Raw genomic sequence first — 144,179 nt, 5'->3', positions numbered from 1 at the left:
CAGTACTATAAATGTTCTAGTATTGTCAGGAATGTTCTGTTGGATGACACTAGACTGTGATTTGTACACACAGTGGACCAGAGCTGATGGGTGAATGAAATGATCCATAACCCTCCCTGACACATTTAGAGCAGTTCAGCTGCACACAGAGAACAGTCCATCATTTGCACCCTTCTGTGAAAGCTGGCTTTACCAAGTGTTTCAATGAAATATGTGCAACTTCCCATTTAAATTAGTACCACATGAACCATGAAGAGCACCACAGGTATCTGTTGTAGTACCAGCCTAATGCAAAAGTGGCCTGTCTTGTAATGCTCTAACAGGAAAGACATACAACCATTCATCTGTAACATATTAAAACCAGAAGAAATAAATTACTCTATAGATGAAGAATTATGGCTCGTGGAGAGAAATGTGCAAAGGTAGTTCAAAAAGCAGCTTTTACTAAAAAATTATTGCAACAGCATTTGAATTCCTAATGCATATTAAACCTCGTTTGCATAACCGTAAATCATCATATATATATATATATATATATATATATATATATATATATATATATATATATATGAAAATGTGGCTCAAACTTTTTAGAGGGCTGGGCTACTTCTTTTGAAACCCGTTTCGGTACTGGTATCTGGGCTGATTCCAGGAACAATGAAATGTAAAACCTAACCAGTTGGCCAAAGGAAAACCCCAAAGCACCATGTTTCATAACTTTTTAGGGAAACCAAGAGCCAAAACCTCAGAAATAGTTGTTTGGTTATCTAGATAACCAGATCATTTCCCCCTCTACAGATAAAACGGTTTATACTCAACATGCTTCCCTCAGCTCCTTGAATACAAACTGCTTTCTCTGCAGAAGGAATTTTTTTTAAGGAATATTTCCCCCTCTGTAGAGACTTTAAAGGGGCTCCATAGATCAAGGAAGTTTTTAATGTTTGATGACATATTGCGCTTTAATTTGTTGGAAGCTGCCCAGAGTGGCTGGGGGAACCCAGTCACATGGGTGGAATATAAATAATAATAACTTCTTCTTCTTCTTCTTCTTCTTCTTCTTCTTCTTCTTCTTCTTCTTCTTCTTCTTCTTCTTCTTCTTCTTCAATTAATTACTAGGCAATCACATGATCCTCAGTTACAAGAAGTCTATTTATTTTATTTGAGGGTGCCCTCACAGCACCTCACAGCTGATTGGTGCTGAAAGGAGATAGTTGCAACTGATGATCAGGTGATTGGCAGTCACAGCAAGCTCCTTTCAACTTTGACTAGTGTCAGTTACCTGCTGGCACCTGTCAAAATTGGCCCATTGGGGGTGGGGAGATAAGGATTTGACCCATCATTTGGATTCAGTTCCCACCCCAACCCCAGTCTGAGAGCCAGTGTGGTGTAGTGGTTAAGAGTGGTAGTCTTGTAATCTGGGGAGCCGGGTTCGCTTCCCCGCTCCTCCACATGCAGCTGCTGGGTGACTTTGGGCCAGTCACACTTCTCTGAAGTCTCTCAGCCCCACTCACCTCACAGAGTGTTTGTTGTTGTGGGGGAGGAAGGGAAAGGAGATTGTTAGCTGCTTTGAGATTCCTTCGGATAGTGATAAAGCAGGATATCAAATCCAAACTCTTCTTTTTCTTCAATCTACCCAAATTAAAGAATAGAGTTTTCATCCTGGCTCTCTTTGCCACGAATTGCTCTAATTATTAATGATGCCATCTAGAGCAGGGGTCAGCAAACTTTTTCAGCGGGGGCCGGTCCACTATCCCTCAGACCTTGTGGTGGGCCGGACTATATTTATTTTGGCGGGAGGGAATGAACAAATTCCTATGCCCCACAAATAACCCAGAGATGCATTTTAAATAAAAGGACACATTCTACTCATGTAAAAACACGCTGGTTCCCGGACCATCCGTGGGCCGGATTTAGAAGGTGATTGGGCAGGATCTGGCCCCTGGATCTTAGTTTGCCTACCCATGATCTAGAGCAGTAGTGTCCAAACCTTTTCTTCAAAAAGGGCCAGATTTGATGAAGTGAAGGACCATGAGGACCGACCAAAGGACCAACCCAAGTTGTTGACCTTTTTTAGGGTTGAAATTGTTGGGCTTTTTTAAGGGTTCACCAGTCTCCTAATTTCTTAGAAGAGCTAGAGAAAGCTAATTTTACACCTGCAAATTTAAATATTCACTTTCAAAAACACAGTATTTAAGAGCTAACACTTCGGCAGAAGACAATCACTCTCAAAATATTAGTGTCTCCTCTAATATTATTATTAGCCATGACCCAGTCAAAATGAAATGCATTTAAGATCCACTGTTCTCAGTGGGTGAGAGTTATGCACATACATAATACCCCATTGAATTTAATGGACCACAGAAGGGCTTAACTTTGGCCACTTTGCAGCCATTATTTTCCAGCTGCTGATGCCCGACAGCTTTCAATAAAAATCACAAAACTACAATAAAATCCATTAGCAGCATCATGGACATACAATAACATTGCAAAATGGAAGCATTTATCACCAAAGACCATCTCTATCAATCATCTATAGCTTAAAATCATTTAAATGTGAGCCGAGTTGAACAATTATCCAGAGAAAGAGTTCCGTAAAACAAATTCAAGAAAATGTATAAACTGAACTGATGTGAAAACTGAATGGAGGAAATCAACAGACCCTCTGCTAGACATGCCTAATGCTGACCAATGGCCAAACCTTCAGAGGACTCTAAGCATGAAGTGGGTGTGGCCAGAACATAAAATTGGGTGTGGTCAAATGCTTCCTACCCTTTTCTATACTCAGTCCTTTATAAATCCCTCCTATTGAGTTCAGTGTGGCTTGCTCCTTGGTAAGTGTGTATAGGATAGCAGCAAATAAATAAATAAATTAAATTGCCAAATATAGATATAAAATTCAGCATTCAATTATTATTTTTTTGCATATTTGTAGGCTTCTTTTAATTTTTTTCCGCCGTGAAGGAACCACAATGCACACACAAAACTCTTTCCCATTCAATTCAATGGAGGCAGTAAGATGACTATGTAATATATTATTCTTTGTGAATTAAAACTGAAGTCAGAGTTGCCAATTTTTATTGGGGCCATGGTGCATGGGAGCGGGGTGTTAAAATTTATCTCCCCAACTGTGATTATGATGAAATCATACCTGCACTGCTGTTGGCCTTGGAGGAGGGTGGGGAAATTGGTGCCAATGGAATTGTGGCTGGGGGAGGAAGAGTTCAACCTCCCTTCTCCTTGTGCTGCGGTCCAACTGGAAATCCTGACCCTGTCCAAGAATTATCAAATTAAAAACAAAAAAATTCCGCCCCCGACATGCTTCTAGGTTGGTTCAAGACCTCCAGAAACTGACAGTTTAGTGATCAATGCCCTGTCCCCAGCAGAAACAATTCACTCTAATTAACTGAGTAAACAGTGGATTTTTCATGATCAATGTCAATGGTCTCCAGTGTCTCAAAACCACCATATTCAGGACAATCACAATCCATCTGGCTATCCTGGAGCCATGAACAATTTGCCTCACTATTAAATTTATTAGACTGAAGGGAACTTGAGACAGGGCCTTCTCTGTGGTTGCCCCATATCTTTGAAATTCCCTCCCCAGGGAAATACACATGGTTCCATCAATTCAGACATAACAGCCAGGATTAACGCAGACATTCCTTTAAGACATTTAAGAAAGGAAATAAACTCGCTCTACATTTGGTAGATCTGTTGGTTCTTGAACTTCATTTATTTTTGGTTATTAACTTGATGATTGTTCAGAAATTTCATTTTTTAATTTCATATGATTTTATAAAATCAATAAACAACATGAACCACCTTGAAAGAGCTATGCCTGAAGGCCAGGTGAGATCAATGTTTTATCATTTAGAATCATAGAATAGTAGAGTTGGAACAGACCCTGAGGATCATCTCCAGTGGTTCTCAACCTGTGGGTCCCCAGATGTTGTTGGACTACAACTCCCATCATCCCTGAGCTCTGCCCTTGCTAGTTAGGGGTGATGGGAGTTGTAGTTCAACAACATCTGGGGACCCACAGGTTGAGAAAGGCTGAATTCTAGTCCAACCCCTTGCAATGCTGGAATATGCAGCCATCCCATATGGGGATCGAACCTGAAATCTTTGCATTATCAGCACCATGCTCTAACCAACTAAGCTATAGCTCTGGGAGGCAACAGTCTTCACAATGGAGCATCATCTTGATACTAAGCTTTCCATGTGATTCAGCTCACAGAGACCCAGGCAGCTGCCTTGTACTTCCAAAGGAACACTATACTGAGTCAGATATCCACCTATTCTCTACACTGACTGGCAGTAGCTTCCTAGGGTTGCAGGCAGGAGACACTCCCCAGCATACCTGGAGATGCTTGGGTGGAATCTGGATCTTTCTGTATACAATTCAGATGCCCTTCCACCAAACTATGACCCTTCCTGTAGCTGAGGCACATAGAACATCTCTACACCAGTGATGGATACGACAGCTGCAGGTGCTACAAATTGCATCTTTGCGGGTGGCGCTGTGGGTTAAACCACAGAGCCTAGGACTTGCCGATCAGAAGGTCAGTGGTTTGAATCCCCGTGACGGGGTGAGCTCCTGTTGCTCGGTCCCTGCTCCTGCCAACCTAGCAGTTTGAAAGCACGAAGTGCAAGTAGATAAATAGGTACTGCTCCAGTGGGAAGGTAAACAGCATTTCCGTGCGCTGCTCTGGTTCGCCAGAAGCAGCTTAGTCATTGCTGGCCACATGACCCGGAAGCTGTACACCGGCTCCCTCAGCCAATAAAGTGAGATGAACGCCGCAACCACAGAGTCGGTCACAACTGGACCTAATGGTCAGGGATCCCTTTACCTTTACCTTATTTGCTTTGCGGAATTCAAGTTCAAACGCATTTTGGGCAAAATGTCACTTTTAGGTTGCATGCAGTGTGTCAAGGAAAGAAGCACCCCAATGCAAAATTTAGAGTCTTCTGTTTGTTTCTGTGACCGTTACAGCCGAAATAAAATACAATTCGATGGCTGCAATAAACTCAGCCTGTTTATATTTTGTCCCACTCAGTTTGTTTTCCTCAGCGGCATAAATTAAGGATTCCATACATTTTTAAAAATGAAAAATCCCCCTGGTGTTTCTGTCTTTTCTAGCATATCATTATTCCAAATGATAACAAATGTTGGCATTAGTCATTTTGGCCTCATGGCCTGTGGGCTTTTACTGTTACTTGGTCATATTCAAATTTTATTTGAGTTTAAATTGGAGGCAGAAATCCTTTGCCAGACAAATTTCGGGGCAAACCACACATTCCAATCACAGGCAATTGAAACAGAGAGGCAGGAATAAGGTTCCAGAAAAAATAATAATAATAAGTATATCATTTCATCTTTATAAAGGTTGTTTCTCATAAAGAATTTTAGGGGAAGGAGGAATATCATTAATAACCTGTATTGGATATATCATGGTACTTAATAATAATAAAAAATAAGGTTCACTTTCCAACGGCAAACAATGTCATTACCCAAATACATTCTGAATCTTTTTTGGCTGCTGGCTATACATTTTCACCTAGCTGCAAGTAAACCCCAGGTAGCACATATAGGGCTGACTCCTGAGTGGTAGACATGCATAAGATTGTATCTGTAGTGCTCAAAAGTGGTTATTGGCGATCCCCTTTTTAAAATGTGCACCTAATGAGTATGCTGCAAAGACTAAAGATGCAAAATTTAGACCAGAATCCTTGGAAACAAGTTACAAGTATTGCGCAGCAATAGGCCATATGGGTTCATTGAACAGTAACCCCATGTCACCTGGCAAACTTCCTTTGAAGTATAGGGAGAAGTCTGCTTGCCTTATTTGGTGGGTTTTGCCAGGACCACAGACCCTGTGGTGATCTGGCGAAGCGGTCGGGATTTGACTGCCTTCCTGCTGGTGATTGGCCAGAGCTGGCAGGTACTGTATTGGGCTGGGTTTCCCCAGCGGTTGGATCTGACCAGCCAATTAGTGCTGTTTGGGCTCACTCCCGCAGGGGAGGGGAGAGGGATAAATTGTGGCCTGGCTTGGCTAGGGAAACTGCAGCCTTCCAGATGTTTTTGCACAACAACTTCTGTCCGCCTCAAGCAGCCTGAACAATAGTTAGGATGATTGGAGTCGTAGTCTGGCAATATCTTGCCCCCAACTCTAAACCTTTGACTCGTAGTCTCTAATCTGAGCATGAGATCAGAAAGTGCTGTAATGAATGGACCTGCTTTTGAACTAGACCAGGCATAGGCAAACTCAGCCCTCCAGATGTTTTGGGACTACAACTCCCATCATCCCTAGCTAACAGGACCAGTGGTCAGGGATGATGGGAACTGTAGTCTCAAAACATCTGGAGGGCCGAGTTTGCCTATGCCTGAACTAGATATTCTAGCAGAAACCTTTTTAAGCGAGTCACCGCAGAATTCTTCCTGAAGCAAAACTCAAAATGAATTCTGGATGGTCCTGTGCAGATGATCCCTTTGTAAGAATATCAAGGAAGATGACATTATCTTTGATTAGCAGGATTATTTGGGTGGTTGTATGTTTGTCTGTTCAGTTGTTGTTGTTTTTTTTAAAAAAAACTATTCAGGTTGCTAGAAAATTCCACGCAAAGTGAATATGGTGAGGGATGCTTAGATAAAATATATAAGAGATGATTGATGGAAGCAAAAAAAAAAAAAGAAAATGCAATGAAAGTATTAAAAATGAGATTACTAAAATTATTCAATGGGTTTCATATATTTCCAGTTCAGTTCCCATCCCCTGTTCTTTTGTAAGCTTTCTCTTTCTCTTTCACTCTTTCTCTCTCTCCCTCTCCAACTAACATCGGGTTATTTATTTAGTTGTTTATTTGCTCAGAAGTGCTAAAACCTATTGAATATGCATTGACTTAAGGGTATGAGGGCATCTCATTATTTTATTCAAGGACCTCTACAGAAATCTCCCTGGGATCATTGTTAGAAAGGATTAAACTTCTCTCCCCCCCCCCCCCCCGACCACCACTTGGCCAGATGAGAGCGCACTGCCATACCAATGAAAACAGCTTTGGAGGCAAGTTGCCATAAATATAATTTGCCACAAATACAAACAAACAAGATTGGAGATTGGAGATCAAATATTGGCAGGAAAGTGCTAAGTTTGCTGAAGATGAGCAAGCTTCTCCCCGAGCCCTTCAGATCATCGGTGTGCCAAAACAAACAGCAAAATGTCCACATGAAATGAATATCGCTGACGTGTGGGCATTTATTTTACATTTTCAAAGTTAAAAATAAGGTGACCGTGGAGACTGTACAGTAATTAAGAATAACAGTTTGGAGTGTTAAATAAAATAGCATTGGTGAAAATACTGGCTGTCTGGCATACAATTGGAACAAATTAGGAATATGCTGCATTTTTCCCCTACTGCAAAAGAAACATTTCTCTATTCTTTGCCCTCCCATCAGTTTTATCACCCATACAATGGGCTTCCTTTATCTGTTATCTGCTTTGGAGCAGCTCCAATGCAGTCACATAACTCTTGCCCATTCACTTCAATGGAGCCAGTAAAATACCAATGCAGTTCATTCATTTGCACACATGGTTGCATCCTCTATTGAAGTGAATGTGGAGACTGAATTCTGCAGTTGCTCTGTGAGCCTGTCAGAGTGCCTGTGGGTTGGAGAGAAGACCCATCACTCTAAGATACCTGAACCCACAGCTTGGTCCAGCCTGATTTGAATCATAGAATCATAGGGTTGGAAGAGACCACAAGGGCCATTGAGTCCAACCCCCTGCCAAGCAGGAAACACCATCAGAGCACTCCTGACATATGGTTGTCAAGCCTCTGCTTAAAGACCTCCAAAGAAGGAGACTCCACCACACTCCTTGGCAGCAAATTCCACTGTCAAACAGCTCTTACTGTCAGGAAGTTCTTCCTAATAGTAAGAGCTGTTCGACAGTCTTTGTTCTAAGAGTAGCAGCCACTGACCTGACTGCCCATACAGTGTTGTATTTTCTTATTGCTATGGCTTCTTATGCCTAAGAAAAAACTATGCAAGTTTGAAAGCTTGCAAAATTTAATGAAATTGCATCTCTCTTTTTGGTGGGATAAATATTGCTGAAGACCAGGTTGTTCATCCAGGCTTTGGGTGCCAGGACTGATATTCTGGCGAGTTGTAACATATCTGCCTCGTTTTCTTAGTAACTGTATCACAGGTGTGGATTTGTTCTAAGTGTAAGCCACTTCAGAAGTGCATTTGCATAGAAGACTGGGTCAGGAATGTTTTAAATAAATATAATAAATAGATGCTGACACTCTGATCCAGTGAATAATAAGTTGGATTGATTTCCACCAAATACAATGCAGCAACCAGGTTCCTGAGCTATTGGGGCACTTTGTATGATTTATGGCCTACAATTGTCTGGGGTGGTTGAATTTGGCACAATCGTTGGGCCAAAATATTGATATTAGTTGGAGGACTAGAATAATCTGCCAACAGTTTGGGAGAGTGGCAGAAAAAGAGGATTGTTTTAATGTGATCAACAACAGATATATGGCATACGGCCTTGGTTCAGTATACCTGAGGGAGCGTCTCCACCTCCATCGTTCTGCTCGGACACTGAGGTCCAGTGCCGAGGGCCTTCTGGCTGTTCCCTCACTGTGAGAAGCCAAGTTACAGGGAACCAGGCAGAGTGCGTTTTCGGTAGTGGCACCCGCCCTGTGGAATGCCCTCCCACCAGATGTCAAAGAGAAGAACAACTACCAGACTTTTAGAAGAAATCTTAAGGCAGCCTTGTTTAGGGAAGCTTTTAATGTTTAACAGATTACTGTATTTTAATACTTTGTTGGAAGCCACCCAGAGTGGCTGGGGAAACCCAGCCAGATGGATGGGATATAAATAATGAATTATTATTATTATTATTAATATTATTATTACAGATATGGCTGGTGTTTAGACCAATGGAACTGGCTAAAGAGAAAAAACCTGATGTAGACTGCACCAGTTAGAGGGAAATAAAGTAGAAAGTAGTTCAAAAAAGCTAATAATCTGATTGACTTTCAATGGGAACTATATTAAGAAATCTCTCAGTATGTTGTTGTTGTTGTTGTTGTTCTATATATATATATATAAATCTACATCAGATAAATTCACTGAAGAATTAAGCAGATAGCTCTGAAATTTGTTGGGAATTTAAACAAAAAGAAAAAGAGGGGAAACAAGCCCATATTATTTGTTAAAAATGAACTTGCTTATGCGAATGAGTTTCCTTATGGGGAATGTTGACTTGCTATTGGTGGTAGGGTATCCTGGGAACCCACCAAAGGAGCAGAAAAGAGTTGGTGAGGTCACAAGGAGTCACATGGCCTTGCAAAACTGGGGAGTAAGTTTTGACCCAGCAATCATTCTAGAAGCATTTCCCAGTCTTTCAGCTCTTAATTGATTCTGCCATGCCTTCAGTGTTAAAGGAATAATAAACAGTAAATAATGTTATGTATATAATATTCACATGAAATTACACTGTAACAAGCAAACCACAGGAACTGTGAAATAGCTCGTGGTAATAAATCTATTTCGGATTTGTGATGAATTTTTTAAAGGTGTAGCGTGTCTTCATTGATACATGTAAGCAACTGGGAGATTATTATTTATTATTAATTTTGATAGGCTTTTTCTCTTATGTAAATCTGATGTAAATGCCAAGCTTCTTTCAAAATATTAACTAGCTGGAAAATAATTCACATACATTTTTGTGATGTTTAATAAATATAAAACAAAGCACATCAAACCATTTTATGTCTTCTTCAAAGCCTCTTCTAATTCAATAATGAAAGCAACATTACAGCAATATTCATTAAACACTTACAGGTTATTGACCTCCATAGCTGAACAGAACTGAGGCAGTCAGCCTTAAAGGACAAATATATCTTAATTTTTGTCATGGTTGGATTAATGGCTTGCCTTTATATGATAACATTTTCTATTCAGCTGTACGGGAGATGTACAAAACAGAGCATAAGACAAGGACTAGAAAATAAAGCAATAATAGGACTGACTGGACACACCATTCATTCAGTTTTACTCCATTGTGGTCTATAAGGCACTGTGTGTGTGTGTGTGTGTGTGTGTGTGTGTGTGTTTAAGAAACATACAATGATTCCCAGGCACTGTTGATTGTCCTCCATAATGTAGTCCAAAATAGAAGGATGAATTTAATATAAGTGATCTTGGGTGTGTCTGGCAGAGTGGAAATGAAATTGTTTTGTTTTCCATGTCAATTAAGAATTCCTCAATTTTTGTTTTAATTTCTGTTAAAAAATAGAAATGTCAAGGTAAACCTTTTTTCTTTTCTTTTAAGGTCTGTGTGAGCAAGGCAAGAAAGGAAATGGAAGCAAGAGGACTGAGTCACTCTTCCATTCAGGAAGAACAGGAAATGTGGGCAACCAGAACGCTGCAGAAAAAAATATATTAATGGGAATAAAATCACAACACCCTCAGCCACCTTTCAACAATGTGTCAAGCTGTGTGTTGCACCCCCTGAAATTCTAAAATGCCCTGCAAATGAGGCAGGAAAAAAAGGAACCATAATTTTCAAAGGAAGAAAACTTTCAAGAAATTGATGGGCAGGTTTTTAGTTATTTGCTTGGTCCACCAGTCTGCATTGAAAAGCACCAGCAAAACCCGTGTGAAATGCAGCATAAGTTATAAGGTAAGTGTACAATATGTTTTTTTTGCTTTCCACATAGCATGGCAAGGCTGAAACAAGAACGTGGGAACAGGCTCTATAACTATCTTTAACTTAAAGGATTCTTGGCTAGTACATACACTTGCCTCCACTCAGGCTGAGTTCACATTGATCTGCTGCTGGAAGCAAAGCTCATGTGGCCAATCAGAAAAGAAAGGATAGAAAACCTTGTACACTTTTGTGAGCTCCTTGGGGGATGTAAAGATGGGGAATAAATAGTATTTTAAATACTGTATTGCATTCTTGTAAAAGTAAGGCTAGACTCTATAATTTATTAACTGATGTCAATCCTATCTATTGATAGGATATCTGGATCCTTACATAGCCAAAACAGTGCCACCTGTAGGTGCCAACTTCCTTGGGTACTGGGTGCCCGAGCACCCACAAAATTCCCCATGAAAGGATCAGGCACACACAAATTTTGGTGCCAGGGACATGCACGTTGCATGGCACCCACAGCCCCAGGCACGCACGTGGCCAAGCTGGCATTCCTGGCACCACACACACACAGTAGGCTCAGGTGCATAGCTGTCAGCTTACAGATTTGAAAATAAGGGACCAGCAGCCTTGAAAATAAGGGATCAGCAGCCAAAATAAGGGATTTTCTGGGCACAGGTATGTTCAACTTCGGAGACCATCCAAGCCAAAGGCAGAAAGCCCAGCCAGCAACCAAACGAAGCCTCAAGCGGTGGTTCCCACAGTGCAGCAAACCAGCAAAGGGGATGCAGCAAAGAAAGCCATCGTCACTTCTCCGCTGGGAAGCGCTGAGCAAAGGTAAGTCCCCAGGCAACGTGGCCGATTTGATTGGCACAAGGCATGCAAGCTCCACCCCCAGTCATTCTTAGACTCCTTATTGGGTGAGCAACGTAGCCAAGCAACACAGTTGGAGCCTCCCTCCTCCCTGGCTGGCAGGAAGGGAGGGAGAGGAGCTGCTTCCTTTGAAACCCGGGAAATTTAAGGGACATCATCAATAAGGGACAGCAGCGGGACACAGTGCTGGAATAAGGGAGTTTCCCACCAAATAAGGGACAGTTGACAGCTATGCTCAGGTAAATTCCTTGTTTTTGTGAGGAATTCATCTGATGTCCTGGGGATCCCTAAAAACAAAATGGCGAGGAGTGAGCCTGCTTAATGGCCTGAGGGAAGATAGATGACTCTTGGAAGAGATGAAATGGAAAACAGGGGGAGGAGAAATGGAATGAAGAATACAGGGTGCAACCATTTCACACAGAGGTTCCATTCCCAGCCCCTGCACTCATCAGCAGAGTGCATATAAGTGCGCCCTGCCTCATTCTGCCTCTCCCTGACTCTGTTTTGCCTCACTCTGTTGCACCCCATTCTGTCCTCCCATTTCGCCCTCTACTGGGTCCAAAGGACCCCTGTGTTGGCAATAGCACATCAGTTGGCCACACCTAAAATTGATGCCACCTGTACTGCAAGAGGGAATGGTTAGTTGCCTAGAACTTTGAAGAAGAGGCCCTGCATGCTGCAACATTTCTGTTGCAGGCCCTGCTTCCATGAATCTACTGTATCAGCGAAGTAATGGTTGTGCAATACGAGGTCACCTCCACAGCATGTATTTAAAGCACCATAATACCATTTTATGGACGCGGGTCTTGCCGATTAGAAGGTTGGCGGTTCGAATCCCCGCAACAGGGTGAGCCCCCATTGCTCGGTCCCTGCTCCTGCCAACCTAGCAGTTTGAAAGCACATCAAAGTGCAAGTAGATAAATAGGTACCGCTCTGGCGGGAAGGTAAACGGCGTTTCTATGCGCTGCTCTGGTTCACCAGAAGTGGCTTAGTCATGCTGGCCACATGACCCTAGAAGCTGTACGCCAGCTCCCTTGGCCAATAAAGTGAGATGAGCACCGCAACCCCAGAGTTGGTCACAACTGGACCTAATGGTCAGGGGTCCCTTTACCTTTACCCAATACCATTTTCTATGGTATATTATAGGGAGGATCAAGGGTTCTGGGAAAGGTGCTCAGCACCCTTAACAAACCATAGTTTCCAGAATTCTCCATTTGTATAATAGTGCTTTATATGTATGGTATGGATGGAATTCCTATTCAGTTGGCTTAAGGGGAACAAGAAGAGTCACTTCAGCAATGGGAGGTGGTTTATATGGCGCCTTTTAATGCTTTGTAAACAGGCATTTTTGAAACCTTGTTCTAGATGTATGCTGCTGCATTCCTACTCTGAAAGTCCTTTCTAACCTGGGTCCTATAGCAGCACTATTATGAGGTTCTGATGCATGTATTAAATCACAACAAAACGCTTTGGCATTTTGCCTGAAATCAGGCAGGTTGAACAAATCTGAATGCCCTTGATTTGAAATGCAAGGTCAAACTCTTAAATTTACTTCAGTGCAGGTTTCTGTATATGAAATTTCCCTCTTTCTGGACCTGACCTACGAGAGTTCGCCCAAAATTGCTTATATTTTTTACTTGGTGATCGACGTTTATGGCTCCTTTGCTGCGTGAGCTTTTAAATATATACAGTATTTAGGCATTTTGAAAATGAACCAAGATAGAAACTGTCAATTTTTTATGCACCTGTGTATTTAGGAGCACTTTCCAAAGGAGCTCTTTGACTTGATACAACTTAATAGCTCTGTTGGAGGCTGGGAAGATGATAAAACTCTTGGAGCTTTTAGGGCCTGCAAAGTCTGTGAAAGCCATACATAGAGGAGGGACTCTCTGAAAGGATTATTACTATGATAACCTTTAATAGCCCTGAAGGTTTTACTGCTGCGGGGAAAAAAAAAGTTTGGTCCTGATTCCTCACCCATTAAAATTAATGGGAAGAATCCCATTTTGTTCAACTGGAGTTGAGCAGTCCTGCGCTTAATATACAGGAAGTATAAAATGTGGGTTTTTTCCCCCCCTGAGAAAAGAAAAGGATGTCCAGATTTTAATCTTATCTACTTTATTTGTTGGAGGAGAGGATAAAGTTGACCACTTCTCCTCCACACCACATACAGTGGTACCTCGGGTTACATACGCTTCAGGTTACATACGCTTCAGGTTACAGACTCCGCTAACCCAGAAATAGTGCTTCAACTTTGCTTCAGGATGAGAACAGAAATTGTGCTCTGGCACCGTGGCAGCAGCAGGAAGCCCCATTAGCTAAAATGGTGCTTCAGGTTAAGAACAGTTTCAGGTTAAGTACGGACCTCCGGAACGAATTAAGTCCTTAACCCGAGGTACCACTGTACATGCAAATATGTCAAACACATGCACAGTAGGCTTAACTGTGTTCAGAGTTCCACATGGAAAAATGCTCCCACAGATTTGTAGCTAAATGTTAAGAGGCCTGTGTTGATGGAGCTGACTGACATCCTCTCATATCTTTCCTGCCCCTTCAAGCCGCAGCCAATGGATTTGATAAGGATGCAGAAATGCAGGCTGCACTGGCTTGGGTCCTGAGATAACTGATTGAAACAAAGTTGTCCTAAGGACTGTGCAAGCAGAATAGCTACGCAAAGCTTAATGTAACCATAACATGCTTGCCGCTGATGTTGAATCACGGAAGAACTAAAAGCATCTAAGTCTGCATTAGTGTGTCTTTTCACTTTCTGTAATATTTTATTTCTCTTGCCTTACAACAACAACAACAACAACAACAACAACAACAACAACAACAAAACCCTGATGAACATTTAAGCTTCAAATGTGCAGAGGTGAATTGCGAACCCTTGAAAGAAACGTTTTGTAATAGCCATCTGTTTTCTCTGGCCAACTGAATGCCAGCACCAATCAACAGTCCTTGAAATACATGGAAGTGAAATGTTATTGCAAGGAGTTTCTGATATAAAGGGCATTTATAACCAATGTCAATGAAGGGAGAAGTTATCATTCAGTGGTCTTCTATTACTGGAAATCAGATTGTGGAGTTTCTGAATGCGAATGAACTCTGTCCTTGCATAGAAGCAATCAATAAGCAGTGCCCCTGACTGGAACTCTTCATACTACCTTTAGACATTCTTTTCAAGGAAATAATAATTATAATGTTTATGTGATCGGATTTACATGGACGCCACTTTTTCTGAGTGTTTTGGGGGGGTGCGTGCAGATTATTAGGCCGAAACAAACATTCTCATTGCATTTAACAAAATAAATTGAATCACATGGCATAGAAATCATTACAAATAAGGTGTGCACAAATAAGCCAGCCTGCAATCACCCGAGTTTATTTTCTAAAATGAAATTAGTCTAGCTAAAAGTAATAATGTGGCTAAATCCTTGATACAACATCTTCTACAACTAATAAAGTCCTTTCTCTTAAATCAATAAAATTGTCCTGATATAATTTAGTCAGGAGAAAGACTATTTGTATATTGCACACAGATTTTCCTGATTCTCATGTACCCATGATGACATTGTCTTTTGGCAAGTATTTGAGATGTCGTAACGTCTTCATTCATTTGTGCCCCCCCCCCGAAAGGACGGCCTATTTCAAAAGTCTAGAGCAGATAATGTGCTAAATGTGTGGACTGTGTCAGTCATTTGATGTATGCTGTAGACAAAGGCTGCATGTGCCTGCAATGCTAAGCCATAGTTTAGGGTTTCATTCAAGAGCTTTGAACTCTCGCCCTCTCTTCTCCTCGGGTGCACATGCAATAAGAGGATTGGAAGCTTCCCTTTCCAATTAACTGCATTTTCTCATTGTGTGTTTGAACTCAAACACACTGTCGAAGACGTTATCAGTTTAAGAGACCAACATCAAGCCAGCGGCTAGTAATCTTGGCTCAACAAAGCACAGTTAACACTGGGAAGCACAGTTCCCAGATCATATATATTGAGAAACCATGGTTAGATGAAAAGGGAAGTGATAGCTCCCAGCTTCTACTTTGCAGCAATGATGAAGGAAGAGAGGGGATGAGGAGGCTCCCAAATGTGATGGAGAATTACGGCGTAGCATTATGTGCAAACCAGGTAAAAGTGTAGAGCCAGTGCCCAGTTCAGATAAGACATTTAGCAATGTGATGCAAAAGGCACTGGAGGATCCTTTTGCACTGTGAAATGACTACCTAGGGCAACCCCACATATAAGCTTCGATGTAGACGTTTGTTGTTTAGTCATTTAGTCATGTCTTACTCTTTGTGACCCCATGGACCAGAGTACACCAGGCACTCCTGTCTTCCACTGCCTCCCGCAGTTTGGTCAAACTCATGCTGGTAGCTTCGAGAACACTGTCCAACCATCTCATCCTCTGTCGTCCCCTTCTCCTTGTGCCCTCCATCTTTCCCAACATCAGGGTCTTTTCCGGGGAGTCTTCTCTTCTCATGAGGTGGCCAAAGTCTTGGAGCCACAGCTTCAGGATCTGTCCTTCCAGTGAGCACTCAGGGCTGATTTCCTTCAGAATGGATAGGTATGATCTTCTTGCAGTCCATGGGACTCTCAAGAGTCTCCTCCAGCACCATAATTCAAAAGCATCAGTTCTCCAGTGATCAGCCTTCTTTATGGTCCATGTAGACTACCTCAGTCCTATGTTGATTTAGGTATATGCTGGAGTGAAGCCACTGGAGTGAAGCCACTCTGCTCCGTTCATTATTTATCTAAGCCGAGTTTGTGTCACTAACACAACTTAGAATGACAGAATCATACCCTAAAAGCATACACACACACACACACACACACACACACACACACAATGAAACAAGTTAGCATTATATAGCTACTGTATGGTTAGGAGAAATTGGAGTTTAAGGGCATTAAAAGGTAATGAGCAATTCATTAAGAGATCTCAGTGAAGCATCCTAACATTCTTCAGGTACCCTAATTTCTGGCCAGACAAACGTCTGATTTCTAAAGAGGTTTCAAATTTTATTGCAAGTTGATCAGCCTAGGTTAAGACACTCAAATGACACTTAAAAAGATTTGTTAGCTATTGGCTCTTGCAAACTGTTTGCTTGTGTGGCAAAGTCCCTTAATTCTAACAGTATTCATTCCATTATTATCTCGAGACCATTCAATTTTTCATCATGGTGAAAAGCAAAAGAAGAAGAAATAAATAATTAAAATTAACCGGAAATAAAAAATTAATAATACTTCAGCTATTACCATACATATTTTACATTGACCTTTAATATCGATTCTTCTTCTCACATAGCATTCATAAGGTTTATCTGCATATGAGTAAAAAGAAGTGCTGTTTGTACATTTTTGGTTCAGTTTGGTGATAAACAGGTTGAGGCAGGGACGTAGGAAGGGGGGCAGTGGGGGCGGTGACGCCCCCCAGGCAGATTGCCGCGCTGCCCCCCCAGGCACCAATTCCCCCCCCTGACGACGATCGCCACATTGATCGCCCTCCTGAGCTAGATAGACCAATGGTCTAACTAAATATGTTTCCTATGTTCTATCACTCTAGACTCTATCTATACAGGTCTTGGAGAGCTTCTCCATCTTCTAGAGCTGGGTTTCCCAAAGCTGGGTCCCCACCTGTTTGGGGGATACAATTCCCATCATCCCTGACCACTGGTCTTGCTAGCTAGGGACGATGGGAGCTGTAGTCCAAAAACAGCTGGAGAACCAAGCTTAGAAAACACTGTTAGAAGGTTCTTTCTCTCCAACATGGGAATGAGAATGATATGCTTATTACTACCATGTATGCATGGAACATCTTTAGCATGAGATATGTTCCCCATTGCAGCAAGCTTCCAATTTTTTGTAACCTCCATGTCTCCTTGCTCTCTTCTAAGGCTAGAGCTGGGCTCTCTGGGTCTAGAGTTTTGAGTCAGTTTTGCGACATAATTTCTAGGGCTCCACAACAATGAAACAGCTTCATACCTATTTATATGTGAAACCACCAGAGGGAAAATATTTGTCTGATACATAGAACTGCTCAATCTTCGCTGCACAGCCCTCAAACTACCATCAAAGGTCTGGACTGAATGTGCTATTTAGAAAGCCTGAAGCCACAGAGAGGCCTATAGGAGCCCACCCTCCTAGGGATATTTCAAACCCTCCCTTTGAATTTGTGGTTCAAAAAAGGTCAATCTTTTACCTGCACAGATAAAAGGACCATATCGTACCAAATTGATCAGTAAGAAATAAAGTTGTGCCCACCTTTCAGAGTTCCAGCCAGTGAGCACAAAGACACTGGGAAAGCTGACAGGCCTTCAAATAGAATTAACATGCATTGAATATTTTATTAACGCTGGCTTTTTAATGAGTTTGAGTTAAAACTGAACATATTTGGCTACCTGTACCCAGTTCCAGATGTTTTGTAGCAATCCTCCATGTTCTTAGGGTTCTCACAGCTGATCTGTTGATTCAGCACTCATCCTGATTTGCTTGCACAAAGCTTATGCAAAGGTTAGACTCTGTCCAGTCGTTACTGAGCTTTTGTTCTGATTTGTTCACAGGGAAGTTATACGACAATGAGGATGAGTCCTGTTTTCCTTGCATACTATTTGTACATCTTCCCATCATTAACCCCCACATGTTTCAGTGCACTTCCAGGCCACTTTCCTAACCTCAAAAAGTTCAATTGTTGTGCACGGGCAACAGAGTGCTTGAGTCCACTTGCATTGCATGAACCTACATTTCTGGCATGTATCCACACACCCCTGATACTGCTGCTGCTGCCTCAGCACCAACAGACCTGAAATCAGAACACTTGGAGGGTTTAAAAGCAAGATCGGGAGAGTTCCGTAGATCTTCTGAGATACTTCCCTTGCTCTTTAGAAGCTCAGAGGATCACCACTCCACCCTCTAAACCCTCTAGGTTTTTGTGTGGTCTTGAAGCTGAAGATGTTTACAGACACTGTTGTGAAATGTTGAGAGCGCCAGGTTACGGCCAAGGAGATACGGGTTCAAGTCATCAGCCATGACAATCACTGTGGGCACTGGGTCATTATCTCTCAGACTAACCTACCTCTAGGGGTGGCTGGGAAGAGATAAATGTGGGGATGCAAAAAGAAAGCCACGTTCGCCACCTTGCTTATTCTAATTCTAATTCTAATTCTAATTCTAATTCTAATTCTAATTCTAATTCTAATTCTAATTCTAATTCTAATTCTAATTATTATTATTATTATTATTATTATTATTATTATTATTATTTTATACCCCACCCATCTGGGTATTTATACCCCGCCCATCTGGGCGGCTCCCAACAGAATATTTAAAACACAATAAAACATTAAAAGCTTCACTAAATAGGGCTGCCTTCAGATGTCTTCTAAAAGTCAGTCGTTTATTCCCTTGACATCTGATGGGAGGGCGTTCCACAGGGTGGGCGCCACTACCGAGAAGGCCCTCTGCCTGGTTCTGTGTAACCTCACATCTCACAGTGAGGGAACCGCCAGAATGCCCTCGGAGCTGGATCTCAGTGTCCGGGCTGAACAATAGGGGTGGAGACGCTCCTTCAGGTATACAGGACTGAGGCCATTTAGGGCTTTAAATATATAAATAACTCCTTAACACAATTGCCCCAAAGTCCAATGAAGCACACTGGCTTTGCCTATAGCTGATAGACTGTTCAATTGCTCCTCTTTTACTCTGGCAAATACCATTCTACACTACATTGCCTGCTCCATTGCTTGTCACAATGTCCCTATTCCATGCCTGCCTATGAGTAGAGATGAATAATGGTTCTAGTCAGCCTAAAGAACTCAGTGAAGTGACTGTCTCTGGCATGTGCTGATTTGACAGGTATTGCTTCTTTGTTTCCTCCTAGGAGATATAATGACATAAAGCTTTCGTCTGAAAATGCTATGCATTAAGGTCACTCCACACTTACATGGTAAATAAAGTGCAGCTAGTGAACAGATGATATAGATGATGTCCATTGTTGTCATAAGCGTAAGAGGAATCCATGGATGGGTGAGAAAGGAAGGGAAGGATTGATGTATGTCATTCTGCTTCATATAAAAGCAATATTCAGATGCAAGAAGGCTTTGCCATCTTCATTAATGGTTTCCACATACATGTGGAAAACGTTTGCAGAGCTGAAATGTTTTATGCATGTGTAAGCTTTAGTTGACTCCTTTGCCTAACCTTTGGCCAGTTGATTTTGATTATTCCACAAAGTCTGGTTGTGGGAATAGGCTCCTCACATGCCTGGCAGACAGTAGGACCATCATCATGTGCATGAGAGACAGGAAAGTATGCTCATGTTTTTATGTGTGTTGTTGCATGTGCATTGTACTTTGTGTTTCCAAGTGTTTTCCCATCCAGATAGGGCCAGACCTCCTTAGCTCTTAGAAACTACATCAGAGAGGGATACTTCTTTCCTTCTTGCCTTGCCACAGAAATGCAGTTCCCATGGTTTGCAGTGTCCCTAGTTATTGCATCGAGCATGTTGGGCAGATACTGGAAACCAGGGGAACTATGTTTCCCATGGGACCCAGTGGCCACTCTTGCTTTTAACTGGGAAGCTAAGGAAGGCACAGCCATGGAACTCTCTCCATGACAGGCACAACTAGGTGACTATCAGAAACTGGAAGGCAAATGAACACAGGAAGCTGCCTCATACCTCAAGGTCCATCTAGCTCAGTATGGTCTACCATGACCGGGATTTTAGAGAGGGGTCTACCATGAAAAGGATGTCATGCATTGAGACTGTACTGGATCCATTTCTGGTCCAACCTGGTGGAGTTGTCCAAATGTGAGTAACCTGAGCTGAAACATCTATAAAGTAATAATTACAGCAGAGGAACGTGGGTGAATTTTATCAAGAGAAGAGGGTATACTTAGATGATGGAATACCCAACAGGCTGAGTGGATTTTCACATGTTAATTTATTTTAAGAAGCAGTGTATTGTTGCAATACTGTTTCTGGAAGTAAATGTGTGCCGTGGGGAAGATCTAATAAAACAGAAGTGCCAAATCAAACTCACTCCACAGAGGAGCAACTGAAGCATAGTAGTACAAGCAACAAACACTGGAAAAATCCAATACTCTTTTGCAATATAAGAATAAAGGAATTCATGCCTTCTCTCCCACTACCGTGGCCACAGTCACAGTCTGAGCCGAGATGGCAAAGGTTAATAGCCTTCTCGGATGACAGCAGCTATTCCTGTTTTCACATGGACTTCAGGAGCTGCTCTTAGAGTTCACATTACATGAAGAGCTTGTGTACTGCTCTTTACATCGTATGCCACCTCTGGCTCTGAAAGTACTGCCAACAAGAAGACACTCTGCCAACATCATTCACTTCACGTCAGGGCTATGAACTAACTAGTTAGGAGGGAGGGAGGGAGGGAGGGAGAGAGAGAGAGAGAGAGAGAGAGAGAAACCTCAGGCATTGGTTCAGTTCTATACGAAAGAGAATCTGAATTACCAAAAGTAGAATTCCTTTACTGAAATTAACAATAGCAATATCCTTCAATTAGAGATGGAGAAAAAATTGGATTTTGTTTGTGTTTCAGTGAAAAACTATGCATTTTGCACACCTTGAATGAGTGGGCAAACCAAAGCTACCCTGCAAGATTCACAATTCCCCTAATTTTGTGATGCAATTCTCCAAGTAAATAATATGTACAAATATGTGTCTATTTGGAGGAAATGTGTGCAAAAACACATATAGTTATCAAAATATCACACAAAAATGCATTATATTAGGGAAGTTGCTTACAAAAATGTATATTAGTCAGAAATGTATAGAAAAAATGAGTTTATTTGGAGAAATGAGCACTAAAAAGGTCATGAATTTTCATGAAGATTTTTTTTTAAAGGCAAATTGATGCCAAAATGTGAACTCAATTTAAGATTGGAAAAATGGGAGGGGGATGATAGATTCGTCCACCCCTAATTATAATAGCCAGCTCCAACAATCTTCCTATTTGCCATTCTCTGAGTTGCCACAGAGAGAGAGAAGACACCAAAGATACATTGCCTCCCTCAGTTAAGAAAGAATTTACCAGCTAGGAGAGCAACAGAGGTGAGTTATGCTCAGTATTTTGACAGTGATTTGGGGAAGAATATCTGGATGCATTGGTTCCTTCCTACTCATCTCTCAAAAGGTAGGTGGAGGAAATTCAGGAGCATAGGAAGACCTTATACTGAGTCAGACCACTGCTTCATCTTGCTCAGCACTGTGTACACGGACTGGCAGTGGCTCTCCAGGGTTCCAGACAAGTGTCTTTCCCTGTTCTACCTGGAGATGCTGGGAACTGAAACATGGACCTTTTGCTGGTTTCAAGGTGGTGGAGGAGAGCAGGCAGTGCAACAGAGGTGAGTAAGGATGGTGAAGAAGAAGAGGAGGAGGAGGAGGAGGAGGAGGAGTAGTTTGGATTTGATATCCCGCTTTATCACTACCCGAAGGAGTCTCAAAGCGGCTAACATTCTCCTTTCCCTTCATCCCCCACAACAAACACTCTGTGAGGTGAGTGAGACTGAGGGACTTCAGAGAAGTGTGACTAGCCCAAGGTCACCCAGCAGCTGCATGTGGAGGAGCAGAGACGCGAACCCGGTTCCCCAGATTACGAGTCCACCGCTCTTAACCACTACACCACACTACACCAGAAGAGGGAAGGATGGAGAAGGGGATCAAGATGAGCATGTCTGGAGGTTCGGATTCCACCACCAGTCCAACATGGCCTCTCCTGCTTGTGGGACCATTCATCATGCATGCCATTCATCAAGGGCTCATCAGGTGGCAGTTGAAGAGTAAAAGTGGGATGAAGTAGGAATGTTAGTTAAAGTGGGACAGAATATGACGAAAAGAGACCTTTAAAATGAGCTTCATGGGCTTTTAACTAGCATATGTGTTGGATTGGGATGTGAAGAGATTAAGGGTCAAATCCCAGTTTAGAAATGTGTTTGCCATGTGGTACAACCAGATATGCTCCAATGAATCTGGAGGCTGCCCAGTCCAGCTATGGTGTCTGAGTCTAGTTTGCTCTCCCACCCCTTTTACTGCTGGATTATTATTTTTTTACAGGTATAACATTTGCTCCTTTTTACAAAAGTTAATCAAATTTGCAGGTATGTCTCAGATATCATTATGAGACATTGAGTGCTGGATTGGGATGTGAATTCTTCTAGGAAAGGAACAAACGGGTTTCCCTTTCTTTTTTCAAACTTTTTTTTTCATCAGAGATTGACAGCTGAGCAGTTAAAACTTCACTGTGGCTACACAGCATGCAAAGTTCTTTTTTTAAAAAAAGTGGGAAAGATAAAGGCATTCACAGTATTCCTGATGCCACTTGTGAGCATGGGCTGGAGCAGCAATTGGGGTGGCCAAGGGGAAAGAATGTGGAGCGTTGGAGAAGCCAGGATGGCATGAGTAGCATCTGGCAGCGCCACTGTTTAGATGGATTTGTAGTTATCACAAAACCAGAAGCTTGAAAGCCATTTAAGTCAGTTAGGTAAAGAAGAATGAGTTTCCTCCACCAGATCTTCATTGCTATCATGTGCACATTAGTCCTTTCACCCTCAGCAAACAAAATCTGTGCTCTTTTCTTCTGCATATTGTAAAGTGCAGCTCAGAGGAAAGGGGAGGAAACTATATCTCTGTATCTCTAAGCATATTTTTAAACAAGAATTACCAACCATTTTGGACATGTGGGAGCATCTGCAAAACAGAGAAACTACAGTGGTACCTCGGTTCTAGAACAGCCCTGTTTACGAACTGTTCCGTTTACGAACTCCGCAAAACCGGAAGTAGTGTTCCAGTTTGAGAACTTTACCTCGGTCTACGAACAGAAGCCAAATGGTGGAAGGGCACTGGCGGTGGGAGGCCTCATTAGGGAAAATGTGCCTCGGTTTAAGAATGGCTTTGGTTTAAGAACGGACTTCCGGAACGGATTAAGTTCATAAACCGAGATATCACTGTATTGTAGACACCCCACATATTGCAATCTAGGTTTCTTTCATGCTTTTTGTTTTGTCAGAGGAAGACACTGAGTGCACTTAGAAAAATCTCTGCAAGCACATGTTTGCCCACAGACCCTAGACTGGCAACCCCTGGTTTAGAGGGTACAACCCTGGTGTGACCTCCAATGTCCCAGGCAACCAGATTCATTCGGGAACGAGAACTCTCTTCATCACTTACAAGCCTCTACTTGTTGCTGAAGTATATGGCAACTACCAGTGGCGTAGCGTGGGTTGTCAGCACCCGGGGCAAGGCAAGTAATTTGCGCCCCCTAACCCGTGGATTTGCGCCCCCTAACCCTAACCCCCAGATGTTGCGCCCGCTCGCCACGTTTCTGGCGCGGCCAAAGAGTAGACGGCAATCCACCTGTCTGCCTCTTGCCGCCTACCACTTCAGGAGGGCGTCAGGACGCGAAGCCATCGGAGGCGCCTCTGGTCACTCCCCCTGCAGGGAGAGTCAATCAGGACCCCTTGCACCCCTCCCCCTAAAGCCTTTCCACGCTCGGTAAGGTTGGCCAGAGCAGCGCCCCCGCTCCACCACCCCCCAACGCCGGACACGTTTCCCTTCTCCAAAGAGGCAGCTCCCTGCCACCTTCTTGGCCAGATCTTCGCCCGCCTCCAACATCTGGCATAGCCATGACTCTCTGATCGTACGTCTCTCCACCCCCGCCGCAGGCACGCAGAGTGCGCCGCCCCTGATCCCCAATTTTGGCCTAAGCTGAAAAGGGCACATTGGATCACCCCTTGTCCTGGGGCCCAGCTGAGCTCCTGGGTGCCCCCACTGCCGTCGGCGGGATGAAGCCTTTGGAGAAATTTCCGAAGAAGCAGGGGTCTCACTTGGCAGCCCGGGCTGGGCCCGGGAGTTGTGGGCAGCTGCCTCGCAGGCAAAGCGTCTCCAAGATCCTGCTGCCCGGATTCCTCAAGGAGCCCCCCGAGGAGCCCCCTGAAGGAGGCACGGACACTGCTGGCGATGGGCGATGGCTGGAGCTGCCCCCCCCCCGATTCCTCTCTGCGCTCCCCAACGTCCCTGTGGAGATTCTTCCCTCCCCACCTCTGCACCCAGCAAAGCGAGGCGCGTGCCCTTGCCCCCCGCCGGGCTTTCCCCAAGCCGACGAAGCGTCCCGGCTTGCTTGCAATCTGAATCTCTCCTCTTTCCTCCACCAGCCCGCAGCCTCTGCCTCGTCTCCTTCGCCTTTGCCATTCCGTGCGCCCTGCGCGCGCGAGCCCTATTCGCCAGGCTGCTGCTGCTGCCGCTGCAAGCGGGAGTGAGCCAGGTAGGGGCAGAGAGCTGCGAGTGCGCCCCCCAAAATGTTGCGCCCGGTGCGGCTGGCACCCCCTGCACCCCCCACGCTACGCCACTGGCAACTACCAACAAGTATCCCAAGAAGGAGAAGGGGACTGTTTATTTCTTCACTCAAGGCTTCACTCAGAAGCAGGTCAGGGGTAAAAAAGAGACAGTTTGCTTGGTCATTTCTCAAACTCTGCAGACACTTCCTACACTTCTCCTGTTGGCCCAGCTACACTCTCTTCTTGACTTCACCCCTTATAGGGGAGTCCTTGGTTTGTTTGAATCGAGGTACCAAGTGATTCTCCCTGCAAAAGACCCTGATGTTGGGAAAGATGGAGGGCACAAGGAGAAGGGGAAGACAGAGGACGAGATGGTTGGACAGTGTTCTCGAAGCTACCAACATGAGTTTGACCAAACTGCAGGAGGCAGTGGAAGACAGAGGTGCCTGGCGTGCTCTGGCCCATGGGGTCACGAAGAGTCGGACACGACTAAACCACTAAACAACACCAAGTGATCCACAGCCATGCAGCCCCTCACACATAAGGATGTAAGAAAAGACCAAAGGCCTATCTAGTTTGGCTGTCTGTTCACACAGTGGCCAACACATATTAATAGTTGACTTTTGGGGGCTCTCCAAATCAATTATCATTTTGTGTTTTGCTTTTAAAAAAACCAAAAAAACCCTCTGTGTGCTTTGCAAAACATCTTTGACTGACTTTCATCCTTGTTTTCTTTGCCCTCAACACGTCCAGACTGTATTGATGATGTTATGGGAGGACATCCAAATCTTGGAAAGGGTGGGAAGAAGACATACTGAAAAATGAAGATTTCTTCTCCAAAGTTTATTATGTGTCATCAGTGGCTCAGGCGCCAATATCCTTGTGCAATGAACACTACTGGCAAGCATGAAACAGTGGGATGGCTCCCAAAAGCAGATGGAAATGTCTAAGTAATGATGGAAGAAATCTGGTAAATAACTGAACAACTCCAACACTCATTCACTGGCTTAGCAACAAGAAATATTCTGTCTCAGATGTAACTAGTGGATTAGATGGAGGGGTGATGAAAAAAGAAGCCTGTAAAGAAAAGCTAATGTGCTAGGGACCAAGTAAGTCTTCCTCATGCACAAAACTACAAAGCACACAGACACGCAGAGGGGGGAGAGACAACTTTTTGCGTTTTCTACCTGTGTCTCAAACTTCCTGCATGGCATTTAGCAAATGCTTGCTGTAACCAACAGGCTTAATTTCGATTCATTTAGCTAAAACAAAGCATCCGTGTTCAGCTAGTCCAATTACTCTTTGAATACCAAAGTGGATTATAGGGGTCGGTAGAGGCACAGGCAAAAAGGAAGGGGCACAACCCAGAGAAAATCAAGTCCCATTGATTTCAGGGTGAAACAAGAGTGACACATAAGGAGGAACAAGGAGGAGGGGAGCATAGCCTATCTTGTTCCATCTCTCGGTTGATTATTCTTCAGGAACACTTTACATCTCTGATTATTATTGTAAGACTTTAAAAAAGTAATCACCAACAAATGCTCTTTAAAATCATAAGGTGTTTTTTTTTCTTTTTTGAAATTTAATCATGTGTATATTGTTACATGGCTGACCATTTTCCTTGTTGAGGCAGGGTGCTAGCTAATAGCCCATGATGGTTTTCACAAGGCACTTAGAAACAGTTTGCCATTGTGTGTGTGTGTTTGTGTGTAAGGCTCATTCTCTTTTTGAGGATCTTTTGTGGAATCGCAGAAATGCCGTCTTGTAGGTGCGCCTGATCCTCACACTCTCCACTTGTAAATTTATAAATAGAGCATATATTAACCAGCACTACCACTAGTATGGCAGCCATGTGTCCTACTTTAGCTCAATTTCAACAGTCACCAGCCATGGTAGCTGTGCTTTGTCTCCACTACAGTGGTGCCTCGGGTTAAGAACTTAATTCGTTCTGGAGGTCCGAACTTAACCTGAAACTGTTCTTAACCTGAGGTACCACTTTAGCTAATGGGGCCTCCTGCTGCCACCGTGCTGCCAGAGCATGATTTCTGTTCTCATCCTGAAGCAAAGTTCTTAACCCGAGGTACTATTTCTGGGTTAGTGGAGTCTGTAACCTGAAGCGTCTGTATCCTGAAGCATCTGTAACCCGAGGTACCACTGTATTTGAATTGCTGGGAATCCCAAGCATTCTCTTAGAATGGCAACAGCACCCACCTGAGAGGTGCCAGAACTGAGTTCCGGCAAGTTCTGGCTGAAAAAAGCCCTGCCTATAAGCAACAGCAAGAAGTGGACATTCATGAGATCTTTCCTATTAATCTCAAGGAAATCAGGAACAACCAGTACGTTGATCAGATACTTCCCCAAAATCCCTCTGTTTCAAAAATCCCTCTGGGCTTCCAATTTCTTCGAAAATCCACCAAGAGGTTAGGTTTCATTGTACAAACACATTCCTGCCCTTCGGAATGCACACTGCTTAAAAGAATCTAATTCTTAAAATTATTATTTTTAAAAAAATGCCGATATACCCTGCCCACTTGCAACATATTAGCAGGAAGTTTTTCTGTCTATCCAAGTGGGAGTTCTGAATCAAGTTGAAGGCTGACTCAGATCAGTGGTTTGGAATGCTGTAGTGATTCCTGGCTCATCTCCAGATTTCGTAATAGAGTCTGCCAACTTGGCAGGCTGGGGAGATCACAGTGGCAATTTTTCAAATGGGGAGAAATGGTCCAAGGAGGAGCTGTAACTCTATATAAACTGTCTAGAACTGATGACAGGAGCCTCTGCTTCAAATGGCCTGGCCAAGAACAGAGTGAACTGTTGTGTCTTGCTAAAGATGGACAGGCTGCTCGTATGACATCAAGCACCTAGGGGCACTCAGCTCCAAAGCACTAGCCAAATTGGTAATGGAATTGCAAATCTCAATACTACTCAACAGTGCATGCTAATTTATCGTATATTCTATTAGACATAAGGGGCTGGAGCCTCTAAAGGGATTTTTCCCCCCCTCTCCTCTCCCGGTCCTCACAAATACGTCAAACAAACAAGCAAGCCTAAATGTTTAAATAAGATAAGAGGGATGGCCCTTGCAAGATAGGAAGCAGCTTCATGCTGAGTCAAACCACTGGCCCATCTAGTCCAGTACTTGCTGCACTGACTGGCAACAGCTTCTCCCAGCCCTACCTCTGGAGACCAGGAATGGAACCTGGGACTTTTCTACATGCAGAGAAAGCATTCTTCTACTGAGCTAGAGCACTTCCCCTCTTGTCAACTATATCATGTGATTCTGCTTTATATGCAGATCAGCTCTATTGCTCCATATTGGCTCATACAGCCAAATCTGATTATATCAGTCAACAGCTGCTAAACGTAAGGTCAGGCTCCTCCACAAAGTCTTCATATCTCTGGTGTTGCGGACAGTAGATGAAATTTGCCATTTTACCAGATTTCACAATTTGTCTGAGAGCATGCTTAACTGCACCTTTAAAACGTGTGTGTGTGTGTGTGTGTGTGTGTGTGTATGCTTAGTTTAGGCCCATGTAACTTTTGACCCACTAAGCCAGTGGTGGCCAAACTTGGCCCTCCAGCTGTTTTTGGACTACAACTCCCATCATCCCTAGCTAACAGGACCAGTGGCCAGGGATGATGGGAATTGTAGTCCCAAAACAGCTGGAGGTCCAAGTTTGGCCACCACTGCACTAAGCCATTTGGAACTTCCCAGCCCAATGGGAAGTAAGCCACCAAATACTTGATAAGCTTTCTGATTTTGCTGCTTCCTCGTTCAGTGATAGAGCTCAGGCACCTGAGAGGCATGTTGTCATACACAGCTGGTGGTCTGTGCAATTGCAAGATGTAGAGGCCAGCCAGGCCAGGCCAGCCAAACTGGGTTTATGGCTGCAGTCCTGTATCTCCTTACCTAGGAGCAAAACCCACTGGAGTCAATGGAATTTACACCCGAGTAGACATGCATGGGCTTGCACTGTAAATCATTTTGAAGTGCCATTTATTTACTTGGAGAAATTTAAGTTTGGATCAATTTGAGCCTGGATCATGTCCAGTTCGGTAAATAAACCCATACATATAACTGTCCATTATGTTCTACTTCAGAAGCATATAGTCAATTAGTCATATATAAAGGTAATGGTAAAGGTACCCCTGCCCGTACGGGCCAGTCGTGACCGACTCTGGGGTTGCACGCCCATCTCGCTTAAGAGGCCGGGGGCCAGCGCTGTCCGAGAACACTTCCAGGTCATGTGGCCAGCGTGATGAAGCTGCTCTGGCGAGCCAACACCAGCGCAGCACACGGAAACACCGTTTACCTTCCCGCTATAAAGCAGTACCTATTTATCTACTTGCACTTAAGGGTGCTTTCGAACTGCTAGGTGGGCAGGAGCTGGGACCGAACGACGGGAGCTCACCCCGCCGCGGGGATTCGAACCACCGACCATACGATCGGCAAGTCCTAGACGCTGAGGTTTTACCCACAGCGCCACCTGCGTCCCATATGTGTGTTTGTGTGATATATATATATATATATATATGCTTTCGTAGATTTTCACGGGTACAGGAATGCAGGTTTTGGTGTCCTCGGGTGTCTTCCCGTGTAAAAGTTGGGGTGTCTAGGCGACGTTTCGACGAGGTCTCACTCGTCATCTTCAGGCTGGTGCTTTCGGCTTCTTGTTACTGGAACAGAGCGGGATCTCAATGTTTGAGTTCCTATAAATACTGTAGAGGGGGTGTGGTGTCTAGCCTCCAATGTTCTGGGCAGAGAGGAAGTTCCCAGGCTAGTGTGCCTTTTCTTCTTTTGTTCCTTAATTACTTGAGAGATACCTTGAGTGATTTCTTGAGTGATATCCTGAGTACCACTTAGGTGGGTCATTAGGTGTGGATTAGTTGCTAAAGTCTTTGTGTCTTGACCTCTTGAACTTTGTGAAGAGTTTTCCTGAGAAGATGGCTGTATTGCACTTAGTTGTGCTTTGGCTTGGCTTCGTGTATAGGGGCGAGCTGTGGTTTTGTGGCTTGTGTCAGCCAGATCTGTGTAGGGATTGCAGGGGGGTGCAGCATCCGGAGGTGCCACCATGGATTGGCTACTGGATGGTGTCAGTAATTCATCTGTGGAGAGGGTCTGGGTTTGGGTCTGGTGTGGTTGAATGGTGTTGGCGTTCTGTGTGCCTCTGGATCTGGTGTCAGTTTTTGTGGGGAGGGCTAATTTCCAGATGTCTGGCAAGCGGGATGTGTCGTCACGCTTGTTCATGTTGTGAGGGTGTTTCTCTATCTCGATGGCTTCCATGATTATTCTCTTGTGGTGATGTTCCGTGTTAAAGAGCAATTTGGAATCTGCAAAATTAATTTCGTGTCCTGTTTCTTTCATGTGTTGGAAAAGAGAGGAAGTTTTTTCTTCTTTTTTGACGGCATTCTTGTGTTCTGCGATACGTGCATTTATTCGTCTGTTTGTTTGTCCAATGTACGTGGCTGGGCAGACTTTGCAGGGTATTTCATAGATCCCTTGGTTTTCCAACTGGATTTTATCCTTGGGGTTTCTGAGGATATTGGCTATTTTTTGGTTGGTGCAAAAGGCTGTTTTGATATTGTGTTTATGGAGGATTTTGCTAATTTTATCTGTAGTGCCCTTGATATAAGGAAGGAGGGCCATGCCATTGTTTTCTTCTGTGTCTTGGTTTTTGGGGGGTGTTTCCTTTTGGATTAGCTTCGTAATCCTGTTTTGCTGGTATCCATTGGCAATTAACACATTTGAGAGATTCTGTAACTCAGTTGTCAAGTGGTCTTTGTCAGCCAGGCGTTTGGTTCTGGAGATGAGAGTCTTGGCTACGGAGTTTATTTGTGCAGGGTGGTGGTGTGATTGTGCATGTAAGATTCCAAATTGCTCTTTAACACGGAACATCACCACAAGAGAATAATCATGGAAGCCATCGAGATAGAGAAACACCCTCACAACATGAACAAGCGTGACGACACATCCCGCTTGCCAGACATCTGGAAATTAGCCCTCCCCACAAAAACTGACACCAGATCCAGAGGCACACAGAACGCCAACACCATTCAACCACACCAGACCCAAACCCAGACCCTCTCCACAGATGAATTACTGACACCATCCAGTAGCCAATCCATGGTGGCACCTCCGGATGCTGCACCCCCCTGCAATCCCTACACAGATCTGGCTGACACAAGCCACAAAACCACAGCTCGCCCCTATACACGAAGCCAAGCCAAAGCACAACTAAGTGCAATACAGCCATCTTCTCAGGAAAACTCTTCACAAAGTTCAAGAGGTCAAGACACAAAGACTTTAGCAACTAATCCACACCTAATGACCCACCTAAGTGGTACTCAGGATATCACTCAAGAAATCACTCAAGGTATCTCTCAAGTAATTAAGGAACAAAAGAAGAAAAGGCACACTAGCCTGGGAACTTCCTCTCTGCCCAGAACATTGGAGGCTAGACACCACACCCCCTCTACAGTATTTATAGGAACTCAAACATTGAGATCCCGCTCTGTTCCAGTAACAAGAAGCCGAAAGCACCAGCCTGAAGATGACGAGTGAGACCTCGTCGAAACGTCGCCTAGACACCCCAACTTTTACACGGGAAGACACCCGAGGACACCAAAACCTGCATTCCTGTACCCGTGAAAATCTACGAAAGCATATATATATATATATATATATATGATATCACATATATATATATATGAGATATATATATATATGAGATATATTCACCTGAATGTCCAAGGACACACACATATGAAAAACACAATGAAGCTATGTAAACTTTACTTTTTGACAACAGTAAAACAACAGCAACGAAAACCCAGTTAGGTGGGCATTTCTTCCATTTTTGTCTTCTGAATTTGCAAGAGTTTGGGTGTTTGTTCCATTGTTGATTGCTAGGCTAGTTTGCCTTCCTATATTGGATATATATCTTCCTTTTCTTTAATTCTGGGCCACTGTGAGAATTTCACATGTAACTAAAATAGATGCAGATGTGTTTGGCAAACTTTATTCTCCAGCTTGACTTTGTGTCCAATTAAGGGCCAGAGTTATATAATCACCCAGTGGAGCTTTGTTAAATGGTGTTTCATAAATGTCAGTAGAATACTTGTATGGTATAGAATTTGTGTGTTTACTACTGCTTAACACCATCTTCACGTTTTCTAGGCATAGCAAAATCCCTAGCTGAGTGAACTCTAGTGTATTCCAGACTTAATTGATTTCACTGGGGTTGCACACATTCACATATACAAACATACATGCACACTTATGGGATTGAGGATGCCCTCTGAATTCCAAATGAATGTATTTTTGCCTTTCAGTGTCCTTTATTCATTCCCATATTCACACACCTGCTTCCACATCATCCATTCGATTTTGAGCACTGATAATAGAAATACACTAATTTGAGATACTTTGAAAGTACAGAAATAATTAATGCTAAGTGCTGTCTTTCATGATTACACTGTCATTGTTACCACCAACACAAAACAGATTTCGTGAAGAGATTGTTGGCTAATAGAGGGTATCCAAGAGGTGTTCAGGTGGTGCTTTTGACAACATTAGCTTATGTATCCAAGTTGGATGAAGTTCTAGGTTGTGCCAGGTTGACTGGCTTGTGAATCACACCAGCATTCAAAATTGTTAAAGGGCTTTGCGATAAAAGCAGAGTTTTGTAGCTTGGAGTTGGCATGGTACCTATTTATCAGGAGATTTTGCTTTGTTTCATTTTAGTGTTTTTTTTAAAGCACCCTGGTATTGGAAGAACTGGTGTATCAGAGTTTAAGTTCGCAGCATACATGATACAACTTTAAACAGCCATGGCTTCCCCCAAAGAATTCTGGGAGATGTAATTGTCAAGGGTTCCAATTCTCCTCTCAGAGATACAATTCCCAGAGAGGTTTAACAACCAATCTTTCTTCCCATGGAACTATGGGAATTTTAGCTCTGGAAGGGGAATAGAGGCCTCCTAACAACTCTCAGCACCCTTAACCAACGCCTTCTCCATTCCCACCAAAACAGATATGGCCCAAGGAAATATCAACATGGGAAAACCTGAACCATGCCGAATTATTTGACATGTGTTTTTGCACATGCCTGTTGAACACAAACCCCTAGACCAGGCATGGCCAAACTTGGCCCTCCAGCTGTTTTGGGACTACATCTCCCATCATCCCTAGCTAGCAGGACCAGTGGTCAGGGATGATGGGAATTGTAGTCCCAAAACCGCTGGAGGACCAAGTTTGGCCATGCCTGCCCTAGACCAACTCCCGCAGCCTGACACTGCTGCCTGGGAATGATGGGAGTTGTAGTCTAAACCAGCTGGAGGGCACCGGGCTGGGAAGACTGACCTTTGCAGCCTTTCTGTTTTCACATGGTATTGGGACTTCCACAGCCTTCTTTAATGTTGCAGTGAACATGTGCTCATCGCAAGACCTTTTCACAATCCCCCCTGCCTGACCCCGAAATGAAGTTAAGCCTCTAATCAAACAGCTGCATAGCAACACAAGGTACTGGAGTAGTTTTCATCTGAATGTTTGGACATTCTTCACGCTCCCTTTCCGAGAGCATCCTATAAATATTATTTTAGTATCCACAGTGGACAGATGTGTCCCAGCACTAAGGCCTGATAGATTGGTGAGATTTTTTGGTGACACAATTACAGCTTAGTCAACCTCTGCTATTATGCATCACTGTGTGCGATAAACATTACTTTGCCCTGGGTGTTTTAGGAAAGTTATTGAGAAAACTGCAGTTCTGTAAATCACCTGCTAAACAGAACTGTAGCAAATGGTTCTTCTTCGGAGTTACAACCTCAGGCAATCCAGAACTCTAAGCCTTCTGAGATAGGTCCAATTCTGGTTCTGTTTATTTATTTTAAGCAGTCGTGGGGGGGGGGAAGTGATCTCAGATACTTTTCTACACTGTTCCTAGTGTTTATGTATATATGCATGTATGTTTATCTATGCAGCCAAGAAAGGTATTGGTCCAGTCACCAATGAGTCTGGTGCTGTTACAAATAAATTTAGTAAGTCTACTACCCACGATTTGTGTGGGGATTGTGTTCGGGGTCATTGTGCACTCGTGTGAAATCATGTGAAATTGAAACATCCCGTTCCACTCCCCTTCTGCCCCACACTGCCCCTGCTCTGCTCTGCTTTGCCCAGTCCCCATTCTGCCCTTTTAGTGACTTTCCTCCTGACGTTTCTGGGTCACATCCATTTTCGTTGCTGTGCATGCGTGCATGATCATGCACATATTGGTCATGCCTAAAACAGGGGTTGTTTGTACTGCAAATGCATCTAATCTTTTTTTTTTTTTTCAAAAGTGCAGTGACAATAATGTAGGGACTTTCTGGATTCCACCATCTACCAGCCAGTCCAACATTCTGTTTCCACTTCTGGTTAGCCAAGTACCTCTGAGATATCCACAAAGCAAGGCATGAAAGCATCAACGTTGTCCCATAAGTTTCTCTTGATATGTCAAAGTATCTTGCAATTGAAAATAGAAGTTCCATTTGGCTAGCAGCTATTATGCTGTCAGCCACCCAACCCACCTGGAACCTCGAGAGAGACCCCACATCCTCCCACAGGATCTTGTGAGAGCCAACTGGGAAAGCCATGGTTTCTCCTCCTCTAACCACCTGGAGTCACTTGGCTGCTGGGCATTTGACACGCTCCTCACAGAGTGCATGGGAGAGCTGGCAAACACTGTAAAGAAATGTTTTCACTATACTGAGAGTGCTGCAACGAAAATCCACCATTTGCATATATATGCGTTATTGATTGCCATTTGAAAGCACGTCAAAGTGCAAGTAGATAAATAGGTACCACTCCAGCGGGAAGGCAAACAGCATTTTCGTGAGCTGCTCTGGTTTTGCCAGAAGTGGCTTAGTCATGCTGGCCACATGACCCAGAAAAACTGTCTGCGGACAAACGTCGGCTCTCTCGGCCTTTAAAGAGAGATGAGCACCGCAACCCCAGAGTCATCCGCGACTGGACTTAACTGTCAGGGTTCCTTTACCTTTAGCTTTTTATAGCCACCTTGCAATGAGTTCTCAGGGTAGCTAATGAAGCTGAACACAAAATGAAGATATATAAAATGCAATATGCAATACGAAACACAAACACAGCCTCAGAATTAAAAGGTGTGGACTGAACCTATCTGAAGTGTAGACATGCTAAAAGGGACCCAAAAATAAAAATCAAGGAAAGGGTTGGTCAGGTGAGTGTCTCTAGGGAGGCCATCCTAGAGTTGGAACATCACAGGTTTTGTTTTGTTTTTTTTGTTTTTAAAAGGCCATTTTCCTGGTAATTACCAGTCACACCTCACCTGTTGGTGAGGGCTTTGGTGATCCAGTTTCCAAGCCATGAAGATCTTTAACACAACTGATGTAGGTTTGCAAGGCTAGTTAGAGAGCTACATGAGGGTCAATGGAAGCCTTGTTCATTTTCCCTGCAGCATCCTATGTGTTCTGCAGGAACAGCCTATAGTATTTTTGCTTATTTCTAGGTCGCTATGGGGGTTTAGGAGCTTGCTTTTAAAACAATGAAAATCAAGACAGCTAATTTCTGGTATAAAGCTGCTTTCAGGCAGATGGATCACACACAGATTTGAATATAAAAGCTGTTAAAATATATTTACATATTTTTAGCAGCGTGAAGAGAAAGGTTCTGAATCATTTTATTAAAATTACAGAGAAGAAGAATTTCACAAGTAGATGACTTGAAGGATCTTTTTATATGCCTTCCAACACTGTTGACATGTTTAAAACCTACTTCCGTTATGGAGAATACTTACTTTTCCTAATCAGCTGAAAGCTGATTGCCCATACTCTCTGTGAGAGGCTATGGAGAGCACAAATGCCCACAAACTGCAGGTTTCCTTCTGCAGTTCAGCTTTGCAGGATACTGTTCTGCAGCAAACTATCTGCAGTGTCTCCACATTTGGGGTGGGTGGGGGAGATGACACATCCCTATCCATATACTCGCTCTGTTTTATGTAGATCTATTTTACTGCAGGTGCAACACTAGGTGCATTTTATTTTCCTCCCCAATTGCTTCCCATGACAACTCAATTTGATGAGCGTTTCCAAAGAGCGGCAGTTCAGCCTGTAGAGACTTGTAAATAATTTTGGTGAGCTCCAAGATTCAAATGGTGCACAGCCTCTCCTTTGGCGTCCAAGAGAGCCAGCTGACCTCAGGTGCGATGTCTCCAACATTGACAGCCTGGATAGCTCAGCGAAGATTTGTGTCTGTCTGTGTGTGATTCAAAGCTTCAGATGCTTATGCAATTACCTCTTGTGCATGCCATAGGCAAATATTCACCTAAGTTAGAAAAGCCAGCCCAGTATACCTCTGAATTTGGAAGTATGACTGCCTCTGACCATGGAAAGCAGAGCATAGCTATCATGGCAAGTAGCTAGAGCAGGATTTCCCAAACTTGGACCTCCAGCTGTTTTTGGACTACAACTCCCATCATCCCTAGGTACGTGGTAAGGGATAATGGGAGTTGTAGTCCAAAAGAGCTGAAGGTCCAAGTTTGGGAAACCCTGAGCTTAGAACGCTCTTTTTAGCTGAGGAAGTAGAAATGAAAATCAATGTCTGATTATTATTTTTTTAAAAAAAGATATGCAGTTCATTTTAATTGAGCGTTTCCCACCCGTCTCCAGCTAATCTCCCTTAGTACAAATTCCTTCTTATAGATAAGAGTTTAGTTTAACTTGAGGCCTACTGGGTAACAAAGAACTGAGCAGCATCTGTATGGTTTGGCAGACAATAAATTTAGCAGAACATGTTATTTGCTCACATATGTTGCATTGCTCTTTCATGGAGGCGGTGGTGGAGGGGGTGGGTTTCTCTTCCAAAAGAGAAAGGAAAGAAAGTAAGAAGAAAAGAGAGGGACGAGAAGGAGGAGGAAAGTTTCTGAGCAGGTTCCAAATTTTTTTAAAAAACGAAAGCGCTCGGAGGAAGGGAATGGCCTGCAGAGACAAACGCAAGTTCAAACACCAAAGTTAGAGGATTTGGGATTAATTGAAATCCTCAAGTGGTGCGTGGTAAGTGACTGCCTATTTAGAACCAATAGATAGGTTTCCGTGAGGTTAAGGAAGCGAAAAATCCCATACGAAGCTAGTGAGATGTTAAATTCTAATTAGAAGTGTTAATTAAAAAAAAACATTTCCAATTTCATCAGCGAGAGTGCCTTTGTTGTTCTGATTCTCTTTGCTACAGTGAATCCTAAGTATCCTAACTCATTTTGTCCCAATATTATTTACCACTTCTATAGGGTATAAAAAGTAGACGCCGGCTATAGAAGCTGGGATTATTAGACTGGCACCTGGTACCGTACTGGTGATAAGAGGGCAAGCAGAGCTCCTCTGCTACACCATCCTATTTCCCGGGGTTTAGAAATCAGTCATACAAAATTCATGCCAGATGAAAACTTTAGCATATAAACACCTCGCATGGTAAAAGGATGCTCTATAAATCTTGGCAAACACCCATCACATGGTCATCTTCAATTAAGCAGGGCCCAAAGTTCCTCTTGCACCGAGGAATTTTGTTGTGATATGCTGTAACTAGAACTGGCATGGCATAATGTAACTTCGTTACTACTCCCCCTTGTCAGCCACCATCCTTGGCTGATAGTCTGTAGTACAGGAATAAACACACTGGAGCGGGTCATTTTCTTGATAAGACATATGGCTGCTGTCAGGGAGAACTGTGGGTACCCAACACCCATGAAAATGTAGGTCAGTGCTGCCTGCAAAAATGAGCTGCTGAACATATGGAAGGGAATCGTCATCTTATTAGGAGGCTGGGCGGTGGAGGCCTCATGGAGGTGGAGGCACTTTTCGGACTCCAGGCAACCGTGCTCCATCACTTGCGCCATTTGACTTGGTCGCAAGACACTTGAAAGCTTGAGGACCACGGTCTGCATCCCAGACTGACGAGAGCCAGCATTATGCAGAGGAAATAAGGTTACTGTGTGCCCTGAGGCTGAGATACACTGAGCGGTCCCTGGATATCTTCCTCTGGCTTTTTCCCCACCCACAATAGCACATAAAGGTTTAAACAAAACTTATTTTGGATTTTCTTGAGCTTGCCATATCATACATTTTCCCATTGTAATTTGCATGCTATACAAATTAATTACCAATAGAGATAGAATGAAAAATACAGTACTGTTGCCAACATCGTCTGCCCTGTTCGAGTAATAGGGGCAGTGACTGAAAGGAGCAGAAACAGGCTTTTTACCCATTCCTCAGCGACAAGAGGAAGGATATGCAGAACTGCATGGAGAAAGGCGTAAGTCCACCTCTCTGTGCAACTCCACTGTTGCTGCACACTAGAAGCTAAGGACATCTGCCAATATGAGCCCCAGGAGGAAACAGATGAGTTTTCCTGTTAGTCCTGTTTTTGGTGCAATCCAAATCCATCACCCAGCTGTGCCAGGATCAACCCCTTGAATCCATGAAGGCTTAGCAGTATAGCATCAGTGAATGAATAGCATCGTACCTGCAGGACCGCCTCTCCTGGTATGTCCCACAGAGGAGGGTAGGATTTTTCTTCAAAAAATGAATATTTGGTTGGGATCAATCAGGATACATGCTGGAGAACTCTGGAAATGTATTGGTACAGGAAAAGCATGCCAGGCCATAGGCAGAGAACCTGTAGCACTCCAGATATTATTGGACTCAACGCCCCATCAGACTCCAGATCAAAAACGTCTCAGGGAAATGTGGCAATTTTGTTCAGAGCATGTCCCAAAGACCTATTTTGGTGGTATCAGTTTCCCCAGCAATCAATAATACCCAGGGCTTTATTTGCTTATGATGTAGCTGGACCATCTAGTCAGCATTTCTGTGTAGTTTACTTTTCCCGCTACCTGACATAATGTTACATTGAGCTGTCAACTTTTTCAGATGGTTCCATTCCCCCTCCCCCTGTCAGAAGGTTGCTGTTTCTCACTTCACAAAGAGCAAGAAAAGCTCTTCTAGAAATCGTTGTAAAGACCAAAGTTCAATAACAGACAGGTATTAGGCTGTATTGCACAGCCACCATTTTGCTCTGACGGAAAGGTCAATAATATGACAAAAAGGCTTATCCTTGTTGGCCAGTCAAATGAGTCCGAGGCTGCCCTGATCAAATTAGTCATATGCTAATTAGAAATATCTCAAATTAAGAAACTTCACATTTCTCCTTAATAAGATTTCTAATCTGTAAACTACAAGAGATTATCTACAGTATCACTCAGAGGAGGCAAATCAGTTTCCAACAAACAACAACAACATCCAGATATGCATATATACAAATATTCATAAATATTCATAAATACAAAACCAATGTACATGTCTACTCAGAAATAAGTCCTATTGAGTTCAGTGGGTCTTAGTCCCAGGGAAATGTGCATAGAATTGTAGCCTTAATTCGTTAAAACTTTAGTGTGGTGTAGTGGTTAAGAGCAGTAGTCCTGTAATCTAGTGAACTGGGTTCACTTCCCCACTCCTCCACATGCAGCTGCTGGGTGACCTTGGGCCAGTCACACTTCTCTGAAGTCTCTGAGTCTCACTCACCTCACAGAGTGTTTGTTGTGGGGGAGGAAGGGAAAGGAGATTGTTAGCCGCTTTGAGACTCCTTTGGGTAGTGATAAAGCGGGATATCAAATCCAAACTCTTCTTCTTTTACACTTCAAAATTGAAGAGCACATTTCCCCCAAAGAGTAACATATTTTTTAATCAAGTATTACTTGATTCATAACTCATCAATTCATTAATTCTCTAGTTCACTAATTCAATAGCACCATTCACATTAACTTTAAATAATCATTATTAGCAGATACATTAGAAGAGAACAAATTATTTGCTCATAGAATCTCCTCCTTTAATGTATATTTTTAAGGAATTGTATGGAATTATCCGTGTGCTGGCAAAAAGTGAAGCTAAGCAAAGAACTCTTTTATTTAGCACGAGGATTTCCATAATCCCCGTCTTCCAGTTTCATAGGAGAAAAGCACACATCCATTGGCCAGCAAAGGTGTGTGTTGGTTTATGATTTCAAAAATCAAAATTTTGTTATGGTTACATTGATTACTGTGCTACTTTTCAGCAATGGGCAAGAAATGAAAATTCTCACATGTTAAATATTAGGCTGATGGCAGAATCTAGACTTTTCCATTAAATTCTGTCTCATCTGAAATAATGCAGATAGTACAGAAGTGATGATATAGATAGATGATAGATAGATATAGATAGATAGATTAGATAGATAGATAGATAGATAGATAGATAGATGGATGGATGGATGAGAGAGAGAGAGAGAGAGAGAGAGAGAGAGAGAGAGAGAGAGAGAAGCGTATAACTCAGTAACCTGTAAGACAGGCAGATAGCTAGGTATAAAATCAATACCTTATAATTCAATAACATGTAATAAATAAAAAGGAGGAAATACAACTGGCAGTCCTTTACATTTGCAGTGGATAATTTTGGTTGTAAGGGAGGTGTGGGGAACTGGATCAAGCCCCTGGGCCAGTTCCTTACCTCCCCTGCCCAGCTTCTTGCAGAGCACTCTGATCCCTGAGGAAATTAGGAAGCAGCCCAATAGGCACTTGAGTGACCATCAGTCCTGGCCCGAGTCCTGCCAGCTGGTCTCACAAGCCAGTGAAGACACACTAAGCTCCACAGAATTATTTTAAGCTGCCCAGCCAAACCAGCTCCTCAGTCTCGGCCATTCGATCAGTAGTAGCCAGGGAGGCAACATGGGTGAAGCACCATTACTCTCACAGTTTCCCAACACAGTGGGTCACAGTGGCTTACCGAAAGAGAGTGGGGAGCTTGGCCTGATGAAGTGCGTGGTGGCAGGAGCGGCGTCAGATTGGCTCTACTGTGGTGTGCCACACCACACCGTGCTCCCCACACTTCACTCCTCCTCTCTCCCTCTCGGAAAGCACCAGTGACCTGCTGTGTGGAGAAGCCAGGAGAGCAAGAGTGCTCCATCCTGTGTTGCATCACCAGCCACTACTGAACTCAGTTGACTAAGTTAGCAATGCAGACCCCTAACTTTGACTCACAACACTTTGTATTGCCTTGCCTGCTTGATCCCACCCTGCCTGTGCCCCCACCTTCTGCCTTGGTTGCTGGTTCTCCTGATGTGGTGCTTGACCTCCATCCCACCCACAACCTATCTCTGGCTCCTTTGCCTATTGCCTCCCTCTGCCTTGGTGCAGCCCCAGGACTGGCATTGAGCATTGCAATCAGCTGGGGGCCGACATCTGTAAAGTGTTTGACTCAGCCACATCTTTCCCTGGACCACGTCTGAGATTGTCTATTGTATCAGCTGCAGGACATGGTCAAAACAACCTCAAGGTCCCACTGGAGAGTTGTGGAAAGACCCTGATTAGGTTGTGGGGAGCAATCACTTCCTGTTTGGAGACCCTTAGATTTATTGATTTTTTAAAACAGACTTAGCAGCATGGATCACATAACCAGGTTTCGTTATTGTCCACTGAGGCACTGCACGTCACTATGAAGTGTATTTTCAGAGTTCATGGTCACAATCACCTGGGGAACGACAAGTGCAGAATGAGAGATTTCTGAAACATTTCCCCTCTCATCCGCCAAATACACTCCTCCTCCTCCTGCTACAGGAAATGTTTCTTTCTCCCTACTGAACTGTGATCATAGAAATACAATTTATTGTTAAACAAAAAGCTAGGAGGTTTTGGTAGGTTTTTTTTTATTATCATCTGGAGAGATAAGGAAAAGTATTAAACAAATATTTCATTAGTTGTCTGCAAACTCTACAACATCAATATTGATCTCTCTAGATTTTCTTCCAGACTTTTATTTGGATGTAATGTCAGTTACTTAGTACAAACAAAACCATCTTATTTTTAAATTTTCTTTTAGTTCTTATCAACATCAGTACCTTTCTTTGCAAAAGCTCTTGAATCAGCACTTCTGCCTCAGTGATTACAGATCCCCTTGACAGGAGGACTGTGACTGCTATTCCCATGTGGGCATCTTATTTCCTGTGCCACTCATTCCTTAATGCTGAATCAGAGGATCTTGCCTTATGACACAAACAGTTCAGACCTCGCCACTGGATCTCTTCTCCCAAAGAGATTCTTTCACAGGTCCTATAAGGAAGTGGATCTTATCCACACCATACAATATATTGTGTTAAATAAAGCAGAGGGTTTATTGGTGGAATGGCACTTTCCAAGTTCGGGGTCAAAAATAAATAATTATGGAAATATGCCAAGAATACCTTGTATAGGGATGCGGGTGACGCTGTGGGTTAAACCACAGAGCCTAGGACTTGCTGATCAGAAGGTCGGAGGTTCAAATCCCCATGACGGGGTGAGCTCCAGTTGCTCGGTCCCTGCTCCTGCCAACCTAGAAGTTCAAAAGCACAAAGTGCAAGTAGATAAATAGGTACCACTCCGGCGGGAAGGTAAACGGTGTTTCTGTGCGCTGCTCTGGTTCACCAGAAGCGGCTTAGTCATGCTGGCTACATGACACGGAAGCTGTACGCCAGCTCCCTCGGCCAATAAAGCAAGATGAGTGCCGCAATCCCAGAGTCAGCCATGACTGGACCTAATGGTCAGGGCTCCCTTTACCTTTACCTTCTTGTATTGGGGGAGACCAGTTATCTCCCACGGAATGCATGGAGGCCCACAGAACTCTGAAGGTTATCACATCCCTTAGCCATGCCCTCCCCCATAATAAATGCGTATGGCACATGCAAGAAGAGGCTCAGACATATGAACATATGTGTAGAGAACCACATCAGTCTGTACAAGTCTTCAAAGGTGTGTAGAGTTCCTGATGTGCACTAAATGAGCAGATGGTAAAGTCGTGGCTGCTGAGTGTGATAGTGTCATATATGCCTCACACATTCTTTGTGGACAACACCTCCCTCACACCAAGTGACAAGATGTTATTCCTAGCATCTGGGTCTGCTATCGTTTCCTGGAGGTAAAACTTGCCCGCATCTTTATGTTTGGTACACATGAGAAGAGGCTATGTGCGTACCAACAAGTACAGAGATCCTTGATGCAAGAGGGGACTCTGGTAGAGCCAGGAAAAGAAGTAGAACCTGGAATGGGTGATCTGTCCTTGGACCAGGAAAAGGCTTCACAGTGCAGACCTTGCTTGAGCAAGTTACTAATTTGGAGCTGTCCATGGTTCTGTAAGTCTGCTTTGCTATGTTGCAGTGCCTGGTGCCTCACTGTGCGATGTGCCTGTCACATGGAGGATCTCTGTGTACACACACCATTCCACACACACATCACGATGTGTGTTACATCCACAGACAGCAGGGACCATGGACCCAAGTGTACTCGCTGCAGCCTGCAGGTCCCCTGTTGTGTCCATATGGCAACGCATCAATGCAAACCAGAATTACATGACTTCAGAAAACTTCAAGCGCATGTCAGAAACCATTGTCACATGGTAATTGTATCCTCTCAGGGGAAAGTCTTCCAGATTTGGCCTGGTTCCACTCAGTCAAGTTGGGCGCTGATTTCTTCTGGGGGGTAAGAAATATAAAGTAGGGCTGGGCAGCAGATCTGGGAAAATCCTAGATAAAGAACCAAATTGGGCTGATTGTGGTTGACCTGGGATTTAGCCAGATTGGATTGAGGCAGACTCAGATCACTCCAGGTGGTATTGGGTCCATTTACAGCAATCTGGGGTTGTCAAAAGGGGGGAGTGTCTGTCTTGTAGTGAGGAAAAGAGAGAGGTGATGCGCCCACCCTTTTGAGGCAGTAGATTTTCTTTAACTTCATTCAAGTCAATAGAGTCAGGAAGTCAGAAATGGCAAGCATTTACTCACAAATAGATTCAACACTGAAATCCCCCACTTACTATTTAAATCAACTTGTGTGCTTGAGGCAAGCTTGCAGCAAGTCAGTGTGTGTGTGTGTGTGTGTGTGTGAGAGAGAGAGAGAGAGAGAGAGAGAGAGAGAGAGAGTCATGTGGACACTGATCGTGGATCTTTTTTGAAGAGTCTCTCACCCACTTTGCTTTGTTTCCATGCCTGGGATAAACTCCAGAAAGTGAACATAGAAGCTGCTTGTAAGGTAAAGATCAGGAGTAAAGGGAGAGGGGAGTTGTATGGTATGGCATTGTATTGTTTATTTAGTAGCCACATTCTAGCCTAAAAAACTTCCAAAGCGGCAGAGAACATGAATGCATGTTATTCTATAAATACAGAATAAAAGTGCAATACAGAAAATGATCAATCGAAACAATATAACATAGTGACAGGATTTTCAATGGCCAATGCTGCATCCATGGGGCAGGGAGATGTTCCACTAAGAGCAGGACTAAGGAAGGTACTCCGTACCAGAAGGTACTGCATTTCCAGCAGACTTAGACAACCACTTCATTCCTGCATCCCCGCCCTTAAGTACCCAAGTAGAGAGGAAAGGCTGGACAGCAGCTGTCAGAAAGACAAGCAGAGGGCAACAAACAGCAGCCCTGAAAGTTTGGTCAAGCTAGATGCTCATTTTACATAACTCACAATAATAATAATAATAATAATAATAATAATAATAATAATAATAATAATTTATTTATACCCCGCCCATCTGGCTGGGCCTCCCCAGCCACTCTGGGCGGCTTCCATAGAAACCAAAAATACAGTAAAATATCACACGTTAAAAACTTCCCTGAACAGGGCTGCCTTAAGATGTCTTCTGAATGTCAGGTAGTTGTTTATCTCTTTGACATCTGATGGGAGGGCATTCCACAGGGCGGGCGCCACCACCAAGAAGGCCCTCTTGGTTCCCTGTAGCTTTGCTTCTCTCAATGAGGGAACCGCCAGAAGGCCCTCGGCACTGGACCTCAGCGTCCGGGCAGAACGATGAGGGTAGACGCTCCTTCAGGTATACTGGGCCGAGGCCGTTTAGGGCTTTAAAGGTCAACACCAGCACTTTGAATTGTGCTCGGAAACGTACTGGGAACCAATGTAGGTTTTTCAAGACCGGTGTTATATGGTCTCGGCGGCCGCCCCCAGTCACGGCTTCGTGGGTCATCTAAAATTGATCCCCAGCTTTTCTGCCATGTATTTTTCATTACTTCTGCTCTCTGCCTTACAAGGCACTTTTGTGTTCCAACTGGGGAAAATAGGGATGCTATTGATGCTTTTTGAATCCCAGACCTGATCTGCTTCTCCTAGGCTGTTGCGCAGATTTGGAATGTCATTGTTCATTAGATTTTCATACTTCTCTGATTGTTGCAATACAGTCCTTATGAAATATTTTGAGATGAAGATATAACCCTAACCCTCCCCAAGGCAAATCAAGTTTTTCCTTTTTAAGGAAATACACCAAAAAAATCAACATTTCTGACATGGGTGGCAATACACCCGGGTTTCCCAGGACATTTTTACTGATTTTCAGTTCCACCAGGACACTATTTCTGACAGGCAAATCCCAGATATGTCTGGGAAATACCAGGTGTATGGTAGTCTTTCCAGTGGTGTTTAGACCTTTCCCCCAGCCCTACTACAAAATACCAGGGCTTGAACAAGGGACCTTTTGCCAATTTAGTATTACTAAGAAATAAGACAGAGGTTTGCAGAAGTACAACACACACATTAAAAATGTGCAGCTGAAAATACACACACACAGCGTCCAAGGAGGATTGATCACGGTCAGTATCCATAGGACCCTGAGTAACAGTTGTAATCTTGAGTAAAGCAGGAAACTGGGTTGCAGGACATATCTTGGAGTAAGGCATGACTGGCTGGAACCCTGAACAATTCCGAGCACAATTCAAAGTGTTGATGCTGACCTTTAAAGCCCTAAATGGCCTCGGCCCTGTATACCTGAAGGAGCATCTCCATCCCCATCATTCAGCCCATACACTGAGGTCCAGCTCCAAGGGCCTTCTGGCGGTTCCCTCACTGCAAGAAGTGAAGTTACAGGGAACCAGGCACAGGGTCTTCTCAGTAGTGGTGCCCACCCTGTGGAACGCCTTCTCATCAGATGTCAAGGAAATAAACAGCTATCTGACTTTTAGAAGACATCTGTAGGCAGCCCTGTTTAGGGAAGTTTTTAATGTTTAATGTTTTATTCTGTTTTTAGTGTTGTGCTGGGAGCTGCGCAGAGTGACTGGGGAAACTCAGCCAGATGGGTGGGGTAGAAATAATAAATGATGGTGATGGTGGCGATGAATAAGAACACTTCTGTTTAGAGGTGAGGCTATATTGCAGTGTTTTGTTCTAAGCCCCACTTGTAAATATTGTAGCAGTCTCTGAATTGAAATGCAGCACCTGTATTTCATCAATGTTGTGAATTGCCTTGTATGCATGTGTGTGTGCGCATACGTATACACACACACAAACACACACACACACACACACAGAGAGAGAGAGAGAGAGAGAGAGAGAGTGAGTTTCTGTAACAGTACCTTTTCCTCACAGGATTTCGCTGTGTAAAGGGCACTAATTCATTACACTTCATAGCTTTTTCTTGGATCACACAGAAAAGTGCTGAACTATTGTAGCAGAGCCAAATTTTCTCTACAAAGAAATCTCTGCCGCTAATTTTTTTTTTTTTAATTGTATGAAAATAGTAGGGGTGGTGGATAAGAATGGTCTTTTAAGAAAGGTCACTTCTGCTGCAGTTGGTGAAACATGAAATCTTTGGTATGTTACTCACATAAACCACTGTTCTAAAATGCGAGTGGATCTGTAACCTCAGAGATTAATAATATAAAATTTTTTCTCTTTCTTTGGTTTGTTTGTTGTGGTTGCTTTTATTCGGGTGATGAAAATAGAACAAAGCAGACCATGTTCAAACAGCAGTTATTCAGTAGTCTTTACAGATATTGTCTGAATCTAATTGGATTTTAATGAAATGATATTTCCTTTGTGATAAGTACATAAAAATTATGTTTTTAATTAACATCACAAGGTATAAGCTATAGATACCAACCCTCAACTGAAATAATATTACTTTAATGTTTGCTTCATTATAAAAAGGACAGAAGTAATAACAACATAGCAAGGAACTTGTGTAAACTGACTGGACAATGATTGCTGCAAATCACTTTCCTTGCCAGGGACAAGTAATGTTGCCAGTGATGGCTAACCGCCCTCCATTTCCTGTGACTTGTGGCCTGATCCTATGAGCTACTGTGGAGGGAAAAAAGTGGGGTTAGGAGCTTGTAGCCTCACTTGCTGCAAAATTGCAGAAACTAACTTCTCCATTCCATTTTCTTGCAGTATTGCTCTGGGAGGGCTGCTCATCGTCCTATTTAGCAGGAATGTCAAAAAATATTTTCTGTGGCGCACTGAAGAGCTCTGGGTTGTTTTAATACACAAGGTTTTGTTTTTTTTTAAAAAAAAGTGAAAAGTTTCTTTTAAAAACACTTGCACTATTCTGTTTTCACAAGAGCAGCAGAATGCAGAGCTCACCACAGCTCCACCGGCAACATTTTGGACAGTTCTAAGGCGTACTGGAGACCTGCAAGGATACAAACAACCCATTGTGTGCCTGTGCTGGCAATGATGATGAAAGCAGAAACTGCAGAAAATCTATGGACAGATGAGTATACTTCAGGTTAAGTACTTAATTCATTCCAGAGGTCCGTTCTTAACCTGAAACTGTTCTTAACCTGAAGCACCACTTTAGCTAATGGGGCCTCCCGCTGCTGCCGCGCCGCTGGAGCACGATTTCTGTTCTCATCCTGAAGCAAAGTCCTTAACCTGAGGTAATATTTGCGTGGCAATTCCCGCCCCATCCCAAAGATGAAGTAAATAAAGACACCGGACACAGAATTAAAGGTTAATGGGCGAAAATGGTCACAACTTTATTGATTACAGGAAAGAGCGGTATTGGCTTTAGGCATTGGCCCTACCAGACTATCCGGTCTAACCGGGAAGGGTTAAGCACCAACCGGAGGAGCCCCCGAGATGCACATCCCTGGGGTGCTCCCCAGGGGGTTACCGCTTGGGGACGTGCTTTAGGCCCTAGCCTCCGTAGGTTTTGGACGAGGCGACGCCCCCCGGAGTCCTTTAACGAACTACCCTTCAAGCTTTGGGGGAGGTGATGGCTTTCCTCCCCCCCAACCTCATTTCCATAACAATACCCCTGCCAATGCCTAACCGCCAAAACCAGGAGTTGTGACGTTTTGCTACGAGGTAGGCGAAAAAACCAAGTGGCTTCAAAATCCAGCCAATTAGCCAAATGGAAAAATTCCTACCAGGCCCCTTACGGCGACCAGCCGAAGCCCATAGCAAAGTCCAGATGCAAACCTAGAGGGCGGGTGGGTGGGAAACCGCTACTGCTCCGGGACGAAAAGAGGGCGAGCCACGGCTGCCCCGACCTTAAATGAACCCTGGGAAGCCCGCCCCCAGCACCAGCCGATTGGCTGCCGCTGTGGGCGGTGAATATTAATGAGTTGGGGAATCCCTGCTTCCCGCGGGGCTGACGCCAGCCCCGCGAGATTGCTGATGGGGGCGTGAGCCCGCAACTCCACCCCCTCTTTAAGTCAGGAGTGGCTTTCTGGGTTAGCGGAGTCTGTAACCTGAAGCCTCTGTAACCTGAAGTGTCTGTAACCCGAGGTACCACTGTAGTTGGGATTGCACCTCTTTTTTCCATTGTACCCAACCCCAACCAGTGGGGTATTTTCACCTGCCTGCCCCAGAGACGTTCCTTCATGGCTTTTCCCAGTGCCTTCATTTAGCGCTCGCTTTGACTCCCATCATTTATTCATAACAATGCACTTACCATTAGACATCTTGTGGCATCATTATATGAGTTCGGTATAGCTAAGACATTTTATAAACTGCTGTGCCAGTGACACTTTTATTAAGTAAAGTGAATGTTACTTTTTCAGGAAGAGTAGTAGCAGGCTCTTGTAATTACTAAGACTCTGTCCTATTGAGAGGGCAAACCTGTCACCATTGCAAGGATTTGGAGAGTAACAAAACAAATGTTATACAGAGGCATGAATCACGAATTGTCTTGTGATGTGCAGATTTCCAAAGACGCTGCTAAGTGTCATTGTTTTTTCCAGTCTTTCCGATTTATAGCAGGAGTTAAGCACTGGCCTGTGGAGGCATGGAAATCAGATATTTGATTCCAGTTAGTCAAATCAAAATTGTCAGGGAGGCAGGCTCTCTGTGTGTACACTGAAGCCAGGAAGTACAAGGGTCTTCTTGGAATATGTTTCAAGACAACCGATGGGCTCCTATGCATGTTTACATAGAAGGTATTCCCGCTGTTTGATAAGGCCTGCTCCCAGGTGTGGGAGAAATTTGGTCCAGTTTGCATTTACTGTAAAGGCAAAACCCCCACTGAACTGGCACAAAAATACAGGAGCTGGAACACAGTGATCCTTCAAAATTCACACCACTCTCAATTTTGCAATGCATTTTTGCAAGCAGTATGTACAAAAAGGCATACACTAGGGTATGGCTTGCATGAAAATGCAAATATTAGTGAAAACTATAAAATTAGTGAAAAGTATAAAATTATTACATTCAAGAAATTGCTTTGCAAAGGGTTTATAATAGGCAAATTGCATGCAAAAAGGGGTATATTAGGGGAACTGTGCATGGATTAATTTCCATGAGGACTCTTTCTTATCAAATCGGATGTGGAGGTCCAACAGTTACCTCCACTTATGAAAGAGGTGAGGAGGTAATTTTGCCCCTTTCCCTCTTCTTACTGCAGCCCAGCTCACTGACCCCTGCCCCACCAATCTCAAATGCCATTCTGGAAGGTTTTTCAACCTGTTGTTGTTGTTGTTGCTGCTGCTGCTGTTATCATCAACTTTGCTTTTTATGGAGCTCCACCTTTCATGGAGCTCCACCTTCCATTAGCACCCTTGCAGAGGCACTACAGGAAGGAAGGAAGGAAGGAAGGAAGGAAGGAAGGAAGGAAGGAAGGAAGGAAGGAAGGAGTCTCTGGCCACAGTACTGCTACTGCACCAACCACTGAAGTCACTATTGGCATCATTGATCCACATTAGCCTGTTAGATATTGGCAAAGGGCAAGCAGGGACAGAGATCACAGGAAAGCTTCAGGAGGCAGCAGAAGTTGTGACTTCTCTGATAATGCCAGCCTGGATGGAAGTCATTTGGATACGGTTCATACCCCCCTCAGATGACCAATTCATTATCAAAAACACTGAGTGGCATTTTGGGCAGTCTAAGTCTCTCCATATGTTTGACACCTGGAGAGCTTAGAAGAAGTAATGTGAATTATTTGTGTCCCTGGCTGCACTGTTTCCATGAGGTAATCTATTTCACGAGAACTTCAAGAGCTAGATAAAAGTCTGTCCCTATAAGGCACCTCAAGGGACTATGATGCTAGCACCACTCATCATAACTTTGCTGTCTCTGTGATTATACATTCCATGAAATGAAATGTTGATGATACAATTTCTATTTTTTTAAGAAAATGAAAAAAACACACACCTGGTATCCACAATCAATATTATGCTTTGCTCATTTCAAAATAGCACAGTGCTTTCACAACTGGCAAGTTCAGCTCATTTCTTGACTGTGGTGAGCTTTTTCATTTTTTACTTTGCCATTGAGGTTTAAGAGTACTTATTTTTCAGATTGCTTTTCTGGTTTAATCTTCAGTTTAATACTCATTGAAGCATTAACCCTGATTACTTTTATTGATGTTTAGAACATTCAGTCACAAGGGACCTATCTGCTTAAAATAAGTGTCCCACCCCCATTCAACAGATGGAATAAAGCAAAATCTTAAGAAATCTACACGTTTTGGGGAAAAGAATAACCTTGGGCCAAAATACATTGCTCAAAAGCACAGAGCATATAAAGTTGTGCTCTCCCTAAAAATGTATTTCAGATTTTTCAGATGAGCATGTAGGCATCTCATCCACATTCTTCCACAAATGGTGGCTATGGGTGGCACATGTTGGTTTGTTTTCATGCTGTGGCTGACCATGAGAGAAAAGGGCATATAGAGATGTAAACTTGTCTGCAGGCAATTCCTTTACACTCTTATAAGCAAACAATTCAAAAATCAATATATTGACTTACAGATAACTAATGCAGTCATCTGCATGCTAAAGCAATCACAATACATTTCTTTAGCTCCAGCAGATAGAGGGATCCTGAAATGCTAGACTGAACAGCGTTTCTGAAACTTAAAACTAACCATCACTGAATAATAGTATTTCATTCCAAAAGCACTGGACTCTTGCTTCAAAAATAGCAGAGATTTGAGACACTTTATAACAACTAGAAAAACTTCATTCCCATCTTATCTGGCTACTGAATAGCTGTTTTAGGAGACCTAGAGTTGAAATTCACTTAGAAATGTTATTTTGATCTTTCAGATTCCCTAGCCCTGTTTAGGGGACAACAGTGAGGAACTTGCGGGGTACACTGTTTGTCTAGTTCATCTGAATTTCTGTTATAAATGACAAAATGACAACTCCTGGGAGACTTATCAAACAATCTGAACCCTTTATTGGACAGGCTGAACGCATTGAATTCAATAATTCATAATTCACTTTTAAAAGATGCCTTGCAGGGTCTTCCTATTAACAATTAAATAAATTTGAATTATTTCTTCCCACCATACAGCATAACAGCAATAAGCAAAACTCTTTGAGCATGATCAGCTGAGAATGTATTTTGCAGAAGTCTCATTGGAATAACTATTACTTTCAATGGGTTTGAAATCAAACATTTTGCTTATCTGAGAGTTGAGGGCTGCCCCTATGCTCACGGCTCTGCAACTGTGAGCTCTGGAAATAGGTGGCAGAAGGCAGTCAGGCCAAACTGACTCTGAACCAGACTTCATATCAGAAAGGTGTTCATCAAATGAATCAGGCAAACATATGGAAATTCTTCATACTGGGACCATCAGGAAAGCGTGGAGTTAGCATAAATCCTCATAACATAATTAAACCGAGACATCAGAGCCATGGTGGACTTCAACCACAGGAGCTAGATGGGAATCCTGTTCCTTGAGCCACTGCATCCCCATGAAAAACAAGATGTTTCCTCATTACAAACTGTGCCCGATGGAGTTTTGTTCTTAGTATGTTCATGGCTAAGTAGAGATTCAAGCCTAGATCTCCTTAGTCCTAGTCAAGACACTCTAGCCATGACACATTGGTTCTATACCTTGCCCTAGTGTTCCCCAGCGTAACAGATCACCCACCTTTTCTTGTCCTTCATATACTTTACTCACCAATAGCAGGCTGTTCAGGAAAGTGGCTATTGCATGCAACTTACAGTCTCCCCTCCATGGTCTGGTCCTCTCTTGTCTCTGTTTTCATTTCCTGATGCTGTAATGTAAACCTGTTCCTGGTTCCTTGGTTCCACCAGTTTTGCCGTTCACTTCTCTTTCCACACTTTCCTTGCCCTCCTGGAATTGTCTTTTTTTAAGAACCTGCCTCTCTGGCAACTGTTTCACCCTAGAGTTTTAATCAGGCACCTGACCCAACAAACAACAAAAGCCTCAGACTTCTGGAACCTTCTCCAGTTCCTCTGGGAGGCTCTGATCCTATGGAGTGGAGGCCATAGGACCCCTATTCAAAGCCATTTCCAAGTTATATAGCCCCATGAAGAGCTGCTCTTCCTCCAAATATACTTTTTTTTCCAGGAGAGCCATCATCTGTGAACTGTCCCTGACTTCTTCTTTTTATAAACAACTTCTTTGTTGGCTCCATCTTGCAGGCCTAAAGCTCTGGCTCTGTGGTACAGAATGGAACCTTTGGAAGTTTTGCTCTGTAAGGATTACTTGCTGACTAAAGGGTGCTATAATCGGTTTACACACTTAGCTATTGATTTAATAAACCTTGAGACCTTCTGCCAAGTTTTCTCACAAAGTGTGTGTGGCTGTTCATTCGGGCATGTCTTCTGCCATCAGAGTAGCTAACAACTGGAGATGAGCCACTTTTCAAAAGCCATTCGCTTCCCCACTCTTTTTATCCATGATGGGCGCCTTGCCCGCTTGTTCTCCAAAGCAGGATATTCCTATCACATTGCCAGAACAGGAAGGAGATTAGGGTGCTCTTTTAACCAATTAATCCTTCAAATATTTCCCCTCTCTCTCTCTCTCTCTCTCTCTCTCTCTCTCTCTCTCTCATTTTCAAATCTCTCCACTATAAAAAGTTCATTGAAGGATGGGTTCCTTTTTATAAAACCGCTATTGTCAACCACCATGCATACCTCCGGAAAAAGAAGAGAGAGGCAAAGGCTGTGATGCTGTAACAGACGGCACCTTCCTCCCAGAGACTAGGGACTTATCTTTGTCAGCAGCTAAAGACCTGAGGTGAAAAGTGTTTTGCTGAACTGGGACCTCAGCACTGAATGTCATGGACTCCAACCCCACAGTTCATCCAAGAAGGATTAGTCGTATCAGCAACAGTTTCAGAACCAAAAATAGAGAGTTAATTTAGAAGACAAGGGGAGCTGATAAAAAGCAGGCAAATCTACAAAAGAGCAGTTGTAGAAGTGACTGCTACTGTGCTTGGCCTGTTTCCCCCCCCCCCCACTCCTTCTCTGCACATGCTATTAAATGCTCGCAATTAACACAAAACACTGTGTTGAAGGTTGAGGTTGTGACTTTCCACAAAGCCAGAAATTACAGAGGTAGAAGACCGACTGTAGTCTAAGGAAACAGTGAAATCTGAAGAGAATATTCTCTCTAAGATTGCTGATCTTGCTCAAGTGGCATGCATTATAAAATGGAGATTTATTTTTTTTTGAAAAAAAGGAAAAATACAAGAACCACTGTATTAAAAAATGGTGTTCATAGAGTGGTTTGTTAAGCATATAAAAGTATTTCTGAGGTCTGCTAATTCTCAAGAGAGTCAGCAATGAAAGTAGAATCTTTTCAGTGGAATACAAACAGAAGATGATGAGGGAATTAAAGGGGCTGGGAGGAAATTTAAAATCTGGCCAAACAACTCTTTTGACTGAATATTACTAATACACCCCCAAATTAAAGGCCCAAATGTATTTGCTAGGTTTTTGTGTGTACACACACACACTGAAAGATAAATAAACAGAATATAACCCATCTATGATAAGCGCTAAGTTACTCTACTCTTGTCATCAGCATCAATGCAGATCAGTCACTGTAGAAAGAACGCTTATATTGCCTGATGTCAGTTTGTTTCCCTGGAGGCAGTTCCCGTGTTTGGCTCAGTGTCACTAGGGGCTGCATGCATGAGTGTACTATGAGCGCATATCAGCCTCCTGTGTGCAAAACTAGAGCCACTGAAACCAACAATGGGGCCACCACTGACTTCAGTGGGCTCTGGATTTCATAGAATCACAGAACTGTAGAGTTGGTAGGGACCCCAAGGGTCATCAAGTCCAATCCCCTGCAATGCAGGAATCTCAACTAAAGCATCCAAGACCTGTTCTTCAACTTCCAAGGTCAGAGAGTCCACAACCTCCCAAGAGAATCCATTCCACTGTCAAACAGCTCTTACCACCAGCAAGTTCTTCCTAATCTTTAGTTGGAATCTCCTTTCTTGTAACTTGAAGCCATTTGGTTGGAGTATGTGGCGTTTGCCCTCCTAGGTGACATCCTGCTGGGTCATAAGGAAAGGGTTAAATGAGTGTGAAGTGACTGGCAAGTGGGAACCCAAGGGGAGGAGTTAGAGTCAGAGTTAGTGTTGTTAAGGAGTCAGTCGGGTGTTAGAGAAGAGAGAGTGAGCATATGTCTGTGGGTTGGGATAGTTTGATGTGAGAGAGTGAGAGAATCTGTTAAGAGGAGTCAGATAGACAGTTGGGATAATCAGTTTGGAATTATTAGGAAGGTATAGGCCGGTAAAGAAACTAAGATTAAGAAACGGACAAGAAAAATTATCTGAAACCATAAACTTGTTAAGGCTTATAAAATAAACTTGTTTATTTGGATTAATGTTAACAACTGTCTGGACTCCGTGTGTACCCGAGAGAAATGGGTTGGTGGCAGCGGGGAAGCAATCGCAGTGGTGGCACAGGGATCAACCGACCATCAAACGTCTGGGGACCCTGTGTGATTGCCACAGAGTCTTACCCTGAATTGGGTCATTCGGACGTGAACATTATTTCATATTCAGCCTCTATAATTATTTCCTGTGCAAGCTGGAAATAAGGTCTGTTGGCCCAGCGTGGCTCATAGGTTCAGGTCCTGCTCCCCATAGGCATCCAGTTGGCCACTGTGCAGACAGAAAGCTGGAATAGGTGGGCCTTTGGTCTGATTCAGCTAGGCTTTTCTTATGCACTTATGGAAACGGGACAGAATGGACTTGGGGATGAACACATGCAGAAGTGATATGAACTGGGAATAGTCTGGTTTGTTCATCCCTGGTTTTAGGAATAGCACAAGCACCCCTAGAATTGTGTCATCCCACTTGGATGTCTGGGCCATTGTCCTTTCTATGGGCAGCAATCCATGAACGGCACTTTGTGTTTGAGAGCAGTATGAAATCTAAGGTTTTAAGGCTGCAGTCTTAAGCATAAGAGAGATGTGCCACGTTTGTGAGAAAGTGATGAGCAATGTTGTTAAAACTATGACATAAACAAAGTGCAGAGTAAGACAAACTGTGGAAGAAATCTGTGATAGAACTTAAAGCTTGCAGTTGCATCACTTCAAGCATGTTTCCCCACCCCCCTTCCTGAGGAGGAGATCCAGAGAGTGGTTCCTCGAAAACTTCAATATTTACCACCAGCTTTTAATATAAAAATAGCTGTGAGTGGCAACAGTCTGTCATCAAACTTTTCCAAGTTCAGGGTGGAAAGCTGCAAACTTTGACACCTAGTTAGCGAGGTATATTTGCAAGCAGTCAAAACTGACTAGAAACCAGCTGGATCTGTCAGAATAATTCCTGCCATCAAACATCATTGAGTTAACTACCAAAGCACTTTCACAGGGTGGCTTCAAACATGAATTTACCTCCCTACCTTTAAAAAGATAAAGCATGTTTTTTGTGTCGCAGTGTTTGGTGCACCAGAAAGGCATGGGGACAACCTTTCGACAAACACTTGCTGGGTTTTTTTACCTGGGAAAAAATTAAATAGGCATATTTCATTTCCCAACTGACCCCAAAAGTGTATATATTTTGTGTTGATGGGCAAATCGATACTGTTGAAATGAGGAAATTTGGTGGCTGATTTAAAAATCGAAATTGGGTGTGTGTGTGTGTGTGTGTGTGTGTTTTCCGACAAGGAAAAGTGATAGTCACCAACTTGGGTGATTGTAATAGAGGATTATCATGAAGGATAAAGTTATCAATGGCTGTTAATTCTGATGGCTATGCTCTACCTCCACTCTAAATGCAAGCTGCTGGAAACAGCAGGAGGGGGGAAATGTTGCTGTTCTCAGTTCCTGTTTGCATCTGATTCCACAGGCATCCGGTTGGCTTTTGGGAGAACAGGTTGCTGGACTAAATGGGCAACTGGCCTGATTGAGCAGGGTTCCTCCTATGTTCTTAAGTTGCATTTCTTTGTTTAAACAAATGAGAGAGAGAGAGAGAGAGAGAGAGAGAGAGAGAGAGAGAGAGAGAGAGAGAGAGGATGAATTATCTGAAGACAGTCCTACAGTAAGCACATAACAGGACATAGGTTACAAAATACACTTCTGCCGGGCTGATCTGAAAAGGCGCATTATCAAGAGATCTACGCTTCACTGCTCTCTTTCTCTTTTTTGTTACCATGTTTCCTTTCTATGAGTAAGTGGACTTCAAAACAATGACAAAGGAATATTCACAGAATCATACAGTATTACATATAATAGACTATTCCAGCTAACTGATGGAACGGCTGTTAAGTTCTTATATTTCTCTAAACTGTCTTTTTAAAAAAGGGTTGGGTGGGAGGGAAGAATGTCCTGTTGTTTCCCCGTCCTTTATCCATTCCACCACATGCTCAGTTACTCCTGGATAAATACATGAAAGACCATCGATCTGAAGGAACTTGAAGTTTTCAAGAACTTAAAAGATAGGAAGGACTGAAAGTGACTTGCTCTTTGATTTGCATTTGAATTGCTGCTCCCTTAGGAAGAAAGCGCTGCTTTCTGGTATCATGTGGAGTAAAATAGCAGTTGTCATATCTGCGCATTTCTAATTTGAAAATAAATATTTTTCCCCCCTGGCACCTCAGAAGAGGACTCATCAGTAGCAATAGGAAAGATGCAAGGATATTTCTGTCCCCAAAATGCCTGCACCAACTCCCCACCCTACAAACTTTTGGCCTTCCAGATATTGTTGGACTGCAACCCCCATTAGCCCCAGACAGCACTGCCACTCCAGGATTATGGGAGTTGGAGTCCCAACAACATCCAAAAGTTCACTGGTTCCCTATCTTTACCACATGATGAAGTGTGGTGTAGTGGTTAAGAGCGGTGGACTCATAATCTGGTGAACCGGGTTCGCTTCCCCGCTCCTCCACATGCAGCTGCTGGGTGACCTTGGGCTAGTCACACTTCTTTGAAGTCTCTCAGCCCCACTCACCTCACAGAGTGTTTGTTGTGGGGGAGGAAGGGAAAGGAGAATGTTAGCCGCTTTGAGACTTCTTAGGGTAGTGATAAAGCAGGATAACAAATCCAAACTCTTCTTCTTCAATGCTGAACAAGCTGTTACATGGTGGATTCTGAAACCAAGCACAGGATCCCATTCGGGAAGTGAATCCTCTTCAGAAAAATCTGGAAGGTCAGCTGGAAGGAGGAGCCAGGTGCCGAACTTGGAGTCAAGCCAAAGGCAGAAATTCAGTCTGTGGAAAAGAGTCTGACTCAAAGGAACATGAGAAGAACAGTTGGAGATGCAGAGACAAGCTGGGTTGGAGGAGGCATGGCTATCCAGGAAGTGAAGCAAAAAGACACACACTGTGGGAGGAAACAACACCTGTTGCTTAGAGCTAAACAGCATGTGAAAGGGGAGGTCTACTACCAGTTCTCCTGATAGTTGACTAGATTAAAATATACCTAAATTGCTATAGACTCCCCTTTGCTATATATAAAGGTAAAGGTAAAGGTACCCCTGCCCATATGGGCCAGTCTTGACAGACTCTGGGGTTGTGCGCCCATCTCACTTAAGAGGCCAGGGGCCAGCGCTGTCCGGAGACAGTTCCGGGTCACGTGGCCAGCGTGACAAAGCTGCATCTGGCGAGCCAGAGCCGCACACGGAAATGCCGTTTACCTTCCCGCTGGTAAGCGGTCCCTATTTATCTACTTGCACCTGGAGGTGCTTTCGAACTGCTAGGTTGGCAGGCGCTGGGACCGAGCAGCGGGAGCGCACTCCGCCGCAGGGATTCGAACTGCTGACCTTTCGATCGGCAAGTCCTAGGCGCTGAGGCTTTAACCCACAGCGCCACCTGCGTCCCGTTTGCTATATATAAATGCAATGCAATTAGAAATATTATATTAGGCATTTTTATAAATTCCCCTATACCCCCCCACTTCCCTTCACCCATGTGTGATCTCAATAATTTTTTACTTCTTCCATCTTGTTGTGTTGTTACGTGGGAGCCAGTTGAAGTTAAATCCTTTGAAGACAGGGTTGGGACGATATGGGGGGGGCAACTCCCATCTCTTGCGAGGGCGCAATTAGTGCCAGCACTGTCTGTTAAGAGTTTGGGTGTAATCTTTGACACCTCCCTTTCCATGGAGGCACAGATTGCAGCTATAACAAAGGCGGCATTTTTTCATCTCCGCCAAGTTAAGCAGTTGGCTCCTTACGTCTCTCGCCCTGACCTAGCCATGGTGATCCACACGACTGTCACCTCGAGACTGGATTATTTTAACTCGCTCTACATGGGGCTGCCCTTGAGACTGACCCAGAAACTCCAGCGGGTGCAGAATGCCGCGGCGAGACTTCTTACGGGGTCCTTGCTGCGGGATCACATTCACCCAGTGCTATACCAGCTGCACTGGCTCCCGGTGGAGTACAGGATCAGGTTCAAGGTGCTGGTTTTAACCTTTTAAGCCCTATACGGCCTAGGACCCTCGTACATACAGGACTGCCTCTCCTGATATGTCCCACAGAGGACCTTACAGTCTTCAAACAAAAACATCCTGGAGGTCACGGGCCACAGAGAGGTTAGGCTGGCCTCAACCAGGGCCAGGGCTTTTTCGGCTGTGGCTCCAATCTGGTGGAATGCTCTGTCACAAGAGACTAGGGCCCTGTGGGACTTGACATCTTTCCGCAGGGCCTGCAAGACAGAGCTGTTCCACCAGGCCTTTGGCCAAGGCACAGCCTGACCCCCTCCTTTGGTAATTCTTCACAGAACTCTAGCCCAGTGGTCGCCATCAATTTGATTTGAACTGATTTTATAATGAATTGATTTTAGAATGCTGTATTATTTTACTGTTGTTAGCTGCTCTGAGCCCAGCTTCGGCTGCGGAGGGCGGGATATAAATAAAATATTATTATTGTTGTTGTAGTTGTTGTGGTTTAATAATTATTCAATTGATTCTTTTATTATTTCCTTGCTTATCCCTGCACGTTTTACACATTATCTATTAATATCTCCTGATGTCTTTTTGGTCCAGTTTGAATAAGGACCCCAACACTGGGAGGTGGGGGTGGGGAGAGGATTTTAACTTTGGTTCCCACCCTGTTTCCTGCCTTAAATTGCCCCAATTTACAGAGGGAATTTGACTTGAAAGTGATAAAAAGAAGTTATCAATGGTAACAGATGAGGTACAGTTTCAAACTGTTGTATGGTTTTATGTTCTAATGTTGTAAACCACTTTGATTTTTTTTAACAAAAAAAAGACTAGTGGTATATAAATATTTTTCTAAACAATTATTTTTTTATAATCAATAAAAAATAATAAGGAGCTGATGTAGCAATCCGATACATACCTTTGAGAAAGCCTATTACTGAGTTTTCGTAAAGGGCTGTGCCATAACTTCACCATTTCAAAAAATGCTTATCTCAGCTAGCTAACCCAGAAATTCAATCATCACCTGATAAAAATGATGAACTCGGTGTGCTTCTCTGCCTCCCAATTCTTCCTCACAATGACGCTGTGAGGTAGGTTAGGTTGAGAGGCAGTGACTGGCCCCAAATCACACAGCAAGCCTCATGGCTGAGTAAGGATTTGAATTTTGGTTCCTCAAGCCCTAGTCCAGCCCACTAACCTACTAAACCACACATACATGGTCCAAAAGTTTGTCTTAAAACAGGAACACTTTACTTCAGAAAACAACAATGGTTTGCTTAAAAAAAAGAAGTGGGAAAGATCTGTTTGCATTTTTAAAATAAGAAAGCTTTGCAAAAGATCGCTACTCTAAATTATGTTAAATACGCCTGTCCTCACATTTTGTGCCTTAAAAAAATAAAATGCTGGAACTTGCCTTGTATTCATATCATTCAGCTAGATGGGATTCATCCGTCCCTTCAAAAGAACTGTAAGTAGGTAGCCTACCTTTAAAATAAATAAATAACACTCTCAGTGCTGTGTAATCTCATTTTCACTCAGGCAGCTATATTCTGTGATATGTTTTTTCCGCCCCTCCCCTCTGCACTCTCCTCTGGTATATTAACAACAAAGTTTTCTCAGGCCAAAGTTTATCAAGAATGAATAAACAGACCTCACTCCTGTATAGTTCCTGGGTCTAATTCTCATTAACTGGGAAGCTGCATTAACCTGTTCTGGCAATGTAAAAGGGCCCCGAGGTGAGAATAAATGCAATTTGTACCCACTTTAAGGCACTTTCCCATTGCCAAAGTGGTGTCACGTTGTCTTAGCATAAATGAAAATTAGACCCACTTTGGAGCTTTTAATGTGGTACTACTCATGTTTCAATATAGAACATTTTTCCTTTTTAGTAAAATCAGGGTAATAAGGGTCTGAAAGGTGTGCAAAGCATATGGCAAATAAAGTAATTTCCCTGTGAGTCTGCGATATTGCCATTTCCCTTAACAGTCTTGAGTCTCTTTCATAATAGAAGTTGCTGAGGGCTTAGAGTACTAGAAAATATAAAATACCTATGGGACATATTCCAGTACTGTACATTAAATTTGAGGATTTTACATGTGATAAAGTATGTCAGTGTTGCTTACAGGGAATTCCAGTGATACCTCAGCTTTCTTGGACTTATTATAAATCCTTTGTTGGAATTATTGCGGCTGGTTCAATAATTCAGATTAGCCCTCATGTTTATTAATGCTCTACATCTGTGCAAACAACATGTCAAGCAGAGAGTTTATTGTAATTGCCTGAGCAAACAGAACCTGAAAGAAGCAATTTCCAGTTACAATGTGCTATGACAAGTAATGAGGTAATTGGCATTCTGTCCTGATTACTTCCACCTTCCTTTTCATCAGGTCTATATTGTGTGTGATAGATAGTTTTATAAGAAATGAAGGTGTTTGATAATATGGTTTGCTGCTGCTTAAGGTTAGTGATTAAAGACAATCATCATTTTCTCTCAGAGATCTTATTAGCTTTAACATTATTTATTCATATGTGTAAGATATAGGCCCCAAACCTATCTTGTGGCACTATAACATACGAGTTAAAAAAAATAAATGTGAAACTCAAGTGCAAACAGCGGATGTAAAAATAGGTTCTAGGTTTCCAAGGATGGAAACAACAGAGCAACTTTTCGGTAGTGGGGAAATCTCTATAGTAACAGGAGGAGATAGAAAGAGCAAAATAAACGTGTTTACAAGTACGGTAATGTGATGTGTTTTATGTGGATACACTCTTTTGACATGCTCAAAATTGTAAGCGATTTCATTCATTCAAAGCCTGACTACTTAGAATTTGTCAGATGATAAAACACATTTGATTTTTATACACTGGGAAAGGAGAGCGGGGAAACCTTTGTGCAATCCTGTTCATGTTTCTTCGGAAGTAAAGCCTAGTTGTGTTCAGTGAGGCTGACTTCTAGAAAAGCATGCATAGGCTTGCAGCCTCAGTCTATCTGCAGCCTGTGTCACCTCTCACATCTGTTCACCCGTAAGTTCATCCAGCCTCATCCTGTTTAAATGCATTTTAAGCCACTAACTGCATCAGAACATTCCAGAAGTGTGAAATCGAGTGGATAACTAAATTCTGATCCATACAGTCATCCTAGAGGTGCAGAGCAGGGTCAGTTGATACTGGAATTTGTAGAGATTGAATTCGTGCCTCCTGAATGTTGTAAGAACATTGAGCAGACACTCCTTTCATACGTAGTCATTTCCCCCTTTTTATAATGGAAGAGTCTAATAGATTTTAGTCTGATCACTGGGTGGGTGGGGAGAAGTTTGGAAAATATGCCTACAGTCTTTTACAATACAGTGGTACCTTAGGTTAAGTACTTAATTCGTTCTGGAGGTCTGTTCTTAACCTGAAACTGTTCTTAACCTGAAGTGCCACTTTAGCTAATGGGGCCTCCTGCTGCCGCTGTGCCGCCAGAGCAAGATTTCTGTTCTCATTCTGAAGCAAAGTTCTTAACCCGAGGTAATATTTCTGGGTTAGCGGAGTCTGTAAACTGAAGCGTATGTAACTTGAAGTGTATGTAACCCAAGGTACTACTGTACACAAATGTGAAGTTTTGGAAAGACCGCAGTATAGCACTATGACAACCATTCTGTCAGTGCAAGCATTTAATCTTGCCCGGGCATCCCCAAACTCGGCCCTCCAGATGTTTTGGGACTATAACTCCCATCATCCGTAGCTAACAGGACCAGTGGTCAGGAATGATGAGAATTGTAGTCCCAAAACATCTGGAGGGCTGAGTTTGGGGGTGCCCCATCTTGCCAGGCCGAACCACCCCCTCCTCTCCTCCCCTTGTGCATTATTCTGGTGGGTCTCCTGACCCCCCTGAGCCAAACTGGGTGGGAGCACAGAGGGAATGGAGGGAGGAGAGCACAGGGGGCATTGAAAGTGAAGCTGAAAGATGGACTTTCTTTGTTTTGTAGCACAAGAAAATGTTTAATAAAAACTTTTTTAAAAAAAAAATGAGCCACATTACCTGTAGTAGAGTGGGAAGAATGTTCATGTGGTAAAGTAAAGGTAAAGGGACCCCTGACCATTAGATCCAGTCATGACCAACTCTGGGGTTCCGGTGCTCATCTCGCTTTATTGGCCGAGGGAGCCGGCGTACAGCTTCCAGGCCATGTGGCCAGCATGACTAAGCCGCTTCTGGCGAACCAGAGCAGCGCACGGAAACACCATTTACTTTCCCACCGGAGTGGTACCTATTTATCTACTTGCACTTTGACATGCTTTCGAACTGCTAGGATGGCAGGAGCAAGGACTGAGCAACGGGAGCTCACCATGTCATGGGGATTCGAACTGCCGACCTTCTGATCGGGAAGTCCTAGGCTCTGTGGTTTAACCCTCAGCACCACCCGCGTCCCATTCATGTGGTACAATTCCACAATTTTCCTGGAATGTATGCCACATGGGTAGGATTTGTGAACTAAACCCTTTCATTCCCATGCCACCACCAGGATTGGATTTCTATGCTCACACTCCTAGAACAATGCAAATTATACCTTGGTGTTGCTCAGGAATGAGGAACCTGTGGTCTTCTATACGTTGTTGAAACTCAGTGCCTATTAGCCTCAGCCAGATCAACTGCTGCTTGAGAATGATGGGAGCTGAATGCAACAACATCTGAAGGGTTGCAGGTTCCCCATCCCAGGTGTAGCTTGCTTGCACATCAGATCAGCTCAAGACAAAGTCGCCTGCCTACTTGTGAAAATACCTGACTTTAAATTCCTAAAGTGCTTTTCTTACTACTAACATGTTTGTCCTTTTTCGATTCCATTCATGTGGTTCAAATCAGTTAAACCTCTTCTCGAATATTCTTTAAAAGGCTGCTGTGCTTGGATCCTGGACCATGGTTTTGCAGTGACATACAAATATAGGAGTGCTCCTTTGAGCGTCTCTGAAGACAGGGTTAAAAACAGTGACACGAATAAAAGTGTCAAGGGAAACTCATCAGTCTTGTATAAAGTTCAGAATCTGTTGTCAGAATTTGGCCAGAAATCATTTGTTGCTTATGGAGGGATGTTGCAATAAGGAAAAGAAAATGTTAGTGTAAGAACAGTGTTTCTCTCTGCAAGTATTTTACTTACCTTTCTGACCCTCATAAAGTCCAAAAGGTCCAATTTAGAAACTTGCCCCATCATGTCTTGACGGCGAGCATTTAAGCATCAAATCTAAGTTGCAAGAAACTCAACAAGAATAATTCGAAGCCCTGATTGCTATGCAAAATGTAAGATAGCATATGTTTAAATTCGACATATGCTAATATGTTCAACAAAATGTTGATATTTTTCCAAATATTGCTTGCAGCAAGAACTCACACAATTTTTATTCCATTTTTATTAAGCGATTGTTGTCTTACGGAACAGAAGTGTTCCTCCAGAAAAATATATATATCATAAGGTTTATTTGTCTGGGTGGTTTTTTTTGCTTCTGTTCTGTTTTGCATCGCTTTAAAAATAAATAAATAAATAAAATCCCAAGGGAGCCCAACTGAATAACCTTCCAAAGCACCGGTGTCAGCTTTCTACATTTGGAGAATGGCCCTTGGAGATTATTGATCAGAGCTTTGGGGAAGGAAATAGGAGTTTTCCTGCTTGTAGATTCATTACTGAAAGCATGCGAGACACCACCAGAAACATAGCTGTACCTGAACTACTGTACATTATGTGCATCCACTGGGATTTGCTCCTTTTTATTATCAAAAGCAGTAGGCATTTCCTCAATTGGTAGGAAGGCTAAGGCTTGCAGGTAATGGAGCTTCAAATTGAATTCTGGATTTAATCCATGCTGAGTTGCCAATCCAGCTCTTTGTATCCTTTGCCAATAGCTTTGGCTCAAGTGAAAGGAACAAGCTTTGTTCTAAACTGGTGCAAATTCCTTGGTTGCTGCGATTGTAGCTTGTTCAAAGTCAGTGATCACATATGTGAGTCTTAAGTAGTGCCGGGCAGAACTTGGCAGATTCAGTTCACAAGGGGTTTAGTGAAACTTTCTTTGGCTTCAGCTCATGTGGGCTTTGGATTAGGGATGCAAAACTTCAGTAATGTCAAGGAAGATGTCATTTATATACATGCATATCTTAGGGCTCTGGCAAATACTCTCTCATGTTGATATTCACTTCGAAAGTAGCACGTTAAATGGAATTAAGCATATTACCCCCCTCCCCCCAAAATGCTCACAATGGGTGGTATCCAACTCAATTTTACTCAGGGTAGACCCATTGGAATGAATGAACGTGACTATTTTAGGTCCTTTCAGTTCAGTGGGTCTACTCAGTTGAATACCACCCATTGTTTCAATGCTGTTTGTTGTCTTTTCCATTCCCTCCTTCTTTTCCATTGCAGCCTTGGTCACATGTGCCCACACTGGCATTCAATCTGGATGGATACAATGGCCTATATCTCTTTGTTCACAAGTCTTCATAATTCTATCATCATCATCATCATCATCATCATCAATAAAGCACCATGACATTGTTAACAAAAGTCACATGTATTGCCAGAGCCAATAAGAGAACATGATATGTTGGTGAGGCTAGAGACAAAAAAGAAAGAAAGATCCTGCACACATTATTCTAGGTTCTGCCTGTGAGCATGTGTGAATTATGCTGGCAGCCCAGGAAGATCAGAGACAGGGTGACAGAAATCCCTTCTGCTTCTGATCTTCTGCTGAATGAATGGATCTAGCTCACCTCTGGTGTGAAACTGGAAATTGAATTGGAAATTGTAGGTAAAGGTAAAGGGACCCCTGACCATTAGGTCCAGTCGTGGCCGACTCTGGGGTTGCGGCGCTCATCTCGCTTTACTGGCCGAGGGTGCCGGTGTACAGCTTCCAGGTCATGTGGCCAGCATGACTAAGCCGCTTCTGGCGAACCAGAGCAGCACACAGAAATGCCGTTTACCTTCCCGTTAGAGCGGTACCTATTTATCTGCTTGCCCTTTGATGTGCTTTCGATCTGCTAGGTTGGCAGGAGTAGGGACTGAGCAGCGGGAGCTCACCCCATCGCGGGGATTCGAACCGCCGACCTTCTGATCAGCAAGTCCTAGGCTCTGTGGTTTAACCAACAGCGCCACCTGCAGCCCACTGATTGAAAATTGTAATCCAGTGTAATTTGCCCCAAATGGACTTTTCCTTGACATACCAGCTTCCAGGGAGGGTGGGTGATATGAATTGGAGCAGTTATGTGCATGCATGTACATGTGTGTGCTTCTTCCTGGGCTGTTTCTCTGCTTCACACCATCTCTCCCAATACAGGGGGTTCTTTTTTTGGGGGGGGGGGTATCAGTGCAGGGGGAGGCTGCTGAATGAAAGTTATATACAGTATGCATTCAAGCAAAATTTCTAGATCAGCATCTAGATCAGTGTTTCTCAAACCTGGGTCTCTTGCTGTTTTCAGACTACAATTCCCTTCATCTCTGACCACTGGTCTTGCTAGCTATGTATGCTGGGAGTTGTAGTCCAAAAACAGCTGGAGACCCAATTTTCGGAAACACTGGTTTAGATGCGCCAACAATTATGGGGGAAGCATGGAGAAAACTGTAGGAAAATGTTCCCTAGATGGAGGTTTCTTATCTGATGCCTCTTTCCCAGTTGGGGAGATTGAGAATGTCACTATTTAAACATGAATAATGCAGTGAGCAAGACAATTCGGCGATGATGATGCTCCAACCACAATCACACCCAACTTCAGGTCTGAATGAAATTGAGGATCTGATATACCCAACCCCACATAGCAAAGTGCAGGTGATAAAAGAAGTTACTCACCTAATGAGTAGCCAATAGCTATGGATTTGTTCTAGTGCAGATTAATGATGGGGGATAAATTCAATTCAGCTTGCACTGAAAGCTGAACCTACCTAGTTTGCGCTTTCCGGTGCACTACGTGAACCAAAACACAGGCATCCTTTAAAATTTGTAGGTTCCCGGACTTTACAAAGCAGTTCTCCTGCCAAATAATATTTACAAAATTGCATACTAAAGCATGCATTAAGATGCATTTATTAGTGAAAATAACTTACATGCATTATATTATGTAACGTTTCTCTGCAAAAATACTTATACCCAGGGGGAATTGCATTAAAAAAACTCAGAGGTGAGAGAACTCCCGAAATAGTGGGCATACCTAAGATTGCTGGGGGGGGGGGGGGAAGAGACAGAAAGCCATAACTGGGAGTTAATGGAATAGAGAAGCAGTGGCTGGTGTCCACCAAGATAGGTGAGTCAGAATGCAGGGAGCCCAAGCAGTAGGCAGAGCCTGAGCCAATAACTGGCAGAGCCAACTAATTCTGGTTTGGTCTCCATCCTCTGTCCTACTGAGTTCTACACAGGCAACACTGACAATGAGAAAGAAAAAGCTGTAAGATAGCGCCACTTCCCTGACTGGTTGCAGGCAAGAAGGCTGACAGGTAAGGGTAGGCTGAGGTTGGTGGGGCAGAGCCCCACTTGCTCAAATGGATCAGCCCTCACTGGAACAGAGTACAGTGGTACCTCAGGTTACAGACGCTTCACATTACAGACTCCACTAACACAGAAATAGACTTCGGGTTAAGAACTTTGCTTCAGGATGAGAACAGAAATCGTGCTCCGGCAGCGCGGCAGCAGCAGGAGGCCCCATTAGCTAAAGTGGTACCTCAGGTTAAAAACAGTTTCAGGTTAAGAACGGACCTCCAGAACGAGTTAAGTTCTTAACCTGAGGTATCACTGTATTCTGAACAAAAGCATGGCTCAAGAGCATTCTACCCTGTAACATTTTGTTGTAGGTCCCACTTGTAATATTATAATAATAATCATTTCCCGTGCAGCATTTAGCACTCCAGTTCTCCAAGAAGTTGTTTGAAGCTCAGTTCACTTTATTTTTTCATTTTTTTCATTCACCATGCTGTGTAATGATTCCATTGATATTTGTTCTGCACTGAGCTGCAACCTAACAGCGGATAACCATCTTTTTGTTCTCTTTTTTAAGTTGAAATCTTTTTCAGTGCAAGATGTTGGTTCTGTTTGGGTCCTAAGAACGCAAGGAGGTAAAAAATAATTTTAAAAAGAAAGTGGGGGGGGGGGACAAATTGCTCCAGTGTAATATTAATGTTATGATGAGCCACTGAAAATCCTTGCTGGATTGAATGGAGGCAAGAGTGGCCAGTGTGGTGAGAAAGAGCTCCTCACAGACGCATCACTGTAGCAGCTTACCTAGATGGCAGTGAAATGCGAGCGATGTGGGAAAGTTGGGACTGCGATGATGCACCAGTGGCAGCACAGGATTGGCTGTGCTGGTGTATCTATGAAAGAAAATAAAAAATGCCCTTCATCCCCCAAAAAGATAATATACAAAAGTGACAGAATTCATTATAAGCAGGTCCAAAATATAAACAAATTAACTGCTTCGTCATAAAAATAAACAAAAACAAATGACGGTAAGGACAATTAGAATTCCCAATTTAACCAAATACCTGTGTAGAGAAAAGAGGATATCAACTGACCGAAACAACCAGATGGCCTTAACAACATTTCCTGACCCTCGTCTCTCACCTGGGGCAACCCACTGCCTCAACTTCTGTCTCTCACGAAAAGGGCAACCTAACATGTTTCACCATCACCCTGCTATCCAACCTACTCAGGCTCTCACCTCTTGGCAAGCATCCATAGCAAAAAAACCTCCCAACCACCTTTTCCACAAAAGCAATGGGGGGCGGGGGGCGGGGACCTGGGTTGGTTGAGCATGCATTGGATAATAATAATAATAATAATAATAATAATAATAATAATAATAATAATTTTTTATTTATACCCCGCCCTCCCCAGCCAAGGCCAGGCTCAGAGCGGCTTACAAGCAATAATAAAAACAAGATGAATGATTACAACTTAAAAACAAAAATAAAATACAACATTAAAATAATGGAACATTAAAATATTAAAATGTAGCCTCATCGCAGGAGGAGAAGGAAAAGAAAGGGGGAAAAAATGGCAGCCATTCTGCCAGTGTAACAGTGGCAGATCTCCCCTCCCTGGCATAATATGAGTACATAGGATTCATCTGTCTGGTGGTTATGTATTTGCTATGTTTATCAGCCTCATCATTGGGGAATGGCTTTAGTGTGGAATGCCAACACATTTTCAAATGGATTGGTGTAATTGTTTTTTACAATTTGTACTTGAAGGGCAGGATATGACATTTACAGTGGTACCTCGGGTTACATACGCTTCAGGTTACATATGCTTCAGGTTACAGACTCCGCTAACCCAGAATAGTGCTTCAGGTTAAGAACTTTGCTTCAGGATGAGAACAGAAATCATGCTCTGGTGGAGCGGCAGCAGTGGGAGGCCCCATTAGCTAAAGTGGTGCTTCAGGTTAAGAACAGTTTCAGGTTAAGAACGGACCTCTGGAATGAATTAAGTACTTAACCCGAGGTACCACTGTGTATACAGAGCATACAAAATATTTCAGCTAGAATTGCTATTGCACCTGATTCCCACAGCTTGGAGGCCTTTCATTTCCCACACACGCCTTCCATTGTGGGTTTCCCCTGTATTTCTTCTTCTTCTTACAACAATGAGATCAGTATCAGATAAAAGGTACACCCTGTAATTTGTGAGGACCGGTGCTACCTTTCTGCCTCAGGCATAAAGGGAGTTCATGCTTGGATGAAAAGGATCTTTAAACTATGAACTTGAGCTGCTGGAATCACCCACAATTATCCCCTTTGCCATGCAGCCTGCCTCCTTATAACAGCAGGCCATGTTATAATGCATATCAACATTACAAGCTCACAAAACAAAATATCTGATAGTGCCTAGCCTGAGGACACAGGGTGCAGTCATCTTACTGAAGCTGAGCAGGTTTAGGTCTATACAGGAAACGCCTAAATGGGAGACTGCCGAAAAACGCCACATATGTTGCCGTGACTTCCGTGAGGGAAGAAAGCTGGCATATCAAATATCAGATACTTTTCATTTAGTTCATTAACACAAACTGAATGTAAAAAAAAAGGAAAAGAACTAACCATAATGCAATAATGCAAATAGTATTTGTTGGATCAAGTTATTTGAGAAATCTATAATCTAGAAATCTGATTTCAGTTGTTGAGGAAATGTTCTGATGGAGTGAAATTAAGCCAGCCTTAATCATTTTAACGCACCAGTCTCTCATGATTTGTTCCTATGATACTGCTAAGTAGTTTGATAGGTTGCTGAAGAATGTTCTGTTAAATAAGTAATATTTACAAGAATTTCTCTCCATCCCTGCAGGGATAATAAAACATTATAGCAGTTCCCACACAGGAGAAAGCTCTCTACTTTTAACTCCTGCTTCTGTCAAATCTAAATATCATTTTACCTCTCTAGAAATATCAGCCTATTTATTCAATACAAAGTGGTTATGCAACCAAAAAGCCTGTGGAGAAGAACTGAGAGGGGATGTATATTTGTTTGAAAAACCCCTCATGGAACATTCCAGAGAGACTTCTTTCTGCTGTGGGAAATACGGTTGCTCTTTTAATCTCTGGACCTAACGCTATCTTTTGAACCATATCTTAGAAACTACTAATCACAAGAGGTCTAAACACCTAAGTCATCTACTTGAAAGGCATGCTTTCATTTAAAAAACAAACAAACACCAACAACGCATATATAAAAATGTGAAAACTCTTAGCTGTTTGTTTATTCTGTTGTAACAGTAGGAATAATGGTGACACTTGTTATATTTATAGCATACTTTGTAGAGAGCAATTCTTGCACAATTTCCACTCTGCCTGGTAGTCTCTGGGACTGAATTTTATTTATGTTTTAAGTGATCCTCTTTGCATGTATCTATGGATAAAATCAATTAAAAATGTGAAAAATAAGTTACATTTTTCAACCCTTAAGAGAGCAAGCCTACAGCCAGATGTGCCAGGGTGAGTGGTGTTAGGGATCCAGTGGATCTCTGGCTACACCGGCTTCACACCCTCACCCTCAGCTCCAATAGAGATATGCTGGTGTGTCTGTCCTGTCCCCACACAGCCAGCTGATTGGAGTTGATCAAGGCTGCAGTCCTAACCTCAGTTACCTGGGACCTGAGATGGGAGAGAAATTTGACTGTTTCCCTAAAAGGATAATGCTGCCTTTCTGCACCGATACAAGAACGGAAACACAGCCACAGCCATTCTTGGAAATCCTATGCTCCACATTTTGCAATCTGCTTCTTCAGCCAAGCAATGTGCACAAAAATGCATATACAGTGGTACCTCGGGTTAAGTACTTAATTCGTTCTGGAGGTCCGTACTTAACCTGAAACTGTTCTTAACCTGAAGCACCACTTTAGCTAATGGGGCCTCCTGCTGCTGCCGCGCCACCGGAGCACGACTTCTGTTCTCATCCTGAAGCAAAGTTCTTAACCTGAAACACTATTTCTGTGTTAGCAGAGTCTGTAATCTGAAGCATATGTAACCTGAAGCATATGCAACCCGAGGTACCACTGTAATTGGGGTAAAATGTGCATAGGAATTCATATATAATAAGAGTAGCATATTAGAGGAAATTGTTTTGCAAAAAAATGTACATATTAGTTAAAATTGCAAACAAAACAATGTATATTAGGAGAAATCAGCACTACATTTTCATGAGGACTTCTTTTACCCCCCCCCCCAAAAAAGGGGCAAACTACTTAGAATGTGGAGAACTGAACTTAGGAGTGGAAGAATGAGAAGCTGAGATAAACCAAAATAGATGGATTCTCCTATCCCTGCTGAAGAGAAACCCCATTTGATGCAATAGCTCTTACATCTGAGTAGACAATCTGAGAGACAGGTATGCCCTGAAAGCCTTTGAGACTGTGTATACTCCAAGGGAAAAAACACAAAACCCTTGCTCCCACCATCAATCCTCCTTCCCTGGAAAAATACCTTAGGACAAGTAAAGGCTTATGGCTGAAGTTCCTGCCATGGCCCTAATATGAGGCAGCTACAGGGAAGCAGATGTTGGGAAGTAGTGGTGAGGCATCAGAGGACAGAGGTGGATCTGCCATGAGGCCTGATCTGCACTCCTTAACCGAGCCTCCTGCCCTCTGGTATAGTGGAGGGTGTAGTCCCATTTGTCAGTGTTGAACCAAGATTTAACTGCCAGTCCAGTCAGCTTCAGTATGTGGAATGTAGGAAGGGGACACTAACAGTTGCCTCAGAAAGCAAAATGCCTTCAGTCAGCCTTGGCTTCTAGCATCCAACCTGGCAACCCCATGAGGGAGATATCTGAGGGTCTTTGCACACCTTTCAGAAGTTCTTATGAGGAGGAGAGCGCAGTTCAGTAATGAAGCATAAGCTTTGCATACCAATTCTCTCAGGACCACTCCCCAGTATTTCCAGTTTAAATGACCTGGGCAAGATAGGTCAATAAATTCAGCTTAGTACAACACATTTTCATCCTCCCCCCCCCCAAAGGAAGCATTCATTGCACTGGTCCCACTACAGATCCCTGAGGGACCATCAAGTTCTCACATGCCTCCATTTTGAAAATTTCCCACGTATTTCTGCTCTTTGCTTTCTGTTCTTTAGCCATTTACTGATCTGTAAGAGGCCCTCTCCCCTCATCTCATGAATGCTAAGGTTTTTTCAGGAGGCTTTGGTGCAGAACTTTGTCAAAAGCTGTTTGAAAATCCAAATGTCTACAAAACAACCCTGTCCATCTGCTTGCAGAGTTCTCAAAGACCTCTAAAAGATAAGTGAAATGGGACAGGGGTCAACATATGTTCCAGAGAAGGGGATCACACTTATATAGATCCTAACACATGATCTCTGAATGTCCTGGTACAGTTTGTACACTGGAATTGGCTGTTACGTGGTTATTCTTCTTTTCTTTTTTGAAAAATGCTATTCCCAACACCTATTTTGTGGCATTTCCTTTTCTTCTCTTGGTGCCCTTAAATCGTCAGCTTTCTTCCAAGTTTTGTTTGTCACTACAGCAAGTGGGTGACATCTCCCCTTCTGCCAGCGCCTTGCTTTCTTTTTACTCTTCTGGAATATGTTTCATTCCTTCCCTCTTTCTTGTTTAGGCTAAATTAGCCAATGAACAACCTGACCCAGCTGCTCAGCTGTTCCCTGATCTGCATTTTACTTCTTAATGAGCTCAGAGTGACAAGCTATTTAGGCTGCTTGTTCCAGCATCAGTTCTGACTCCATCTGTAACTTTAGCACCACTTCTTTGTCAGCAACGCCAATTTCAAATATGTGCCTTTCTCATTTGCAGCATTTGAGCAGTAACACCCACACTGCACACTGTATGTTCTTCTCTGCCTTGTGCCGCTTGTAACTGTTTTTGAATGCCTTAAGACTCTTGCTTGCCAGCATCTGCTGAAGCTTTGCCACTGACCATCTTCTTCTGCAAAAGTGATGCCCTCTTTGGGTAAAAGGTAAAGGGACCCCTGACCATTAGGTCCAGTCGTGACCGACTCTGGGGTTGCGGCGCTCATCTCGCTTTATTGGCCGAGGGAGCCGGCATACACCTTCCGGGTCATGTGGCCAGCATGACTAAGCCGCTTCTGGCGAACCAGAGCAGTGCACGGAAACGCCGTTTACCTTCCCGGAGCAGTACCTATTTATCTACATGCACTTTGACGTGCTTTCAAACTGCTAGGTTGGCAGGAGCGGGGACTGAGCAACGGGAGCTCACCCCATTGCAGGGATTTGAACCACCGACCTTATGATCAGCAAGTCCTAGCCTCTGTGGTTTAACTCCCAGTGCCACCCGCATCCCTCTCCTCTTTGGGTAGCCCGCTACAAAACAACAGGGACTTATATTTGTCTGTTCTCACTTATCCCCTACATATTAACCGTATAACAGACACTCTACTGGTGCTTCTATATTTCTATAAAATCTTTAAAACCTCTCTATTGGGCATAATATTGAGTTGGAAGCGTGGATAAAATTATGGAAGGAGGGTTTGAGATTTACTGGATGTACGGCTTTGAAGGCGAATGTATTAAAAATTATGTATAGATAGCATTTAACGCCAACAAAACTGGCTAAAATGTATAGAAAGAGAGATAGAAGATGTTGGAAATGTAAAGAAGTAGATGGTGATTATTTTCATATGTGGTGGACCTGTGACACGGTTAAAAAATTTTGGGAATCAGTCTACAATGAACTTAAAAAGATATTTAGGTACACCTTTCCCAAAAGACCAGAAGCTTTTTTGCTAGGTCTAATGAGAACGGAGATTAAAACAAAAGATCAGAATTTGTTTATGTATGCCACAGCCACTGCAAGAACCCCACTGGCCCAAAAATGGGAAACACAAGCTATACCAACCATTCAGGAGTGGCAGGTGAAGATAACAGATTTTGCAGAACTTGCCAAATTGACAGGGAGGATCCGGGACCAAGAAGACCAGAGATACAAGAACAATACTTAAAGGAGAACTGTAAAAACTTAAAGACACTAGCAGGACTGGAATAATACCTTCAGTGTAAAATAGTAGAGATACACGAATAATATACATGATAAGAATGTGATAAATATACCAACTGTAGGGAGGGAAGTCAAGACTCGGCAGAGTCAAAGGGAATATATTGTGATATTAAGGACTGTTGGAAAAAAGAATATTTAAAGAAAATAACAAAAAATTACTTGAAAAAAATAAAAAATAAAACTTCTCTATTGTACTTTTAAAAAACTGTGTGAGGGGCTTTGAAAGCCATATCTCTTTAGCATCACAGCAACCCTATGAAAGGGGCCACAATCGTTCACATAGCTGAAAGGGTTGTCACCCATTTATACAGATGAAGCAACAATAACATGCAATCCACTGGATACTGAGGTGCTAGGATTTGCAACCTGGATACTATCGGGGGCTGTCCAGTCATTTTTGTTTGTTTGTTGTTGTTTTTTAAGCAACTTGAATGCATATTGCTGTTCATGGGAGGAAGGTGGTAGTTGACTGGAACCAAAATACCTGTAATGAAACCCAGAGTCAAGTCACTCAGGCTAGCCTAGAAGTTTTATTTCCATGCTTGCATCTCCTGTGATAGTGTCACAAACCCATGTGTTCAAAGTTTGGCCTTGAAAATATTCCACTTCCATGTCATGTCATGTCCACTGCATGCCATTGTATAGGAGCGCCTTATAAATACAAAACCTGGAGCATTAAACCAGGGAGCGGACTTTTTCATTTCAGTGCTCTGATCTGAGGTGATTGTTGCTTTCATCTCCATCAGTTTTCTCAGTTTTTAGCCAGGCATCTTCTTTGTCCCACTTCCTTTGCCAACCATACTTCAGCCTGACTTCTGAGGCCACCTTCTTCATAGCACACAAGCCCTTAACGTTGACACGTATCCCTGGTTTGATATTAGATTTTTCTCAGAACCCCTCTTGTCTCAATTTCCAGCCTTTGTTCATGATCTTCCAGTGATATCCCTCCATCCCACCCCAGACAGTTTAGGATGTTCAGGAATTGGAATATTGCACCAGGTTAGCCAATTAGTGTTCGCCTGTCAGCGTCAAAGACTTCCTTGAAACAAACTTAATCTAAAATAGATACTAAATAACATCGCACCCTCTCTTTTGTTCCCAAACCCACTGTGTTGTTGGTATTTTTACTTTTACAGAGAGGTGAATTGGAAGCTTCATAGTATAGCTGGCATCTTCTCAGGAAAACTATGAGGAAAATTATGTTGTTTTCACAACTGGTATAAACTGAATATTTAATGTGAAGCTTATGCCAGGCCAATGAGAAGCCCAAATCCTGCAACGTTGGACATGTAAATCTTATAGGTAAACACTTCGATATTCTTTGTTCATAGTGATAAAGTACCAGTCTCTTCTGTGCATGTTGTTTTGCCTCTGTGTTTCTGGGGCACACACACTTTTCACTTTTGCGGCCATATTTATTTCTATCTTGCTGAGGTAATTAAATACAAGTACGGTAAGTGTAAATTGACATGGGCTGAAGTATATCCAAACTCCGTGAGCATTCAAGCATGATGACCGTGGAGTTTATTTTTATTTATTTTATTAAATTTCTATACAGCCATCCATCCAAGGATCACAGGGTGTTTTACAATATTAAACACAAAAATACATAGCACAGTAACAAACAATAGCAATGCCACCACCACCCCAGTTGCTATCAGTTCACAGTCATCTTGAGACATCATGACTTCAGTGGCCACCCCCTCATGTCCTCCTTAACTCTGGGAAGACAGAAGTACCGAGGAAACTCCCTGCCAGTGCATGAAAGACTTAAAAGCAGAGATGGGGGAGAAATTTGTTTCAGTTAGCATTTAAATTTGAATCTACCTAATTCAAACTTTAAACAAAAAATCACAAACCTACACGGAGAACGGAAGAATGGAAAATGAACAACTGGGAGAAACCAAGGGTGGTGCTCAACTAACTTTTATTCAAAGTAGACCCATTAAAATTACTGGATCTGACTCGGTCATATTCATTAATTTCATTGTGTCTGCTCAGGGTATAGTATAAGTTAGTAGACTCCCATCTGAAAACTGAAAGAGGTTCATGAAGCTTGCAGTCCATGAAGGATAGGGAGGTGTGAAATGGCACAACCAAACTTTTGCTGTCATGTAAAATGGACCCTGAAAGAGAAGGGCATTTCTTCACAATAACCACCAACTAGGAATGGGGGACAATACCTAGTTCACACTTCCCCCAAACAATATGCAGATTGAAACACATCTATCCTTCAAAATTTGCACATCTGATTTTTGTGACGCAGTTCTCCAACCAAGTTGTGTGTATGAAAATGCATATTAATCTGATTAATTAAAAAATGCAAACTAATGATGAACTGAAGACGGGGGGAAAAAATATGAGAAGCTGAAATTAAGAGACTTTGCCATCTCTACCACCAACCCATAATCTTCCCCCTCAAATCCACAGAAAAGCAGAGACTATTTTCAAAATAACTATGCACCAAACACTTGGTAACAGATCTTCTTCACAAGCCATTCTTCATAAATTCCACGAATTCTTCTGCTGGGTCATCTGCAGGAAAGGAACCCTCAGTGAACTTTCCTGGAATAACCTCAAGCTGAGATGTAGAAGGAAAGCAGAGAGTTGGCTCAAGCTATTAAATATATTCTAAAACCTTTAGAAGATGATTGAGAAGGAGATATGAATATTTCAGCGTTAACACCTTAAGTAACACTAATCGTTAGAATTAAAAAGGTCATGCCAGAAGAAAATTAATGCTCAAAAATAGGCCAGTGTGCCAATGACAATATGTTGCTTATTACTGAGTTTTTGTTGCTCTTGCTGCTGCCTTTTCCCCTGTGGTGAACAGCCAAGTCTCATGGTAATGTATCAGAATAGCACAGGAATGGAAATAGCACTCTAGAAAGGATCTCTGATCTGCAGGCGTCCACATGGGTGTAATTTTGAGGCATCCTTGAACACAGTTCTGCCTCTCCCAGCCACATATGAGAGGGTACCTGAGCTCAAACTGGAAAAAGCAACAAATGCCAATGAACTTGTAGGAAGCTACATTGGACTTAAGGCATTTGCACAGCAGGACTGTGGTTGAGAGCACATCCTTTGAATTAGGCTCCAGCTTCAGTCCCTGGCATCTTCCACTGAAAGTTTTAGCTCCCCAAAGGAACTCTAACCACAAAGGATTAAGCAGACAAAAAAAAAATAGTAGAAAAAAGTACTATATCTACAACGTAATGGATTAAGGAAAGAGAAAAAACCATGTAGAAACGGGGTGATATGCAACAATATTATGCTTGGAGCAGACCCAGGGGAAACCAATGGCTGCTTTTTTGTATTGCTGTGTTTTGAGATTTTTATTACTGTTCTTAACTGATTTCAGTGTAAATCAATTTGGGTTGTTTTGTAAGAAAAGCTACTAAACAACAACAACAACGGTGATGATGGCTACATTCTACTTCTCCAGTCTAAGGCAGTGTGCCTTTGTATACCAGTTGTTGTGAATCACAGTTGCGGTGCCTGCTGTCGCATTCAAGTTCTGTTTGCGGTGTTCCCAAAAGCACCTGCTTGTTCTGGACTGGATGAGCCCTTGGCCTGATCCAGCAGGGCTCATTTTTGTCCTTGTGGACTTAAGGAAATTTAATCCATTTATTTCATGGGGTCTACTCTGAGTACAACTGAGCAGGATATAACTCCAGGAAGTGTGCAGTAGCTAAAAGGTAGAGAACATTTGTGTGACATTGTGCTGAAGTTGCTCTTACTGGCAAATTGATCCAGAAGGAGTGATTTCTGAGCCCAGGTCAGGAATTCTACATTAGAATACAAAAAAAAAAAAAAAAGCCAACACCTCTGTTGCAGCTGATGTTTTAAGTTTCAGGTGTTCTTGAAAAATTCAAGGATTTGAAGAAGGAAGACAGCACCTTCTCAGTGAAAGGCAGAAAATCTCAGAATCAGTGCCAGGGTCATGCCAGATCTATGAAGCTACTTTCTTTTTGCATATCACAACTTCTGTTCCACTATGTTTTATTTCATTTATTTTTAGATTGGGGGTATTTGCTGCACTCTTTCCTTGGAGTTTTCAAAGCATGTTCCACTACCAACTGGCAAAACTGTGTGACCGCTCAACTCATATAGGGAACATAGCAAATAGGGATGCTTGATAAGTAAGGTGGAAACAAACTTGGATTGTGGGGAGCTACCAGAATTCAAAAATATGAAAACACCCATGCAAAAGAATGTGTTAATCGTACTGCATATTTTGCAAAGCCATGCATTTTAGCAAACTTATATGCAGACAGTTCATAACAATCTGCTCTGTAGCAACAGAATTTGACTTGAAAACACAGACAGAAGAGAAAGATGGAAATTTGTCCACCCTTAATGGCAAACACATTTTACTGAAATTAAGTCCTAAGAGTTCAGATGAAGGCATGCTTGCAGCAAGCCCTGCAGTTGCCTCCTTTCCAAAACTGACAGTCCGGATGACTTGTGAATTTGAGGCTTGTGTTTTGCAGGGCTTTTCAAATTTGGCTCTGTTTTTGCAGCTATTTGGGAAATTTAAGTAATTGTTCTGAGTAGCTAAGCAAGCTTTTTTGGGAGTACGGAACATTTTCAGCCGCTCCTAGAATTGCACCTTCCTCTTGCACCAAAGGGGTTGCCTTGCTGATCTGACACTGTGGACAGGTCTGATATTAATTTCATATTGCTTGGAAAAGATGGATATATAGCCCAAAAGTGATTGGAAACAATTGTTGGTGGTGAAAGTGGATAGGTTCAAATCTGAATGATTAAGACACTCCTTGCAAGCTTGAATTTTCTGTCCAAGCGAAGTTTTCAGAGCTCAGATTTCATTTTGAATCGTCTGGAAGCAAATGTCCGTGATATGGGACATTGAAACATCTAGGTTGTAATGCTAGATGCTGAAAGCTACCGTACTTTGATGCTGATAGATGCTCATAGCTACTTTGATGTTAGGAATGATGCTTAGTCACTTAACTATCAAACAAGTGCTTGCGCCAGAGATATCTTTATTCCCATCTAGCACTGTCACTTGTTACATGAACATAGTTGCTATCTACTAAAATGCAACATGGCCTGGTATTTATGCAATCTGGAAACAACGCTGAATTGTCCTTAACAATGCATTTTTCCTCTGTGGAGCCACATTATTTAAAAGAGTTTAAGCGAGTTTGTGCTTCTCTCCCCTGCCTTTCCAGCCCCTGGGGGAAAAAAAGAAAGATAATAGTTTGACTTTGTTTTACTCTATCAGTTTGCAGACAACAGCTCTGTTACTTGTGAAAATTTAGCCACATTAGTCCAGTGACCAGGCCTTGACTTTATTTATTTATTTTAAGCATTGCAGCATAAATGCATATGCAAAATAAATGCATTCACAGTAAGGCCTCCTGGCATTTTCCTCTACTTTTTTCTCAGGAGCTGTATGCTATTACAGCCAGGGAGCTTTGGAAGGGAAAAAATGGTCTTCTGTGTTGTTTTATAGTCCTCTTGCATTAGTCAGTTCTTCTAATAAATCAGATACAAGTTGTGACACGTTGCTAATTCGATCACTAATAACCTGCTCAAATTGCAAATCTATGTCAGCAGGTTGGTGTTGATTAAGTTGTAGTCCTCACTAACATATTGTTTTAAATGACTGATAATTTTTATTTGCTGCTGCGATAGGCTGCCTGGTCTATTCTCTCTCTCTCTCTCTCTCTCTCTCTCTCTCTCTCTCTCTCTCTCTCTTGTAAGCTTAGAAATTACACAAATGCCCCAGAGGTGGTCTGCTGTAGGCCTTTCATTTTCTGTGTTGTTGCAAATAGAGCCGGTAGCCACTAGAGGGGAGGAGACTGCTGGCTTTCCCCAAGCGCTTCCACCGTGGAGCATGAAGGTGAAGAAGCTGTCACAGAACCGGTTGCCCAAGAAAAAGCTTTTAAAAGATGGTGGGATGAAGGTTAGTACAGAAAAAAGGTGTTTTTTTTCCTTAACGTGTGCAGTTATTCCTTTCTCTTAACATAGGATCTTTTAAAATATCTCCTAACCTAGTGAAGCAACATCTCCAGTCATGAAAAATGCTCTCTGCGAAAAAATGCTTTAAATATAGAAAGAGATATTTCAGTGCGTCCATGTTTGTTTGTTTCTTCGTACATATAAAAGATTAAACTGAAGAGTTGCTTAACAGGCTGTAATGTTTGGAATTTGATAGGAAATGAGAACTCTTTCCCAACTGTTCAGTTATAGCCTCACTTCCCTTCACCCAGAGGAGGGGGGAGAGTTTTGAAGCTGTGGAGAAGTAATAACTACTTCAGCCTGGTGAAAACTTCACTGCCTTTCTCAGGATCCCTATTAATCTTCTACCCTGTGGTACACAAGACCTCTCTAATGCAGTACTCTTAATTTTGTCTTTGCCTCATGCTTATAGATAATTGATCGGCGGTTTGACCTTTTATGTGTTTATTTGTGAAAAAGAAGAATGCTATTCGTCGCATTGTTAAAGAGCTATAATGTAGAACTGTGGCTTGTTACATTTACTCTCCTGAGTGTAATTGCACTAAGATCATTCAGTTTCCATTTGGAAAGCCAGTGGCAATTACTGGAATACAATGTATCATGCGTTTGCTCACTGGATATAAAACGTATATACTAATTCGCAATAAAATGTAACAGCTGTCAGTGCATTTTCTGCTCTGTTACTTCAATAAATTGGAACTCTGACTAGAAAATGGGAATATTGCATTTTTACACACTCCGTAATGTGTTTGCTTTTTGCAAATACAATTTATTTTTTTCTTGGAATGAAGAGGGGGGGAAACCAAACACCCCACGTAGCTTTGTTATTACTGCTAGTGGATAAATATTCTTATATCAGAATGAATTACATATAGAATCTGTAAAGAAGTGATAATATTTCCTGTATTTTACTGCACCCTGTCTCCAGTAAACAATATGCACTTAACCAACTTCTGTCATATGTTAGGTTTATCTTGTTTATATTGTAGTGGCAGAGTGTGTGTGTATGGGGGGGGGGGCTTATTTTACCATACTTTCACAGGTGTTGTGAATAGCTAGTTACCATTTATTACATGATGCTATTATGTGTGAGTGCACACTTAATAAGTACAATTCTTTAATGAAATAAAATCGTTGAGGACTTCTCTCTCTCTGTGTGTATATGTGTGTGTGTACATGCATTGCCACACATATATGTATATGCAAATCCTTCTGCAAGCTAGCTAACGAGAATTCTTGATACTCTTTTTTTAAAAAAGAGACTCTTGAGTTTTGTTTAAAATAAAATTCCTGCACATTTGTGTGATTTTGTTACTGGAGGTCAGACTTTTCACAGATAATTAGCCTTTTACACACTGTGAAATCAACCTGCATTGGTTTATTTGGCTAGACTCTTTGCTTCTGTTCTTTATTTCCCAGAAGGTTAACATGCTGAAAATCTAGCTGCAAGCTCAGAGTACTGTCTCTTTGTGTTGTTAATTATCCCGTTGCATAATTATTAATATCAGGAGCAGGAAGAGGAAACAAGTATACCAAATAGTCGTGAATGCTAGTGTTCTGGCAGGAAGCAAGCCTTGCATTAATAAAATGTGCCTCTGCCAATATCAGAGAAGATAGGGAGTGTTCCTTGTTAAGGATCATTTATTAACTGAGATCATCTTTTAGTTCGCCTTGGGGTAATGACTAATGTCAATGGCAAATTTCACAGTTGTCTAGAGAAATGAATTAAATTTGTAATAAAAAGCCCTTCGGCTTGTAGTACATGTTCATTTATTGGAGTAGTTGAACTAGGAGAACTGTAAGGCAACCGAGAACATCGGCTTAATTTTCCTTACATATAATAGTGACCTTTCGCTCTGTGTTGGGAAAAGTTGCCTATTATAGGCGGGTGAGTTAAATGAGAAGTTCTCTCAAATGCAAGATCAACTAAGTAACTGTGGTTACGTTAAACAACCCTTGAGCTTGAGAGATTTTTTTTTTTGGCAGGGACAAGATCCTCCTCTGTGTACATTTCTTCTCCTTTTTAAGCCTTTGCTGAGGTGGTTTTGAGATCGGGCCAGGCCTAGGAAGATCCTAGAGGCATGTAGAAAAAAGTTGCCAGTATTGATTAGCTATCCTTTGCCCTGTGGTGATCTCCTTCTCTCTATCTCTGTCTCTTTCTCTCATAGATTCTATGTTACAGCATAGTTGAGGGTTGAAACCTTTACTGCCTCACAATAATATATACCAAAAGGCTATTTGATTGACTGGAGGCTTACTTCTGAGTAGACATGTATAGGAATGCATTGTAAATGAAGACATTACATTCATCCTGCGTAACAAGATCATTCGGACCTATGGCAATTCTTTAAGGTTGTGAGATTGTGAGTGATGCCTGACACACTTTCCTGGAATCACATGACTGTAAAGGGAACTTAGAGTTATCCTTTTAAGTACATATAGATAATCTATTGATCCCCCCCCCCCAAAAAAAAATAAAGATAGGAAGGAATTTATTTGTATGAATGTCAACCCTCAGAGAGATTATGGGCACAATGATTTGTTATGATCAAGATCCAAGCCATCTTTATATGTATTTTGGTAACTTTATAAAAAAGCTTGAAAGTACAATCCTAAGTATCACCTGAAGAATGTGAAGCACCAGTTGAGTCTATTAATTTATTTAACTCGAGTGACACCAAATAAAGGTGAATGGAAATTGATAAGTGTTGTTTTTTTAAAAAAGAAAAATGCATTTCTATAATGCAACAGTGATGCAGAAAGGTCATATTTATTAACTATGCAAGTATATTCATTGGTTTCCCCCACCCCATCTTTCTATAAAATCCAGATCATTTATGAAAGATGTTGGACCCCACTTGATTTTGCACTTTTCTGAAGACATGAAATAACATTAGTTTTCCCACATTTTATGAGACCCAAAAGAGTCTCAAGTTTTGCACCCAGATTTATTAAGCCAAAGATTAAGTAAAGCATAATAGGCTGCACAAAGAAGGAAGGGTTTGCACAGATAATGTCTACAAATAAATGGAATGTGTTGCTTACATTAAGTTGCAGTGACTTTTCTGGAAGGAATTGGTTTGCTGTGATCAAATCAGAAAGGGATCAACTGATATATATATATATATATATATATATATATATATATATATAGTCCATCTTGTGATTCATGTACTTACTAGATTTTCAAAAACATCTTTTAAAATGAATTTTAATGGTTTTATTGCAGACCTAATGGTTTACAGAAGACTAATCTTTTTAATCTTTTACAGGATAAAGTTCATTGTTAATGTAACTTACCTTTAAAAGAAAACACAAGGAGAATTTTACTTTTCTGAATCATTGGGGGGACTTTTTGAATTGAGCACCTGAAGAGAAATAGGCTCATGTGTTTAAAAAGAACAGAAAATATTTGGTGTTGTGAAAGGGTCATATATCTATACCTTTATGAGACTTGGCAACAGACCCAGGAAAAAAGAAAACATATTAGGATGCCAACCTGGGTATGCTTACAGAGCAATAATTTCCAGTGGCCTCAACAGGATGTGCCTGCATGTCATTCCTTAAGCTTAGAGGGTCACTGCATTATAAGCCTCTAAAACGAAACCCAAACTGGATTAATGGTCCACATGATCATTAATATTTAATTCAAAAATTTCTTCTAATGTATTCCATGTTTGACTAACCAGAAATGCATTCTGAGTACTTCCCCTCCCCCATTCTTTCCAGAATGGAAATCCCATACGCTCTCCTTTCAGAATGAATTCTCATAAATTTCCATCCTCAGCAGTGGTGAATTTCGTACACTTGAGTCTCACATCCTTGTGTTGCCTAAAACAGAGAATGCTCTTAAAAATATATCTGAGATTATGTAATTTTACAATATTGCCTAATTTTGGAAAACACAAAAACCAAAATCAATCACAGCATCATTCACTGAAAATAAATCTTTTATTCTTTCTAGATTTTAAAATAAGCCTCCATATGTGTCTTCAAGAATATACGTCAGTATGTCTGACAGGGATGTGAGCTTTTTGTTTACTTTTTTAACAGACGAAAAACACACATACAGCCAATGCTTCCTTTCCCCAACTCTCTCTGGTAGTTGTGTATCTGTTCCACTGACCCTAAACACGTTTGTGTTTGGATCCTGTTTGTCTAAATAAACTTATTTCCTGGCGTATAGTTTTTAGCCTTAGAGCCCTCTCTTTCTTTTTCTTTTGCAATCCCTGAAATGCTTTATTTGAGGGGGTGGAGGGGGAAAATAAAGCTGGAAAATGCATTTGATCGACATGCATGTGTGCACCTCTTTACTTATAACCGTGGCACACAATTAATATTAATTTTATGGCATGCAGAAGGCATATTCAAGAGGTTATAAGCATGCTGAGACTTCTTGCAGTACAAGACCAGTAATCTGCTGAAGTTCTTAGTTCTGTTACATCATCTTAAATTCAGTGCAAGTTGTGAGTAGTGGTACCTAACACCTGTCATTCATCTGTTTATCTGAGTCATATATCGATTTTGCTGATAGCCAGTTTTGAGCGATGCCATAGTGCAGTCCTCAGAAAATATTGAGTTCATATTTTATTTCAGCGGGTGTAACTGTTCCTTTTTGGCATGAATAGAAAAAAATTATATTGATTTCAAACAAGCAAGAATCTGAGTTGCAGCTCTTTTGTATTATGGAATGGTAGATATCATTTAAGGGATCTAAAGAACCTGGAAGACCATTAGACAGACACTGAGTCTAAGTGGGCCCGTTAGATCATCGTTTACTCCTCTCGATCTGGGCGAAATTGTAACTGACAGCGTAGACTTGAATACTTTGTCCTTTCCAATTTTTAGTGTCATTTGTTGATGTCTGAAAAATCTGGCCGTGAAAGCAAAATTGGGCATTTATATTGTGGCAACACCATGGTCAAAATGAGCTTTCACCTCTCCTCCATCTCCCAATTTTCACACACTTTTATAGATAAAAATGCCATGCACCTTGTGTGGAAATTGCTCGTTTTTCAGAACATTTCCCATAAAGAATCCATATGTACAGTATCAAGCCATGAATGAAAGCAAAGTGGGTGGAGCTGTCCCAAATGATCCTCTCCCTCCATCCCTCTACACACACACCCCCCGTGCTGGTATACAATTCCCATTTATTCAGAGAGAGGCAGTTTTAGAAATGTTTTGAAAAATGCAGATGTGCAATGCATTCTTAATAAGAACAGGAATAGAGTTTGCACTCCCCTTTTAACCACTCTCTCACCTCGGCCCTTTTCAGCATGTAACCTTATTCTCTGTGGTATTACTTGGATGGAAACCAATTAGGGAACTGCTCAGACAATATAAATGCATACAGATTAGTACAGATTGAACAGTACCATTGCCAACTAATCATACAGTATATAAAGCCTTAAACAATATAGATATTAGGGAGTGATGGGGAACCGGATTTATATTGTCAGAAAACTGAGCACAAAAATGCAAGCTGTACAAACTATTTATTTAAGTAATAAATAAAGTATGGGTCTGTTTTCCTTGTTTGCTCTGTGGCAATCTTCCCATAAGTAACCAACTTTGCATTCTGCATTGCTTAATATTTCTACAGCTATTTTTCTCTGCCTTTTTGTGTGTCTGTGTGTGTGGTGAGGAATCACTTTTGTTCTTTTTTTTAAAGTGCCTGTCTATTTCTTGATTCAGACATTATGTTTCTGGCATGGTATGTTGGTGTTGGAGTGTGTGTGTGTGTGTGTGTGGTTGCATTCCCTGTCTATCATTGCAAAAATGTTACCAGATGTGGTCTTCTTCCGTGTCCAAATCCTACTACTGATGTGGGCTTTCATTCTCATATCGTACTGACATGTTGTAACTGTCATATGTTTGGTATTGTGGCAAGAAAAGACACATTTTATGGCTTATGTGGTCTTCCAAGGTGTTTCTGAGTTTGGTAAGAGTGGCATGCCCTATGTATTTTTCTAAATCGCTTTTCGTGTGTGCAATTGACTAAAGTCAGTTATGATGCATTTTTGCAGCAGGAGTCTGAAGTTGTTTTGGTGGGGAAGCAAACACATGCATGCATGAGCATTGCAGGTAGCTCTTTCTATATGCATGCAACAACACTGGATCAAAATAATACATACTTGTAATTGGGCCACTGCTACAAGCTCCTAGCACCATGGGGCAGTTTGCAAACAAACCACATGATAGCACCTCTTTGGTCTTTTCCATCCTCACATTTCATCTACTTCACATCAGTGACTGTATGTACGTCTCCCTATGTTTTAGAATTGTTTTCCCTGTTGAATGATACCCAGCACATTCCAGATCTGTTGCCCGTCTGAATCCAGTCTGAGGAAATGCAGTCCTTGGAGCAGATTCCTTTGGACTCTGGCACCATTGGAGGCATTGCAGTGCTCCTGCTTCCTGAATCTCCTAGTTAACATGAAAAGCCCTGGACCATGGGAGAAGATTCTCATTTGTCTTTCTGGGGCACTTTTCCTTTGCCCCATACCACCACCAACTCTCTAGAAACTGGGGTAATGGCTGGTGCTGGAAAGAGACGAATGAGCTCTTCTCACACTGCCCATGGCTTCCCACATCAACAGAGTGCATCAGCAAAAAGAGGATAAAAGAAGGCAGAAATTTAATTTATATAGATGTGTCCAGAGGTGGAAAGAAGAAAGAGTCCCTACCAGAGAGGAATGGCAAACTAAGCTGATGGGCTATGCTGAAATGGCAAAGCTGACTGGAAAGCTCAGGAACCAAGAGGACAAAACCTTTAAAAAAGAATGGAAAAAAATATAATTTACTTAGGAGACCACTGTAAGCAGATAAAAACATTAGCAGGATTTTCGTACAACTTGTAATGTAACAGGTATTATGGATAATATGGATGAATACAAAATATAGATTAGGAAATAATATGTAGCTGAAAATGTTCACATCAGGACACATGGAAGTCACGAGATTCAGAGAAATCTCTTTATACGGATATGCATTTGGCACTGTTATAAATTCATTTTTGTAAAATCAAATAAAAATGAATTTAGAAAATTATATAGATGAATGGATATATAGGGAGATGCAAATTTCTACATAATTGACTACAAGCTAAGTAGAAATGCAGTGCATCTCATTGCAATGGGTGAAGACCTGGCTGTGAGGTGACCTGGGGGTCTGCTCTGTTTGCTGCCCAAGTGCTGTTGATGGTCCCTTTCTCCCTTCTTGTAGTTCCTTCTGATTAAGCCAGACTTGGACTGGACAGCCCTTGAAACAGAGGGCACCTTCAAACAGAGAACTGTCCTTTGTAAAATGATATGACCTCCCTAGTCTAGCAGTATGGGAAGTGGTGATGCTGTACCAGGTTCTGATGCCATTGAGGTATAATTCAGGAATGGGTGGAAGAGTCATAGCATATTGAGAGAGCATCTGCTTTGCATGCAGATAGATGTTCTCTGGTTCAATCTCCAGCATCTCCACACAGAACTGGGAATGTGTCGTACCTGCCAGCTGGTATCAACAGTTCTGCACCAGAGGGACTAATTTTTTTTTACTCAGTATAAGGCAGCTTTCAATTTTCCAGAAGGACATCGCAGCCCACATTGCTTACCTGGGGCACGTAGACCTGTACCACAAGGAGTGGTACCATTACATCTAGCTTTCCCAGTAACCAAGGGTTGGGCACAGTTTGGGGAGCTGAAAGCCCAAGGCACAAGCTCCTGATTCCAAGTAGCAACTCAACATGATCAGGGCACCAAAACGACCATGCACCATTACTGCGCAGAGCCCCTATGCATCAGCAGGAGCTCATGTATTGAACTATCTGCTCAAACAACAGCACACAATGCATAGTCGTTGCTGTTTCTAAGTGACTTCTGGGGTAGGGCTAAAAGGACAGTCCTACTCCCATATCCTCCAACATTTCTCTGATGAAAATAGTGACGCCCCATTCCATAATGAGAATTTTACCATTTATACCTCACACATCTTACTGGGTTGCCCCAGACACTCGGGGCAGCTTCCGACATATATAAAAAACATAATAAAACATTAAACATTATATATATATAAACCACTTCCCTATACAGGATTGCCTTCAAATGGCTGGGGGGTTGGATAATGCAATACCCTCCAACATTTTCCCAATGAAATTAGGGACATCCTAAGGAAAATAGGGCACTCCAGGATGAAATCAGAAACCAGAACAACTTCTCTAAATCAGGGACGTTCCTGGAAAATAGGGACACTTGGAGGGTCTGCGACTCCTTCATTTACATGCTTATGTCCTACATGTGAGTAACATGTGAATTTGGTTTGCACTATTTATACTTTCAGATGACCTGAATAATAATTTAAATGATGTAAGCTTCCTGGTAGCAGAGGACCAGGGAAGTGGGCATTTTCACTTCTTAAATAAGTATCATATTTAGAAAGAAAAACAACAAGCTGTGTGCAAGCTCCCATTTACTCTGCAGTGTGCTTCCACTGCTGGTGAGCTGTATTCCCTATCTTTCCTGTCTCTAGCCTGTTGTTTCTTACGAAATATGACATTTTGATGCATTCCCCCCATACCAGCTTCGATCCAATTTGAGAAGAATGATTTAGCTACATTTTAAGAAGTAATATATATATACAACCACTGTTTCCTTCTCTCTTTTAACAAAACGTGTTTGTTTTGTTTTTTTTATAAAGAAATTCTGTGCCCCTTTTTCGAATATTGGTGACTGCTTTAACCAACAGGGTGTTGTTGTTGTTTTTGCACATTCAACACAGGATGCGTCAAATTCCTCCAAGCGTGTGGCAGAAAGATAACCAGAGTAGATAGAGGTGAACTTTTAACAAGTGGCAAATTAGCAGAGTCTGCATGTGATCCTATGGTAAACTGCTTCTCCGTAATTTCTGGCCAAGTGGTAAGGAGGATTTTCTATGCATCAAGTGCAGATGTGTGGTAAAAAGAAGGGGGGAGGTCCCATGTATCTGTGAGACAGAGGCCTACTAAGTGGACTGTTCTCATACTTTTAGCTGCTTCAGGAATAGCTGGAACATGTAAAGGAAGGATTCAGGGATGATCATGGACAGATTGAAAGAACAGAGGGATATTAAGCCTTGACCTCCTAATGCAGCTGAAAAGGGGCACCTGAAAGCTACCCGTTGCTCTCCTTCTGTTTCTGGCTTGCATTCACATATTTATTTTTTATTTTTGAAAGCAATACATTTCTCCTGCAGTGGCTACAGCTTTATTTCCCATGCAGGCTTGGAGATATTTCTGTAGGAAAAACTGCAAGCCACCTTCAAATGGAAGCTATCATGTAGCAGCAAGCGCTGAGCATTATAATTAGTGTGCAGGCCTGCATGAGAAAATACTGCAGTGGAGGGTTTCCTGTTGCATTACATTTGATAGGAGTGAATGCCTCAGATGGGATATTAACAATATGACATCTCTCTAGATTTGATAGGACCGTGGTTTCTTTTTCTTTTTTTAGCTATTTATTTTACTTGGTTGTGCATTCTGCTTCATATTATTTCATATTTACATATTAAAAGAGTCACAATTTGGAGGGATGCGGGGAGATAAGCTTTGGTCATGTCTCCCTTGCCTTCATTAAATTTGCTTTCAAATAATATTTTGGGCTGATTTGGGGAGGCTTTGGTTAAGCTGCCAGAGGGCTGCGGTTTAATATTTATGATGTTCTTAAGTGTTTAATTGGATCTTAACTTCCATTTTAATGGGCTGTAGTAATTGTTTTTAATCTACTGTTACCCACCGCGAGCCTTCCACATGGGGTGTGGGCTATAAATTTTAAAGGAATGCTATTGTTCTTTTCCCTTTTCAAAAATAAAAACACCATAAGAAAACATGGCAAAAGCTTGAAAGCCCATAAGGAACTTGCAGTGTTATTCATAGCCAGTCACCATTAATATTTCAGAATTATTCAAGTAATATCTTAGTTGCTTCATTCCAGTGCCAAATTCTTCATTGTTTCATAAACGAGGCGCAAGGTTTGAAATAGGAATTACTTACTTTTAAAGGCTCAGATTATACTTCTGAAAAATAATTTTCTATTAGCTACTCATACCTCCAGTTAAAATGATTTTTAAAATGAACTCATATATTTAAAAGTTTCAAATTCTGATGGCTATGTGTCAGTGCAGTTCTTTAACTTCAAAGCCCAACAGCCTATATTCTTTTAAGTTAGAAAGTAGTAGTTTGTTTTTTGTGGGTTTTTTTTTCCGAAAATTGTATTTCAATTCAACCAAAGTAGAAGATGTGAACAAAACAAGATGAGTTATAGCATGGAGGAAATCTCTGTCATCTATGAAAACAACAACAGCAAACTACTCTTGTAGCAGTGTTTTTGAGAGAGAGAGAAATGAAAATTGTTTACTACAGCATTCAGGAAGAGGCTGATTACAGACTATGTGCTACTTTGGAGTCTTTTAAACTCCTGCTTCAAAAAAGAAAGGAGGGATAAGTAACTTGGAATGTTACATTTATATTACTTTTTTGTTTTACTTTAATTATATTTTGCTAGAGAGGGAGATTGATGCCTGTAGTCTGTTGGAGAGGAATAAGCCACAGAAAAATCCACAATACCTACTAGATCATGTTGGCCATTTTATTACATGGCAAAAAACACTTAACTTGAAGAAGTTACAAAGAATTCTGGTCAGGGCCGAGTAATGCTTGTCTTGACTTTCTCTGTGGTAAAAATCAACAATTTGTGAAATTCTGAATATTTAGCTCTATGTGCAGGCTGTAGGATGGGCTTTATTAATACATCACCTGCAACTCCTATGATACACCTAACACCACTTTAAGGGGTACCAAAGTCCCTGGAGTGGTTTTTGAGGGGAACTGTAGCTGAAGCAGCAGGGAAATTCTGTGACCTGATCCATGTGTGACCCAATTCACTTTCCTCATGCATGGGGATCTTTGAATCAAGGCCATTATTTTTGGTTAATCTATTGGGGATGTTTAGATAGAGGAAATAAACTGATAATATAATCAAGTTATCTAATCTATATAAAAGAGCTGGCAGAATATTTATATATTTAAAAGTTCCAACCCGTACACTCCAAGAGCCTTCTGGCGGTTTCCTCACTGAGAGAAGCGAAGTTACAGGGAACCAGGCAGAGGGCCTTCTTGGGAGTGGCGCCCGCCCTGTGGAACGCCCTCCCATCAGAGGTCAAAGAAATAAACAACTATCTTATGTTTAGAAGACACCTGAAGTTTTTAGGGAAGTTTTTAATGGCTGATGTTTTAATGTTTTTTTAATCTTTTGTTGGAAGCTGTCCAGAGTAGCTGGGGAAACCCAGCCAGATGGGCAGGGTATAAATAATAAATTATGATGATGATGATTCTTAAAGTCCAGTGATCCTTTGACTCATTTTAAACTTTGAATCCCTTTTTGGGATCCAAGCGTCGCCTCTTTCATCTGGGCTGGTGAAACAGAAGCTCTGTGTCATAGTGTAGTATTATACAGGGAACTACAGAAGGCTTGTGTACATAGAATTTAGAAGTAGAGATGCATACCATCCAACATTTCTCCACTGATAATAGGGACATCCTATTCCATAATAATAATCATTTATATCCCTCCCATCTCACTGGGTTGCCCCAGCCATATATGTTGGTGTCTTACAACATTTATATAAGCATAATAAAGCATTAAACATTTTTAAAAACTTCCCAATGCAGGGTTGCCTTCAGATGCCTTCTAAAATTTGTACAGTTGCTTATCTCCTTGGCTCAGGGGTCTCAAAACTCCATACCCTCCAATATTTTTCCGATGAAAATTTACAGCTTCTGCAAATCTGAGACTATCCCAGGAGACAGGGGAGCCAATTGGCTCTAAGCTATGGGTGCCTGTCTACGTGACATCATGACATCACGTTGCGACATGACATCATGCACACCCCCTGGCCTCTGAACCTGACATTCAGTGCCACTGGAAGTCTGGTTCTGAGGTCTCGCAAAGCCTCGGACAACATCTCTGAAGTCTTGTGAAGCCTCGGACGTGACTTCCAGTGCTTCCCAAGGCACCGGATGTTGTGTTGGGGGCCTGCGATGTGGGTGCTGAGCACCCACAACAATTTTTTGTGTGCGCTCTGCACCCAGAACCCCCTATAGTTGGTGCCCCTGCCTGCGAAATAGGGACACTTGGAGGGTCTGCAGAAGCAAACATCAAATTTTGGTCTCAAAACCTAATGCTAACTCTAGAAATTTCTCAACAGTTTTGGAAACTCTAATAACAGCAGCAAAGCAAAATATTGTATTTTTAATTGCCCTTACACTGTACTGATGTGCTGGCCTAAAAAAAAATTGGCTTGACAAGGCCAAGGTCAATGCAGGCTACCAGACCCTTTTGCGGGGCTTGCTATGTTAAATGACAACCCCCTTGTTTCTGCCATTCAATGCAGGAAGTAAAAGCCTCAAGAATTGCAAGACTCTGCTGATGTGGCTGGCAGTCTGGGTTGGTCTGGTGGTTCACAGCTTGTACAGATCTTCCTAAAATGCATTTTAAGCTTAAACCTATGCAGGTCTATTTCAGTTCAGTGGGGCAATGTGTATAAAGATTGCAGTGTCCATCATGTTGTTTTCACTGGTGAATGCAAGTAAATAGTCCATTCAAGAAAATGTTCTTCCCCAAAATGCTTTCCTTCCTACCAAAGATGAATAACTATTCAACAGATTTTAGCATTCCTTTTCATGTATTACTATGAGGGGGGAAGAATATCTGCCGCTTCTGGGGCGACCTAGGACCCTCGTACCTAAGGGACCACCTCTCCTGGTATGTCCCATGGAGGACCTTATGGTCTTCAAACAAAAATATCTTGGAGGTCCTGGGCCACAGGGAGGTTAGGCTGGCCTCAACCAGAGCCAGGGCTTTTTCAGCTGTGACCCCGATCTGGTGGAATGCTCTGTCACAAGAGACTAGGGCCCTGCGGGACTTGACATCTTTCCGCAGGGCCTGCAAGACAGAGCTGTTCCACCAGGCCTTTGGCCAAGGTACAGCTTGACCCCTTTCTTTGGTAATTCGTCACATAACTCTAGCCCAATGGTTGCCATTAATTTGATTTTGAACTGATTTTAAAATGAATTGATTTTAGAATGCTGTGTTACTTGTATTGTTGTTAGCTGCTCTGAGCCCGGCTTCAGCTGGAGAGGGCAGGATATAAATAAAAATTATTATTATTATTATTATTATTATTATTATTATTATTATTATTATTATTATTGGTGTGTACCACCCCTCTGCTAATATGTACTGGAAGAGAAGAAAATATATAATATATTTCAATATGTGAAAGGTTTTAATAAATCAAGATTTCTGACTTCTTTCTGGTGCTGAACATTCATGTATGTAAAGCCAGACTCTAGCACCTCACCATAGCTCTTGGCATTGAAACCAGCAGTGACACATGAGACGGGGCAGCACAGCAGTGGCTTCTGCTCTGTGGCAGGGCTGTGTTTGCTGTGATGATGTGAGGTGGCAGTGAGGTTGTGGGAGCCTTAGGGTTGGTCCAGTAGGTCTTACAAGTGCCTGGGTGGGTGTGCACTTGTGAAATGACAACGCAGTCATCTCAGATTCCTCTGACCTCATTGCCACCATGCCTCATCCCTATCTGCCACTGCACTCTCTCACATGCCACTGTTGATGAAAACCCAATCAGAGCATTCATAATTTGCTCATCTTTTATGTGAGGCACATTGTGGTTATGCAAGGGCATTTGTGCTACGCATCTGAGGGCAGAGAGCACAAGGGGTTGATGTGAGCAACCAAATGGGTTCTGAAGCTACAGATGGAAACCATAGAGGACTCTGCTGGCAGTACTTATTGAAGAAGAGACTATTCCTCTAGTTGTGGGAGTGGAATATACAACTAGTTTGCTATGGCTAAAATGCTTCTGTATTTGTAGTATCTGTGTGAGCCCTGCAATTGCTATGGTTTTTAGAAACAGCCAAACACTGCAATGTTTATATAGATGAGACCTCAGAAACATTTTGGCTAATATATCTGAACTAACCCAACTAGGGATGGGTAAATCTGTCAATTTGGGTTTCCACATAGGTTTGCAAAAGGAAACCTCAAGAAAAATCACAATTTTGCATGCAATTTTTGCCTGCTGTGGTACATTTCTACATGTTATTGTCCATTAGTTTTATACATGCTTTCCCATAATGTGCTTGTAGAACTGTATCATAAAATTCAGAAAAGTGCAATTTTTGAAGGACAGCTATGTTTTCATTTTGCAAGTTAGGTAGCACTGCATGAAAATGTGAACTGGACAAAATTACTCCCCAAACCCTAATTAGATCTTAACCGTACATATTAGTTTAGGGCATGGTGGACAGAATCTAGTGTAGTGCTTGTATAGTTTGTTCATTTTTCTAGAGCCCTCAGGTCCACCATCCAGAGCCAAGTGCAAAATTGTGATTCAGCCAGGTGGACTTAAACTAAGAATTAAGGAAGAGGGTTCACATATCCTTTCATACAAAACCCCACCCCCAAGCATTTTTTTTTTTAGTAACTACATTTAGGGTGAGAAGGAAAGCCTTTTCAGTTGCTGCTATTGTTAGGCATTAAGAATCAGGAAAACTTTGCCAGTCTACAGTAAATCCTCCAGAGATCTATTAGCAGATCACAGTCTATCTTCTGCACACCACCAGAAATGGCTTGCTAGGAGAAGCAGAGCTGCTGTGTTTTCTTCCCAGCAGATGGGTTGTTATTGTCTTCTTAGAGGAGGAAGGAGAAGGGTGAGGTGGTGGGGAGGTTGGCATGGTGCAAACACACTGATGGAGCCAATCTGGCACTGCTGCCAATGTATTTTGCACCGCACCACTCTTCCTGCCACTTCGTGTTATCTCTCCTTCCCAGTAAGCAACAGCAACCCATCTTCCAAAGGCTAGCGCAGTGACTCCAACCCACCTAGTGAGCTGATTCTGGTGCAGGGTGTATTTCTTACACATTTTGCATGGTTGTTGATCAGCTTTGCAAAGAAAAGCACCTTTTATTATTACTGAAACACAGGCACCACTCATTAGGTTAGCTTATTTTGAAGCAAAAAGGCAGTTAGATCTAAGGTTACCAATTAATTTAAAATACTCGCTTAATAATTGTAAGGCAAATGTATTTCTAAGCCAGTAAATTCGAAGTCATGATGTTATGCGTAACCTTAACTCTGACCTTGAGTGATAACTCCTTCTTTCATTCATGCCCATGTAAATCAGGGCTAACTCCGTTAAACTGTCAAAATGATGTGAATGGAGATTCACCCCAACACCTTGAGTGTTGCATGCATGCTCCAATCATTTTAGAGAAGTTTCATATCTTTGACAGCAAATGAGGAAGTAGTATGTTCTAAACATCTGCTTCAGTATATTTCATAGACTACGGTATTTTGACATCTGTGTCTAATTTTTGTAGCAAAGACAAGGTAAATTTGCATGTTGCATGTTTGGAAAAGAATGCATGCTAGATAGCACTATGGGTCAGGAAAACAATCTATACTGAAGAGCACATTTTTGGCATGCCTTCTGAGAGAGAGAGATCATATATTTTTTGGAAACATTGTTTAATTTTGCAAAACTTGATTATCTGGTAAACAGAAGCAATGTTGCAAAAGGCAACCCAAGAGATTTGTGTATTTAGTTTTAGAGACAAATTAAAAGCAAATGTTAACACCAATAAATGCCTTGAAAAAGGAAGATGTAGCAACATTGAAACTGAACATATGACAGTACAGCACACAGTTGAAGTTCAGACACAGATTTTTACAAATCTTTTCTCTTATTTTGTGTTTGTATTCTATCGTCAGCATCATATTTATATCCCACCTTCTCCCCTGACAGGGACTTAAGGCGGCTTACAGATAAAATAGAAACAGCTAAAACCATCGGGGGGGGGGGGACCACAATCATTAAAATAAATATATATTAAACATTCTTCTCTCCTAAATGATGAAATTATCCACTAATAAGGTATTTTAATTCTGGGATGAAGATCTTAGCAACTATTGTGTGGACCCAACTGAATTTCATCATGAAAATAACAAGCTGGGATTTCATTTTAATTGGATTCTTACTTTCTTTTCACACTGCAATTCTAAACATGCCTGCCTGAGAGCAAGTCCCAATGAAATCAATAGGACTTACTTCTGAGTAGACATGATTTTTTTTTGTTCAATTTCTAGCCATTATTGATATCTTGAATTGACATTAGAATTCAGAGATGAGAATTTTTGTCAGGCTTTTGGTTTTTCTTTTTAGATGCTGACTTTGTTCTATGTAGTAACAATAATGACCTCAGGAATTTTGTTATATATGTGCACCAAATGTTATTGCAAGCAAAATGGAAAGAAGAAATACAGGGATATGACTGGAATCTAGTATTCCAATGAACCATTTTTGTATAGGAACAAGGGACTAATGCCAACATCCACTGTTAAATGCAATACTTTGGTTTTGATATTTAGAAAATATTAAAGTTATAGTAGAACCCTGCCTCCCACACTTTCCCTATCAGATTACATTTCACTTTCCTTTTAGATCATATCCCATCCATGTAGTGAAATATATCACATTTCTATCCTTGATCCCAACATGCCGTTTTAAAGCACGCACTAGTACTTTTAAAACGATTATAAAAGGGTCATCTCCTCCATAAAGAGACAGACCGAGGGAAGACAGAGCTGCTTGCAGAAGAAAAGGAAGATCAAGAAATAGGTCTGTGACAATGGCTTCTTTCAACCAAGCCACCAAACAGGGTTTAGATGATGAGCAGCTTACACTTGCTGGCAATCTCTTTCCCTTCCCTCTCCAACGGTTTGTGATCCCAGTATGTGGGCAAGCTATGGTTTGCTTAACCCTGGAAGTAATTAGCTAAGCTGTTTGAGAGGTAGAGACAAGGGGAAGTACAGAACATGTCCCCTAGCCTCCAGACCATGGTATGGAGGTTCTTCTGAACAGAGCCACTAGCTTTTGGTAGACTGAAAGCGGTATAACAATGCCTTTCTTGTCCTTGGTACACATATTTTCATTCCCATTTCTACTGTGGCCACAGTAGAAACAGGTTTTGTAATGTGAAAAGCTTCTTTGGCTAGAGACCAGAGAAGAACAGCTGAAGAATTATTGCCTTCCATTATATGAAGTCTTCTCCTTCTATCACGCCCATAATATATATGTAGAGGCACAATCAAGATCTGTGCTGGGGAGTCGCATTATATCATATTTGACTATCTCCATATGGTAGGGCAATGGACCAGATCCAGCTGAATCCTGGATCCCGAACCAAACTGGGCTAATTTTGGTGACTCTGAGATTTGCCTGGATTGGATTGAGGCACATTGGATCGGGTCCACCTAGAGCAATCTGGGGCTGTCAAAAGGTGGGAGGGGGGTGACCTGAAAGCAAGGAAGAAGGGAAGAAGATGTTCAGGGATCCTGTGTGTCTCTCCTCCCTCCACCTTCTTGAACCATTTTGAGGTCCGGATCTGGGTTGTTCTTTACTCCTGGAACATCCTGAGTCAGATTGGAACCACAAATCACTAGATCAGGCCCCTAATTTGGTCAGGGGCCCTGGACACAGCTCTACCATCTAATCTACTATTGTCTACTCTGACTGATGGGCCTCAGGCGGCTTCATGTAGAGAGTCCTTATCATCTACTGCTGCCTGAACCTTTTCCCCTCACCATAGCTGGAGATGGCTGGGATTGCATCTAGAGCTTTCTGTGGGAAACATGTATGACTTACCAGGGAGCCATGGTCTCTCTTCAAGGAGGGATTGCTTCTGTACTACAACGTGGTGAAGGGAGGTACTGAACCATTTTAGAACTCACTCATTTTAGAACTCACCCTTTCCCAGTTGGGATGCTGCATTTTCTAGTACAGTGGTACCTCAGGTTACATACACTTCAGGTTACATATGCTTCAGGTTGCACACTCCGCTAACCCAGAAATAGTGCTTCAGGTTTGAATGAATGAATTTTATTACGGTCATAGACCAGGATTAAGAAAAGCATATAGATAAAAATAGCAGTTGGAATTTTTGACCGATAATTGTTAGTGCTTCAGGTTAAGAACTTTGCTTCAGGATGAGAACAGAAATCAGTCTCCGGCGGCGCAGCAGCAGCAGGAGGCCCCATTAGCTAAAGTGGTGCTTCAGGTTAAGAACAGTTTCAGGTTAAGAACGGACCTCTGGAACGAATTAAGTACTTAACCTGAGGTACCACTGTATTCCAAGTTGGGTCTTTGTATCTCATTGTGATACTGGGAATGTGGAAAGGAAGAGCAGTGACATATTTTTATTAGGCCTGAAATCTCCCTACATTTCCAAACTGTTCAGGAGAAGAGAACTGCAAGGTGGGAAACCCCTTTCAGGAATATTGTGCTGTGAAATACGGTGCCACCGACTGAAAATAAGGTCAAGAACCACTGGAGAACTTGATCAATACAAAACTGCTCAAACCATGCTTCATAATATCTACAGTGTTGTTTGTTGTAGAGAAAAATAAATAAGAGCCAGGTCAGAGAGTGAATAGCTTTGTAAAAAGGAATTGGTGTTGTCTGAGTACTTTTTGCCCTCGCCTGAAGCTGCTTATAACAGGAGGTAATCCACTGGCTGGTTCGGCATTGATTACTTGAAGGAAGTCTTGATTTTAAGATATGGCTTTTATCATTTGTGCATTAAAAATATTATTTGGACAGTGGTAGACCAGGCCCCACATTTCCTGGCTGTGGAACAGGAAATTGAGGGATATTATTATTTATTAAGAATATTTGTAACCATCACCACCCTGACATGTGCACTCATATAAAATATCAATACAGTGTACAGATACAAATGAATTAAACACAAAACAGCATAAAAACAATGGCTCGAATTTGTATTAAATTTTAAAATCTCTACATATAAATTCCAGATTTCAAATTTATTATACCTTTCTCTTTAAACTTTGACTTCCCATTTCCCCCAAACATTTATATGAATGGCTTATCTTAAGAAAATTAAACACCTGTTGGCATGAAAAAGGATCTTCAAGAGATGCCTAATGGTTAGTAGCAAGGAGGCCTACTGAATCTCTTCTGGAAGGGCGTTCCATAACATGGGACTGGTAATACTACATGCCTGACTTGTAGCAGACACAGGTTGGACTTCTAATATGAGGTATTTCATATGGGAGTCCTTCCATCAATTGCAGTCTTACCTTGGTGGAATAAGTGAGGGATCATTGATTTTTATTCTGATTTTGTTAGGGACATGGGAAACTGCCTTGTATTGAGTAAAACCATTGGTCCAGCTAGCTCAGTATCGTCCCACTCATTGGAATCATATTTCCAGGGTTCCAGGCAGGAGGTACCCCCAGACCTTAATGGAGGTGCTGACGATTCAACCTGGGGTCTACCGCTAAGCAAAATTCTTTCCCAACTTTACTAAATGCGCACAGTATCCTTATGGCATTTAATGAGAAACAGAAAAATGCAATGGCCATGAAAGATCTCCTTTAAGTATTTTCTTTCATTATTTCAAGTTATAAATCGAGTTATTGTTTGTTTATGCATCCACTTACGGACTTCAGGGACAGAAAATGCAGGAGTGAGGTGCTGTCTACAGCCACAGAAGACTTTGCAGGGATTTTGTATTCAATTATTTCACTTCCTCCAGCATTTCCCTTGGTGAGAATTTGGATTTAGCTAAGGATCAAATTATATTTCTTTCCCTCCACGTTTAGATCGCACGGAGGCATGGAATGGTAATTTTTGCTCCATCCCCGATCCCACATAAAGTAACCTCGTCATACGAGGATGGCTTTGTCATTTTGCTTTATTTTTTAAAAAGGAATTTGTCAAAAAAAAAAGTGACACACAGGTCAAAATCAATATGTATCCGAAAGCCTTTGTGGCAACAAAAGATGGAAGAACTGCTTTGAGACAAAAAAAAAAAATTAAAACAAACACTGCAATTAGCTTTTATTTAGTCTTTTTAAAAGAAAGACAATGATTTTCATTTCATATGGAAATGTAGATTTCTTCAGAGTAATTTCATGTTCTTTTTGGTTTAAAGGAACTTTTCTCCTTTGATTACTGAGATATGCAGTTCTCTCTGTTTAACACGTAATTCAAAATCAACGTACTCTCCCCTCCTTCCCCCCTGCAAACAGTCAGCAGAAATTGTCTTCTCAAATGCCCCGAGCACAATAGCATCGATCTCAACTTAAGTTGAGAGTTTGTTTCGTGCCACCTTCTCCTTGTCACTTTCCGCTGTCATTTGTTAAGATATCAGCTCTAAATTATTAAACCATTTTACGAGTATAAATAATTCACTAGTCAACAAATAAAAGTGACAGCTAATTAATCAGGGTCTGTACATGTGCTAAGGTGTCATGCGCTAGTCCGTGTTGGGGCATGAATCCTGCTGAGGTCCACATCTTTGCCATTGCCACCTCCCGTCTTTTTCCTTTCACCTCTTAAAAAAAAGAACCTTCATCGTTTTCCTGTGGGCTTCCTGATTAGCTGGAGGCCTTGCACTTTCTTTTCCCCCTGCTTGCTTTATTTGTCATGATCTCAACATGTAGGCCAAATCTTGGGATGAAGGGGGAGTTAAGGGGAAACCGTAATTGACAGTTGGGATTTGTATAATCTTTGAGGTACTTGTCACAACCTTTGGCAGAGGCAGGTCTTGAAAGGGAAAAGGTTGGCAAGCATCCTAAGGCATCTCCTAGGGCAGTGTTCTTCAAGCTTGGTCCCCAGATGTCATTGGACTACAAGACCTATCCTTCTCAACCAGCTTATCCAGTGGTCAGAAAGGCTCAGAGCTATGGTCCAACAAAATCTGGGGACCCAAGTTTGAAGAACATTGTTCCTAGGGAGGTGCAGTCCCACAGGCTAGTGTAGCTTGCATGTCCTCCAACATTTCTCTAATGAAAATAGGGATGTCAAACAACAACAACACCAACAACAACAACTATAACATCCCACTCATCTTGGATATTCCAGCTTCCAATAAACAAAATAAAAGCTTAAGCATTAAAAAAACTTCCCATTACAGAACTTCCTTTAGATGTCTTCTAAAGCTTATATAGTTACTTATCTTCTTGGCTCAGGGGCAACATAACTCCATACCCTCCAACGTTTCTCCTATTGTCTACTGTATTAATACTGGCCTCCATGGTTCCTATTCTGTACATCATAAATGTGGTGCACCTACCAAATGGAAAAATGGGCAAGACTCATACTGTTAGCTAGTTGTAGTTGATAAAGATTTTATGGTTACCTTTAACAATAGTTCCTAGTTTTAGCCACACTCGGGAGATCCAGGAAGATTTTATTTTGTGTGTGGCTTATTAAATGGAATAGCTTCCAAGTCATCCAGAACAGCAGTATGGCCTTCCTAACTGAAGCATTTTTCTAGTGCAAACCTTTGTGTATCTACTCATATATAAGCCCCTTAATTTCTATTAGGACTTACTCCAGGACAAGTGCTTACAGGGTTGTGGCCTCAGTGATCCAAATGAAGCCTTTTCAGGATAATTTTAGTGCATTGTATTTCAAACAGAAATGGATCTTTTACTTTACATTTTGGCTACAAGATGTACCATATATTTATTTGTTCTGACATCCAGTTTCAACTGAATTTTGCACACTAAGGGTTCCTACCCCTAGCTGAACTTTATTTTGACTCTCAAACTTTTCAGCACTCAAAGCCCCCTAAAATAATGGGAATTGCCAAGGTTACCAGATTGGAAGATAGGTTACACTGTAGCAAAAATAATCAGCAATGTGTTGGTTGTTTTAGTTTGTTTGTGTTTACTGTCATGTTTTCATTGTGGGTGATCAAATTATGAATTTTACTAATCTCGTTCATGGCTTTCTCAGCCACAGTGGGTGACTAAGGTTAAAGTCTTATGTGGAAGTAAGTACCATTGAACTTAATTAGACTTGCTTCTGAGTAGACATGTATGGGATTGTGCTAGAATTTCCAAAAAATACTTCCTAAAATCTGTATCTTCACCTGCAGAACACAAACTTGGATTAATTCTAACATTAACTTTGGAGTGTGGAGGGGATGCTACTATTAATCTTTCTTGTATGCATTTGCCATCTCTAGAAGGATTTTAGATATTTGCATGTTTACTGAATGTGATGATATGCAAATTTACGCAGCACATTGCCTCTAACTTTGAGGGTTTTTTCGTAAGTGACGTTAAGAGGGCCCGTTTTGACTTTAATACATCACTGTTGATGTAGAATGTAAAGTAGGTATTTTTCATTCAAACCACGCTAAACAGAAATGTGTCTAATTTATAAATGATATGGTGGATATAATGTTTTCCTATTCCTTAAGTGTGTGTGTGTGTGTTGCAATCTTTGTAAAAATAATAGCACAGCTTCTGGGCACTCCCGTATGATAAAAAATTGAGAATTTTCTAAGAAAAAAATTCTTAGAAAAGTTTCTAAGAAGATGAAATTATTTTTGAAAATGGTGTCGGAGCAACCAGCATCAACAACATGCTGAAAAATATAGAAGAATGTGTTTTTTTGTAACAATCTGAAACTGAGCTAACAAAAAGCAGGTATCTCTCTGAATTCTTCAAATATTCTCTGCAGCCCAGAGATGCTAGATGGTTCTTCAGAGCAAATGGCAAGTGTGAATATTAAAAACAACAACATTTTTTTGAACACTGTTTCAGTATACTGGCCTATTAACTTTCCACTGTGAAGTAAATCTCTATATTAAAATATCAACCACAGCCATGCAAATACTGAATTCAAGCAGAACAAAAAATATGGTATGCCTTTATTTATTGAATTTAAAAAAATATTATTTAGTTGTAACAATTTGGAATAAAAGCTGCATCAGATGCCTGGTAAACGCAATGAAAAATGAAATATTTTCGGCATTTGTACTGCAGGTGAGAAAACCCCAAACCAACCCCATTAGTGAGTTCACAACTATGGTGTTAAAGTTATCGGGCAGAAAGCAGCTAAATATTCTCATCTAATTCCACTGAAATGAGTGGGCTTTGCACTGCGGAAATTCTTGGTGGATTGTGCCTAGTGTGAATATTTTTTAAAAAATATATTCACATTTCTAAAGAGGAAAAAAATGCTTTGCCACTTTGGGAAGATTTCGATATTTCTGTTCTTGTGAAATGCATCTCTGAAACACACCTAGCTGCTGCCTTGTTGTTTTCTGATGGAACAATAAGAAAAATCTATCTTACATCACGTTGCCAGAACCAGTATGCAGACCTTGAAATCACCTCCAAAACCAGCTTCTGCCTTGGTTCCATATGTCAATAGCTTCATTTGTTAATTCAAAGCTCTAGCACATGAGTAATGGAATGTTCATTTATTATATTTCAGACTGCTTCTTCAATACATCAACATTATAGATAGCTTTTGTAATACATATGGCATGTTGCTTTTTAGCTTTTATTCATTAGACATTTATTTTACATAAAGTAATCATATATCCAGGTTTCTCTTATATCCCAGAGATTTCAGAAGACCTGAAATGCCTTGGGTTTGGTTTTGTTTAAAAAACAAAACACCACACCAAACACACAATCAATCAAAAGTTGTGGCTTTGCTATGTTTCAGATATAAATGCTAAGTTTGTTTAACTTTCTTATACTCAAGAACTGCATGCTTCAAGAATTACACTGTGATGAAGAAACAATATAATAATCAGGCTACTAATACTATCAGTGACTATGATAATAATGCTTATGATAGTAGTATGAGCAGCAGTAATACTGTGGTTCCTATCAACTTGAAAATTGTGGTTCCTAACCACTTGAAAATTGTTAAGGGTCTTAGCATATCACGTAATGATTTTTCTACCTGTTGTAGCCATTGTAATGCACTGTGCTAGACGCTGTGTGATTTTTAATTGCATTTTAATTGCTTCCAGCATTTCTTACATATTGTACTTTATTCCATTCAAATTCTAATATACTAAAATACAATAAAAAAACACAAAAGAAGTAAGTATGCAATTAAAAACCAGTAAAAATATTTAACGATATAGATCTGCTGCCCTGCTGTCTTCAACCACAAATTCACAGGTGCATCGTGGGCCATGCCTGGATTTATCTTATTTATTTTTTATTTATTTCTTACATTTATATCCTGCTTTTCTGCCAAGGCATCCGAGGTGCTTTGCAAATTTAATGCTAAAACAAAGAAATGGTATAGAATGTAAATTTGGGGATGCTGGTGGTAGAGGCAGTCAAGCAGAGACAGGAACTGATGTTGTCTGACTGTCTCCCTAACTCCTTTTCTCTTCCCATGGGATGAATGTCATGGAAGACTTTCCAAAAACGGTTAGGTTTGACCATTGTGGAATTGTACTGGACAGCCAAGTCACACTTTGTGGTCAAATCCTTATTCCATACAGGATCTTTTCACAGGGGCAGACCTTGTTAATATGCCGCCCTGTAAGAGGCCAACATTTGATGCCCTTTCCAAAACTGGGCTTTGGGAAGGAGGCATGAGGCTCTAACTGGGTCCTCAAGCCCTTCTACCTCCTTCCCAAAGCTCAGTAAGCACTTCCCCAGTTTTAGGAAAGAGGCAGGAGAACTCCAGGGCTGTGTCAGAGCCCTCATGCCTCCTTCTCGATGCCAGTCAAGCACAGCCAGTGAGGTCCAGTGAGGCTCACACTGCCTTAAATCCCCCTATGCTTTTCGTTCTTCATTCGTTCTTGCAGACAGGCCCTACTTTGACAACCACTTATATAATATCCAGGGCTTTTTTTTCCAGCCAAAAGTCACTGGAACTCAGTTCGGGCCTCTCTCAGGTGGGCACCAGTGCCATTATAAGACAACAAGGCAGGCACTAATGGCGAGTTCCAGCACCCCTTTCTTTCTAGAAAAATAGCACTGATAATATCTATAATTGGGTTGCACACAAAGCTTCCACAGCCAGAAGGCATCTTATGCTCGTATTGCGTGAAACTCTAAATCCAAAGATGTTCTTCCACTTGAAAAAGAACTTGCCAAATCTCATGCACAAGCAGAAGACTGCTCTAGAAACTACATCTTCTAATATTCTGCAGCCTCACGTCTTGTGCCAGCTGCCGCCCAAACATTTGTAGTACTGTGTTAGCATCTATTTTTGTTAAGACTCCAACCTATACAAAATAAATCCCCAAGTCAAACTGAATGTTACGCTGTTTCTCCTGAGCAGAGAAGCTGTGGTAGCAATATCTGAAGGAGAAAAGACTTGGAGTGCTTAAACATCCTTCTCACATTAATTTCTTTGAGATGGCGTACTGCACACTGGCACGGGAGTCCGCAGATGTTCCTAGCCACAAAACATTTACTGGATTGCCTATTCACAAATATTGGTTGCCAGACATTTGTGGCACTTTCTTCAATAGCCTGGGAATATTTTCCACTTTACAATAGCTTCCTTATGTGTTGCCTGAAGCCAGTTCTTACTCACCATGTAAAAGGCTGCTTGCAGCAAGCTTGGAGTTTTTGTCACTTCTGCATGGGTGATTAAATGAATTCAACTCCCACATCACAAGATCCATATTTAGCCTATCTTGGAAAAGTTTAGTTTTCTGTAATTTTCCAGGACATGTTAAATATCTTTCACCATTTGTCCCTATCCACAAGATTCAGCTATGACAGATAAAAGTCCTTTGGTAGTGACTATTCCTTATGAATCAGTTTACATGCTACATAGCAGTGCAGAATGAATAAATACTTCACACACTACCCCTTCAGAGTACTTTTTATGTATATTCCCAATTACCATTGCATTTCTATGCCACCTTTCCAACAAGAAACTCAAAGTGACATTCATGGCTCCTCGTCTCCACATTTTATCCCACAACAATCTTGTGAAGTAGGTAGGACTGAGTAGTCCATAATCACCCAGTGAGCTTAATGGGGAATTGATCCCTGATCTTCCAAATCCTACCTAGCACATTAACCACTATGCAACACTGTCTTAGAAAAGGAGCAGCTTCCTAACCTCTTGTGTATATCGAATATGCATGCTAGTCTTGTTTCACGGGGACTTCATCCTCATGCAATCAGGCTAATGAACTGAAGCCATTTCCCCCCATTGTTTTAGTCAGTAGTACTTGCCTCTGTTTGCCCTGATATGTGGTACTGCATCTTTAAATGTTAATTGGTAGAACAAAATATTTGCATTTATTTAAACATTTGTTGTTTTCTTCCTTGTTTATTTTTTATAAGTGTACTGAGCGGAAATATATAAATTCCTAAGGACAGAAGCATTGGAGGTGATTTTCCACCTTAGCAAAGTCTAGATGGTCAAGGCTTTCATTAAATGAAAGGTTATGACACAAGGAATTTCTTATGCATTTCAGGTGCTAAAGGACTCTTGGTGCTTACATCATGAGTTTCTTATTTTGCCTGACCTTAGGATGCAGAAATTTTGGACTTAACTAAGAATTAACAATTGGACTTAACAAGGACTTTCCAAAAGTGAAATCATTGCATCAGAGATGGGGAACCTATTGCCTTCCGGACATTGTTGGATCCCAAACCTCAGTCACCCCCAGCCAGTGGTCAGGAATGATGGTAACTGGAATCCAACAACTCTGGAAAACATGTGTGTTTTACAAGGTGCTATTGAGAACCTCAGCTCTGAACCAAAACTTTTCATCTTCTTAGAATCGATACACTGAAATTCAGCACTGCAAGCTAGCCACTTAAGAAAGCTAGTGATATCACATACACAGAAAACAGCAATGCCAACCTAACGTCAAGCTGTAGCATTTGAAAGTAGCCCAGTCTGGTTTGGATCTACTCTGTACTGGGCAATTCAATTCATTATTTGGGTACAAAGCTAAACTGTTAAATCCAAAGCTCTGTTCTCCTGCAAGGGCAGATCTCACCATTTTGGGGTGGGAAACCAGAAATCTCATTTCTCCTCCTCCTCATTTCTATTATTAATAATTTGATCGTTGGCCATCATTTTGAAAACTGGTGGCATGGCTAAGAAACCTTCCAAAAATTCAAAGAAATCAGTCCGTGGGATATCATGTGAGGTGATTTTTACCCTCATTATAAATACCTGAGAAAGTCACAGGTTTTTCTTCACTATCTCTCCCACCCTCTGTGAAGAAAAGAGATAGAGATGATTTTAAATTGTTTGTTAGGAAAAAGAATGATTGGGAGAGAAGCAGATCACACCAATAGTCTTATTCTGCCGTTTGTGCCCTACTCTAACAGAGAAAACTCAGAGGGCAATGACAACCCACAGGAAGAAAAACTCCTGTTTTATTTACTCTACCATCCCCACCCCAAAACCACTGTGATAGAAGTGCCCTCAGACACAATCCACTGTGATTGAAAGCTAGACATATCTGTCAAAATGATTCTCTCTCCACCTTAGTCCTCTCTCCTCTACACCCCTCCTCTCTGCTCTTTACCCCTTCGTCTCTCGAGCTCCCGGTGTTTTTCTAGCCAGCTTGGTTTCATTTCTCAGAAAATAAAGGGGGCGGAATAAAGGTCATTTAGCTTTTTGGGAAAACCTGAAACCATGGGGTAACTTGGAAGTTCGGAGTCCTTGATCTCTCTTGCTAATGGTGTGATCCAGTTCATGGACTTGAATGACCCCGATTCCCCTTGTCATTCAGGGTCACACAGAGCTGGTGAAGACCCCCAACATATCCACCATATTTTATCCTATAGTGTTAAATTCAAATTCCATTCTCCAGCATCATAAAATTCCCCCTCAGCGCAACCCTCTAGAACAAAGCTAATAATTGTACAGAGGTGTGCATCCCGGTTCAAGAGATCTTCAGAACTGGAGCATATTCTGGTTATAACTTTGGTCCTCAGCAAAGTCTAGGTGGTCAAGGCTTTCATTATTGTCTTTTCCCCGAGTTTAGAGTGGTACTTACTCATGCAGCAAACTGATGCTGACATCTGCAAAAAGAATTTCATAGAGAATTTTTTTTTTTTTGCAAGCTGACACTGCCTTTTTCCTTCAGACCTACAATATGTGCTTTCATTGTTCCCATACCAACTTATGAATATGTTGATGCCTTTCTCCCTTTCCCTCTCTCTCCTATTTTTTTTTAAAGCTCCCATCTGAGTTCTGTTTATCACAGATGTTTAGAAACACAGCTGTCCATCTACAGTGGTTCTGCATGAAAGACCATGGCTGTTGAGTACAAAAGAGGGGATTCAAGCAGATATGCACTATAAATAGATAGCATTGTCTGCCTCCTCATTTTCCACTGCAGTCCTAAATTTTGGCATCGGAAAATGTACTACAGTGTCAAAGCAGTTTGTACCTCTTCCTTGCTCGGCTTCGTGAAAATTGAAATACGAACCAAATCAGTGTTGTTGCTATTGTTTTGTGACCAATTAATCAAAACGTGTGTTCCCTCTATACCAAGAAGAAGATGGTCATTCTTCAATAGCCATAAATAGCAAGTACACAGGATTTTTTTTAAAGCATATGCACCAAACACAGCAGCTTCACTGAAGTTCAGCAACAACCTCAATTTGAAAATCAATTTGTCCTTGAATTTGCCTCAAACAAGTTTCTAATTAATAAGTGACTTTTGTACTTAAAAAAAGAAGAGGTGTTAAGTTATGACTATCCATGATTACAAATCTGTTCTAAATGAGAGAGTGGAAGAGATGGTATCCTTATGTTTTCTGTCAGTTGCATCCAATTCTGGCCTGATTAACCACAGGATAAGAAACATTGTATTATTACGTTAATATGGCAAGTGAGCAAACTAGACTATATGTAGCCCATCTGAATCCTGTGCTTTTTTGGGGGGGAGGGGATTATTTTGCTTCATTTGAATCTACTTCCCATCAATTTCACTGAATAGCCCAAGTTCCAATATTATGCAAGACTGAGTAATGCTTCTCCCGATCTGCATTCGCCATCCTATCCATAATTTCAGAAACTTCTATCATATTCCCTCTTAAGGCATGCTGTCCCTCAACTAAGAAGCCCCAAACATTACACCCTTTCTTCAAAGGATAGGAATAGTCTACCTTCTGTTGACCTTGCACTGGTAACCTCTAGGTTAGATTGCTGCAATGTGTTATATGTCGGGTGACCTTTCAATGTGTTTTGGAAGCTCCAGCTGGTTCCAAATTCATTGGCCAGATTGCTGATAAGGACAGGGCAATTTGAGCATGAAACACTAATATTGGCATGACTGCATTGGCTACCAATGTTGAGCTATAAAGCCCTAGGTGGCTCAGGACCCAAATAACTCAAAGACTCGCTTTTCCCATATAAATTAACCCAAAACTTACATTTGTCATCAGAGGACCTTCTCCATGTGTCCCTTCTGAGGAAGGTGTGGAGGCTGCCAACGCAAGAACAGGCCTTCTCGGCGGTGACTCCTTGCTTGTGGTGTGCTCTCCCCAGGGAGGCAGTCTTGGTGTCATCATGACCTGTATTTAGGCAGACAAAAACATTTTAAGGGCTTTGGGCCCTTGATTTGGAGGGTATTTGGGCATCACCCCCTTCTTCCTCTTTTGTGTTCATCAATTTAGTCGGGAGGGTTGGGTCTGCTCTTCTATATATATTTATGGATAAGCACTTTTGGTTCCTATTTTATTATTGCTATTATACTTAGCTATAATGCTTTGTTTTTATGTTTCAGGTTGCTTGGGGAGACTTTTGTGAAAAAGCAACAGATAAATAATAATGATAATAGTGTAGTTGGTTTAGTCCAGGCATAGGCAAACCCGGCCCTCCAGATGTTTTGTGACTACAACTTCCATCATCCCTAGCTAACAGGACCAGTAGTCAGGGATGATCGGAACTGTAGTCTCAAAACATCTGGAGGGCCGAGTTTGCCTAGGCCTGGTTTAGTCAATATGAGTAGTCAATGAGATGCCCTTCAAATGTTGTGGACTACAACTACCATCATTTCTGACCATTGCTTATGCCGGCTGGGCTGATATGTGCTATAATCCAAAACATATGGATGACACCACATTGGTTACACCTACTCTAGCCCCTTGATCATGTTGGTTCCCCTTTTCTATACTGATTCCCAATCTCCAATATCTTTTGTGAAGTGAAGTAACCAGAACTCTGCAGAGCATTCCAAATATGGTCGCAACAAAAATTTGCATCAGAGCATTATAATGCTGTAATTTTTATTTTTACATTTGTTTACCATGTACGGAGCTCCAGTTCATTCCAACTAGCCAATGGAGCTAGAATGCATATCCTCCATAAGTTCTGGCTGGCATTGTATATAATTCCACATCCTCATAGCGCAATATGACAGCATTCAAAAGTGTTTCTACTATACTCACACATGGGAGATTTAACTTGAGAATTGGCTGCAAGTGTCATGGGAATACTATTCTGTTTGTTGCCTTCTGTCTTTAAAATACATTATATATCTAAGATTTGACCCAGTGGTCAAGAGTTGGCCTAGAGTGAAACTCAGAATTAATTGTTGCTGCTGTTGCTTATTTTAGAGGAAGAGAAAATCTAAAATACAGTCATATACCTTCAGCATTTATGTGACTGCACTGCCACCGGACCAAAGAAAGAGAAAACGCGTTTCACTTTGTCGTGATATCACTCATTCAAATGCGAACCATGATCAGTTTTCAACAAATTCAACTATTACGCTGTTCCTTTATTTTCCTTATGTAGGGGTTAGGTTCCATTGACCTTTGTCCCTTTAGCAATACTAACTCTATATAACAAAGTAGTTTATTCCAAATCATAGTCTTGCTGCATTGAGGATAATAATATTGTTCAAATCTTTATACCACTTTTCTTGAAAAAAATTGCTTTGACTTGAGCATTTTCAGATCTAGTAACATATAGAGCCCTCCCAAAAAACCCCTCTAACTAGTCCTGTTACTTATCACTTATGGTGTCCCTCTCCCCATCCCCCTTAAGTGTTATTGCTTTCTATCTATAATGTCTAACAGTTTGGGCCAATGTTGTTGGATTGCGTGTTGAGTCCCACAGTGCCACCCCCCAAAATAATTCACACTTCACACATCAATTTTTGTTAAGGTTTTTGGCATAATTTTGGCCACAACTTTATTAAAATACAAAAAATGTGAGTGGTTGCTTAGGCATTGGTTATGACTATCTGTCCTGGCCCTCAAGGACAGAGCTGGTCCCTTCCGGACACCACTGGAAGCCAGCGTGGGAAACAAGTATTGGGGAGAAATGAGGCTGGGAATCAGTCCAACACCTCTCACCCTCATGTTCCTGTGGGGCTTGCACGGCCCAAGTCCGGCTCCACGGACAAGGACGAAAAGAATGGCAAGCCCCTGGATTCCTTTAACGGAATTCCCTTTCCGCATCATTTGGAGGGATAGGCACTTACCCCTCCAAGCACCAATTAACCAATGCCTAACCGCCAACCTTACAAGTTGTGACGATTTGCTACCAAATGGCACCAGCCAATCAGCCAAGTGGCAAAATTCCTACCAGGCCCCCGCTCCAAGGCAAACGACCCTATGACAGGCATAGCAAGGTCAAGCGATCAAGGAAAAAAACACACCCTATTAAAGGGAGGGAGGGCGGGTGCAAAATGGCCAAGAGGACGTCCCCACGTCTGGCCCCTATATTTAAAGCCTCTGATCCCTCCTCCGAATTGGCAACAATCTAAATTCCCCAGCAACCCAATTAACCCCTTAAAGGCTAGGGTTGCTGACCAAATTTGCCTAGTCATGGCAGGGTGGCCTGTTCCCCCAACCGCAACATGTGCTCTCTGTTAGGGAGAACACGCTTTATGACTCCTATCATGCCTGACCGCTGGCCATGCTGGCTGATGGAAGTTGGAGTCCGAAACATCTAGAGGCTGTTCATGCATGTTTACTCAGAAGTAAATGCTGTTGTGTTTAATGAGGCTTGCTTCAATGAAGCATAACCACTGCTTTTTTTCTTTAAAAAAATGTTTAGGGGTACTCTCATTTTCCTACTCATATTGAAATACTGCCCCTCAATGAGGCCAAACTTAGATTCACAAAATGTTTAGGGGTATGCGTACCCCTGCGTCCCCCCCAGGGGAAAAAAAAGCACTGGGAGTAACACGGCAGCATGGAACATATTGCAGTATATATAGGGATCACAACCAGAATGCATTAATTGAAGCTATTCATAGAGTGGAAGATGATAGCTAGCTCCTCATCTCCTAATAGCTCAGGAGTAAATTGCCAATTGTTGATCAAGTTATTAATGTGACATATAGCCTATATCGTTTTCCTTTACCATGCCCTTATAATCAAGTGATGGTAAGGGAGTTATTCCAGGAGATTGCTTCTGTCGAAATATTTCCAAGTTTTTAAAATGGCTAATACCTGAGTATCTTTACATATCTCTTTCTGCAATTTGTTATGCCAGTACTAAATAACATGTCTTAAAGGCATTCTGCATGACAATTGTTCCAGTCAGACCGCCTTATCGATATTACACTGATGCACAGTAGCTGCCAAATTGGCAGCGTGATCATTGCATCAGGAATATGCAACTGGATTCCACAATGTGGTTCAAGATATTCAGTGCTTTTTTCTGGTGGTACTCAATGATACCAGCAACTCCACCCCCACCCCACCCCGCTATCTTGCTCCCGCCCAGGTAAGCAACCTTAGGAGCACAACCTTGAGTATCAGAAGTCAGTGGCATGTGCTGCTCTTCTAATCTCTTTCTATCCCTATGCACCATGGAGGCGTACACTTCATGCCAGACACCACCACATCACAGTCAATGACAATAATAATAATAATAATAATAATAATAATAATAATAGAGAAATCACTACAGTTCCCAGGATTCATGGGGGAGAGAGGCTACAAAGAGGACAACACTAGTCACTCAGCCACCTTTGCTGCAAGATGTCTTCTGAGAATATAATTCTCCCAACTTGTAGGGTTTTATGGTGGCCCATTGGGAGAGAAAGACTCTATGTCTCGGCATACACAGGGAGGATTGTGCAGAATATGTCAGAAATACGTGGGAGGAATTGGGTAGAGCGGTGTGGAGGGTGAGGAGAACTGACAGGGGGAAAGCTAGATGGAGGTAGAAACTTTGCTGCTACACGGTGAGTACTGGCACCATTTTTCCTAGAATAAAGGCACTGAAGATATTCATGTCTTGTTTCCTTCCCATATAAAAGTTTAATGCTGTTTTCAGTTGTTGTTTTTTGCTGGTTTTGCAAGATAGGTCGGGGGACTGTGACTGAATGTGCGGAAAACAAAAATAATGGCTTTTCAATAAAAGTCATTTTGACTCTATTTCTTCATCCTGTCTGTGATCCACAGAGATCCGTTCTGCAGAACCCTTTTGCAGACTCTGATAACTGTGCATAATTGATATTTACCATTATTTAAAACTCTATAGCTGTGCATTTATTTATATGTGCCTTCCAATTTGGCTGTGTAATCTGGTTTGTGAACTAATTCCTAGAGACATGTGTTTGATTTCTCAATGTGGCTACTTTATTTTTTTTCAAGCTAAATAGGTTTAAGCTACAGATTGCTTTCAAACAAGAGAGAATTTGAGGTAATTGTGTAGATGATTTAGTGCCACATTTGAATCCATGACTCCATCAGTAGGAGTATTTTCGAGGCAATATAATCCACTTAATCCAAGGTGTTGCCGAGTTTCTACTTCTCATGTATTTATCTCTTTTAAATTTAGGCATAAGATTGTGGGCATTGGATCCAACTAAGTTCTCGTCAAAGTAGACCCTTTGGACTTAATGGAGTCCTTCAGAACTCTGTGGAAATTATTTCTCAACAGTCTGCACCCCTCTTTCGGGCACGCAAACTGGGGTGGAATCTACACACATATTTTTTAAAAAATGCTGTGAAAATGCCTTTTTTAAAAGTTTTGAAAAATACATTGAATTTTGCATAGCTCACTTTTGCCACCTAGTGTCACATTTCTATATTTCACTTTACAAGACAGTTAAAATGTTTTGTTTCCAGTGGTTGGTGTCTTTGTTTTGTCCAAGGGAGCCCTCGGATTTTTCCTGCAACAGTGGCTGAGTCCTAAGATGACCATTTCAATTAATTTCGCCGAGGAAGGAGAAATTCTCCGACAGTTGTTTCAGGGTGGTGCTCACCAGGAACAGTGGCAGTAGCATAGCTTCTTTTTTGTAGTTTGCTTTTCTTTTTTTGCTGCCTCTGCAAGTGAAAGCAGTAGCGACTAGAGGGGCAGCTGGCTAGAATTTTGCATTCCTGACAATGCCCTGGACCTAGCAGGGAAGAGGAAGGAAGGGGAAGCCACTAACAAACACAATATGGTTGAAAACCTTCAAAGAAAATCTGCAAAGTAGCCTTTTTTTTTCCTAAGGGGGGAGGGGGGCCATATATTTTCTCAAAAAGAAGTCTTCAGGAATTTTCTTTTGGCTCAGCTCAGTTCTGTGATTCTCATCAATAAATATGAATCCTAAATATGGAGTGATGGGCTTATTCATACAGCTGGATTGTTCAAATGGATTGCAACTATATTATTGCAAGTACTTTCTTGCAACTCCCGTGAGTGAGGAATAAGAAATGATGAGTCCTTCCTATGTCTATTTCTCTGTAAGTGATGAACGTCTACGTCAAGTATGAGGGGTTGCATGCTGCAAATATTCACTATTTCCCACTCTAGATAAATATCTAGCATGGTCAATAGGCTTGTGATCAGTTTTAACAGTGGGGGAGAAAACAATCAGTGATTCATTGTGCAAGATATTGTACTAATTAACAACGTTTGATTCACATTGCGGTCTGGGCATTTAATCAGGGGACAAAATACAATAAATCCTAGTGACTCTTTTTGACTGGGGAACCTAGTGCAAAAACTAATTTGGTGTTTTTGAATGGGTAATCATGTACATTCTCATGCAGTTTTGCAACATTTTGATATTTTTTTAAAAAAGTTAAAAATTAATTCATATTTATTTATTAAATTTCTAGCTTGCCATTCCTCCCAGTGGAGCCCAGGGGAGCATACAGTCCAATAGCAAAGCAATTTAAGCATTTTTTAAAAATACATTATGCCCTTCTATGCATTTTATAAGAAAACTACCTGCTCATTTCCTTACTATCTGAAATCCAAACATCTCTGTGCAACCTGCCTTAAGGAAGCTCTTGCACTGAACAAGGTACTTTTTAGTATGTGTATGCAAAGTGAAACAAGGATGGCAAATTATGAACATCCCAGGCATGCCAAAACCAACCCATGTTTGGAGAAAGATGCAAGGGCATCATTAAGAAAGATGGAAATTTGGAGAGAGAGGGAAATTGAAAAGTTTCACATATGCCACCATATTATGATGCTTTGGCATCGGACTGCAGAAGATCCAAAACTCATGATCAGGATCTACATTTGTGTTGCAGATGTGAACAATAACTAAAAGAAAATGTGGTTTCACATCCATTCCTAATATATGTGCGCATAGGAGGTGAAAGAGAGAAGAGGGAGGATGTGTATTGTTTTGAAAGTGTATACAGTCCAGAATGATAATATTTGACAAGATCGAGTGTAGCCCCAGAACAATCTGGGTGAGACTAGATGATCAAAACCAAAAACAAAGCGAAGAGAAAAATTCAATCAGCAGCTGTTGCAGACCCCCCCAGGACAATACGAGAAAATATTCATTGAGCAACAACTGAGTTGTTCAAAACCACACAGCACTTTCCCAGAGGGGACTTTAACTGTCCAAACATCTGTTGGATGACAAATAAAGCTACTGTAAATATGGATCAGCAAATAGTTTCCTGGCCAAAAACAGGGGAGGAAAAAACAACCACGGACCCAGGAAAGAAATCCTAGCTGCTGTGTTTTGGAGAGAGCTGCTTTATAGCTCAGAGAAGGCAGTGCTGGTATTGCTTCTTAGGAAAGCAGGTTCAAAAGCATTGCTTTCCCTTAATGGTGGCAGCATGGCTGAGAATATATGAAGGCATCTAGCAAGCTTGCTTCAAGCAAGATGCAAAATGAAGGCACGGCAAAGATGCAACACAGATGGCAAGGAGGCACATATGAAGGAACCCAAGAGAGCTTTGGCGGAGTGCAGGAATTGGGAATCAAAGGATTTGGATGCCGGAAAGGTTTGCTAACCCATGCCCTGCCTGAGTTGTCTTTCTACTCGCAATCCAAGCATTACATGCATTCCTACGTAATCCTACATACTCACAGCAAATTCTTTCTCCAAGTGTGAATCCTTATGTACCGTATTTTTCGCTCTATAAGACGCACCAGACCACAAGACGCACCTAGTTTTTGGAGGAGGAAAACAAGAAAAAAATATTCTGAATCCCAGAAGCCAGAACAGCAAGCGGGATCGCTGCGCAGTGACAGCAGCAATCCCTCTTGCTGTTCTGGCTTCTGGGATAGCTACACAGCCTGCATTCGCTCCATAAGATGCACACACATTTCCCCTTACTTTTTAGGAGGGAAAAAGGGAGTCTTATAGAGCAAAAAATACGGTATATGAACATTTAAGTGCTGGCACGATTCATGCACAAGAGGAAGATATAAGCTGAATCGGGGAACTCCAAGTACACATTTTAGACAGAATCCCTTGGAGGGGAGGTGATGCCCACACCCCCAAAAAAGCAGTCCAGTGAGGGTCATGCAAGAGGGAATAACAGAAGGGAGCTGGAGTATCTAAGAAAAGGCCTGGCTGGCTGGCACCCTTGAAGTGTGGACTTCCTGGATTCCCAACACAGAGATTGCTGCTCCCTGACAGAGGGAGGTGACATGGAGGTCAGCAAAGTGCAGACGCCGCAGCGGGAGGCTAGGATTGGCTCTGCCTCTGTGCCTGCACTTCACAGACCACCCCACCCTGTCACCTCACTCTTCCCCCTCTCAGTTACTGGCAGCAACTTCTGTGTTAGGAAGCCAGGTGAGTGACATTGCCCCACTAGCTGCTACCGATTGAGGCTTCCTACCTGTGAACCAGGCAACCTACAATATAACAACTATCTTATTTTTTTATTTTTATTTTTTAAAAATATATATATATACTTTTCAAGTTTATAAAAAGGTAAAGGTAAAGGTCCAGTCGTGGACGACTCTGGGGTTGTGGCGCTCATCTCGCTTTATTGGCCGAGGGAGCCAGCATACAGCTTCTGGGTCATGTGGCCAGCATGACTAAGCCGCTTCTGGCGAACCAGAGCAGTGCATGGAAACGCCATTTACCTTCCCGCCGGAGCAGTACCTATCTATCTACTTGCACTTCGTGTTTTCAGACTGCTAGGTTAGCAAGAGCAGGGACCGAGCAGCAGGAACTCACCCCATCATGGGGCTTCGAAGCACCGACCTTCTGATCAGCAAGCCCAAGAGGCTCAGTGGTTTAACCCACAGCGCCACCCATGTCCCTTTCAAGTTTATACATTTCACAAATTTTACAACCATTTTGATATTTCAAAACTTGACTTCCTCCTCTTTCTGTGGCTCCTTAAATTTATTTTTACTACCTTCTGCATATCCAAATGAACTTAATTTGCTCACTTACTCATCTTCTTTAAATAAATACTCTTATGAAACTGCAGGTTGTTACAGGAATCCTGCCAATGTTTTTATCTGTTTACAATTTATCTGTAAATATTTAATAAACCATTTCCATTCTTTTATTTAAAAAATTGTAATCTTGATTTCTTATTCTTCCAGTAAGTTTCGCCATTTCTGCATATTCCATAAGTTGTTTTTTTTTTTTTAATCCATTCTTCCTTTGCTGGAACTTCTGTTTCTTTCCATAATTTAACAACAATCTAGAGGGGAAAGGAGAGGAGAGGAGGTGTGAAAAAAAGACATGAATGTGAAAATGGGGATGTAAAGGAGGGGTGCAGAACAGAAGCAACTTTAGAAATGGGGAGACGACAAGTGGGATTAGTAATCGCATCAGAGGGGAGTTCTAAGGGGTTTCGTGGAGTCTGTGTACAAGAGGGTCACGAAGGAAGGAGGCAGCAGCACAGGAATGGGGCTGAAGGTGAAAATGAGGGGCAAAAGGGTAGTTTGTTTGCAAGAGGGTGACAGAAAAGGAGGGAGATGAAGAGACATGGCAATGGGGTTGGAAGTGGCAGGGCAAGTTGCAGAGTGATGTTCTGCAGAGCCACTTCCGCCCTGCAGAGGAGGTGGGATGCTGTCAGAATCTCCACTCAACCGAGCTGATAAAGCTCATCCTCCTCTGGCCGAGTCCTCCAGAATTGCCTCCGACGTGATTGACGACCTGAGCCTCTGATAAGGCTCCAGGCACATTCCCCATTCAGCAGAGAATCCAGCACAGGGAAGAGACAAGAAGGTATGAGCTACATGCTAGGTTTTATTGCCAAGCTATGCAGACAGAAAAGAAATACACATCCTCTCTCTGTGAGAGCAGAGAGCAACCAAACAACAAAGGAACAGGAAACCAGTAACATTACATCCGTCTCCTGTCTTTGGTGAGACTTCGAACAATCTGGAATCCCAGGAATGTAAACAGAGACCTGTGACTCCAACAGCACTGCTGAGTGGCAACACACAGAAACCAACAGGTGCGTGATTGGGGGAATTCCCAGCCACGTCACCCTCTGGCCAGCCAATCGGCTGGCTCTGGGGGCATGGCCTGCCCTATTTAAGGCAGGCGTGACCGGGGATCTCCCTCTTTTGCTGTCTACCAGCCATTGTTCTGTAGATGGAAGAGGGGAGGAAGCGGCATCACCTGCCCTGCATATTGAAGGGTAGTCCGATAAAGGATTCCAGGGGCCCTGTCTGAATCCTATGGAGGTGAGGGCCTAAGGCACACCCCCTAGTGGTGACCCCAGGGGAGTTCCTAGTTGATGTGCATCAGCAGGACTTCCCCCTACCAGTGGTTAACCCTTCCCAGACTTCAAGCGAACAGGCTGAAGTTGGATATAGTCGGTTAGGACCAATGCCTAAGCCAATACTGCTCATCCCCTATAACCAATAAGGTTGTGGCCTTATTTAGCCCATTAACCTTAATAATTGTGTCATGTGTCTTTATTTCCACTGGGGGGGCGGGAACTCGCCACGCAACTGAGTGGTGCTGCAGAATAGAAGAAAGAAGCAGTTGCAGAAATAGGGTTGGGAAGGGGCAAAATGGGCTTAGTAGTCCATGAGCTGGGAAGGGGGAAATCTAGGGAATTCCCATGGTGGTGGGTGGCAGGGATTGGCAGCTGGACCAGGGGGGCAGAGTCCCCTCTCCTCCCCATGTCTCTCTGTGTGTACACACACATTCATTTGAAAGTGCTTCCTTGACACAGATAATTGAATTCTGTCATATTTATCCTTTGAGCCTTCCCACCAAGGTGGTTTCAAGAAGGACGGAAACGGGAAAGTGCCTTTTAAGGTATTACTGTATTACTTTTCAGTCTGCAGGGAACACTTACTGGGTTTTGCTATTGTCTTTCGGTTTAGAGAAATATTTACATGTGCAGAAAAAAAGAGCTCTCCAGCCTCACAGATAAGAACATTAATGCAGCCACTTACATGCTAGATTTATGCATGTCTTTTGAAGCTCATGCCTATTATACTCAGTGTAAATACACATAAGATCTCCAGTGTATCCATTTATTTTATTTTATTTTATTTTATTTTATTTTATTTTATTTTATTTTATTTTATTTTATTTTATTTTATTTTATTTTATTTTATTTTATTTTATTTTAATGTAGAATGGGCCCTTTTAGGGCTAACAATGTCTTGATTTCACTGGCAATATCCAGCATGAGGAGCTTCTTTTCTACAATTTTAGGATTTCTATCAAAAGTAGGAGAATTTAGGCTGCAATCCTGTATATATGTAATTGCAAGCAGTGAGGTGGCCAAGCTTGCTTATGATAGCAAATTGTACAGGCTGAACAAAAGGGGATTATCAGGAATACCAAAAGTATATTTTCAAACTGGGTGAAAAGGCATTAAAATGACTAATGCAATTCAGTGTAAGTAAATATAAAATGACGCATGTGGGGGCTAAATCCTGCCCCCCCATTTCATATTTGCACTCATTGTGTCTGAACTGGTGGTGACTGACTGGAAGGTGACATCAGGATCATAGTGGGTAGGTGATGGATGAAGATGTGGCCAAAGGGATAAGAGGGAAATTCCTGTTAGGGATGACTAGGAAAGGAGTTGAAAACGAAACTGCAAATATCATAATACTGAAAATACCAATCTATGATGCAGCTGCACTTGGAATACTGTGTATTGTATAGTGCAGTGGGAAAGGGTGACAAAAATGATCAGGAAAGTGAGGAAAGTCCTTTTGACAAAAAAATTGAACTAGTCCTGTTTAAGATCATCCAGATGAACTTTTTAGTTTATTAACATTTTATCCTTGGCAATAGATAGATGATGATAGATGACAGATAGATAGATGATAGATGATAGATAGATAGATGATAGATAGATAGATAGATAGATAGATAGATAGATAGATAGATGATAGATAGATAGATAGATAGATAGATGATAGATAGATTAGATAGATAGATAGATAGATAGATAGATAGATAGATAGATGATAGATAGATAGATGATAGATAGATAGATGATAGATAGATAGATAGATAGATGATAGATGATAGATAGATAGATATAGATGATAGATAGATATAGATAGATAGATATAGATAGATAGATAGATGATAGATAGATAGATAGATGATAGATAGATAGATAGATAGATAGATAGATAGATAGATGATAGATAAATAGATAGATGATAGCTAGCTGATAGCTAGCTGATAGATTAGATAGATAGATAGATAGATAGATAGATAGATAGATAGAGAGAGAGAGAGATAGATAGATAGATAGATAGATAGATAGATAGATAGATAGATAGATGATAGATGATAGATAGATAGATAGATAGATAGATAGATAGATAGATAGATAGATGATAGATAGATAGATATAGATAGATAGATAGATAGATGATAGATAAATAGATAGATGATAGCTAGCTGATAGCTAGCTGATAGATTAGATAGATAGATAGATAGATGATAGATGATGATAGATAGATAGATAGATAGATGATAGATAGATAGATAGATAGATAGATAGATAGATAGATAGATGATAGATAGATGATATAGATAGATGATGATAGATGATAGATAGATATAGATATGAGAGAGAGAGAGAGAGAGAGAGAGAGAGAGAGAGATGATAGATGGAGCATTAGTAAGGCTGTTGTGTTGAAGTCTGTACTTCAAAATAAATCAGGATGATACACAAGTAATAATACAAAGTTAGTCGTCAGGTGAAGTTCGACCCATAATTGCTCCTCTTGGAAGAGAGCAAATCTTAGTTCTACACAAAAAAGCTAACATTTTGATAAAGAACAACTAAGTTGCAGCAACATTTTTAACATAAATGTACCGGTATAAAAAATAATCAAAAGTTGCACAACGCTCCTTGACATAGTGTGTCATTTCATGGGATCAACAAGGGATTTCATCTCAAAATCCTATTTACAGTAGAGTCTGAATCTGAAGAGGAGAACCTTGCCACACTCTTGGTTCCCATTAGACCACAGCTTGCAGGAATCATGTCGGAAGTGCTCAGTTTTGTAAAGGTAAAGGTAAAGGTACCCCTGCCCGTACGGGCCAGTCTTGCCAGACTCTAGGGTTGTGCGCCCATCTCACTCAAGAGGCCAGGGGCCAGCGCTGTCCGGAGACACTTCCGGGTCACGTGGCCAGCGTGACATCGCTGCTCTGGCGAGCCAGAGCCGCACACGGAAACGCCGTTTACCTTCCCGCTGGTAAGCGGTCCCTATTTATCTACTTGCACCCGGAGGTGCTTTCGAACTGCTAGGTTGGCAGGCGCTGGGACCGAGCAGCGGGAGCGCACCCCGCCGCAGGGATTCGAACCGCCGACCTTTCGATCGGCAAGTCCTAGGTGCTGAGGCTTTAACCCACAGCGCCACCTGCGTCCCTGCCTCAGTTTTGTAAAATACCCAATAAGACAACAAGAAGAAGAAGAAGTTGTTGTTGGGTTTTTTTTAATTTGGCCCCTGTGAAGCTGTATCTCATCAGAAGCTAATGAAAGTGTATCTTTTTATTATTATTTCAGTCGTTCTTGAGTGACTCCAACTTTCCCTGGTCCCTAGCCAATGGAATTCATCTCCGTGTGAATGTCTGCAGAACTACAACCACTAAGGTGCGATTCATAATTCTGGAGGATCCTGATGTGCTTGAAGAAGCTCTGTTCTCTTATTTGCCAAGGCAGGCATCCCCAAACTCGGCCTCCCAGCTGTTTAGGGACTACAATTCCCATCATCCCTGAGCACTGGTCCTGTTAACTAGGGATGATGGGAGTTGTAGTCCCCAAACAGCTGGAGGGCCGAGTTTGGGGATGAGCCTGTGCTAAGAAATGATCTTTTCAGGTACTGGGAGGTCTTGATTCCATGCAACACTAATTACCTGAGATATTTCCTGGTGCAGCCACTGAACTAGAAGTAGAGTTGTCGACCAGCCATATCTGGAGGGCACTATATTGACTACCTCTGTATTAAGCATAGACCTTGATATCCTTGGTCATGCACCCAGAAGCTACCAATTCATTATGGTGGTGCGTGAAGGCAAAGAACACAGGTTAATCCTTTGAGCTGAACAGCTTTTATTCTAATTCCTTCAGTATCTCCCATCTCTGTGAATCTTTCTGCCTTACCCCCAATTTAGCATTATATTTGGGTGGTTGGGAGGTGGTGGTGCTGGAACAGGTTAGTTGCGATATTCATCACGCAGGGTAAGGATTTACATTCCTTTTGTCAGCGAGTAAACGGTTCTAAGCATCTGCAGTCAGAGCCCAGCAGCTTAACAGTTTCGTCCCTGCCCTGACCGCATAATTGTTAAATTGTGCATGTAAAATGGCTTCAGGATATTCTCTGCTTCTTCCAGCAGGTTATCAGGGAAAACCTGCCAAAAAACATTGCGGTGTTTATATATCCTTTAGGTTAGGAACTCAAAGGTCAATAGTTGCCAAAAGCGTTTTTTTGCTGGGCAACTGCTACTTTTCTCAAGCTTCACAACCCGCCTCAGCCGCAGTGATCCTTATAATACACATAAACACACAAACGCACATCTTGCAGACCTTTCCGCTATGACCAAGCAACTTTGGTTTACTCAGGTATTCTATCCCTCTTTTTGCTCCAATTAATCATGATGATTAATTAGCTGCATAAGTGGGTATTACATGCTGCTCCAGTCAGCTTACATCCTCTAACATTACTAGTCTATTTCTTTTGGCTATAAACATCCCCACTGAAACTTATTTTTACATGTAACAATGCAAAGATATAATTACCTTTCATGGGGCACGATTCTCACAGTATATGCATAATGTATGTACTGTTTGTCGTTTTTGCTCTACAGGTAATTTATTGTTTAAAACGGGCAAACGGAGGATGGCTGAGCATTCTCAGATGCTAGTCTAGTGCAAGTCTTGAAGTCCTCCGTCTTCAGGGAATCACTTCCACAGAGTTGCTTAGAAAGACAAACGCGAGACTTTCCCAAGTTAAATAAACGGAGAGCTCGTCTTTAAAGTACCGCCGGCTCTGTGTTCTAGGATTTATTTCTATTGAACTACCCGTGCAAGGGATAAAAACAACCTCCAGTTGTTGTTTTTTTAAGCACTTTTATCACCTGAAAACCTTTCATGTAAAAATAAAGGGGTACAGAAAAGTTTTAGAAATCTCGGCATATTCCAGTTAGTACTGTGCACAAAATCTGTGGACACTGGAATGAGATGACCATTTATCCAGATTTGTGCAGGGGGAAGAGAAATTATCCTGCTAATAGGCGTGTCTTCAGAATATGACAGAAATTCAGGTGTCAGACACACTTCTGTGGGGAGGGAATTACACAACCTAGGAGCTGCCGAAGATAAAGCTCTGTCCTGGGCTGCCACTTCCACCCCACACTTTTGAGGATGGTGAACCATCTGCTATCTTAACACCTAAGGGGGGTCTCTAGGGAAGGAGGCACTCTTTCATATATTTGGAGCCTAAGTGGCAACAGCAGCAAATGTGTTGGCAGTGTTCTCCAGTGTTGGAATGGAGATGGTGTTCATCACAAAAGATAGTAGATATCATGCCCTCTGACATTTCTCCAGTGAAAATAGGGACATCCCATTCCATAATGAAAATTTTACTATTTATACCCCACACATCTTATTGGGTTGCCCCAGCACTTTGGGCAGCTTCCAACATATATAAAAACATAATAAAACATTAAACATATAGGATTGCCTTCGGAAGGTTCAGGGGTTGGATAACTCCATACCCTCCAACATTTCTCCAATGAAAATAGGGACATTCTAAGGAAAAGTGGGACATTCTGGGATCAAATCAGGGATGTCCCTAGAAAATAGGGACACTTGGAGGGTCTGGCATATATATTTTTGTCTTTCTCTACTATCTGGATCAGGAGAAGCAGAGGAGGTGCCAAACCAATGTCTGCGGGGGAGTAATGGGCTGGTTGTTTCAGGTGTCTCTAACTTCAACACTTTTATTTTGTTGCTTTCTTTTGTTGTTAGGTGAAGACACATCTGTTTGTCCAGGCCTTTGGGGAGCCCTGAGGTGCATTGGATGCTGAGAGTAATCTGCATTTTCTGTTGCTGCTTTTTGGTTTTATCCCTGTGTTTTAATTTTATTGTGATTTATATTTTTGCACCTGTCTTTTTATCCATTTTCATATTGCTGTTTTTCATGTATCTGTATTTTGAGCCCTGAGACACTGAAGCAGAGGGCAGATTGCAAATGATTTTAATGATGAAGTACAATGAAAATATTTGGAGAAAAGTCTGCAAAGAGGCCTTCTTCTAAGGGTTTGAGGAAAAAGAAAAATCTCAGAACTTTTCTCAGAAAAACATCTTGACCCAGTTCTAGTTTTAATGACAGATGCCTGAACTGTAACCCCTGCCATCCCTTCTTCTTTCCTGCAGTGTGGATTATGAATTTGAAGTGACACGAGTACAGTGGTACCTTGGGTGAAGTACTTAATTCGTTCCGGAGATCTGTACATAACCTGAAACTGTTCTTAACCTGAAGCACCACTTTAGCTAATGGGGCCTCCTGCTGCTGCCGCGCCACCGGAGCACGATTTCTGTTCTCATCCTGAAGCAAAGTTCTTAACGTGAAGCACTATTTCTGGCTTAGTGGAGTCTGTAATCCGAAGCATATGTAACCCGAGGTACCACTGTACTTAATTTGTACAGGACAGGTTTGCTGAAAGACTATGGAGGGGTTTATTTAGAGCAAATACATAACTTACGCTGATATCAGCTGCAGTGGCACAAGACTGTTGTGGCTTGGTTCTTTTGGCCAGATCTCCCCATTGCAATGAAGCTATGTTGAAGAGCTTATCAAGATCTGAATTGCAGTGCATCTGTAGTATTCCATGAAACTGGCTTTTGCCTTAGATGACCATGGTTTTATGTCATCTGGGGAATCTGTGGCTCTGCCCTTCATTTCAGCGGATTGGCATGTGGTGCCCAAATTAGGATCTTCACTGGTTGGAAGAAGGCTCCTCAATCTCTGGAGACCCAGGGGGACATTTGGAAACCTGAGAAACTCTTGAGGGAGACCTCAGTCTATAGCCACAAATGTAGCCCCTTCTACACTGCAACTCCTCCTCATCCCATATGTCAGTGTTTAGATGAGAGGTCACCAACATCTCTGGGAACATTTGGAAACCTGAGAAACTGACTGTGGGAGCAACATCATAAGGCAAAACAGGACCAGGACAACGTGGGGAATCTATGTTGGCCCCAGGCACTCCATGCTCTACATCTGGATTTGGGCTTGGACAATCAAGGACAAGTGTGGATGCATGGAGGGTGAATTGAAAAGCACAATTTGTGACATTGCACAACATCATTACCAGTCATGGGTCTGCTAAGGTATTAAATGTAGCTTCCAACATACCAGCTTTGTGGCACTTGAGCCTTATATACGTTGATCACTGAAAGCATCTCTATATAAACACACACTAAAAGAATGTGAGCTTTTTAACTACAATTTTAAACTTTTTATTTGATCAGCCTCTCAGAAAATGCTTCCAGAGCCATTTAAAAAAGATCTGTTCAAACAAAAATCAGTTCAAATATATTAGGATTGTGTTTCTCTTAATTGCAATGATATCATCAAATCAAATAATATAGTTGATGAGCATTAAAGCAATAAAGTACAAAAGAAAACAAATGGATTGTGATGAGAAAGCTATAGCTGCAGTTTTGTTTTGTTTTTTAAAAAATATGAATCTAAGGAAAGCAGATGAAATGCCCTTCAACATCTGAAAGAAATAAAAAAATGCCAACAGATTGTCATCAGATCTATTTGCTTTAATTATTAAAAAAAAGTTTTATACATATTTCTTTGGGGAATAGTTTAACAAATGATACATAGGATTTGTGCAACACAACTGTAAACAGACATGTAATTCACCTGGCTTATAATCTGCTCTTTGTTCATGCTTTTTTCATGCTTAAAGAACAAAACCAAACGAAAAAGTATGCAATTTGTAACAGAGCAGAAAAAAATAGATTCAAAGACTGATTGAAATGTGTTTTATGAATCTTCTTCACTTGTACTTAGTCCATTTATTTCTGATACTTGCTTGCATTTCACATGTGTTCATTAGCATAAATGAATGCCTTCAGAAATATTTTCTCCAAAGAATATTTCAATATGTGCACCTGAGTCTGTGCATGTTTACTTAGGATTAAGCTTTGCTATGTTTAATAGGTCTTACTCCTGAGAAGGAAATGTAAGACTTTTAGGGTTTGGGTGCCTTTCATTTTTTCCATTCTTATTTGCTACATTTCCTCATCAGTTTGCATTTTTAAAAAACGCTCACAAAAATTCACCATCATTTTAGTATACATTTCTCTTAATAAACACATTTTTGCAAGCAATTTCCCAGATTCAATGCATTTTTGTACGCCGACAGAAATGCAGGCGTTTTATGAACATTCCCCCCTATTAGTTTGTATGCTTTTGTTTGGTCATAGAACTGCAAAATTTGGGGGGTGGGGATGCAAATGTTGAAGGACAACTGAATTTCAGTTTGTGTATTATCTTGTAAAGTGTGAACCGAAACCTAATTTCTCCCCTGTTCTGACTCCCAAGTAAGCATGCATTAACTCACAGCCTTCAATACACAGACATGTGTATTGTGACGATCCTTTGTCATCCTACTGAATTGAATAGCATTCTTCCCTATATTGAGGCTGCAATCCTAAACCCACTTACAAAGGAGCAAGCCCTGTGGAACATAGGACTTTAATCTAAGTAAACATGCATAGGATTGTGCCGTAAATCTGTCAAAAGGGTGGGTGGGGGAAGTCATCCTTCTGTAGTGGTTAAAAAAAACAAAAAACAGCAACCCTCAACCACCCCATAATGTATGGATGCCTGAAACATTAACTAGCAAATTTAGTGTTTCTGATATCCTCTGTTGTTGAGCACATGTTGCCCTCGGGTCTGTAACTGAGCTGCACTCAGGCTTTTATGACAGGCCCTGTCTTCCCTTTCACCAAAAGGCAGCGTGCATTGCGGTCTCTGTGAGTGACAGAGAAGGAGCACCTTTCCAGGAGCTCCCGTCGGAGCCTGGGAAAACAAAAAACCCCATCGTTTCTATTGCTCTTGTTCCACCCCACTTCATCCCTGCGCCGGCCGTGCACGGCCACTTGTCACTGACCCCTGCCTTGTCCCATTTTCTCTTTGCCCTTTGAGGTTGCACATGTGCGACAGCGCCGGGCGGCCTCAGGTTTTGAACCTGATTGTACAACATTGTCCAGCACAAGCCATGCAGAAAGGGACTGGCTCAGACTGCAGAGCCGGGACTCAGAGAAGAGGGGAGCCTCCTTTATAGGTGGCCAGCACAGAGAGGCACAGTTCTCGACAAGCGTTATTGTGTTTGTATCTGGCTACAGAGTCACTGGAGTAGAAATTCGGGATGTAAAGCCTAGAGGGAGGGGAGGCGGAGGGGAGAAAGGCAGGCGATCAGATCACTTTTGTTACATATATTTCCTTGGTGCTGAGGTGCAGTTTGACACCACGCTCACTGAGTAGTTTTCGGAAATAAAATCCGCACCTGATCTCTGTTGTTGCTTCTTGAAAGTAGACTGGTCCTGGGTTTAAGATTCAAGCACCTCCTCTTCCTTATGGGGAGTTTTATTTTCTTGTGTGGGAATAAGGAATTGCAGACTATCAATTCAATTCAAAGTGTTGGTGCTGACCTTTAAAGCCCTAAACAGCCTCGATCCAGTATACCTGAAGGAGCGTCTCCACCCCCCTTGTTCAGCCCAGACACTGAGGTCCAGCGCCGGGGGCCTTCTGGTGGTTCCCTTGCTGCGAGAAGCCAAGTTACAGGGAACGAGGCAGAGGGCCTTCTCAGTAGTGGCACCCACCCTGTGGAATGCCCTCCCACCAGATGTCAAAGAGTAAAATAACTACCAGACTTTTAGAAGACATCTGAAGGCAACCCTGTTTCAGGAAGCTTTTAATGTTTAATAGTTTATTGTATTTTAATATTCTGTTGGAAGCTGCCCAGAGTGGCTGGGGAAACCCAGCAAGATGGGTGGAGTATAAATAATCGTTAGTGGTAAGCAGGGCCATCCCGTTCATTAGGCAGGCTGAGACAGTTGCCTCAAGTGGCAGAATCCAATGGGAACAGCCTTGGGTGTCCTTCTGATGTTGCCGCCAATGGAGAACAAAGAAGAAGAGGAGGAGGAGGAGGAGGAGGAGTTTGGATTTGATATCCCACTTTATCACTACCTGAAGGAGTCTCAAAGTGGCTAACATTCTCCTTTCCCTTCCTCCCCCACAACAAACACTCTGTGAGGTGAGTGGGGCTGAGAGACTTCAGAGAAGTGTGACTAGCCCAAGGTCAACCAGCAGCTTATGTGGAGGAGCGGGGAAGCGAACCCGTTTCACCAGATTATGAGTCTACCGCTCTTAAGCACTACACCACACTGGAAGGTGCAGCGGCTTCCGGTTTCTGGCGAAATCTTGCACGATTTTGCAAAGCTCATGTGGGATGTCGCCAGAAGCCACACCTGGGTAAGTGAGGCTTCAGAAGGGGTGGCAAGGAGGGTGGGGGCACATGGAACATACACTGGGTGGAATCTTCCCATGGCAAAACAGGATGGGAGCAAAAGTCATTTGGGGAAATGTAAGTTATGGGGTAAATTGAGTATTTAGAGCTAATCGTGAATGCCTCAGGGTAATACATCACACATCTCAGCCTGTACATGACTTTTACCAGCGATGACAGAGCCAGGCCACAGTGACCCATGCTTTGGTAACCTCAAGACTAGATTGCTATAAGGTGCTATATGTGGGGCTGCCCTTAAAGCTGTTTCGGAAGTGATGGCTATTACAGAATGTGGTGGGTAGACCACTGAGTAGTCGCCCATTTCGCCAATTTTGAAGGTGCTGTGCTAACCTCCAGTTTGCTACCAAACTATATACTAGGTACTCTTGCTGATATTTAAACCTTGGGCCTAGATATCTGAAGGAATACCTGACCCTGTAATAGACTCGTCCATTTGTATCAGAAGAGGCTCTGTAGGCAGTGCTACCATTAGCTGACAGCAACCCACAGTCTCTGCTGTGCCTCATTCCAAAGGAAACACAAGCCCTAGGAAAGTGCCTGGAAATCCTGGAATCTCGCACCACTTGGAGATTGGGGTGGCATAGTACATGCATACAGAGCTCTGTGAACCCTCTTGCCGCTTTTTGAACAGTCCCCACACACAGAGAATTTAACCCACAAGTATACAGGGTTTTAATATCATGGCCGATCAAAACTCCGCAAAGTTTTGCATTTGCAAATGGAAAATCCAAGTCATATTTGAACATGTGCATTGGCAACATCCTTCAAATTATGCCCCCGTGCCAAGGCATGGGCACTTAACCCAGTGAATTCACATAAAAGAAAATCAAGACATTGTCCAAATTAAAACGAATAGCCTAAGTTTACGTACTACGGGGAATAAGTCCCTCGTGGCATTTGACCTTGGGCAGGATCTGATGAATGGAGGCTTCTTTCCCCCTCTGCACAGCTGGAATTTGACTTTCACTCTTCCTTGCAGCAGCAGTTCCTTCCTACTCCCAAACAGACATGCTGCTGTTCTGTTTTTTTAAAAAAGCTATTTGCCTATTCAGCAGTGGGAACTATTGCAGAGAAAAAATAAAGGCAAAGCTCCAGCTTGTGCCTGTGAGAGAAGGGGGCGTTCTTATACCATTATTTGGTCAGCAGCCCCCATTTTCCCTTCTTTCCCCTTGCTTTGCCAACCTAATATTTATTTTTTAATTTTTTTTAATTTTTTATTTTTATTTTTATTTTTTTTGCTCAGAACTGGAGAACTCTGCTCACGAAATGTGCACCCCAGCATTCTGCCAAATGCCTCAGGGCAGCATACATCCCATTTAATGCCCACAGCAACCCTGTGAGGTAGGTTCATTTAATTTGGCAGACAGATGTGAGTGGCCCCCATCCCCAAACAGAACAAACGGAAATGAGAGAGAGCTCCAAATGGGATTCTTATTCCTGCCCATCCTTGTCCTCCGGTCCTTCATTTTTGCTACAGATGCAAATTAGGCCCTATTTGGGGCAGTTTCCCATTTGTACCAGAATGAGTGCACAGACCCTCGCCGTGCATTTAAATAGGAGAGGAATTGAGAAGATCATAGGTCTGAAGTACAGAAGCGACATGCTTCAGGTTATTTCTTAAATGAAAACTGGATAAAGATATTGACTGGGTCGTCTTCTGTGGTGGCTTTGCCTTAGCATAAATGGGAGTTGCTTCCATTTGCACAAGTCAGAACACAGTTTTCACCATTCTCTCACTACCCTCTTCTCCCTTCCCTGCATAAATTCTTGCTAAGGGTTGGCAGGAGGGGAAATATTCTGGAACAGAATATCATACAGTGCAGAGGGCTGGAGCAGGCGGAAGGAACCCACAGCACTTGAATGTACTTATATTTACTTACTTACTTTGCCAAACCTTTATTAGGCATTGTAAGTATAAGCCATCATAAAACATCCATATAATTTTTTAAAAAACCATATACAAATAAACAACCATGTGAAATATATTATAACCAAAATATAGGTGTGGACATAAGTACTTTCTTCCTGAGGCAACCTGTTGGTATTGCAAAATACTGCATGTTTTCGGTTGAGATTTTCTGCTTCTGATTTATTTATTTTTATTTTAAACCCATTCTTGGGCCAACTTTGTGCTATGATAACGTCAGAGAGAAAAACTTAAATTGTTTTTCTTTTTTTTAAAAAAAGCCACTTATAAACAAATACTATTAGCAAACCATTTTAATTACCGCATGGGTATGTAGTTTCAACGTAAGCATTTATTAATACATGCTAAGCACTCATTACAGATTTTCATGGAAAAATGATAAAATATTATGTATGAAATGAATCATTAGCATGGACCATTAAGTCCTCTATTTTCATTTAATTGAATTTGTCAGTAGTCCCCTCTTTAACTGAAAGCCAGTCATAACCACAAAATTAAATAATAATTAAAGAAACAAGTATTCAAAGAGTTGCTTGGTAGCTAAGGTGCCATTTAACCAAAACATAGCAATTTAATGTAAATTGCCACCCATCTTGGTGCCACGCAGAAAATTATACATCCTGGGGTTCCTATATGCCTTATGCAAAGATTTCTACAGTTGTGGGTATAGGTTCCTCTACAAGGATTACAGATGCTGCTTTCATTTGCATTCCTGCAGATCTGTAGGATATTTCCATTCCTGCAAAGCTGCATATCTGCATTTTACCACCCGACTTACATCTATGGTGAGAACGCCTAGGGTGAGATTACTCCTGGAATACATACTTTTGTATGCGATTGAAAATTTTCTTTTGCCACACATGTTTCTGGTATACTGGTATTTGAAGGACTCCCATATCTGAAAGATCTGCATGTTCACTTTGTAGGTTCACCCCAAAGTATTCCATGAATGCATGCGGAGGAGAGCAGGGTCACACACACTTGATCCCTACCCAGTGTCCCCATTGCCCCTAGTTTGGAATGTGCCAAGTAGAAGGTCTGAAGGGGGAGCCCATGTGTGTTCACACTAATATGCATAGGTTCCTCCATGTAGGAACTCCAATCCACAGGTCTCCTGACCGTGTGGGGTACCCTATATGCTTGAAGGCACGCTTGGCAAATCCACACCGTGATTAACTCCTGCCCAGTAACCAATGTCCCCACTGTGGAAGGATGTGTAGATTCAGAATTGGCCTCCACGGTCACTTATGGACTCATTGTTAAAACCGTGTTTATGGAAGACAATCTTACTCGGCTATGAGTGGTCGCCAAAGAAGAAGAATGCCTGAATACCTGGGGTGCCAATGGGGGAGGGACAGGGGGACATGAAGGAGGCGGGTCCAGTATGCAAGGCTCCTCTCCACGTTTTCTTGGAAAAGTTGTTGTTGTTATCTGATTTATTATCCATATTATGTCCTAAGATATCAGGGAAGGTCACAGCAATTTGAAATACAACAATAACATCACAGGACTAGAGTGGGTCCTAAAAATATGCACTTAAAGTGGCGAAGAAGTTTGTTTTCAGCATAAAACAATGACTATATACAGCCAAGGTGCCAGAGGAACTCTGTGAGGAGGCCGTTTCACAACTTAGGGGCTGCCACAGGGCCTGGACTCTGCTGAGCCATCCCCACCCACAAATTTCTGTAGGTGGTGGAACGACCAAGACGGTTCCCTCTGTATGGAAGGAGGCAGTCTTTCAGACATATGCATTGATTGAATGTAATGAATATTTGGGTTGCCTTTTCAAAAACTGTGCTCAATGTGACATTTCATAATCCCAAGGAGGTAAACTACCGCCAACATATAACGTCCTGCTTGAGAGATTTGCACTGGCTGGTCAAATTCAAGGTTTTGGTACTATCATATATGGCAATATGCAACTGAGAACCAGGTTACTTGAGAGACCACCTTATTATCCTTTATATACCCAGAAGACACTGCAATGTGTGGGAGAGCTTTTCCTGCAAGTTCCACAGATATCAGACAACTGCTCTATAGTAACTTGGAGCAGCACTTTCCATGTGGGACATTTCTGATGAGATATGACAGTCACCCACAATCTGTAATTTTTGGAGACAGTTGAAGACGTGATATGGTACTGATCCTTTTACTGTTGTCATTGTGGTATTATGTTTTTATCTTTTATAGCTGCCCTTGGTATATTTTAAGTTCATTTATAAATATTAAAATAAATAATGCTCCATAGTAAATACGTACTACATTGGGATGTCTGTGCATTTATCCATGAATGCAACACACCTGAGTCCATGAGATGTGCTATTAATATCAATGGACTGAAGGAAGATAATTGTTAATATACTCAGAAAACAGTGTGTGCATGTACAGCTCCCACCTTGATCCCCAAACCAGATCGAGCTGAAGATAGACAGCTATGTGAATGTTGACCACACCTGCCAATCAATATATACCACTTTAAACCCTGCCGTCTCCAATGTAATTTTTTGTATGTTACAGACAGATTTTCTATATGTATATAGTTTTAATTTTATGAATGTTCAATTGGTTTTTCAAAAAGCCTTTTCTATGTTTTAAGCGAGTCTTGTTTTTGCCTTGAGTCCTGTGGCATATGTTATGTATGTATGTATGTACAAATAAATATTAAGTCATGGTTTCCTCCAAACAATCCTTTGACATGTAGTTTGCTAAGGGTGTTTAGAGATGCTAGGAGACCCCCACCCCGTCTTTTCCCTTACAGAGATACAATTCCGAGTGGTTTAGCAATCAATTCCTCTTCCCAGTGAATTATGGGAACTGAAGTTCTGTGAAGGGAACAGGGGTCTCCTAAGAACTCTTGGTGCCTTTAAGAAAAGTTCTCAGGATTATGAAACATGACTGTTTCAAGTGTTATAGGTGTGCTTTAAGTGCATTGCACAGATGACACAAAGTGTCATGGGCCTGGCGGATAGCATCTCATCCCTGCATTCACCTCCTTCTCCTCCACCTTCAGATCTGAAGCTGAGCAGAAGACAATTTCTGGGCCAGGAACTGCTTCTTCCACCCAGCTCTTCACTTGGCAGAAGACAACTAAGGAGCACTAAGTGAGCCAGTTCTGAGTTTCTTAGTTCTAAGGTGAACCACGGCCATTTGTTAATTTGGCTGCTTTTATTTAGACTGTATAAATTCCTTCTTGCACAACCAGCAGGGGGAGGCAAGGTGTAAGGAAATATATCTAAAACATCACAGCAGCAAGTTGTTTTGTTTTTTTTTAAGGATAAAGAGAGAGGAGAAAATGTAAAATGACCTATCCAAGGTATGAAATGTAATATGTTTGTGTTAGAGTTAATATTTTGGCTCTCTGTATAGTATCAGTTTAGGAGACTGCAGTGTAGAGTTGCAAGATGGCTGTAGCTTTTAGGCTCATTTTATTTGTGTCGCTTTCCCCAGCTTGGGCACAAAACTTCAGTCAACATTAATTTCAAAGTGAGTTAAAACATTATAAAGCCATGCAATTTCACCTTGGTGAGTTTGAGCTTCACCAAGAAAATTATTTGGTTTAAAATAATAATGCCTTCTGACAAAACTGACTACTTGGTGATATGAAGCAATGAAGAAAATTCACAGCTGAAACCCGTAAGGTTTCAGGTTTATATATTTCACTGTTCCTTTTTTATTTTTCAGTCTTTACTAGTCCAGTTTATATTTTTGCACTGAATATTTATTTAGAACACAGTTGACACCTATTCACGCTTCCATTCATTAAATTTACATTCATTTCAGTGGTGTTTTCACTGGAAAACTTCCTGGTGGGTTATTTAAAGAGTTTTCAGGAGCTGCTCATAGACAAAAGGATAAATGGTTGTGAGGAACCAATAGTGATGAGGGACAGATTCAATTCTGCTTCCATTTGAAGGCAAACTTATCTAATTTGAACTTTGCAAAGCAATGTATGTAACAAAACACAGCCAACCTTCAAAATTCACACTCCTTTGAATTTTGTGATTCGGTTCTCCAAAGCAGTGATATGTAGAAAAATGCATATACAGGGGAAAAGTGTGCATATAAATATGTTAGTGAAACTAACATATATTAGGGAAAGTGCTTTGCAAAAATGTGCATATTAGGCAACATTGCATACCCCAAAAAATGTATATTAGGAAAAAATTGTACTAAATGCTGATGGATTTCCAGTAGGACTTAAAAAACAACAACCCTGCAAACTGGTTTGGAAATATGGAGAATTGAATTAAAGATTAGAAAAAGAAAATGAGAAACTGAGGGAAACAAAATGGAGAAATTCACCCATCTCCCATGATCAGAAATGTTTTTCTAAAGGTTGGGGTAGTTAATAAACCACATTCCACTGCAGACAAATATCTATGTCAAGTAAGGAAATTTGCCAAGTAAGGAAAGCACAAGGAAGAGTGGCCAGCTTTGCAAAATAGAAACTTAAATCTCTAGAGCATGGGTAGGCAAACTAAGGCCCGAGGGCCAGATCCAGCCCAGTTGCCTTCTAAATCCAGTCTGCAGAAAGTCCGGGAGTCAGTGTGTTTTTACATGAATAGAATGTGTGCTTTTATTTAAAATGTGTCTCTGGGTTATTTGTGGGGCATAGGAATTCATTCATTCCCTGCCCAAAAAAATATAGTCCAGCCCCCCACAAGGTCTGAGGGACAGTGGACCGGTCCCCTGCTGAAAAATTTTGCTGACCCCTGCTCTAGAGTGTATGAAGTGTCTGAATTGCAGGTCCAAGGGCTGTTGTGAGGAAGTTTCCTCCATTATCCAGATTTCGGCAATACCTTTATTAGTTCAACTAAAATTCCGAAATCCATATAAGTTTTCACATTTTATGGGAGAAAGTGGGGGTTTCTCTGTTGCTCTTTCTTACCTTAAAACCATAGCTGTCAACTTACAGATTTAAAAATAAGGGACAAGCAGCCTTGAAAATAAGGGACCAGCAGCCAAAATAAGGGACCTGCAGCCTCACCTGTTCCAGGCACTCCAGTCTTCCTGTCCTCCTGCAGTCTGGTCAAACTCATGCTGGTAGGTTCGAGAACACTGTCCAACCAACTTTGTAACCAGAGGTTCAACTGAATAGAATCTGAATCACATGCACCACAAGGCCTATGCAGCCTCAACTTAAGATGGCTCCCCGGCCTGGCTTTGCACTGCAAGGTTTGCAGCAGCACATGCAACAAACTGGTGTCCAGCATTCAAACCCCCCCTCAGCTTGCATTAAGTAGCCACACACAAGGCATGCAAGCTCCACCCCCCCAGTCGTTCTTAGACTTCTTATTGGGTGAGCAACACAGCCAAGCAACACAGTTGGAGCCTCCCTCCTCCCTGGCCGGCAGGGAGGGAGAGGAGCTGCTTCCTTTGAAATTTAAGGGACATCATTTAAGGGACATTTAAGGGACATCCATCAATAAGGGACAGCAGCGGGACATGGCGCTGGAATAAGGGACTGTCCCTTCAAATAAGGGACACTTGACAGCTATGCTTAAAACAACCAAGTATTCTTGCTTGTTTCATTATATATATATTTTTTTTAAAAAAAAACATTAACAGCTTCACATCAGCTGGCTTAGTTTTCCTGGCACTTGTTCACGATGGGAGGGAAAATCCTCTACCATGAGGAACCCTGGTATTTTCCTTACACTGAAAGGTTGGAGACATTGTTTCACTTTTTCTACATGTTCGCCTGCAGCATTTTTTTTAAAAAAAATGCCTGGGTCACCATGAACCACTTCAGTGGTCCTTGATTCAACTCATCCAGCATTGTAAAGATCCTGATTTGACTTGGATAAACCCCAGATCCTTCAGAGGCACCCCAGATCAACACACACATTCACAGAGAGAGAAAGAAAAAATATGGGAAAGATTAATCCAGTGAGCCTCCTCAATAGAAGCCCCTCACAAGAACGTCCACTTCTACAATGGGGCTTTCTCTCCCTCTCCTCCTCCTTCCCCTGAAATTGGCTGGTGGAGGGGATTGGGAGAAGCTTGGGAACAGCACATGGGAGAGGAAGGATTGTTCAGTCTGGCAAGTTGAAATGCTTGCTGTGATGGAATGATCACCTTAGCATGACACTAAATAATAATAATAATAATTTATTATTTCTACCCCACCCATCTGGCTGGGTTTTCCCAGCCACTCTGGGCGGCTTCCAACAGAATATTAATAATAATAATAAAGTGACAAAACATCAAACTTCCCTAAACAGGGCTGCCTTCAGATGTCTTCTAAAGGTCATATAGTTTTTGATTTCCTTGACATCTGATGGGAGGGGGTTCCACAGGGAGGGTGCCACTACTGAGAAGGCCTCTGCCTAGTTCCCTGTAGCTTCACTTCTCTCAGTGAGGAAACTGCCAGAAGGCCCTGGATGCTGGACCTCAGTGTTCAGCTCCTTGAGGTGCCCTGGGCCAAGGCTGTTTAGGGCTTCAAAGGTCAGCACCAACATGCCAAGCCCAAGAATTGTGCTGGAAAACGTGCTGGGAGCCAATGTAGGACTTTCAGGACTGGTGTTATATGGTCTCAGCAGCTACTCCCAGTCACCAGTCTAGCTGCATTCCTCCTTATATACATGTGTATATACTATTTTATTATGCAAACATTCAAATGTGGACTACATATAGCGAAGCAGGACAAACTGAACTTGAGGATCAGCAATATGAGAAACTGAGAGAATCCAAAACTGACAGACTCGTCCAACCCTAGCAAAGACTGATGTGAAGGAGATACGTACAGAGGAGGGTTCTTAAGGGATTCATTCAATCTTTACAAATTCCCCTATGAAATCACTGACTAATGTGTGGACTGAAACTTAGCTATCCACTGGGATTTCACACTTCTCTGAATGTTGAGAAACAGTTCTCAGCAGTTTCAGAACATGAGAATGCTTTCAAATATGTATTTTTAAAGAGGACATATATTTAGATATCTATTTGCAAAAAAAAACCACACGCACACAGGTGTGCATTTTGATAAAGAATGCATATTTAAATATGTATTAAACTTTTGGAGAGAGAGAGAAATTCTCAAAACTTTAAAATTCATGAATCCATGCAGAAACTGAACAGAATATGGGTAAAAATGTGCAAAAGTGACATGGCGCTGAAAGATATATTTGCCCAGCCCTAGAACAGAGTGTGAAACATATCAAACGCAGCATCTTCCTCTGCGCTTTAGGCTTATGGAACTCGTAGCCTTTGCTATGATTCCCATAAATGCATTTCAGCTTCAAATGTTGCTCACTGAGCAAAGCCCTTGGGAGCAGCCTTGCTTAATGACACAGAATCTGACCCCATGATTCTTCCAAGCCAAGATTTTGCCTGTGTAATTAATTCACTGGAACTTACAACAGCTTTCTTATCTTCTCAGCATATCCCAGAAAATCTCACTACATGATCCTAAACCATGCCATTTACTAAATTTATGCACATAAATATAACATAAAGAAATCAAATGCTATTATATATTCCCTTTGTTCCTTTATGTTGATACACTCTATACAAAAATATTTAATACACTTCTGAAAAGTACGATGCCAGTGATAAAGTCAGTTTACAGCTTCATAGATAATTTATGAAAGTTTTTAACAGTGATCTTTAATGTCATAACAATGTGACAATGTGAACATTCATGTTTGCATAGTGTCCACATACAATATGAATACTGAATATTAATATGAAATGAGAATTTGATTCCCCCCCCCAAAAAAAATGTGCTGAAAAAGTTACAACTTGCTCTATTGCCTATGCATATTACACCATGAAATGCTAAAGCCTTTTCCTTAATGTGGATTCTTTCAGTATATTAATAACAAACTCTTGGCATACTTGGAATGCAAATGGAATTGTAGTTGTTTGGTTTTAGGTTTTGCGTGTCCATTTTCATCTTAAAACAGTGGGTGAGTTAAAATGGGCAACATTTTAAAATACAGACTGCCTCTACTGCCACAGACACATGGCATGTTTTGTTTTGTTTTTGATTCAAACCACACATTGCCATGCTTTTAAAACACATGCTCACAACCATCCACCATCTTTCTTTCATAAAAAGCAGCAGAGGCTGATCAAAAATCAAGATCATGGCACCACCAGAGGGGTTTTTTTAAACCCTTCTTTCCCATTCTGTTTTGTGCCAAAAATCACCCACCAAGATGTTGCTGTTTTCTCCAAATGTGTGTTGTTTTTGCTGCATTAGCAGCATCAAAGTGACCTATCCAGGGCTCAAGCAGTGTGTATGGAGGTCCTGGGCTGCCCAGATGACCTAGTTGATGTGACCCAAAGGAAAGCAGAGCAATATGTTTGGCACCAGCTTGGTTGCAGGAGTTGCTAGAAGGAGGTATACAAGGCACCATCCAATCTCCACTCCAGATATCTGTAGGGTTTACTCCAGGCTTTCTCAACCTCGGCCCTCCAGATGTTTTTGGCCTACAACTCCCATGATCCCTAGCTAGCAGGACCACTGGACAGGGATGATGGGAATTGTAGTCTCAAAACATCTGGAGGACCGAGGTTGAGGAAGCCTGGTTCACTCCTTAGCCTGATCTTTTCCCAAAGATATCCCACAAGGCAGCAGAAGTTTAGGATCAGAGTTTTCCTTCTCCTAGATGGGCTACCTTTGATGGTTGATGAACACTATCTGCCCCTCATGTTCTTGACCACTGGACCCACAATTGGACTCTTTTGCCCAATCCACCAGAGCATTTCAATGGAGGCAGCAAATACAGCAAAGTAGTGTGCAGAATGCAGTAGTGCAGAGTGCAGTAGTGATGTATGGAAGTGAGAGCTGGACCATAAAGAAGGCTGATCGCCAAAGATTTGATGCTTTTGAATTATGGTGCTGGAGGAGACTTTTGAGAGTGCCATGGACTGCAAGAAGATCAAACCACTCCATTCTGAAGAAAATCAGCCCTGAGTGCTCATTGGAAGGACAGATCCTGGAGCTGAGGCACCAGTACTTTGGCCACCTCATGAGAAGAGAAGACTCCCTGGAAAAGACCCTGATGTTGGGAAAGATGGAGGGCACAAGGAAAAGGGGACGACAGAGGATGAGATGGTTAGGCTGTGTTCTCGAAGCTACCAGCATGAGTTTGCGGCCTTTTGGCTAAGATCAAGTGTGTACCAGCATGAGTTTGACCAAACTGCGGGAGGCAGTGGAAGACAGAAGTGCCTGGCGTGCTCTGGTCCATGGGGTTACGAAGAGTCGGACATGACTAAACGACTAAACAACAACAACAACAAGTGTGCAGAAAAGTTTACGGAAAATAAAAGTTGGTAATCTTCTTAGCTAACATGGCTGAAAGCAGGAGACTTAGTCATCCATATCTGGCCAGCTTGGAGAGAAAAAGCTAACATGCCTGCATGGGCCACTGAAGGACCAATCTTTAAAAAACCCAAAAAAACCTTGACAACCTTTGCTTAAAGCAGCCCAATCAGTTTAAAGCAGCCCGCCTTTAATTCTGTGTTGGAATAAGGATAGCCAGTGATTGTCATTATTGCAAGGATTGCAAATGGAACCTGCATGCAGAAAGGATCAAACAGGGCTGATTTCGGCAATCCCAAATCTTCTTGTTCTCAACAGATCTACATGAGCACCACTTTTCTCAGAGTTATTCGCTACTAACATAAAGCAGCTCTCCAGCTCTGCTCCAAAATGATTAAAATGACTTACAAATAAAATTCCTCTTGTTAGTGTTGAGATGAACTGGGCATGAAGAAGCAAGGTGATGACACCATCGCCCTTCTATAGATTTCTGGGTTCAAAATTGCAGTTGACTGCTTTGAAAAATGGAACAGTTCATAAGCTGGAAAAGACTTGTGCCAAATAAAATACAGGTAAGAGGATTTATAGCAGAAGCTTAAGGAAGGGGCCTTGGAGTCTCCTATTTCTTAATGCCACATGTGTACTTGATTCCTCCTATTTATTTCTTGCAGCTGCAGCCTGTGCATAAGAACCCAGGTCCTCAGTGATCCTTGTTCCTTGAATTCTAGTTGGCTTAAAGAGGAAATGACTGGTAGCCATGCATAAAAAGGTAAAGGTAAAGGGACCCCTGACCATTAGGTCCAGTTGTGGCCGACTCTGGGGTTGCGGCGCTCATCTCACTTTGTTGGCCGAGGGATCTGGTGTACAGCTTCCGGGTCATGTGGCCAGCATGACTAAGCCGCTTCTGGCGAATCAGAGCAGCGCACGGAAATGCTGTTTACCTTCCCGCTGGAGTGGTACCTATTTATCTACTTGCACTTTGACATGCTATCGAACTGCTAGGTTGGCAGGAGCAGGGACTGAGCAACGGGAGCTCACCCCATTACAGGGATTCGAACCGCCAACCTTCTGATCAGGAAGTCCTAGGGTCTGTGGTTTAAGAAAGCAAGGCAATTCCCAACCCCCTGTATTTTCCATATAGCTTATCTTGTTGAACATACTACCACATGCAGTCTTCATCTTCAAGCCTGCATTCACCTTAGATGGGAAAGAATGAAAAGGTAAGATCTGAGTGCCCCATTGAGATACTTGACTTACCCATGGGAAGTTCAAAACACCACTTTGCAGTGCCATTATAGGCTGGAGTTTTGCATGTGTTAAAGTATGGTTCATATGGTCCTTTTAATAGTTACTTTTTATTGCCTTTCCTCTTGTATTCATACTTTTAATTGTCCGGCTCAAAAAGAGGATTTCAGACTGAAAAGACCACTTTATAGCTTTATCTGAATGTCAAAATTCTTTCCACTGAGAGCTGTCCTTTAAACTGAATGCAGTCCTATTTGGTGATAGAGCTGGTATTTATTTAACATGCACAGCATAGTGTCCTCCATCTGAATGGATTGGGGAATATTCAAAAATGTTCAGATAATTTAGAAGTTCAGATGAATGATGTTGCTATTGAGGTCCATGAAGGACACGGCAAATTGGTGACCGTTTCCTTCATTTATTACTGTTAATTTGTAATGCTGAGGTTTTTCACGAAGTCAAGTCACAAAGCCAATGCTCACTTGATCATTATGAAGCTATACAAATGTTATCAAGTAGGTCAAAAAACAGCCATCGAGCTTCTTTCTTGAATATATCCATGATGGCCAAAATCCAACAGAGATTTTTTCCCATTGCTACATTCTGTATTAAAGCTACACCTACTGGTTTTCTGCCCATTGGACATTGCTAAAGGCACTAGGAGTCTCTCAGAAAATTGAACAGTGAAAAGATCTGTGGGATTTTTGAGACATCTTGTTCTCTGTAAGAAATCAGATGCTGGGCATTTCGATGGACCTATAGTCTGTTCCATCAGGTCTGTTCTCAAGGAAATGAGATAAACAGTGGCAAATGGTACACTAGTGGTAACTAGAAAAATAGTTTGCACATACATGAAGGATTTGAATAGACTTGGGATGAGAGAGATCAGCAGGCAATGGGACCAACAGCATCTTGGGTCCAAAACTTCCAGCCATTCTGCTGGGACAGCCTAGCGGGGACTTAATCCCCTGCCTAAAGAGAGGTTGACTATGTCACTGGGACATGTGCTTTGTTTGTGTGTTGTGAGCCTAGAATCATAGAATTGTAGATTTTTAAGGGACCCCAAGGGTCATCTGGTCCAAGCTCCTTCAATACAGGAATTTCAGCTAAAGCATCCATGACAGATGGCCATGGATGGATGTCTTGTCATGAGTTGATAGGAACATAGCAGCCTGCTTTATATGGAGTCAGGCCATTGGTCCAACTAGCTCAGTAACATTTGCAGTGAGTGGCAGCAACTCTCCATGGTCTCAGTCAGGGGTCTCTCCCAGCCTTACTTGACCTTGCTTGGGATTGAAACAGGAACCTTCTGCATGGAAAGCAGATGTTGTACCATAGAGCTTGAATCATTCCTATACTCCCTCCACCTATGGCTGTCATCATCAGCCCAGCCTCTGTCTGATGAGTCTTTGGAGATTTTGTCACTGGGCATTTTTGAATGGCATATTTTCTCCTCCCATCCTGGAATGAGCAAGCATAGGATACAGCTACCATCCTGCTGACAAAATGGCAGCATCTCTTTCTTTCTTTCTTTCTTTCTTTCTTTCTTTCTTTCTTTCTTTCTTTCTTTCTTTCTTTCTTTCTTTCTTTCTTTCCTCCCACCCTCCGCCACCAGTGAACTGGGAATAAAGGATTGTTCTGTTGCTATCTTTGATGCAACACCATCAGAAGTGTGAGGTTACCAAATCATCATCATCGGGTTGATTTAATAGCAGGATAATTATTTCTTTCACTTTGGGGTGCAGAACTTTTAGATTCATGCAGACTACAAGTGGCCTTGGAAATCTAAGGGGAAACTTCTTAATTATGTACAGTGGACCCTCTGGATTCGAACTTAATTCGTTCTGGGGGTCTGTTCGCACCCCAAAAATTACATAAATAGAGACACGCTTCTGGGCATGCGTGCGGCGCGATTGAGCGCTTCTGCACATGTGCAAGGCGGACACAGCGCTTCTGCGCATGCATGTGGGGCGAAACCCGGAAGTATACACTTCTGGGTTTGCCGTGGCTGTAACCCAGAGATTCAGTATCCAGAGGGATATGTGAGTAGAGGTACGACTGTATAGGTATATGCATATGTAGCATTCCTACTGTTGGCATTATGGTGGGAGTTGCTGGCACACATCCAGTTCACCACATGAAAATCTAAGCTGCCTGTATAAGTGCAGAATTTAGCACTGGTTCTTAAGGTTTTGCTTGGCACTTTGCCAGAGATGTTATGTATTTAGCTGGGGAAATTGCCTAGGAGTTAATTGAGAGGAAAACACTAATATACATCCTCTGCCACCAAAAAGGGAGGGGGAAATGCAATGGCTAGGTGTGCGTTGTTGATCCTTGATAAGAGCAGAGGCGTGCCATCAAGAATCATCATGAAACTGATCCCAAAATGGAACAAACCCTTTGAGAAATACCAAACTGGAGCCATTTTCATTATCGATCCCTTTTCACATTTCTTTAGCTTCCCTTAT

The 144,179-nt window shown here is 42.0% G+C and overlaps 1 long non-coding RNA gene across 1 annotated transcript; it reads left to right on the top strand.

Annotated features, from left to right (window-relative positions):
• Nucleotides 1–79,906: 79,906 nt before the first annotated feature.
• Nucleotides 79,907–124,953, top strand: LOC310843135. Its single transcript, XR_014563518.1, has 3 exons — nt 79,907–80,151; nt 122,223–122,309; nt 124,686–124,953. It is a non-coding gene; the product is annotated as an uncharacterized lncRNA (long non-coding RNA).
• Nucleotides 124,954–144,179: the final 19,226 nt, after the last annotated feature.

The sequence above is a fragment of the Podarcis gaigeae genome (genome assembly GCF_964106915.1).
Source record: "Podarcis gaigeae genome assembly, chromosome: 4".
Taxonomy (NCBI): domain Eukaryota; kingdom Metazoa; phylum Chordata; class Lepidosauria; order Squamata; family Lacertidae; genus Podarcis; species Podarcis gaigeae.
The sequence above is the reverse complement of the archived record's forward strand: the minus strand, read 5'-3'. Positions and strand labels throughout refer to the sequence as shown.